This window comes from Lynx rufus, unplaced genomic scaffold (genome assembly GCF_022079265.1).
Source record: "Lynx rufus isolate CCGP_SWC_20201006 ecotype Redwood Valley unplaced genomic scaffold, mLynRuf1.p SCAF_7, whole genome shotgun sequence".
Taxonomy (NCBI): domain Eukaryota; kingdom Metazoa; phylum Chordata; class Mammalia; order Carnivora; family Felidae; genus Lynx; species Lynx rufus.
The window spans coordinates 134,242,424-134,386,602 of NW_025814889.1; the positions used below are offsets into that span (position 1 = coordinate 134,242,424).

The 144,179-nt window shown below is 41.5% G+C and overlaps 1 protein-coding gene, 1 non-coding gene and 3 pseudogenes across 2 annotated transcripts; 4 read left to right on the forward strand and 1 right to left on the reverse strand.

Annotated features, from left to right (window-relative positions):
* The first annotated feature begins 15,108 nt into the window (after window positions 1–15,108).
* Window positions 15,109–97,197, forward strand: EP300 (E1A binding protein p300). The gene is made up of 31 exons (XM_047065964.1): window positions 15,109–15,736; window positions 33,490–34,127; window positions 44,807–44,983; window positions 46,619–46,880; window positions 47,502–47,615; window positions 48,592–48,837; window positions 54,384–54,477; window positions 55,074–55,211; window positions 56,894–57,011; window positions 57,884–58,058; window positions 66,184–66,261; window positions 67,726–67,835; window positions 70,110–70,247; window positions 70,895–71,332; window positions 72,572–72,751; window positions 72,969–73,113; window positions 75,162–75,280; window positions 76,670–76,909; window positions 77,763–77,851; window positions 79,846–79,926; window positions 82,220–82,276; window positions 83,330–83,407; window positions 85,148–85,215; window positions 87,407–87,557; window positions 87,677–87,823; window positions 88,419–88,532; window positions 89,474–89,639; window positions 90,402–90,566; window positions 91,869–92,030; window positions 94,150–94,431; window positions 94,691–97,197. Exons 1-31 carry the CDS (start codon window positions 15,643–15,645, stop codon window positions 96,893–96,895), a joined length of 7,269 nt encoding a protein of 2,422 aa, XP_046921920.1. The 5' UTR covers window positions 15,109–15,642; the 3' UTR covers window positions 96,896–97,197.
* LOC124502776 (uncharacterized) lies at window positions 86,954–87,048 on the forward strand (annotated as a pseudogene).
* A 243-nt stretch (window positions 97,198–97,440) lies between the features above and the next one.
* LOC124501618 (60S ribosomal protein L23a-like) lies at window positions 97,441–101,684 on the forward strand (annotated as a pseudogene).
* A 33,226-nt stretch (window positions 101,685–134,910) lies between these two features.
* Window positions 134,911–135,548, forward strand: LOC124501681 (60S ribosomal protein L17-like; annotated as a pseudogene).
* Window positions 135,549–142,286: 6,738 nt separating this feature from the next.
* On the reverse strand, window positions 142,287–142,393 carry LOC124502818 (small nucleolar RNA U13). The gene has a single exon (XR_006960066.1). It is a non-coding gene; the product is annotated as a small nucleolar RNA U13 (small nucleolar RNA).
* Between the last annotated feature and the right edge of the window lie 1,786 nt (window positions 142,394–144,179).

The following is a 144,179-nucleotide window of genomic DNA, read 5'->3' on the forward strand; positions in this document are numbered from 1 at the left end:
TTTCCAAATCCTCAAATTTGATTGTGTCACTCCCCTACTTAAAGTCCTTTAATTGTTCTTATCACCTATGGGCTTCATTCTACGAGCAGTAGGAGGCCACTGGAGGGCTCTGAGCTATAGAGTGATATAAGTCAATACACATTTCTAAAAGATCACTCTAGCCTTCGTGTGGAGAACAGATTTGAAACGGGGCAAGGGTAGAAGCAGGGAAACCAGTGGAGAAGTCTTGTGATGCAGAGGGAATAGTAGCTTAGACAACATGCTGGTAATAGGGATGGAGATGAGTGGATGGACCTGAGACACGTTTTTAAAATAGGACTGATCACATTTGCCAATGGTTTGGATGTAGAGTGCATGGGAGAGGGAAGTGTTACCAAAAACCCCTACTGCTAGATACGCCCTAATTCCTTTGTTTCCACAGGCTTTCACTCTTCCCCTCTCTGTGACCAGTCTTTTCATCACTGTACATTCACTGCCAGCTCCTTAAGTGGGTGTGCTTCTCCAAGGTCCATGGCCCTCTTCCATTCTGTCTTTATCAGTGCTTTCTGGGCAAGAAAGCAGGGCTCATTTACCCCTTAACTGCAACTCTTCACTATATGTTAACATTTTCCATGCTTACATCTCCATTCTTGACCTACTTATCATGCTCCTTATCAGTATTTCTGTCTGCAATAGGCATCTGAAGCTTAACATGTCCAAAATGAAATCTGTTCTTTGATGCTCAAGTATGCCCCCCCACCCCCGCTTTCTGTACTCTGGATCTCAATGCTTTCACCATCTCCCCAGATATTCCTTACTATATACTAGCACATCGTCATCTTCACTTTTCTCTCCAGTAACCCTCAAATACTGTGAGCCAACAAGTTCCATGGTCTTCAGATATGCTTCTCTGAAGCCTCTGATTTATTCAATCCCTCGTTATTTCTTGCTTGGACTATTCTGACCTCCATGAACTACTCTTTCTCTAGCATTTTCCTCTGGGTTTCTGATGCTTAGAATTAATATTTCCCTGGGATTGTTCCACAGACGGGTTGGTCAAAGTTCAGGTGATGTCACCTGAAACCAGTCTCATATCTCCTCCCTGCTCCACTTCCTCTGTGCTGACTCCATTGCTAGATTCCTAGGTTCTGTTCTCCTCATGCTGCCACAACTTGGGCCCTTCTCACTCAAGTGCACAAATTAGAGACCTAAAATTGAGCCTCACTGGCTGTGACTGGCCATGTTTGTGTCATGAACCCCTACTTGCACCTATCAGTGTGTTCAAGAGTACAGTAGGTTCTTGTTGGCTTTTGATGAGATCACAGGCGCCCTTGGTAAAGAGGTAGAAGTTTCTCCCAAAGCATAATGGTTGAGAGTGGGGAAAGAATTGTTACCAGGGTACCATTATCAGAAGAAGGCAGAGTTGATGCTGGGCATCATCTACTACAAGGTTCCTCTTCCTCTGTCCTTTTCTTATTGAGTAGATCCACCTTCAGTTTAACCACCTGAGGTAATCCTTGGCACATCCAATCAAATCCCAAGACTCAATCCATTTTTCCTTTCTGTCCTCAACAACCAGTTGCTATAAACTATCCTATATGTTCACAAGCATTCATTTCCTCTAACCCTTAACATATTTCCCTGGCTTATTGATTTTGGATTTTGCCACATGATACGCTCTGGCCAATGGGATGTTGAGTATATGTGACCTTTGTCACGCTCAATCAGAGCTTTAAATGCAATTGTGGGGCTTGGCCAGGGGACTTTTGCTCCAGCTCTTTGCCATGAAAAATGTCCCAGAAAGTGGTTGGTTATTCCTTCAACCTGGATTCCAGAATGAAAAGATATGTGTAGCTGAGTCTAGCAGAGAGATAGCCAACCTGCAACCTTCTTATTATATGAACAACAAAAAAAATAAGTATGCATTGCCATATGCCATGAGATTTTAAAGCTGTTTGTTATACAGCCTAACTTAGAGAAAGCTGAGTAGTACATATACCTCAGTTCAGACCCTTAATATTTCCACCTGGGTCACTGCAACCTTTCTTTCCTTACTCTCACTGCAACATCCTCCTAGCTTGTCTTCTGGCCTCCTCCTGCCCATTCTCCACACTGCAGTCACAGGGATCTGTTTAAAGGGCAAGTCTGATCACATGATTTCCCTGGTTACCTCCAAAGTGTCACCACTCTTTTCAGGATAAAATTCAAACTCCTTGGTTAAGAAGCCAGCTTTTGGGGCGCCTGGGTGGCGCAGTCGGTTAAGCGTCCGACTTCAGCCAGGTCACGATCTCGCGGACCATGAGTTCGAGCCCCGCGTCGGGCTCTGGACTGACGGCTCAGAGCCTGGAGCCTGTTTCCGATTCTGTGTCTCCCTCTCTCTCTGCCCCTCCCCCGTTCATGCTCTGTCTCTCTCTGTCCCAAAAATAAATAAACGTTGGAAAAAAAAATTTAAAAAAAGAAGCCAGCTTTTCAGGAGCTTATCCAGATCCCCAGCTGTATCTATTTCCCTTCCCCACACATCCACCCATTGCCCCAGTCTCACTGAACCCCTTTGCAGTTACTGAAGATGTGATTTTAAGTTAGCAGTACCTTCACCCACACTGCTGACTCTGACTGCAATGCTTTGCCTGTTACTCATTTAGGGGACATTTAGTTGTTCATCAAGACTTAACCTCTAGGGGCGACGTCTGGGTGGCTCAGTCGACTGAGCATCCAACTCTTGATTTCAGCTCAGGTCATGATCTCACAGTCATAAGATCGAGCCCTGCATTGGGCTCAGTGAGGAGCATGGAGCCTGCTTGGGATTCTCTTTCTCTGCTCCTCCCTCCCTCCCTCCCTCCCTCCCTCCCTCCCTCCCTCTCTCTCTCTCTCAATGAATAAACTTAAAAAAAAAAAAACAACAAAGACTTACCTCCAGCCACATTTTCTACTGAGGAACTTCCTGCCCAAGGTGGATTTAAGTCTCCTCTCCCTGTCTGTGTTCCCACAGTTCCCTGTGCCCACCTATCCTTCTGATAAGTCTGAGTAATATTACTCCTCCCTGGCCCCAAATTTCCACAAGGTCAAGGACAAGGTCTGGTTTGTCTCTGAGTTCCCTGGGCTTAGTGGTACCTCACACAAACACACAAGTGTTGGGTGATGCTCCAAATCAGCCAATCTTCCACACTGGTGCCGGTCTTCTCCTGCTGGGAACAAGATTTGATCATGTGACTTCCCTGCTACAAAAACCTCTACGGACTCCTCTTAGTTTGTCACAGTCTGGTTTCATCCACTCTTTTGACCTCAGGCATTATTTGTATGCTGATGATACCCAAATGCCAGCCCAGAATTTTCTCTAGTTTTCGATACAAGAGTTCCTATTTTGCTTACTTACTCCCGTGCCTTGCAGGGACCTGAAACTAGAAAAGTCAGATGTGTGCTTTCCTCCTTGAACCATCTTCCTCTCTTGTGTTTTCTCTCAATAAATAGCATCATCCACCACTCAGTTGTCCAAACCTGGAAACTGGGAGTCACCTTTAAGAGACTGGTTAAGGGTGCCTGGGTGACTTAGTCAATTAAGCCTCCAACTCTTGATTTCAGCTCAGGTAATGATCTCACAGTTCATGGGATCAAGCCCCATATTGGGCTCTGTGCTGACAGCGTGAAACCTGCTTGGGATTTTCTCTCTCCCTCTCTCTCTCTCTACCATTCCCTGCCTCTCTCTCTCTCTCTCTCTCTCAAAATAAATAAATAAATAAACATTTAAAAAGTGAGAGAGACAGGTTAAGAGAATGAACGTGGTAGCCAAATAAATGGCTTCAAATACTAGCTCTGCCATATACCTATGTGACCAGCGAGTTCCTGAACCTTCTTAGACTTTATTTATTTTTTTTTTTTAATTTTTTTTTAACGTTTATTTATTTTTGGGACAGAGAGAGACAGAGCATGAACGGGGGAGGGGCAGAGAGAGAAGGAGACACAGAATCGGAAACAGGCTCCAGGCTCTGAGCCATCAGCCCAGAGCCTGACGCGGGGCTCGAACTCACAGACCGCGAGATCGTGACCTGGCTGAAGTCGGACGCTTAACCGACTGCGCCACCCAGGCGCCCCCCTTCTTAGACTTTAAATCTGTACTCTCATCACGGCAGTACCTACCTCCCCATTGAATGATAGATAAAATCACACCAAGTGTTGGGCAGGTACTACCACCTAGAAAATACTTACCAAAGTCTTTATTATTATAACAATCCTGTCCCTCCTTCACCCCATCATCCAACCAGTAAGTCTGTATATTCTATATTCTCAATGTCTCTTGAATCTGTCCCACCCTTTCTGTCCCCACTGCTACCCTCTTAATCCAGCCTCTGGTCCTCTATTATCCAATGAGTACAGAAGCTCCCTGACCAGTCTTCTTGACTCCACTCTTGCCCTCTTTCAATCCTTTCTCCAGATTTCTAATGTGGCTTTTTCTAAAAACCAACTCAGCTCATGTCAACTTCCGGCTTTCAGTTCCTCAAATGGACAGAACTCTACTCTCCCTCCACAAATGCTGTTTCCTCTGCTGGGGCCTCTGCTCTCTGTTAGCCACCTCCATGGGCTGGCTCCTTCTTCTTTCTACTCCCCATGCAAACGTCACACTGGCTGCCTACCTCCAAGACTCAGATGGATGTCCCTGCTATGTGTCACCTTCCTCCAAAGTGCCTCAATGTCCCCTGTTCTAGCACCTATCACATGTCACCACAATGATGGTTCTAATGACTGTCTCTCATCACTGGACTGGGAGCTCCATAAGGCAGAGTCTATTTTGTTCACCACCATGTCTCTAGGAAGTAGCATAGGTCTGCCCCATTACAGGAACTCAAAACATTTTAAAACTATTTAATTTACTTTTAATAGATAATACATGCAACTAGTAGAAAATCCAAAAGTTGCAAAGGAATGTACAGTAAAAAAATGTCTCCTTCCACCTTGATTCCCCAAACATCCACTGTAACTATTTTCTTGAGGATACTTCCAAGACATTCTATGCAAATACAAGTATATATGCATATTCACTGTAGGTGTGGTAGCAATTATACACAGTAGGCGACACCTGCCAATTCTCTCACTTAACAATATATCTTGGAATATATTCCTTTTCAACCTGTATAGAACTGAAAAAAAAAAAAGTCTGCATTAGTGTTCCCTTGTAAATTTGTATCATAAATTACTTAAGCAGTCCTCAGCCACTGGGTATGTAGTTGTTTTCAATCTTTTGCTATTATAAACAATGTTGCCCTGATTATCCTTGAACACATCATTTTACATATAAGGGAATATATCTCTACAATAAATACACAGAAATGAAATGGCTGAATCAAACCGTACGTGCATTTCATAGTGAGTTAGACATGCCAAACTGATCTCCATAGAAGCTCACCCATTTACACACCCATGTATAATGTACTAGTGTAGTATATATACGAATGTATATTATTATACATTCTTCCCATGTTCACCGACAAAGTATCATCAAGCTCTTGGATTTTTGGCCAACCTGACAGTGATTTAAAAATGCCATCAGAGGGGCGCCTGGGTGGCGCAGTCGGTTAAGCGTCCGACTTCAGCCAGGTCACGATCTCGCAGTCCGTGAGTTCGAGCCCCGCGTCGGGCTCTGGGCTGATGGCTCAGAGCCTGGAGCCTGTTTCCCATTCTGTGTCTCCCTCTCTCTCTGCCCCTCCCCCGTTCATGCTCTGTCTCTCTCTGTCCCACAAATAAATAAACGTTGAAAAAAAAAATGCCATCAGAGTTTTGTCACCTCTTTTTGAAATTGGGGGTGAGCACCTTATCATATAAAGGACAGGTGACAAAGTAGGAAATTATAGACCGTATCAATCAGACAAAGACAAACAAACCATGGGAAAATTGAACCAAAACTCAAACTGACACTTCATAAGAACTCCAAATGGACATTAAGGTAAATACAAATTAAAATCACACTAAGACAGCACTGCATACCCACTGGAGTGGTTAAAATGAAGAAATCTGGGTGCTGAGATGAGCACTGGGTGTTATATGTAAGTGAGGAGTCACTAAATTCTACTCCTGAAGCCAATATTACACTATATGTTAACTAACTTGAATTTAAATAGATTTAAAAAATTTTTAATTAAAAAAAAAATCTAGTGGTACCTGGGTGGCTCAGTCCATTAAGTGTCTGACTCTTGGTTTTGGTTCAGGTCATGATCCTGTGGTTCATGGGATCAAGCCCTGCATTGGGCTCTGCACTGACAGTGTGGAGCCTGCTTGGGATTCTCTCTCCCTGTCTTTCTCTGTCCCTCCCCTGCTCACATGCAAGCTCTCCCTCTCTCTCTCTCTCAGAATAAATAAACTTAAAAAAAGTAAGAAATCTGACAATACCAAATGGTGTCAACAAAGCAGAATGATAGGAGCTCTCATCTGCTGTTGGCAGGAATATAAACTGGGTAACTGCTCAGAGAAACTGAATTTATGAATACTACATAGGCTAGCAATTCCAGTCCTAGGACCTATACTCCTTGCCCGTGTGCACCAGTTCAGAACAGAACTGTTTCCTCTTTTTTTTCCAAAAATTTTTTAATGTTTATTCATTTTTGAGAGACACAGAGAGACAGAGCATGAGCAGGGGAGGGGCAGAGAGAGAGAGAGAGACAGACAGACAGACAGACAGAATCCGAAGCAGGCTGCAGGCTCCGAGCTGTCAGCACAGAGCCTGACTCAGGGCTCAAACCCAGGAACCATGAGATCACGACTTGAGCCGAAGTCGGAGGCTTAACTGACTGAACCACCCAGGCGCCCAGAGCAGAACTGTTTCTAATAGAACAAAAATGAAAAGCTTTGAATGTCCATCCACAGTAAAATGGAAAAATAAATTGTGGTTTATTAATAGAGTGGAAAACCATTTAAGCAATAGAATAGACAAATCACAACTTCATGCATCAACATGACTGGGTTGCATAAGAATGTTCAGCTAAGTAAGTACATCACAAAAGAAGGCTATGATTTCCTTTTTTTTTTTTTACAGCTTTTTTAATATTTATTATTTTTTTAAATTTACATTCAAGTTAGTTATCATATAGTGCAGCAATGATTTCAGGAGTAGATTCCTTAATGCTCCTTACCCATTGAGCCCATCCCCCCCAACCCCTCCAGTATCCCTCTGTTTGTTCTCCACATTTAAGAGTCTCTTATGTTTTGTCCCCCTGAAGAGTATGATTTCCTTTATATAAAGGTCAAAACTGGGTGAAACTATGCTACAGTGCCTGATGATGCATACATAGGAGAGAAAGCTATATTAAAAAGGCAAGGGAATGGTAATGGCTGAAATCAGTGTAGTGGCTATGCTTCTGAGAAGCAAGGGGTATGTGACAAGAGGCCATACAGCCCTGGGCAGGACTGCTAAACATTGGGTATATTTTATTACATGGTCTAGATGATGATTACACAAGGGTTAGCTTTGCCTTTAAACTGTACATGTATGTTTCACACACTCCTCTGTATGTATGATGTCTATCACAATTAAAAAAAAATAATTTGAAAGTTCAGAAGAGCACATATATACCATTTAAATAAAAAGAAAGAAGTTGGGGGCCCGGGTGGCTCAGTCGGTTAAGTGACTCTTGATTTTGGCTCAGGTCAGGATCTCACGGTTCGTGGGATGGAGCCCTGCATCGGGCTCTGCACAGAGAGCCTGCATGGGATTTTCTCTCTCTCCCTCTCTCTCTTTGCTCCTCCCTCACTCTCTCTCTCCCTCTCACAAATATTTGAAAGAAAATATAAAGAAATATAAACTTATTTGCTCAAACATGTACTGCTTAGGTCTGGAAGCATATGGGAGAAAGTGGTAACAATGATTGGGGTGGGGCCCTAATTGACTAAGGGACAAGAGTAGGAGAAAAAAAAATACACCTTTTTTTTAAACATTTTATGTATTTACTTTAAGTAACCCCTACAGCCAACATGGGTCTCGAACTCATGACCACTGAGATCAAGAGTTGCATGCTCCACCAACTGAGCCAGCCAGGTGCCCCTTTCTCATTTTCGAAAAATTAAAAAATGACTTCATGAATCTCCTACCAGCTTTTCCACACATTATTAGCTACAGCAACAGTGACTTCATCAAGCCTTTGTAGAGTCTGTTTCCCTTACCTGGAAAGCTGAGCTGGGTCAAAACACAGAATTTAATTGAGGTTCAAGGATGGGTAAGAATGTTGATTTAGACTGACATGTAATTGCTCTGACTTTGATTTATGCCAAGATGAGTGAAAGCAGTAATCCAAAGAAGAAACCTGCAGGGAGGAAGACAAGGCAGATATTCCTCCAGTGTCTCGGGGAGATGCACCTGAAGTCCTGGAGAAGGAGATGTTTTTCAGGGTGGCAGAGTGTAGAACGCTGGGTTTCCTGCTTTGTATGCCTCTAATGACCTCAGCACCCTAAGATATCACTTGTCATCAGGTGATGCCATACATGTAGCTCCCCAGGAAGTCACAGTGCCCATAGTCCAGGGTTCGGGCTTTATGGTATTTGCTGTGCCACCTCTGGGCACTCTCCCCTTACCTGTGCCTGGACTGCAGAGCCAAGGAGTTGTTCGATTATTTCCCATAGGGGTTTTTGTTTGTTTTGTTTTGTTTTACCAGGATAGCCACTCTGATTCATTCAAGACTCAGCTCCTAGGCTGTCTCCTAGAGAGACATCAACACTTCCAGGCCAAGGTAGTTGTACCATCATCTTTGAGTGAATTGTGAGCATTATAATTGATCTTTGTATTTACATTTCTGTCTCTTTCACTCAATAACAAGACCCTCCAGGGCAAGGACTGCGTCTCATTTACCTATAGACCTGTATGTCCATCTGTCCATGGGAGATGTCCATCTGGGTGTCCCACAAGAACATCACCATTTCCAAAGCTGAACCCATCCAAAGCACCCATCTGAGTATTCATATAGCACTCAACATTCTACTATTGCATCTTTTTTTTAAAGTTTATTTATTTATTTTGAGAGAGAGAGAGCATAAGCAGGGAAGGGGCAGAGAGAGAGGGAGAGAGAGAATCCCAAGTAGGCTCCGTGCTGTCAGCACAGAGTCCGATGCAGGGCTTGATCTCACAAACCACGAGATCATGACCCAAGCCAAAATCAAGTGTTGGACACTTAACTGACTGAGCCACCCACGTGACCCTCTATCTATCTAATCTGGTATACTAGATCATCGTTTCCTGTTTATAAGACTATCTCTACCACTAGATAGTGAGAAACTGAGGGCAGAAACCATGTGAATTTTATTTATCTTTACATTGTTGGAGCCCAGTCAAGTGCCTCCGTACAGGAACTATTCAGTAAATATTCAGTCATCCAAACTGGATATCTGTATCTTCAGGACCAGGTACCATGAGAGTACCTAGGAAATTCTCAGGACACGTTTGTTACATTAGATTCTAGGAAAGATGCTTCTCCCAAAGCCCTCTGCCCGCCCTCCTTCTCTGGCAGGCTTAGATTAACAGTGAGAGCCAATAGTTTGTCACATAGCAACAATAGTAAAGAATGAGCTACTGCCGAATAGAGCAGACGCTTGCCTGCCGCAGAGAGCAGAGCAGAGCTATTTTGAGATTCTTTAGGTAAAGTCACAGTCTGATAGGCCCACACATTGTGGCGATAGTTACCATCAGCTTAGGGGTACAAGGCATTGAAAACATCTTATTTGCATGTCTGTCGTTTTTGCCATCCTTTGGAGAACCCTTTTAGAATACAAAGGACCAAATTTTAGGTCATGGTTTTCTTATTTTGAAGTCAACCAGGTCTTTATTTATAATACTGCTAACATATTTTAATATCCCACTGAATTACTGTACAGATGTTCTAATTTGTAGATCAAATGACCACATATTCCAAATAAAAAACAGGTCTCAGTCCAAATTTCCCAGTATGGCCACATGGTCTTTTGTGGCCTGGCCTGGCCTGGCCACTTTTGCAACATCCTCTCCTACCCGGGGCCCTCTCATTAGCATACGCTCCAGTCTTAGTAACCAATGTAACGAGTGTGTTGCTCATGAATTATCCATCCTTGATTGCCTTGAGAGAGCCGTCATCACTCTGTTTGATAACTATCACTATGGGTTTCTCTCCAACCGGATGGGGTGCCCAGAGGACAGGAATAATGTCTTCTCCATCTTGGAATCCATAATACCCAGCAAAATGTTGGGCACAGAGAAGTTGCTCAGGAAAGGTTGGTTTTGGGGTGTAAAGATTACAAATTCTTGCTTGCTGGCAGTTTACTTCAGTCCTTATGTTGGGACACCATGCTCAACACAGAAAGTTACAAGTTCTGTGGCTGCTTTGTTGGTTTTGGCCCTGTATGTTCCAATTTTATAGAAAAGGTTTTGTGAATGTGTGTGTTTGAGTATATGTTTATGTGTATAACTTTCTTCTCCTTCCTTCCTTCCTTCCTTCCTTCCTTCCTTCCTTCCTTCCTTCTTCCTTCCTTCTTTCCTCCCTTCCTTCCTTCCTTCCTTCCTTCCTCCTTGCTTCCTTCATTCAACAGACACTCATTGGCTATGAATCCTGCAGCAGTTCCTATACTAGGTACCAGAGGCATGAGAAAGCATAAGACGGGCTTCCTGCCCTGAGGGTTCAGTGGAAAGAGGCCTGTATGTGATGTTGGAAAACCTGAGTTCAAGTCTTCCTTTTGCCTCAGTTTGGGATCTCACAAAGGACATTTTATTTGCTTCAGAGTCTCAGTTTCCCAAATCATTAATGAATACAAACACTTATTCTCCTCCTTCTGTGATAATTATAAAAAACCTGGGTCAAGATGTTCAAGATTCCAGGAGAGAGGAAGATTAGCTATACCTGATGGGCAGGTAAGATAGACTGTGTCCTTGTCACTGCAGTTGAATAAAAGGATGGACAAAGAGACCCACACACTCAGACCAGATTGACAAATTGATGGTATCTAGTCGTTTGTTCAAGAAGTTTGAGTTGAGGGGTGCCTGGGTGGTTCAGTCAGTTAAGTGTCCGACTCTTGACTTCAGCTCAGGTCATGATCTCATGGTTTGTGAGTTCCAGCCCCACATTGGGCTACGGAGCCTGCTGGGGATTCTCTCTCTCTGCTCCTCCTCTGCTTGTGCGTGATTCTCTCTCCCCGTCTCTCTGCTCCTCTCCTGCTCATGCATCAGGTCCTGAGTTAGGAGCTGGGAGAGGGAGAGATGGACAACACGGTCACCCTTCCTGATGTCACCAGAAAAGGCCAACAAGAACTATAACACAGTGTGAAATGGAGGCGATTCAGAAGTATAGGATGCTTGCCATGGGAGGGCAGGGGAGAGGTCTGCAACCAGGATTCAAGGAGATCAGGAAGGGCTTTACAGGAAAAGGGATGTGTAAGCTGAGACCTGAAGAGTGATTGGGAATTAGGTGGACAAAAGAGGTGGGGGTGGTGGGTGTTTCAGGCAGAAGGACTATGTGTGAATGTCCCAAAGACAGAGAGAGCTTGGGCACAAGAAGCATAGAAATGATTCCATTTTGCTGCAAGGAGGGAAGTTGAGAGAAATGAGACAGGTAGACAAGGGCCATTGCTTGTACATGAACCTTTATCCTATGGGCAAAGAGGAACCATTGAAGGCTTTTTAAAAAAATGTTTTTAGTTCTGATTTCACGCCCCACAAACATATATAATGTAGAGTGAAAGCTCCCCGTAACACTTCTCTTACTCCAACACTGTTGAAAGTTTGGTGCATATCCTCTCAGCTTCCAATCAATCCATTATTAATATTAATTACATTTATAAAAGTAGAGCCATTCTAGACCTGCTGTGTTATAATTTTTTTTGTCCTTAGCAATATATGGATATCTTTCTATGATAGTACATATCTACCTGTTCTTTTTTAAAATTTACATCCAAGTTAGTTAACATATAGTGTAGTAATGATTTCAGGAATAGAATTTAGTGATGCATCACTTAAAGATAACACCCAGTACTCATCCCACCAAGTGCCCTCCTTAATGCCCTTTGCCCATCCCCCCAACCCAACACCTACCTGCTCATTTTTATTTTTATTATTGTTTATTTATTCTTGAAAGAGAGAGCATGAGCAAGGGAGGGGCAGAGAGAGAGGGAGACACAGAATTGGAAGCAGGCTCCAGGCTCTGAGCTGTCAGCACAGACCCCAACACAGGGCTCGAACTCACAAATCGTGAGATCATGACCTGACTTGAAGTCAGACGCTTAACCAACTGAGCCACCCAGGCACCTCATACCTGCTCGTTTTTAAATGACAGCATGATATCCCATCATGGCAAGGCTGTTTAATTGCTTGTTTTGTTTTGTGGTAAAAAATATGTTAAACATTTTTAAAAATTGGGGCACCTGGGTGGCTCAGTCTGATTTTGGCTCAGATCATGATCTCGTGGTTTGTGAGCTCGAGCCCCGCGTCAGGCTCTGTGCTGACAGCTCAGAGCTTGGAGCCCACTTCATTCTGTGTCTCCCTCTCTCTGCACCCCACCCTCAAGAACAAATGTTAAAAAAAAAAAACATTCAAGAGATACTGGGATTTTCAAAATCTATAAGTGTTTGGCATGAATCTAAATACTGGTTCTCTACTCTATCCCCACTAACAGTGTATGAAAATACCAATTCTCCATGTTCTTGCCCATATGGGCTACTAAAATTTTTTTCAGGAACAGATTTTATTAAATGTAGAATAGAAATAAAAGTATTTTCTTACAAACACTGACAACATTTTGGAAGTGTATATAAATCAATAATTCCTTGCGCGGATATGCGGCACTTTCAAAACCCGGCCACATTCACATTTGCAGGAGCAACCCAAGTTTGTGAAGACTTCTTCCCTTGATAACAAGTGCTTGGGAAAAACTTTGTTGCGGCCACATCTAGTAGAGCCCTTTTCTATTTAATTTTAGAACGAATGGCTAGGAACAGCTAAGCTGTATTGAGGTATTGAGTGCTACTGTGTGCCAAATACTATGGTGTTATCCACAAATGATCATGTTTAATCTTCGCAATAAATGCTTCTCCACTGCAGTAGGGGTGAATTAGGCCTGAACATCACAGGACAGAAGTCATCCCTGTTGGCAACCTGGGTTGCTCCAGTAATACCTGACTCCTGGCTCATTGATTCTCTTCATCGTTCACTTTAAAGAATAAACAACAACAACAAAGTAAACTCAACAATAAGCAAACACCAACTAAGGAGCCTGAGATTTAAAATGAGTGAAACGCTTTAAACTATCTCCATAGATACTGGTTTGGGGGTTTCCTTGGGGAAACACTAACAACCTTGCCACCTCCTCAAGTACCAATTTACCCAAGGCCAAACACAGCGGAATCCTGTGATGTGTAGGAATGTGAAAGCATGCTAGCGAGGCCCTCCTCTGCAAAACTGTGTTGTCACACACACTTTATTTATATTCAAGAATTTTCCTCCTAGTTACATTTTTGCTTTTGTCCGTGCTTAGATTATCTTTAGCACCTTACGTTTTTGCCCTTGTCCATATCTACATTATCTTTAAGGTACTACCTAGACGGTGGGCTTTTATTAAGCTAGCCTACTGGAGGTGGGTGAAAAGTAGTACCATAAAATGTCTTTAGGTCTCAGATGCACTCAGAAAAAGAATTCAAGTCTCCTTTGGTGAGAGTGCAACCCTGTAGGAGCGAGTGGACACGTGGTGGGCAAGAAACAAATTTAGGTCTGGTCCTAAAGCGTCTTTCCACTGCTGCGATTTTTGTTTTCTGATTACCAAAATAATATGGGCTTATTGTAAACCAAATTGTAAAATTTGGAGAAAAGGGAAACAATTCATCATCAGTGTGATTTTTTGGAGGTGAGACGTTCCCTCCGGAAAAGCGATGGAGAGAGGATGCACTGGGTCTCTGGCCCACGACACTGGCCGACGACGGAGTACCCCCTGCCTGGTTGATTCAACCGGGGTTCGGAAGACCGCCCAAGGGCCCTGGACGCAGGGCTATCCCCACGGCACTCCCATTCGGCCACCTGCGCGGTGACTTGGCGCCTTCCCCGGCGTAGCTCCCGGACTCCGTCACCCCCAATTCCCACCGCTCCCCTACGCAGAGACCCAACCCAGGCACCTTCCCCCGCAAGTGTCCACCGACTGAAAATAGATCCCGAGTCGGCCCCCAAACCGCCCCCCCTCCCTTCAAGTCCTCCCCTTTAAAGGGAGCCACCGGGTGACGCCGGGGGAGTTTGCGGAAGCGCCAACCGCGTTGGGGCCTTGGGCGGATCCCGTGATTGGAACTGGCTCCGCCCCCGGGTCCTCTTCCCCCATTGTGTGAGCGGCTCGGGCCAAGGCCCCGCCCCCTCGCCACCTCCCTCCGGAGGCCCAACCCCTCCCCTTTTTTTCACCCCCCCTTGGCTCATTTCCGGCCGCCGCTGCTACCGCTAGCCTGTAAGGAGGATTCGGCAGAGGGAAGAAACAACAGCCGCCATCTTGTTTGTGTGCTAGGCTGGGGGGGAGAGAGGGCGAGAGGGAGCGGGCGAGAGTGGGCAAGCGGGACGCCGGGCGGAGTGCGGACTGCGGGAGCCAGAGTGCGGAGGCGAGCCGGGCCGGAGACAGGCGGCAGGGGCCGAGACAGTGGCAGGGGGCCCGGGGCGCACGGGCTGAGGCGACCCCTAGCCCCCTCCCGTCCGCACACACCCCCACCGCGGCCCGGCAGCCGGGCCGGCGTCGACGCCTAGGGGGGACCATTACATAACCCCGCGCCCCGCGGCGCCTTCGCCCGCCGCCGAGGGCGGCCCCGAGCGGAGCCCCGGGGGGCGGGCGCTCCCGGCACCTGGCCGCCGGGGGTGGGGGCCGTAGCGGCGGCCGTATTTATTTCTGTGCCGCGGGAGAGGAGGGCGAAGGAGGAGAGCGCGGCGCGAGGAGAGGCCGCCTGCGCCGCCCGGCGGAGCGGGGCCTCCTCGGTGGGCTCGGCGTCGGCGCGGGCGGGCGGCGCTGCTCGGCCCGGCCCCCTCGGCCCTCTGGACCGGCGAGCTCCGCGCCCGGCGTCCTCGCCGCGCCTCCGCCGCGCGATGTGAGGCGGCGGCGCCAGCCTGGCTCTCGGCTCGGGCGAGCTCTCTGCGGCCATTAGGGGCCGGTGCGGCGGCGGCGCGGAGCGCGGCGGCAGGAGGAGGGCTCGGAGGGTGGGGGCGCAGGTCCGGGAGGGGGCACCGGGAGGAGGTGAGTGTCTCTCGTCGCCTCCTCCTCTCCCCCCTTTTCGCCCCCGCCTCCTTGTGGCGATGAGAAGGAGGAGGACAGCGCCGAGGAGGAAGAGGCTGATGGCGGCGGCGGAGCTCCGAGAGACCTCGGCTGGGCAGGGGCCGGCCGTGGCGGGCCGGGGACTGCGCCTCTAGAGCCGCGAGTTCTCGGGAATTCGCCGCAGCGGACGCGCTCGGCGGATTTGTGCTCCTGTGCCCTCCTCCGGGCCTGGGCCCAGGCCCGGCCCCTCGCACTTGCCCCTACCTTTTCTATCGAGTCCGCATCCCTCTTCGGCCACCGCGACCCGGCGAAGAGAAAAAGGAACTTCCCCCCCACCCCCTTCGGGGGCCGGCGGAGCCCCCCAAGCCCACCCCAGGGAGCGGGGCGGGGAGCCGCGGCCGAAGAAGAGATTTCCCGAGGATTCTCGTTTTCCTCGCCTGTATCTCCGAAAGAATTAAAAATGGCCGAGAATGTGGTGGAACCGGGGCCGCCTTCAGCCAAGCGGCCTAAACTCTCATCTCCGGCCCTCTCGGCGTCGGCCAGCGATGGCACAGGTTAGTCCCAGGAGCCCTGGCCTTCCACATCCCCCCCTTCATCTTTTTTGCTCGGTGCACCTTTCTTCTTCCATATTTTCTCCCTTTTTCTCTTCTTAGTTCTCTGCCTCTTGGTTAATTTTAAAGGTGTTTGAATGAGCTGGTCGAAGACGTCCAGTAGCCCAACCATTTTCTTTGCTTCCTAATACATTCGTTGCAACACTATGTCATATCGGTGTGTGTTCTGGAATTAGAGCTCTTGAGTGGTGCTATGGAAATAGCCTTTATTGTTGCTTCCGTGCAGTTTAATTTTTGAAATGCCAGTGCATTTGTGTGTAAGGCTTTTTTTTGCAATTTTACTTTGAATTTTTTTGTTGTTGTTGAGAAATGAGGAATTGCGAATCCTTTCTCCTTGATTGCACTTATTCTGTTTTCTCTACTTTTCACTCTTCCTTTTCAAAATTTTCTCTGTTTGGCACAAGATTTTCTGTTGAGGACGAGGGTTTAAAAAATCTTGGTTTTATTTGTGTGTGTGTGTGTGATCCAGGATTTCAGGTTTGGTGTGATAAGGTTTAATGTCAAAGCTGAAATTTGGTTCCGATTATTTTACCTACCATTCCTAGGGGGGTTTTCCCCCCTTTTTATTTGCGTTAAGAATCAATATGGAGCGCAGTTCATTTTACATCTCCCGTTTCTTTCGTGTGAGACCAAAATGTCTGAAACTGGGGTTTTAGGTTGGGAGAGAGCAGAGGCATTTTCTTTGCAGTTTGTAGTCACTTTCTCTTGGGGGGGGGGGGGAGGGGGGTGGAGATACCCGATTGTGTGGAGTTCTGTAGTTGGAAATCAAAATTAGAAGTTGTAAGCACCCCAGTCATGAACTGCAAAGATAAACTGATCATACAAAAGTTTAAAGTGTGTGTTAGGTTCGGTAGTTGTGTGTGTTTGTCTTTTTATGCTTTAAACCTATTTGGAGATCCATACTCGAGTGTGAAAAAAGCTCTACAATTCTTAACTTCACTCAGTTGTGGACTAAAACCCTTTTGTCAAGGGAAATTCGGGGAGACTTCCCTCCGTCATCCCCTTCTTATAATTAGTTTGGTGCTGTCTTGATGGCTAGCGATCTTCTCTTTTGCCGTCGTAGTTGTTTGAGGTGCCAGGATAATGAAGAGGAAGAATGGCTGGCCATCTGACAGTCCACAAGATGTTCCCCCTTACTCCGGAGCATCTCTTTAACTCAACGTCATCCCTCCATCTGCCAGTGAGAGTGCATAATGGAGTTAAATGTACCCTAGGAGTTTGTAGAGAACTTCTAAAGCATGTTTCTAAGTAGACTTCGTTTCAGAGGGTGAAAATGTAAGGATGTGGCAAATGCTTTGGATTCTTTGCTTTTATGGGAAAAATGTGTCCTGAGTTTCAGATAACCTGCAAAGATTGAGGATTTTTGCTAAGTTCTTTACTTTAGACTTGTAAAATTGGCAGTGTGAGAACTTTGATCTATTCTTATTCCCTGGACTTTCTGTAGTCTTCACGGATTTTTTTCTCTTACTTGCCTTTTTTTCCCCCTCAACATTGTTACACATATCAAGCGTTGTATTCCTTTGCACTTACTAAAATGTTCCAGAGGATCTTCAGATCACCTCTAGACATATTTCCACCTGTAGCTTTTGTGTTGTTTTCTTTATTTTTTGTGTCGTGTGGTAGTGGGTTTTACGTTGGAGTTCACCAGAGACTTCGGATGTTATAGAGAAAACTTCTTTAATGTGTGTCATTTTGATGACTCCTGATTTGAGCAGCTCAGTCTTGGAGTAAATGGAGTAACGCAAGGCCTGGAAGGCAGGCTGTGCTCTGTTGTTCAGACACCTCTGTTCAGGTGCAGTGCTGCATTCTCCATTTTTGATCTGAGCTAACTCATCTCCGTAGTATCTCACCTGTCCGGTACACAGAAACTGTTTTTTGCTACTTGAAATATCTTTGGATAATTATGAGTCCTAAATGTATCATGTGGGTTTAGTAGAGTAAAAAAAAAAAAAAAAAAAAATTCCTCAACATTGAGATGAACTCAGTCAATTTTAGTACTAAGAGTTTATTTTAGTATTATACTTGATATTAGTATTTGCAGAAAGTTACGTTTCTCTAAATTTTGTGGGGAGGGTTTCAACCCCCCCCTTCCCCCCCCCCCCATTAAGATTGTACTCCAGGAATTCTTTGGTGTCCAGTTTTTAATCCTAATCAGTCTGGGTTTTTTTGTTGGGGGATGGAGGGAGGTGGTTATTAAGAAAATACTGTCACTGTCGCCTTGTGAACTTAATTCAGGTTGGTGACCTTTTTTTCCCCCTTTGTTTTTCTTTCCCCCCTGCAGCCAGCACTGTGTAGTGTAGTTTGCAGGGAACTTTTAACAGAGACACTTCACTTTAAAACTTTAAATTTTCAAATATGTAACTCTCTACGTTTTGACTTTTGAGTCATTACCTGGGTATTTCATAAACGTGAAAGTAAGTTCTTTGGTCCTCAATTATGAATTTTATCTAGAACTGGGTCAAAATGATCCCAACATTCTAGACATTAGAAACTTTTTTCATGATCAGGGCTTGCAGTTCTAGTAGCATAGGTGTACCTAACAAGAGTGTTTGTGTGTGCCAGTTTCATAGGAAAAAAAACTGGAACCCAACTGGGTTGACATACTACAGTATTAACAAAACAAATTAGTGTTTAAATCCCACCTTCTGAATTTTTAAGGTTGGCCACTGATGCAGAATAAAAATGACTTCTCGTTAGACAGTCAAAGATTCTTCTAAAACATTTCCAGATTGATTCAAATATCTTGAATTAAGTTCAAGTTTTATGTGTTGGAATGAGGAGGAAGAGACTTATTTTTTAGCTTTTGCATCTTTTTGTTCCTGTTTCAGTATTTGTAGTTGATCCATTTGATCCATTGAAAATTTAAGTTGGTATGGTTAGATCAGAACTATTTGATAAATCAAATGACTTTATGTCCCCCCCCCGAAAATGATAAAAGCCATATGTAAAAATATTTTGCTAAAATTATTGAACAGAAAGGTTGACAGGTAAGTCCTGAAAATATTTCTTGAACCTATTTCTAATAACCTGAGGGATGGGCATGATGAGGATGATACTGTTGCCTTCGTTGTTCACTGGATATATTCTGTGGCTGCTTTGTAACACTTAATGCTATATGCACTGAAAGATCAGACTCTGGAAAGATGGTTGACAGTGCGAAGATCTGGCATTTAAGTGAAGATCCTTCTGGTCTTGGTACAGTTTTGTGGCCCTACTGTGAACTCAAGTGTCAGAATTGGCTTGGATTTTATGCCTATTTTTCATTTGAGGCACAGAGCAGATAGTGTATAAACTATATCATCTTGATCGCTAGATTACTGTACATAATAGAGAAGTGGCAAGGATTTTTTTTAATGTCAGTTATTTCTCAAAACACTCCTGTGGATTAGTGGTTTATTATCCTGACCACGATATTTTTGGTGGAAGCCATTTCTTTTTCAGCTCTTAAACCTGTGATGCTATGTTTTAATTTTATTTTTTAGGGATGTGTGTTTAGATTAGAGTTCAGCTTCTGGAGTTTTTCAGTTATGGCTCCTTGGTTCACTGAGGTATTGCTGACCTCAGTGTTAAGTTGCAAAACATTTTATTATGTGCCTTGAACTCTGTCAATTGCTTATTTTCAAGGCTTTGTAAATTCATTTATAGGGCTTTAAGAAGGCTGTCTGTGGTTGATAGTGAGATGAAGTGACTTTTGTTAAGTTGTAAATCTTGTATGTGTTACATACAATATGGGTGCCCTTTTCCAGCAGAAACTCACGTTCTCTCACAGAACTGAGAAATGTATCGGTTTGTCCAGTGAATGTATAAAGGAGAGAGAGGAAACAGCTTCTGCCTTGATTGCCTTTTGGCATTTTCTGTTTTACTTTGTTTTTCCACCTTCTCCTTAGTCTATTCTATAAAAAGAGAGATAAATTGAAACAAGAAGTTAAAAATTAGTGCCTCATGGTGTTTGTAGGGACATTAAGTGGTAAATAGGAAAGGAAAAAGAAAAGAGTAGGAAGAATGTTGCAGATACAAGTGGGAGTGTAAAATACCTCTTCCTGGTATATTTACAAAAACAGTTCAGGAGCTGTTCTGCCAATTCATCCACCCAACAATTAATAGAAAAATGTGACATGCTTCTTTGTGTTTTCTGCACTTTTAGTGTTTCATCCTTTGAGAATTGCTGAAAATGAAATTTTTAGTGTGGCAAACATTAGGGAAATTAATGGGCAAGTTGAAACTGAAATTATACCAAGTGTAAAAATTTTAAAGCACTGAATTTTGCAGATGATTTTTTTATGTGATGGGTGGTAGTTTTCTTCTGAAATTTTAGTAGGAAATGTTTTGCACAGTTCTCAAAGGTTTAAGAGAGTGAATACTGAGGTGTTAAGCCTTTTCTGAACAGTTTAGATATAGATCTTATAAATGCTTCAAAAGGCAATTAGCAATAATTTAGTTGAGAGAGAAAGGAAAACTAAAACTACTGAAAAAAGTGAGCAGTTAAAGAAAAGGAGTTTTGGAGTCTATTTTAGAGTTCAGATCCCAGACCTGCCTTTATTAACTGTGAACCTTGGGCGAATTACTGAACTTTTTCTCAGCTTTCTCACCTGTAGTACCCACCTTACAAGATTGTGGGGAGGAGTAAATGAAAATTCTCTTTATCCAATGCTTAGGGTAGTGCCTGTTGCAGCATAGTATGTGCTAATTCTGTTGATGGTTTTTAACCTTACTACTAAATATACAACAACAAAGCAGTGGTAGATTTTTTTAATGGATCTGTAGATAGACTGGATAAAGAGAAAGCCAAGTCATGAAGTTCAGAGAGGAGAAGCCTTAGAAGTAAAGCTTATGGTGCAAAGATTAAATTTCTAAAGAGTATAAGAACATGGTAGCAGAGATTAAAATAAGACTAGAAGTACTGTATGTACTGTCACATAGGGTGTCTTGTATATGTAAGTAATTGTATGTGTAAGTGGAAATCAACAAGTATTTAAAGCATAATGAGAAATCAGAAAGCAGATTGTTCTTACTGTAAATGCTCAAGTTAAGAATGGCTTTTTGCTAAAGAACTGTGTGATTGAGCACCATTTTTTCTGTTTTGTATTTGCTTCTCTGCGTTTTAAAGGACTTTCTTAAAAAAGAAGAGGGAGAAGAGAAGGGGGGGGAGTGCAGTACTTTTCAAATTTTTTTGACCACACCCAGTAAGAGCTGTATTTTACATGAGTACCAGAGACCCTGTCTCAGCAAGTGGGCAAACTTACCCATACTACTTGTAGTATACTATGTATGATGTTTTCTATTTTTTCTTTTTCTTTCTTTCTTTCTTTCGTTCTTTTGTTCTTTCGTTCTTTCTTTCTTTCAGGTGCTGGTTGTGGCCCATTGTATTGATTTCATGACCCACTATTGGCATGTGACCCACAATTTGAAAAATACTGGCTTAGAAAGGTTGACAAGCTGTCATTGGTCTCTATTGGGCCAACACTTGCTGTATACTAGGCATTTATCATCAGAAGGGAATACTCTGGTAATCTAGACAGACATAGACCCTTCCTTCCGTAGCTCATAGATAAGGGTGGAAAAGCTACATTCAAGACTGATGTGACCAGCATTATATTGAGAAGTACTGTGTACAGTGGGAGAAACTGGAGGGCCTATAACCTGTAACTATTGTTCCTCTGGTGACTGTCTTAGAGGAATTGGTGTCTGATCTTGAGATCTGAAGGATAGGTGTAATAGGGTTAGTAAGAGTGAGCCCAGGCTGGGAACAAGAGTATGGCCTGTTCAGGGAACCTATTAAATTCTATCTGGCTGGGGGGATAGCAAGAAATATGACCATAGAGGTGAGGATGGGGCCACTTAGGCTTGCCTTATAATGCTTATTGGAGTTTAGACTTTACATTTTAGCACTTTTAAATGGATGGGGCAGAATTGTACTTCATGATCGACTAAAGTGAGGAATGCTTTGGAAAGGAACAGGGAACATATGATGCAGGAACACCAGAGAGATGGCTGTTTTAGGATTCTAGCTGTGATGAGTGTGGCCTAAATTGGTAGATGGAAAGCAGTGAAAAGATTAGAGAAAGGTAGGTGACCAACAGAAGTTGGTTGATTAATTACAGGTTAGGATATTGTGATAGAGAGGGATCAAGGATAATTCCCAAGTTTCAAGTTTGGATAGTTGGGTTGGTGAGGTTGCCATTTACTGAGATAGCAAACATAGGAAGTGAAGTATTTGTGTGTGAATGTGGTGGGGGTTAGGGGTTGTGATGAGTTAAGTTTTGAGCATTTTGAAGTTTTGTGATTCTCCTCAGTGGAGTAGACAGTATTCATTTAGTGTGGCTTTCTCTCCTTTCAGCCAACAAACATTGACTGCCCACCAAGTTTTAGACCCTTGGAAATGTAAAAATGAATCAAAGTACACTTTCTGCTCTCAAAGCATTTAGGATCTGGTGGGGTTGGCACACTTGTCCACACAGTTTTCCTGAGTAATACTCTGATACGTGTTAAAAAAAAAAAAAAAAAAAAAAGGTTGTGGATGAAGGTAGTGGATAGGGATTGTTTCTGACAGGCCGTGTTTGGAGGACCGGGGGAAAACTTCAGAGAGAATGTGTGTTTGAACAGAGGCAGGAGAACTTGACGATAACTTCCCTTAGAAGTAGAGAAAGTTGGAAGAGTATTTCTGTGTCAGGTGGAACAAATACGGGTAGCTCTGGTGTGACTAGAACATAGACTGTGGTGGTATGTTTTCATGTGAGACAGATGGAAAAGGATTTTGGTGTCCTATTATGAAAAGACAAAAATGTGATAAAGAGTTTGACATTTTTTACCATCAGGAAAAAAAAAATTATGAACAAGAGAGTGACATGGTCAGGGAAGGGGGAAAGATGAATTCTGGTGACACTGTACAGGATCCAGTAGCAGGCAGGGATGGCAGGAATACTAGGGGTATGTCACTTGTCTTTTGAGCGCACTTCATTTGCCTTGGAAGTTTTTTGGTAGATTGTAATTATTGATGTGAATTGTTTATTTAAGGTCCCAGGTTTTGTTTACCAGTTGTCCTAAATGTAGAAAATACAGCAGATAACTCAAAAACCAATCACTCTTCCCTTTTTCTTTACAGATAGGCAGTCTTTCAGAATTTTGTTTTTGTTCTTTGGAGAGATGGTATGATAGCTCTATCATCTAGGATCCCCTATAGGCATTTCATTCCTTTAGAGCAAACCCCAGTCAAGCAAACAAATCCTAGCCTCACCGCAAAGCTTCTCCCAAGATGTTACCACTACTCAAAATCAAGAAATTGTCAAGGGCGCCCAGGTGGCTCAGTCAGTTAAGCTCCTGACTCTTGATTTCAGCTCAGGTCATCTCACGACTGGTTAGATCAAGCCCCATGTGGGGCTCTGCACTGATAGTGTGGAGCCTGGTTTGGATTCCCTTTCTCACTCTGTCTGTACCTGTCCTCTGCTCTGCTAGTGTGCGCTCCCCTGCTCTCTCTCTCTCAAAAATAAATAAATGTTAAAAATAAAATAAAATGATCAGAGCTAGATAAGTGAGCATGTGGTTTAGGTTTAATATGAACGTGTTGTTTACTTGATTCTTAAGGTAGGATTTTAATAAAAGTGTCCTCACCTTTGAATTAATTTCACACCAGGAAGTGTCACTATATTAATAAATTGATAAAGAGCAAGGCAGGCCACACATCTGATCAATCATAGCACTTCATCTTTGTTTAAATGTTGTGACTTAAATAAATGTGGTGGGATTACGAATCAACTTCAAGTAAGTCACTTGCCAAAGTATAGTTGCACCTTTTGATGTCATGGTTGCAGGACAATGTTAAGAATGCATATTTTGAAATTTGCTTGCACTTCTGCCCTTTGACCCTGTTGGATTTCAAAATTTAACAGTTGCTAACTTGCATGGCTTTGTGATCCTGTATAACCTAATATTCATCTTCTATCCAAATTTGTGTATAATTCACAAATTGTTGCCAATTGTTTTGAAATGTATTAGAAGTCGTATCTGTCTTTCCAGCATGGATATTTTATTTAATTTTCTTTGTCTTTGAAAAGTAGTTTTAAGTGTTTGTCCATTTTTCTCAGTAGGTGGACTGTTTGTGATTAGATTAATTCTGCTTCCTTTACAGAGTATCAAATACTGTTTTTAATACCAAATAAAAGTTAGGAAAGTTGTTTCAACCTAATTAATTCCTGAAGTTTGCAAATTTTTCTTATTTTTTTGTTTTTGTTTTTTTGTTTTTGCTTTTTTTGTTTTATTTTATAATAAAACTTTGTTTAAATTTTATTTTTTATTATATTTTTTAAAATTTACATCCAAATTAGTTAGCGTATAGTGCAACAATGATTTCAGGAGTAGATTCCTTAGTGCCCCTTACCCATTTAGCTCATCCCCCTCCCACAACCCCTCCCATAACCCTCAGTTTGTTCTCCATATTTATGAATTTCTTCTGTTTTGTCCCCCTCCCTGTTTTTATATTATTTTTGTTTCCCTTCCCTTATGTTCATCTGTTTTGTTTCTTAAAGTCCTCATAGGAGTGAAGTCATATGATTTTTGTCTTTCTCTGACTAATTTCACTTAGCATAATACCCTCCACTTCCATCCATGTAGTTGCAAATGGCAAGATTTCATTCTTTTTTGATTGCCGAGTAATACTCCATTGTGTATATATACCACATCTTTATCCATTCATCCATCGATGGACATTTGGGCTCTTTCCATACTTTGGCTATTGTTGACAGTGCTGCTGTAGACATGGGGGTGCATGTGTCCCTTCGAAACAGCTCACCTGTATCCTGTGGATAAATGCCTAGTTGTGCAATTGCTGGGTTGTAGGGTAGTTCTGTTTTTAGTTTTTTGAGGAACCTCCATACTGTTGTCCAGAGTGGCTGCACCAGCTTGCATTCCCAAAATTTTTCTCATTTTAAAGACTGCAGTGTTTTTAAATATCATGCTTCTTCACCCCAAACAGCTGAATTAATAATGTAGGAGTATCCTAAACCAATAAGAATGAGAGATCTTTATGAGCTTGTCAATGTCTAGCCAGACTGTTACCAGATTTTTAAAGTTCTGAAGATTTGGCTTTCGTTTCCCTCCTTACTTTTTAAAATCCTGGGTGCCTCCCCTGTAATAGGGGCTCTGAGCATTCCGATGTCTGCCCACCTTGTCACTCACTTTGCTCCCCCTACTTTGAATTCTTTCAGTTACTGAACTGGCTGAGCTTTCCGTGTTCACAACCCATTCTCTCTCTTTAATTCCACAATTCACCTGTCCAGCTCCTTATCCTCTGGCCTCACCAGTGAGTTAGAGGAAAGAAAGGTTTTGAGATCTGGAATGTGCATTTTTTACTTAATTTATTAATGTTTATTTTTGAGAGAGACAGAGACAGTGTGAGCGGGGGAGGGGTAAGAGAGAGGGAGACACAGAATCAGAAGCAGGTTCCAGGCTCCAAGCTGTCAGCACAGAGCCTGACGCGGGGCTTGAACCCATGAACCATTAGATTATGACCTGAGCTGAAGTTGGACGCTTAACCGACTGAGCCACCCAGGCATCCCAGGATTGTGCGTTTTTTAAAAAGCATTTGAATGCCATAGGGAAAACGAAATGAGAGGCAACGGATGAATTCTGTCTTCTGTGTGGATACTTTAGAGTTGACTAGTTTCAGAACACTATGGGTGTTTTGCTTAATGTGTACAGTTTAAGAGCAGAACTGAGTTTTTATTTGACTTCATTTTATCTGAAGCACAAAAATATGACTGTTTATCCAACAAATGTGTGAGCTTTCTAAATGGGGCGGGGGAAGATGTATAACTAGGAAGAGGTGCTATTTAGTAGAATAGATTTTGAGCCACAATTATTTCAATTTTAAGTTTCACATCCTAGTTAGTAACTTTTTTTTAAAAAAGCCTTTTATGCTCGCAGTGCAGTGTGTGGGATTATATTAATAATTCTAATTTGAAGGTTATGCTTCATATATATATTTCATGGTGGGTAATAGTTGTCTAATTCCTCATATATTATGGGATCATCTTGATTTTTGGAAAGGGTAAGTATTCATTTTATAAGAGATTATATGGCTAAATCCATATACCAATATAGAAAACACCAAGGGTAACCTACAAAATCAGTATGTAATAAGGAAAGGATGTTTTGACTCAACACCAGTTTCCCACATATTCAGTCCAAATTCATTTTTGTTTAGATTGTTGCATTTCTAATACTTGATCCATTGTATTCCAAACTCATGTATTCTAAACTTTGCAAGTCAGATTTAAATATGTCCTGTCAGTCACATTTGTATCACTGTGTTTAGATTGAATATACACTGAAGTGAAGGAACATTTTACTCCGGGCGCCTGGGTGGCTCAGTCAGTTAAGTGCCCGACTTTGGCTCACTCAGGTCATGATCTTGCAGGCTGTAGGTTCGAGCCCCACATCGGGCTCTGTGCTGACCGCTCAGAGCCTGGAGCGTGCTTGGGATTCTGTGTCTCCCTCTCTCTCTGACCCTCCCCCACTCATGCTCTGTCTCTTTCCATCTCTCAAAAAAAATTAAAAGAAGCATTTTATTCCAAGTTACTTTGTATTTGAGCATCATTAAAGGTATATGGGAACTTGTCAACAAGCTATTTGGTAGAAATAGCCCAGTAATGGTGTTGATGGGTTGATAATTTTAGTAATCAGGAAATGTCTTACTGGAGATAGTGTGAGTTGATTGACCAGTTGTTTCTGATACTATTTTGTAATATTTGCCTTAGGATAGTTTAAAAGGTAATAGAATAAATTTCAGATTTATAAATTTCTAATCCTAGAGAAAGGGGGGAATTAAGCAAATATTTACTAGCTTAGTTTAGTATCTAGAAAAGGTCATTGTCTTTTACTTTCTTACCTCCTACTTTACAACTGCACTGAACTGCTCTTACCTAGCTTGCTAAATAATCTTCTAATATCTACTTTCAGTAAATTCTCTCTGAAGCACGGGCACCACTAATATTTCCTTCTTGGAACCTCGTTTCCAGGACAGTATTCCTGGTAGGTGGGCTGGGAGTGTTCGGTTTCAACATCTTCTGGTGGTTAAGATCATTGTCCCTTAAATACTTGTTTATCTGATGATCCTCTTCATTGATGTCCAGTGGCATTTCTCATATCACTGAGTACTTCTCTGGATTGTCCATCCAGATAGCCGTACCTCTATATATCCTCTTAGGTTGTCTAACCCCAGAAATTTAGGAGTCATCCTTGTCTTTTTTCTCAACCCACTACCTGTAGTCCAAAGGAGTTCTTTTGTTTGGCTCCTTTGCTGCTTCTGCCCTTTCAGTACTGCTCCAGAATTAACTGCTAGTTTTTGTTATTCTCCAACAGCAGCCTTCTAACCAGTCTCTCTGACTCTAGCTTGTCTGTCTAGTTCATTCTGCATCCTGTTTGCCTGAGTGGGCTTTAATAAATACAAATCTGTTCATATCATATTTTTGCTTAAAATTCTTCACATCAATTTTCTCTTTAGAGTAAAAATCCCAAACTCTTGTTAAAGGACCCTCTAAATTTCTTATGTTTGTTGAACATCTAAATTTTATTCTCCTGATCTGAACTAATCCCTATGAAGGGCAACTTGAGATGGGGGCTTGAGAAGATGACTTATTTGAATCTTTATTTTTTCCCTTTCCTTGAAGGGAAAGAAAGAACTTGTAGAGCTCAGTAAGCGGCATGAAATTGAGGCTGATCAATACTAATCCCAGTGTTCAGTAGGATTTCTTTAAATTGTGACAGTAAATTTTTGATAATTTTTTCCCCCTTGCATCTTCACACATACCACTTTTAGTTTGGGACTTGCTTTTCTACTAGTTTTAGACCATGGTTTTCATTTGCTGTTTGTGACAAAGTCGTGGCTAAGGACGCGCTCTGGAAGTGATCTTGGCCCTTCCCTCTGGACAGAAGGTTCTGAAATCTCTCACCAGGCATTCAGATTCTCTATCACTTAGCCAGGGACACCAGAGTCTTCTGCGTGAGTTTACCTTTCTCAGTAAATACTTGCTAGCCCTAAAAACACAACAACAACAACAATAAAACTCCATGAGGGAGGTAGAAGTTTTCTTTTGATGGAAGAGGTAACTTGAGCTTGATAAATGAAGTCAGCTTATAGAACTGGGTTTAAATCCAAGTATTTGGACTCCTTGAGTAGGGCAAAGTTACAGATACTAGTGATAGAACTAATGGTGTTTAGGAATCGTAAATGAGAGCTTTGAGGCACAATCAAAATAGCTTAGGAATAATAATGATAGTGATATTAGATGAAATAATAGGGTCCGTTTGATTAGAGGTCGAAGTATATATGACTTTTACATAGTCTTCCACATTTAATCAGTATAGCTGTTGAAAATGTTTTACAAGTAGAGGTCAGAAAACTTTTTATAAATAACCCGGGGGCGCCTGGCTGGCTCATAGTGCGACTTTTGATCTCATGGTTGTGAGTTCGAGCCCCACGTTAGTGGTAGAGATTGCTTAAAAATAAAAAAATTTTAAGTTCTAAATACCCAGTCAGATATAAATAATTATAGGATGCAATTTTAGAGTTGCTGGTCTGTGAGTATATGCTAGATCCTGTGAGAAATGTAAATATTTATTAAGTGCAACTCTGGTCCTTCAGATATTCATAGTTTGGTAGTAAGATGCGCACAAGTATTTAGCCATAACAAAAGATAGAAGATAGGAAGTGCATAGTTGAGGTTGAGAGCTATTTTGGGAAACAGGAGTATTGGGATCAGTCTTTGAGTTGAAACCTGAGTAATCTCATGTAGTAGTAACTACAGTTTAGGTCTGTTGAAAGTACAGGATTGCCATTAAAAAAAACAATCCTAAACTTTTATTTTCAGGTTCTACCAATGTAAACCCTCCTGTCTGGCTTCACAATGGAGTGTAACTTCGTAATGTGATGTTAAATGTTTTGCACAAACACATAACAACCACATGCAGCAAATTTGGCTGTAGTACCAGATTAAATTAAAATCCTTAGGATTCTAGGGCCTAAAGTAAGACTTCCATATTACTTTCTGTTTATTTTTTAGAGAGAGAACACTCGTGTAGGTGGGGGATGGGGGGGGAGCCAGAGAAAGAAAAAATCTTAGGCAGGCTCCATGCTCAGCGGGGATTGATCCTACTACTCTGGGTTCATGACCTGAGCCAAAATCAAGAGTTGGACACTCAACCGACTGAGCCACCCAGTTGCCCCAAGACTTCTGCATTACTGAAGTTGATTTTACTTCCGTGCATTCTGTATATGTCGCTATTACCTACTTCTGAGATTGTTGAAAGGATTAGTGAAAATATACAATCACTGAAGTGGCAAGAAAAATGCTTGACACGTTGAAAGTACCTGGTAAAAGTTTGCTCTCATTATTAGAAGACTGCTTTGTCTTCTAATTGGGTAATGATTCCATTGAGTAATAGTAATAATAGATGAAACATTTTCATGGAATTTAATATGTGTCAGGTATTATTCTAAATACTTTACATATATTAACTCATTTAATCCTCACAAATAACCTATGAAGGTAGGTACTTTCCTGTTTTACAGAAGTGGAAACAAGGCTCTTCTGTGTATACTTGAGAATTCTCTTGTCTGTTTCTCTGAAAAGCTTTTAGGATTTTGATTGACATTGCATTGAATGTGTAATTTTTCTTGTATTATTGCTTTGGCTAGATTCTCTAGTATAGTGTTGAATTAGAAGCATTTGTCATGGTATCTTTGTTTTGTTCTGATGCTAAAGAGACTTTTGATGTTGGTCCTTTAATGCATATTTGCTCTCAGTTTTTAGGTTTTGGAAGAAGACTTTTCATCAATTTAAGGACGTTCCCATCACTTTCTTAATCGCTGTCATTTTGGGGGGAGGTTTTTGGTGTGATTGGGCATTGAATTTTATACAGTGCTCTTCTTATAGCCATTGAGATGAATCTTACATTTTCATTCTCATTTGTTAATAATATGATGAATGGCATTTATAGATACTCTAAGCTTCTAATGCAAACCTGTCCCCCCTAGATTCCTGACATTATCCCAACTTTATCATATTACATTAAAATTTTTATTTTTATTTTTTTAGAGGGAGAGAGACCACGAGTGGGGAAACGGGGGCAGAGAGAGAGAGAGAGAGAGAGAGAGGGAGAGAGAGGGAGGGAGGGAGAGGGAATCTTCAGCAGGTTCTACCCTCAGCGCAGAGCCCAGCATAGTGTCCTAATCCATGACCCTGGGATCATGACCTGAGCCAAAGTCAGGAGTCTGATGCTCAATTGACTAGCCACCCAGGCACCCCTCATTAAATTACATTTTAAAGACGTTAATGAATTTGATTTGTCTGTGTGGTTTTTGTTTTTTGTTGTTGGACTCTTCTGTGTTCATGATTTTCTTTTCTTATACTGGCCATGAATGATTTATAGAGTATTCTATTTTATAGAAGTATTTGTAAACGGTTGAATTGTCTTTTACTTGAAAGTTCAGTAGGACATGGGGGTAAAAACATTTAGAACTCGTGTTTTCTTTATGGGAAGATTAACCAATGATTAAGACAGACTGTTTCTTTAATAGTAATAGGATTATGGGGCGCCTGGGTGGCGCAGTCGGTTAAGCGTCCGACTTCAGCCAGGTCACGATCTTGCGTTCCGTGAGTTCGAGCCCCGTGTCAGGCTCTGGGCTGATGGCTCAGAGCCTGGAGCCTGTTTCAGATTCTGTGTCTCCCTCTCTCTCTGCCCCTCCCCCATTCATGCTCTGTCTCTCTCTGTCCCAAAAATAAATAAAGGTTGAAAAAAAAAATTAAAAAAAAAATAGTAATAGGATTATTCAGGCTATGTCTCTTTCTTTTAAACTAATTTAAATGGAAAATTTCAACTTAATAGAATAGTGTAAAGGAACTCCCCTATGCCTTTTCCTTTAAGTTACTGATATTTTTGCACACACATACATACTCCCTGTTTTCTTTTTTTGCTGAAGTGTTTTATACCAAATCCTAGACCAGTCATTTCACCAGAAATACTTCAATATGTATCTCTTAGTTAAAAGGATATGTTTTAACACAGTAACTATGCTGTTATCACACCCAACAAAATTGATGATTTATTATTACCGACAACTCAGCCATATTTTATTTTCCTGATTTTCTTCTTAAAATGTGTGGGTTTTTTGTTTGTTTTTTTGCTTGTTTGTTTTTACATTTGGTTCGCAGGATCCAAATAAGTTATATCTAGTTGCTGGATCTGGTGTTTTTCCTTTTGTGTCATTGATTGGTTGCAGAAACTGGGACATTTATCCTATATAATTTCTTTTCAATTAAGGTTTGGTGAATATTTTCTCAGGAACGTATCTATTTTTGGCCCTTGCAGTTTTTTATTACTTTTCTTCAAAGAACCAACTTCTGGGGCACCTGGGTGGCTCAGTCAGTGAAGTGTCCGACCTCAGCTCAAGGATTGTGAGTTCAAGTACCACATCGGGCTCTCTGCTGTCAACACAGACCCGACTTTGGATCCTCTGTCTCCCCTCTCTCTCTGCCGCTCTCCCTCTCAAAATTTAACATTTCAAAAAGAAAAAAAAAAAGTGCCTGGGTGGCTCAGTTGGTTGATCAACCGTCCGACTTCAGTTCGAGTCATGATCTCGCAGCTGGCTCTGTGCCGATAGCTTGGAGCCTGGAGCCTCCTTCTGATTCTGTATCTCCCTCTCTGTCTGCCCACCCCTGTCCCCTGCTCAAGCTCTTTCTCTCAAAAACAAACATTAAAACAAACAAACAACCTCTGGTTTTGTTGGTACCCTCTCAGCTGTTTTTCTCTTCCACTGATAATTGCTTTTATCTTTGATCATCTTGCTATTAATTTTTTTCTAACATAACTTGGCTACTTACTACTTTTTAGCTTTATTTTAAGTTTTGAAATGTATTTTATTATTAATGTTTCTTTTGTGATTTCCTCTTTACCTTCCCACTACATGTATGTATATACTTTAAAAATTTCTAAATGAGCACAGATCATTTTTATTTTTTCCTAAACACTATAACTAAACTGATGATGGGATATTTCCTTGTATACTCCAGGGGAAAAGTAGAATGCAAAATTGTTCGTTAAAATATGTATGATCTTAGTTTTGTGAATTATGTAAATGGAAACAATGAAGGAAATATACCCATATATTAAGCAGTTGTCTTTCAGTAGTGATACATTAGGGAAGTTTTATTTGAAACCTTATTTGTATTCCAAAACACCTAAGACACATTTTGTTTTTATGATGGTGGAGCACAAAATGATTTTTCAAAAGGAAAGAATAATACTATAGAAGTCTGGACTCTGAATCATGCCCTGAGATCCTGGGGTGTGATTCAGGGCAATTAAAATAAGACCAGATGCTTAAGTGTGTTGGGACATTAGGCAGAGAGTTGGTGTATAGGTGGTGAGACTGTCCTTCCCAGAGAGTTACAGTCTGGATGCAGCAGTGGGGTAAGGGGTCCTGATAGGAAGAGATAGCAGCGGGGGAGGAGAGAGAGAGACACACACACAGATAATTTCAGTGCCATGATAGGATGCTGTAAGAACAAGAAGGGCACATAGAGGAAGAGTTGTGCTTAGAAACCACGATTAATTGAACCAAGTAGGTCATTATCAAGTGGTATCTTCTCTTCAAGGGATGGACTATTTTTTGATAGTATAATCAGTTGTAGATTCAAGTATATCTAATTATTAGATACCCAATAATGCCTTGTTAATGTGAAAACTACTTAGAGAATCAAGAGGAAAGAAAATTCAAAACACCTCCTATGTATATTGAGTTAATACTGTTAGTCCACAAATCAACCAGGGACAATTTTTATTTTTCAGGGGACATTTGGTAATCTCTGGAGACATTTTTGGTTGTCACAAAATGTAAGGGGTACTCCTGGCATTGAGAGAGACCACAGATCTGCTGAGTATCTTACAATGCACAGGACAATTCCCCTTTTCCTCCACAACAAAGAGTATCCAGCCCAAAATGTTTAACAGTTCCAAGATTGAGAAACCCTGGGTTAGTCCATAATTCGCATCCTCTTTTTAGTGGGGGTGGTTTGTATGTTGAAAGAGCTAGAGGCATGATTTTTGTATCTTACTCTAGCTAGATTTTGATTAAGGAAAACTAATCTGTAGGCTGACGTCAGGTGAAAGTGAATTCATTCAGATCAAGGAATTGGTTTGTGGCAGGCACTGTGATAGGCACTGGGTAAAGAGTGGCAGACAGCCCATGTCTTCATGGAGCTCACTTTGAACGTTATGCAAATGGTGAATCTTTTGTATTCATTGTCTTTGTTATTATAACATTAAACTTCTTTTTCATTCTGTACTTAGTTTGGTTATTTTAACCTTTTCTAAGGAATTCTAGAATATTAAACAATTATATACTTTGTTTTCATGACTATCAGTACAAACCAAGCAACTCACATAATGGGTGTTGTTCTAAGATTTAATCCTTTTTCCTTGGCCTTTAGGTACAGTTCGTAAGGGTTTAAACCAAATATTCTCTAATTTTTAAATACATACATAACAGTTTTTTTTAGGGTAATGTGAAAAACCTCAATACAAATGGATAGTATCCCATGGAGTGAGGTTTGGGAATACTTAATGCTTACCAAGAGCAAAAACATAGAGCAATTTGTAATTTTGGTCAAACTTTAACCTTTATCTTTTTTCTTCACTTTTAGATTTTGGCTCTCTCTTTGACTTGGAGCATGACTTACCAGATGAATTAATCAACTCTACAGAATTGGGACTAACCAATGGTGGTGATATTAATCAGCTTCAGACAAGTCTTGGCATAGTTCAAGATGCAGCCTCTAAACATAAACAACTGTCAGAATTGCTACGGTCTGGCAGTTCCCCTAACCTCAATATGGGGGTTGGTGGCCCAGGCCAAGGCATGGCCAGCCAGGCCCAACAGAACAGTCCTGGATTAGGTTTGATAAATAGCATGGTCAAAAGCCCAATGGCACAGGCAGGCTTGACTTCTCCCAACATGGGAATGGGCACTAGTGGACCAAATCAGGGTCCTACGCCATCTGCAGCAGGTATGATGAACAGTCCAGTAAATCAGCCTACCATGGGAATGAACACAGGGATGAATGCTGGCATGAATCCTGGAATGCTGAATGCAGGCAATGGACAGGGGATGATGCCCAATCAAGTCATGAACGGTTCAATTGGAGCAGGCCGAGGGCGACCTAATATGCAGTACCCAAACCCAGGCATGGGAAATGCTGGCAATTTAATGACTGAGCCACTACAGCAAGGCTCTCCTCAGATGGGAGGACAAACAGGATTGAGGGGCCCCCAGCCTCTTAAGGTAAGTACATTTTTGGTTTGTATGCACTATCAGTATGTTTTTGATTATCCCAATGATGGAGGGAGGGCTTGAGGTCAGTTATTCACTTATCTTTACTATTCATGTTTAGTCTTCTTACGTGGTGTACCATTTCCCATGGATGCCAAGGATCTGTGTTGTGATGAATTTTTTTTTTTAATTTTTTAATGTTTATTTATTTTTGAGACAGCATGAACAGGGGAGGGGCAGAGAGAGAGGGAGACACAGAATCTGAAACGGGCTCCAGGCTCTGAGCTGTCAGCACAGAGCCTGACGCGGGGCTCGAACCCACAAACTGTGAGATCATGACCTGAGCCGAAGTCGGACGTTTAACCGACTGAGCCACCCAGGTGCCCCATGTTGTCGTGAATTTTATGAAGCTCTTACATTAATTTTAAGTAAAACAATTATTTACAGCTCAAGGGTATTGTATAATAATACTTCAGTTCTAAATGATTGTTAGCTAATTCCTGTTTTCTCAATATTAGAATAAATATTAGAATATTTTCACAAATACCAGAATATTTTCATATCCTTTCTTTTTAATTTTTTTTAAGTTTTATTTTATTTTGAGAGAGAGAGAGAGAGAGAGAGAGCATGAGCAGAGTAGGGGCACAAAGAGAGAGGGAAAGAATCCCAAGCAGGCCCCATGCTGTCTGTGCAGTGTCGGACCTGGGGCTTGAACCTACAAACAGATCATGACCTGAGATGAAACTGAGTCAGACGCTTAACCGACTGAGCCACCCTGGCACCCTGTGTTTTCATCTCATTTCTAAGCCTGCTTTAGCCTGCATAGCCTCCTTATATACTTTGGGGCCGCTTTGGTGGCTCAGTTGATTAAGCAGTTGACTCTTGATTTTGGCTCAGGTCATAATCTCTGGGTCGTGAGATCAAGCCCCTTGTAGGGTTCTGCTCTGAGTGTGGAGCCTGCTTAAGATTCTTTGTCCCTTCCCCACGTGCACATGCTCTCAAAAAACCAACTAACCAAGCAAATAAATAAAAATACAGTTTTGAGCCAGCTGGCTTTATATTGTCTTCAGATAGACATCACTTATTTCCACTGCTTCGAATGTCCTTGATTTTCAAGAGATACCCTAAAAGATTTATTAAATGTTATTTTTCCTTGTTAGTTGATGGATGTTAAGGTGCATTAGTTTACTGTGAAGCCTCAACTGACATTCCAGGTGTCCAGTTAACCTGATTTTGGTCATTGTTTGAAAGGGTTTTCTTTAAAAAGCCTACTTTTTTTTTTTTTTTTTTTTTTTAGCTTTATTAAGTAGAGCAGGCTAAATACATTTTGTAAAACTTTTTAAATGTGTTCTTTATGTATAGAATTTATATAAGCATATATTTGTTGCTTATTCCTTCATATTTTTCCTGCATTTTTATTTATTTTTTCTTGAAGTGGTATCACACTACAGTTGCCAGCACCTGGTATGTGGCTGGTAAATAGTTGTTGAATGAAAGAGATGGTTTTGCTTGGAAGGGGATATTGGGGATAGGCAAGATTTTCACAAGGAGTTGGGAGCAAGCTTTCACTGTAAAAGGAATAACTGAGCAAGCATTGGGACTTCTGTGTTCCTGAAAATTGTGATGAGATGAGAGAGAGTTCAGGGGTGAATTGGGAATGGGGAGACTGAGGTCATGTTAGATATGTGAAAGCCCCCCCCCTTTTTTTTTTTTGCTATACAGTACAGAATACTGACCTCTTAGGGAAATTCCTACCTCCTCTGTAGATTATCCCTTTTTGATGCTTTCATGTTGCTGTGTCGATATGGTTTACTTAGAGTATTTGGAGTGAAAACCAGAAGCAAGAAGGTAAAATGTTTATTAGATACCTCTTCTAGGTTCTAGAACATAGTTGTGAGGAGTCCTTACCCTCCATTATTGTTATACTCCTTACCCTCCATTATTGTTATACTCCAGTGGGGAGAGGTGGTGTGACAGACTAAACCTTCACTGATTGATCAGATATTTACTGCATCCCAGCTTTGGTGCTCTAGATAGAGCAGTGATTAAACTTACTTCAAAGATCTTACTTTTTTATTAGTGTGTACATAAGTTGTAAGTTTATAGTATTCTAAGTATTGCTATGAAGAAAAATTTAAAAAGGAAGGTCTCAGGGGCTCCTGGCTGCCTCAGTCCATAGAATGTGCAACTCTTTTTTTTTTTTTTTTTAATTTTATTTATTTTTGAGAGAGAGAGACCAAGCCCGAGTTGGGGAGGGGTGGAGAGAGAGGGAGACACAGAATGTGAAGTAGGCTCCAGGCTCTCAGCTGTCAGCACAGAGCCTGAAGCGGGCGGAGCTTGAACTCAAGAACTGTGAGATCATGACCTGAGCCGAAGTTGGACACTTAACTGAGCCACCTAGGCTCCCAGAACGTGCATCTTGATCTCGGGGTTGTAAGTTCGAGCCCCACTTTGGGTGTATAGATGAGTTAAAAATAAAATCTTTAGAAGCAAAGAAAAAAATGGAAAGACTCATTGGGATTGGGGCACTATTCTATTTATAATCTGAATCACAATTTCTTTTTTTTTTTTTTTTTTTATTTTTTTTTTCAACGTTTATTTATTTGTGGGACAGAGAGAGACAGAGCATGAACGGGGGAGGGGCAGAGAGAGAGGGAGACACAGAATCGGAAACAGGCTCCAGGCTCTGAGCCATCAGCCCAGAGCCCGACGCGGGGCTCGAACTCCCGGACCGCGAGATTGTGACCTGGCTGAAGTCGGACGCTCAACCGACTGCGCCACCCAGGCGCCCCAATCTAAATCACAGTTTCTTACATCAGCATTGTTTCAGGGACTGGACATATAGCAGTGTACAAAAGAGACAAAAATTCCTGTCCTTGTGGAGCTTCTGTTTTCCTGGGGTGGAGGAATTGAAATATAAAAATTCTATTATTAAAATATTTTGTTATTTAAATGAGCCCCATCTAGTTACCTGGGTGGCTCAGTGGCTTAAGCATCCAACTTTTGATCTCAGCTCAGGTCTTGATCTTAGGGTTGTGAGTTCAAGCCCCCTGCTGGACTCTGTGCTGAGCATAAAGCCTACTTAAAACAGTGATAATAATAGGGGCACCTGGGTGGCTCAGTCACTTGAGCATCCAACTCTTGATTTCAGCTCAGGTCTTGATCCCAGGATTGCGGGATCAAGCCCACATGGGGCTCTGCTGTATGTGGAGCCTGCTTAAGATTCTCTCTCTTTCTCCCTCTGCTGCTCTCCTCCCCTCGTTCTCTCGCGCACTCTCTCCCTCTTAGAAAGTAGTTAAAAACCAATAATAATTAAATAAATGAATCGCACTTATATTTTGTAAGTTGATATTTGTCAAGCACTTAGCGCAGTGCATAAGAACCCTAAATGTTTATTTAGCAAATGAGTTTTGGGGAATTGTGGAGGTTTAGGATGAGATACCCAGTTAATGTATAGATTAGTATACAAGTATAATATAAAATGTACTTTTATAAAGTGAGTTTTTTCTTTATGGCAGGAAAAAAGCCCTTTCTATATTTTCCTATTGAAGGTTAAAATAAATGCAAGTCAAGGCATTAAAATTGTTGGCTAGCAATTCCCCTTCCATGGGACCAGGTCCTAAAATTACCTCAAAGGGTCAATTATATTCATTACATTTCTTCCAAAATTCCTAAGAGTTCCAGTGATATTTAAGAATCAGGAATTAAGGAGGCTTTCAGTGAGACTTGAAGATTTGAACCCTGTTGGCAAATGGCAGTGGTTTTTTTATACAGTTCTTTTTATGGATGAATCTGTGGTTCAGAGTGTGCAGGCAGGTTGTGACATTACTACTTACAACATTCTTCCAAAAATTTGGCAAACTGGTTTATGGAAGGAAACTTGGATCATACACCCTTTTAACGTAGCCTTTGATTTTGCAGTTAGCATAAAATAAAGACAAATGTTGTCAGGAGGGTTCAGTGAGGGGCAGAATAGTGCACACTTTTTTTTTGAACCATACTACCTGGATTAGAATCTGGGCTGTTAACATAAGCATCCTCCTCTTCTGCTGCATATTGGCAAAGCTTGGTTAAGTCATTTCACTCTGTAATAATTTCACAAAACTATATCTGCCTCCTCAAAAATGCTGGTGACAAAAGAAGTAAACTTTGAGAATCTTTTCCCTAATAGCTACCTTCTGTGTGTGAAGAAAGATGAAGTTAATAAAAGCATCATAGTTAATGGTGTAGACTATGGAGCTTTACTGCCTGTGTTAAAAATGAACTCAGTCACTCACAGAGTAAGCTATATTACCATGGGCAAGTTGCTTATTGTACTTCAGTTTTCCCACCTATAGAACAGAAATAATAAGAGTGAATGTAACCTACCTCATGGGATTGTCGGGGAACTATAAACGATTAGTAGAAGTAAGCCCTTTGTGAAGGGTATGTAGTAAGGACGTACTTGTAGAGTGGTAATAGTGGTAGCAAGTGCTTAGTATTATTGTAGTTTCCATTTTGTGATGTTTTTTTTTTTTTTTTAATTTTTTTTTTTAACGTTTATTTTTGAGACAGAGAGAAACAGAGCATGAACGGGGGAGGGTCAGAAAGAGAGGGAGACACAGAATCTGAAACAGGCTCCAGGCTCTGAGCAGTCAGCACAGAGCCCGACGCGGGGCTCGAACTCACGGACCGCGAGATCGTGACCTGAGCCGAAGTCGGACGCTTAACCGACTGAGCCACCCAGGCGCCCCTAGTGATGTTCTTAAAAACATTTTTGTGGGGGGGGGGGGGGAGAAATCAAATCGAGATCATGTAATCTTGTAATGGAGAAGCTGTAATCTTCTAGAGACGTAGAATCTTGTAATCATGTAATCGAGAAGCTGTAATCTTCTAGAGACGTAGCTCTATAAGATTATAGAGCTATAGATTAAGATTATAGACGGCTATAAGGGGAGATGAAACAACCCCATGAAGTGGCTGTTGGCTGGAGGATATGGGAATGCCCACCAGTAGAGACTTCAGGGGATTAATATTCTATAAATTTGACAGAAAATTAACTTTCTTTGGAAATGAGGACTTTTTATTCAGGAAGTGTTCATTAACATTCTGGAGGGGTTTTTTTTGTTTGTTTGTTTGTTTTTTCCCTTAGAAAATTAAAAAAAAAAAACAAACCTGTTCTGTGAAAGCACTTGTTACAGTTAAAGAGACAAGATCCAGAATATTATCAAATAGCAACATCAGACAGTATAATTGTACCTAAATTAATGTTAGGCTCCAAAAGCTAAGGAGCTACTACTGAATGTTAATAGGTATTTAATATGTGTTAGGGTCATTAATTCCTAACATCAACCCTATGATTTTATTCCCATTATACAGGTTAGGAGACAAATCAGGGAGTGGGTATTACAGAGAACTCTTGTCTTTCTGAAATAAAAGTGTGTGTTATTTATCACTGTAGTATAATGTCATTCTATTATTAACAATTCCTGTATTGATAAAATATCCACAGCTAAAAGCAGATACGATGCTTTTATGTTTCTTACAGCAGCAGTCACCTCCTCACTTGCTTGTAACCTTACATAGGGGTGATCATTGCTAGACTAAGACATGTGAGAGCGGGAACCATACCTGTTTTCTCTAATTCTGCCTTAGTGATACAGACACAGCCTTGGAGCATCTTTATATGTACTACTTTTAGTTCTTATTCTGTAGTCCTAGATCTGGGAGATGACAAATCCTACCCTCCTTTACTGTGACTCTGGTTACCTCACATGCTATGAAGACTTATGTGTTACTTGCTATCTGGATAGATTCATAGCCAAAATTTATATGCTTTGTGACTAATGAAATTCGTATTTTAAAACAACAACAACTCTGAACTTCATTTAAATGAATATTAGCCTTGGGGCGCCTAGGTGGCTCAGTCTGTTGAGCGTCCGACTTCAGCTCAGGCCATGATCTTGAAGTCCCATGAGTTTAAGCCCCGCATTAGGCTCTGTGCTGACAGCTCAGAGCCTGGAGCCTGCTTCAGATTCTGTCTCCCTACCTCTCTGCCCCTCCCCTGCTCACGCTCTGTCTCTCTGTGTCTCAAAAATAAATAAAAACATTAAAAAAAAATTTTTTTTTAATGAGTATTAGCCTTGGGAATAACTCCCCTTTTCTTTCTTTTCTCTTCAAAAAAAATTGGGGGTGGGGTGGTGTGCCTGGCTGGCTCAGAAGAGCGCGCAACTTGATCTTGGGGTCATGAGTTCAAGCCCCACATTGGGTATAGAGATGACTTAAATAAATAAAAAACTTAAATTTTAAAAAAAATTTTGAGGAGGTAGGAGCAGTAATGTCATTTTTGGAGCTCTTCTTTTAAAATTGAGATCAGGCTGTGATGGTTTTTGGCATATGATATTAAAGAGTATTTAACCTATGAAGTTTTAAAGTAAGAGCAGTGATTGAACTTGGATTGGCAAGGAATGAAGCAGGTAGGAAGGACCAGTTGGGCAGCGCGTATTAAGCGTAAGTCAAGGAGAAAGAATCCACGTTGAGAGAAAGATTGTCTTAAATACTGTAGTCTGATGGGTTTTAGAAACCCAAATTTACAATCTAGATGGATACAGTTTTAGGTATGCAGTATCAGTTAAACTAAGGTATTGGTATAAGAATAACGGGAAGAAATAAAGAAAAATAATGTTTAGGATTTGGTGTAGGTTCTGAGAGATCCCTAGTCCTCCTTGTTTATCATTGTACCCTCAGTGATTAACTTGATGTCTGGCATATAATTTGTATACAGGTACATAACATGGGCCTTTATCAACTCCAGTAGATAGTAGGAAATGTCTGAATGTAGTTCAATTTTGTTTTTATTATTTGATGAATTTTGGAGTCACCTGCATGGTATTTATTGGTTTGTGTTACTGTGGTGCCTGCAAGTCTTATTAAAGGAGTTTTTTCCCCCTATATTAAATATTTCCAAATAGCTATATTCTTTATATGAGGTACCACTTTTTATTTTTCCTATTTATTTGCCAGTGATTGCCGCTCTCAGGTATCTTTTTGTACTCCTGTGCTCTGTACATTTCTGCTTTTAATATACTGAAAATTTAGAAACAACCTGTAGAGTGAGATTTTTTTTTTTTTTTTTTTAAAGAGAGAAAAGCTAATCCCCTGAGGTGCTTTTTGTTCTAGTTGCCCAGAGCTGTTATAGCTAGCTTCCTGGTCTCCTGGTCCTCTGCGTTTTGAGTTTAGTTATCTGTATCCTTGTGATGCAGGTAGGTGGTGAGTAGTTGGACACCTGGATCACATTAGGTATAGAGAAGGGGAACAAGATCAAATAACGAACTACAGTGTAGCAGAAATTGAGTACAGTATATTCCCTTCCTGTTATATTTGGTGGGGGAGTACTGGAGGTTGGGGAGAGTGAAAGGGTAAGGATAGGGAGATTGGTTGTATTTTATCTAACACTGGCAGAACTCTGATGAAGATGGCAAAACCAAAAAAGACTGAGAGCCTTTGTTGGTCAGGGTGTCGAGAAGTGTCAGGAATGAATTGCTGCCAGCTGACCACTAGTCAGTGCAGTCTCTCTATTTGAGGCCATAGTCCACTTTGGAGTTCCTAGCTAAGGCATCATGATTGAGAAAGTAAGCAATGTCAGGAACTGGTTGAAACTCAGTTGGTGTGAGCAGGTAAGGCAGTGTCTGTGTGAACAAACATGAAGGACCAGATTCTCCTCTGATCTATTTGAGTAGAGACATACTTATTTAAGAGACCTCAAAACAGCCTGCAGATCCCAGTATTTTATTTATTTATGTAAATAATGGACTCCTAAAAGCTTAATTTATTGTCTGTTGGTCTTTTATGGTCTGTCTTGCAGATTCTGTGTTAGAATGGCTTTCGTTTTATGTCTATCATGAATTTCCACGCTAATAGGAAACACAGTTAAGTGAACTGTAACTCTCCCAGATACAGGCTCGTGTATTATTGGAACTATAGTAGTATGAATGTTAGTACTGGAAAAGCATCTGTAGCCCCCACACCTGCAGCCACACATGAAACTACCAAAAGAAACCTGAACTTGGGTTTAAACCTGTTTCTGTATTTGATCGTCCCTACAGTCTTATTGGCCAGATTCACTTAAGAAATTCCAGTTATTGAAGATTCAAGCAGTAAGTTTTTTACTCTGGATGCTTCCCATTCAGGCTGCTCCAAACCTTGCCACTTCTTTCAGGCTCAATTCCTGAGTTACTGAACTCCATCCTAGTCTCTGATCTCATCTGGAAACTGTAAATGTTCTCGAATTTTTCTTTATTTTGCCTCTTCACTATAGGCAAACCTTGGAACTGATAAAGATGTCATATTCGTATACATTTGCCAGAGAATAGGTACTGCGTATGGTTGAAAGAACAGTTTTACTTACAGGGGCTTATGTGTTTATTTTATGACTTTTATATTTCTGTTTTCCTGAGTCAAGGGGCTCCTTTTGTTGATCAGATTTAGGACAATGGGGTTACAAAGAGAAATGAACTGAGTTCTTTCCCCTACTGTGCAGAGTCTTGGGGCATAGAAGAGGCAGGCATTTTATTTTATCATCTGTGTTGTATTATAAATAAAGGCACAAACATTTATGTCAGGGTAGAAAAAGAGTTCTTTAGCTCTCTAGGACTATAGACAGATGTTTCATAGAGATGGTAGCTTTTGAAATGTATCTTTAAGTAAGGCAACAAAAAGAAAAATTGGACTGCCTCTTTGTGAACTTAGTATTTTATTTCTTTTACAGGTTATCATTCAGGAGTCAAACAGGAAGGGAGGGTGTGCCACTGTCTAGTTATAGGGAAAAGGAAAATCTTTAAGGCAGATGCTAGAGATTCAAGAAGCAAGCTGCTCCTCAGATTTGCGAGTTAGTTGGTACAGGATATAGTAGGACACCATGGATAGATAGGCCTCATGGAGATCATGAAGGCTCTGGGTAGAAAATAGAATAGACAGAAGGTGAGGAAACCTGTTGGACACAGTCTACACAAGCTGTGATTGCGGGGCTTGAATTAAGACAGTGACAGTGGACTGGGAGCAATTGTGGGGGTGTGTGTGTGTGTGTGTGTGTGTGCGTTTAGAGATGGAATTTGAAGGCTCCTCTGATAGAATTGGATCTAGCTGAGAGGGATGAAAATCTAGTATGACTCCTTTTAATTGGGCAGTAGCGGTAGTTTCCCTAGTTTTCTGAGAGCTTTGCTATATGTTTTAGTAGGTGGTGTTTGACTTACAGTGGTTTCTTTTTTTTTAATTTTTTTTTTTCAACGTTTATTTATTTTTGGGACAGAGAGAGACAGAGCATGAACGGGGGAGGGGCAGAGAGAGAGGGAGACACAGAATCGGAAACAGGCTCCAGGCTCTGAGCCATCAGCCCAGAGCCTGACATGGGGCTCGAACTCGCGGACCGCGAGATCGTGACCTGGCTGAAGTCGGACGCTTAACCGACTGCGCCACCCAGGCGCCCCTACAGTGGTTTCTTATATGGAAGGATTGTAAGTTTTATCATTGCTATCTGTAAAACATTTGGCTTCTGAATAATTAATACTCTGTTCTTTAATAACTGTCCAGCACTCCAGGTTGACTTTCATAAATACAGACAAAAACCTCCTTTCTTAAGTATATAGGGGTTACAAAGAAATTTAAATTACTTCAAGATCCAAGCAGGTAATTTAATGAATAAAGCAGCTAGGTTTTTTAAATTTATTTTTTTTTATTTTTGAGGGAGAGCATGCGAGCTGGGGAGAGCAGCAGAGGGTGAGGGTGAGAGAGAATCTTAAGCAGGCTCCACGCTCAGCATGGAGTCCAGTGCAGGGCTTGATCCCACTATCCTGGGATCGTGACCTACGCCAAAATTAAGAGTCAGACACATAACCCACTGAGCCACCCAGGCGCCTCAAAGCTGCTAGGTTTAAGACAGCAAGGACTGATACGGACTCTGAAGTTTACATGTTCTGTCTAAAGGATTCAGATTCAGAAAGTTTCAAAATCACTCTGCCGCTTTGTTCCTAAATGAAAAATATCCCCTGAACTATCAGTTTGCTACCTTTTATGTAAACAAAATGCTGGAACAAGCATTCAGATGCTTTTCACATATCAAACTCTCTAACAAATTTAGGGATTAGGTCATTTATTGAGTTGAATTTATTAAGTCATATATTGTACATTAAATAAAAATATATTTAATGCATTAAAAGTGAAGATGAATGGCAAACCTTAGCAGATACAGATTAATGAAAATGCTTATAAAAATTTCTAAAACACATTTATATCAAGTATTTACAGAAAATAGCTGTAAATTTACTCTACCTGAGCTGAGGCTCCTCAGTTTTGAAAGTGAGTATTTTCATGAACATACTTCTCTAGTCTTATTTATAATGGTAGAGGATTTCCTTTAAAATTGTTTTTATAAATTAGGAAGTGGAAAAGGAAAGAGGGGCACCTCGGTGGCTCAGTCAGTTAAGCATCTGACTGAGGCTCAGGTCATGATCTCATAGTTCGTGGGTTCGAGCCCTGCGTTGCGCTCTGGGCTGACAGCTCAGAGCCTGGAACCTGCTTCTGATTCTGTGTCTCCCTCTCTCTCTCTCAAAAATAAATAAACGTTTAAAAAAAAAAAAAAAGGGAAGAGAATAGTAATGTTCCGTTAATGTAAGGAATAAGATTTAATTTCTCATCTTTTTTTTTTTAATTCTTAGATGGGAATGATGAACAACCCTAATCCTTATGGTTCACCATACACTCAGAATTCTGGACAGCAGATTGGAGCCAGTGGCCTTGGTCTCCAGATTCAGACAAAGTCTGTACTACCAAATAGCTTACCTCCATTTGCAATGGACAAAAAGGCAGTTCCTGGTGGAGGAATGCCCAACATGGTGGGTAGTAATCTGTCTACAAATTTGTCTTTAAACTGGCGTTTTGACAAAGAACTGTTAAACTGTAATGCTTTCTGCTGTACACACTAGGATGTGAAGATGGACCCTTTGATCAAGGAGGCTTGATACCTTCCATTTCCCATGGGTTTTTATTTCTTGTAGTATTGTTCAGTAAGGGTGTTGGGCCAAATGGGAGCAAGTGGGGCTGCTACAGTGAAAATTTTGTAGCCTGCCATATTACACATCTTCTTCTTGTGAGTATTTCTATAGAATATGAAAGTAGAACTTCTCTTGGAAAGTACTCTCAAGCAAAGGATTCCAGCTCTCAGTGACCATATCTACACATTTGTATCTGATATCAGCACACAAAAGTAATTTCCCTCTCAAAGTTAAACACTGTTTTTAAACAGTGATTTTGTGGGGGACGCCTGGGTTGGTCAGTCGGTTCATCTGACTTCAGCTCAGGCCATGATCTCGAGGTTCCTGAGTTCGAGCCCCCAGGGGCGCCTGGGTGGCTCAGTGGGTTAAGCGTCTGACTTCAGCTCAGGTCATGATCTCGAGCTTCCTGAGTTCGAGCCCCGCGTTGGGCTCTGTGCTAACAGCTCAGAGCCTGGAGCCTGGCTTCAGATTCTCTGTCTCCCTCTCTCACTGCCCCTCCTCCACTCATGCTCTGTCTGTCTCTGTCTCTTAAAAATAAGAAATAAAAATGTTTAAAAAAAAAACAAAACAGTGATTTTTGTTTTGAATAAATCTCCAAAGCTTCTAACATTGCTATTTTTCTAAAAGTAAAACTGTTTCTACTTGTAAATTTGTTAAGTAGTCCCTGTTTACCTTTGGGAAAAATTGTCCTATAGAAATTCCATTTCTCTTTCAGATTTTTTGTTTTTTATTTTTTTGCCTATATTTCAGATACTTTAAGTACTGCAGATCTTTTAAAAAAGAATAAAACATGGCATCTGTGACCCCAGAAATGTTTACTTTATCAGGGAAGAGAAAGCGCTTTCTTCCATAATTACAGAAACTAACTTTTCACCCACCTAAAAGGCCCCTGCTCAGTCTCCCAGGAGGTTTTTGTTACTGTGCTTCAGAACCTGACTTGGACTTGCTCTTCGCTACGGATTCCTTGCCTTTCCCTCTCCCACCTGAGCTTATGGTGTCCTCTTTGTTTTGCTCTCTGTATATTACGTATACTTTGATTATATTACTTGGTGATGTAACTTTGTTATTGAACTTCTTGATGGTGGGACTGATGTTTATCTACCTTGGAATCCCCTGTGGCACGTGGTGGATGTCCTTAAAGGTTTTAATTGAAAATGTCCAGGTCTGGGGCACCTGGGTGGCTCAGTCGGTTAAGTGTCCGACTTCGGCTCAGGTCATGATCTCATGGTCCGTGAGTTCGAGCCCCGCGTCGGGCTCTGTGCTGACTGCTCAGAGCCTGGAGCCTGTTTCAGATTCTGTGTCTCCCTCTCTCTCTGACCCGTTCATGCTCTGTTTCTCTCTGTCTCAAAAATAAACAAACATTAAAAAAAAAAAAATTAAAAAAAAAAAAAGAAAGAAAATGTCCAGGTCTGTATTTACTAAAAAGCACCCTATGACACCTAATGTTACATGTACCTTTGTTGTTTTCTCTCTTAGGGTCAACAGCAGGCCCCACAGGTCCAGCAGCCAGGCCTCGTGACTCCGGTAGCCCAAGGGATGGGTTCTGGAGCGCACACGGCTGATCCAGAGAAGCGCAAGCTCATCCAGCAGCAGCTCGTGCTCCTGTTGCACGCCCACAAGTGCCAGCGCCGCGAGCAGGCTAATGGGGAAGTAAGGCAGTGCAACCTTCCCCACTGTCGCACGATGAAGAACGTCCTGAACCACATGACACACTGCCAGTCAGGCAAGTCCTGCCAAGGTGAGTGGGCTCAGAGGGTTTCTGTGCTTAGCAATGAATATTTATAGTCCGAGAGAAGAAAAAAAGTGTGTTCTACTCTGTTTTGAGACTTCTTTACCGATAATGTCCATGTTAGGAGGTGATAAAATTCAGTATCATTTTGTTATTATGTAGGGCTATGGTAGAAAATTTTAAGGATTTTCCTCTTGTGATGACCCTTACTGACTTTGATTTGCCCCCGCATAGCATAGTTTAAATATTATTGAGGATTTGCTATCATATAGGTAAACACTAAAACAGTGTTACCCAACTTAATACAATTTATGTGTGTATGGTGTCATTAGAAATCTGTTTTTATAGAGTAAAGTACATTGCATGTCTTGGTGAAAAATACGGGCTTTGGAGGCAGATTGCTTAAGTTTGAATCCCATTTTGAGTACTCTGACTTAATGCAAATTAGTTAACCAGGTCTTGCCTGTTTTCTTAACTATAAAATAGTGCCAATAGCTACCCTATAGGGATGTTAGGAAGATGAAATGAGTGAACATTTGTAGCACTTGTTAAGTGATCAACAAGTTAGTGGATACTGATATAAAAAAGTATAAGCTACATTTGCAGAACAATTATTTTTTTTCTTTTTAGTGGCACACTGTGCATCTTCTCGACAAATCATTTCACACTGGAAGAATTGTACGAGGCATGATTGTCCTGTGTGTCTCCCCCTTAAAAATGCTGGAGATAAGAGAAATCAACAGTGTAAGTGATTAAGTCTTTTAAAGCTTTTATTTATTTATTACTTATTTTATTTATTTATTATTTTATTTATTCTCGGTGCAGTTTGGTGGGATTTAGACTAAGTGCTTCTTGATTATTTGAAGTTCTGTGACTGCCCTGTGCTGTCATACTAGGTTGTTTCCACTCCCATTAACTTCATATTAATGAGGTTAGGATTGAACTGCTTATTACCTAAAGTAAGATCCAGAAACTTTTTAAATAATTATTCTGTATAAAAAGGGTGAATTAATGCTCCATTTTTACATTCATGAAAACTTAAAAGATCATTGCTTTGACGTTGGGCAAGTTACTCTTTTATACCTGTGGTCTAAATATTTAGATACTTTGAAGTTATTTAAAGAGAAAGGGAAAAAGTTTGAAATTATTTTTAGAAGTCTAGGATGATGAGCTTTTCTGAGATAAAGACAAAAGTAGAAAGATCTAAGTGTAGCTACCATACCTCTCTAGAAACAAAATATTAAGCATTTGTGGTGAATGACAGATTTGGAAACGTGCAACATGTGAAGAAGGAATTAAATGCCATAAATTAATTAAGAAATCATAAATAGCCCAGTAGAAAATTGGGATAAGGAAATAGTTCAGTAGAGGGAGGACATTCTCACCACTTGATCAGAAATGCTACCTGGTATTGGCATTTGTATGGTTCTGAGTCATTCATACATAGTTGGTGGGAACACTGATACAGCCTGTAGGTAGGCTTTTGGGTACTCTGGATCAAAAGCCTTTCATGCCAGTGATAGTGATCCCCTTTGACCATTCAGTTGTGCATCTAGACATTTATTTCAGGGAAATAACAGGAAACAAGATGCATGTTGTTTCATAATGAGATGTTTCATAATCACGTAACAATTTTGTGTCTTCTAAATTCATTCAGATAGGTTAGTCTATTTTTCTCACATCTTTAATGTTATAATCCCATCTCTTTTGTCTTCTCTAGCAATTCTGACTGGAGCACCAGTTGGACTTGGAAATACTAGCTCTCTAGGGGTGGGTCAGCAGTCTACCCCCAGCCTAAGCACTGTCAGTCAGATTGATCCCAGCTCTATAGAAAGGGCCTATGCAGCTCTTGGGCTGCCCTATCAAGTAAATCAGATGCCGACGCAACCCCAGGTGCAAGCAAAGAACCAGCAGACTCAGCAGTCTGGCCAGTCTCCCCAAGGCATGCGGCCCATGAGCAACATGAGTAAGTTTGTGTCTTCCCTTGTGACAGATGTGATGTTGGTTATGTGTATACATGCCATGTAATATGCAGAATTATCTTCTTGGTTTATTTTGGTCTGTGTGTGTATGTGTGTGTCTCCCCATCTCTTAATTTTTTTGTTACATGATTAATTTCTTGGAGTAATTTTTTAAAGATTGTAGTGTAAAGGTCTCATCATAATCTATATACCAGAGGCAGCTGCTTGTCCTTGTTGATGATTTCTTCCATAACTTTCTAGAAAACAGTCTGGTACTGAGTAATGCATCATACTTTTTCCTATGAAGTCCATTGTCATCCTCTGGATAATATTTGCAATAGCCTTTAGTTTCTGCCCATTATTGTTTGATTCTAAATGAGAAAGCAAAATTGAGCGTGCTACTCTTACAGAAATGTAATCTTGTTGATTTTTGTTGGTTTTAACTTGAATGTATTACAGTTTCTTGACAAGCAGTGCTAACTTGTTAAATAATCATTGAGTGAGGAGATTATTAAAAAACTAGACCAGAAACTGGGATGAAGAGCTAATCCTACCCTTTCAGGCTAGTTTTCAAATTCTTACGTATTCAAGTACATGAAAAGGGGTCAAAAATAGAGATCTGAGGACTTCCTTCCCCTGCCCCTTCACCTTTTTTTTTACTTAAGATTGCTTATTTTCTTCTCTCTTTCCGTGTTACCCAAAAAGTTACCCAGACTCTTCCTTGAGTTTTAGGATCTTGACCCAGTGCAGTTTTCTACCCCTGGATTTTCTACTGCCTGGCCTGGATTTTCATTTTTGTAACTGGTTATTTCCTGTTAATTTTTCAAACTTCTGTTTTAATTCCTAATTTTGTTCTTTTTGTCTCCTTTGTATCATCTGTGTATGTACATTTGTATATAGCCACAAAATTGTTTAAAAGTTAGTTTCTTGAGATATCTTTTTCCCTTTTTTTAGTGTCTTTATTTTAGGATTAAAAATTAATCTAAAGTTTCCATTTATTTCTTGTTAATTCAATCAGTGGTGCCTTTTTAGTGATAATCATTGTGAACCAAAACTTCTAGATACCTCATTTATTTCTTTTGTTGTATTCAATCCCATATTAAAAACTAATATGAATACACTCTCTTTCTGGCATGTTATATATAGCCTCATGCTTTCTATTCATCAGGCCCAACCCAGATAGGCAAAGACTTACATATGAAGTGTTTTTTCTTTCATATGAAAGCCCTTTTATTTATGTTATTTTTATTTATTTTTTTATTTATTTTTGAAAGAGCAAGCAAGCGAGCGCCCATCAGTAGGGTAGAGGCAGAGAGACAGAGGGATATAGGAAACTAGAGAATCCCAAGCCACCTCTGCACTGTCAGCACAGAGCCCAGTATGGGGCACAAACTCAGACCGTGAGATCATGACTTGAGCTGAAATCAGTCAATCCATTTGGATGCTTAACCTACCAAGCCACCCAGGCGCCCCATATATGAAAGCCCTTTTAAAAATAATCTTGTGGGATGCCTGAGTGGCTCAGTCGGTTAAGCATCTGACGTCAGCTCAGGTCATAATCTCACAGTTTGTGGGTTCAACCCCGCATCAGGCTCTGTGCTGACAGCTCAGAGCCTGGAGCCTGCTTCGGATTCTGTGTCTCCCCCTCTCTCTCTGCCCCTCCCTTGCTCACTCTCTCTCTCTCTCTCTTTCTCAAAAATAAACACTAATTTTTTTTTTTTTTAATAATCTTGTGTGTTTATGTTGAAGGGTGCGCCCTCTGTTTTCATATTTTTGAGTTCCCTAAAAACTTAGAGAGTAAAAGAACTGAATATCAAAATGGAATCACCATGATTAGGACATGTAATTTTCTCCACAGTCTTTAAGAGAGTTTTGAAAAAGTATTTTATTGCATATTATGAATGTGGGACTGCTTTTTCACTTCACACCAAAATCGTATGAAATTAGTTTTAACCAAACTTTATACTTGTGAGTGATGTTTGCACTAAAGGTTATTACTATAAATTGTTTTATTGGGTGTTTAAAGTGATCCTTTAAGGCTTCTGTTATTATTAGAGTTTTATAATGGATTTTACTTAGGAATATAAAAATTTTGATGATGATCAGAAATGTAACTCAAGTTGCATCTTGGCCTTAGCCTAGTGCCATATTATCAAAGAAATACATGGTTCAATACTCAAATTAGCGTTAACTGTATTTTCTTAATTTTTGATGTGTCATTTTAAAATACTAAAACAAGCTTTTTTATATATATATGCGCGCACACACACAAACGTATATATACGTATATATATACATACACACATATATACACACATACTTTTTTTTTAAAGTTCATTTATTTATTTTCATTTATTTAATGAACTTTAAATAAGTTCATTTATTTATTTTCAAAAGAGAGCACAAGCAAGAGAGGGGCAGAGAGAGAGGGAGACACAGAATCTGAAGCAAGTTCTATGCTCCATGCCATTAGCATGGAGCCCCGCATCAGGCTCCATCCCATGAACTGTGAGGTTATGACCTAAGCTGAAGTCAGACACTTCACAGAGCCACCCAGGCACCCCTGTTTATTTATTTTTGAGAGAGACAGAGCATGAGTGGGGAGGGGCAGAGAGAATCCCAAACGGGCTCCATGCTGCCAGTGTAGAGCCCATTGCAGGGCTTGAACCCACGAAACTGTGAGCAAGATCATGACCTGAGCCGAAACCAAGAGTTGGACGCTTAACTGACTGAGCCACCCAGGCGCCCTCACCCATATTATTTTAATGCTAAAGTATTGTTGGGGATCCTACCAAGAGGGCAGATTGGATATATAATTAGAAATTGAGGGGAAAACTTCGTCAGGAAATTTGGAACATAATAACACTTTTTGTGGCGTGCCTGGGTGGCTCAGTTGGTTGAAATCCAAGTCTTGATTCTGGTTCATTATGCATACCTTTTACCTAGATTTATTTATTTTCAACATTTTTGCCACTTTTGCTTTATTTCTTCATGTACTCGAGATATCCTGACACTTGACTGCTAGTTTAGCATGTATTTCCTAAGAATAAGGACATTCTTCTCCATAACCACAGTGCTGTTACTGTGCCTACACAATTTAATATTTGTTAATAATGTCATCTAATGTACAGTCTATATTTTAATTTCTCCAATTGTCCCCCACAGTCATTCAGGGCTTTTCCATTCAGTTTGTTACGTGCTTTTTGTCTCTTAATCTAGAAGTCATCTTCCTTCTCTTTGTTCACCACACATTGACTTTCGGTGAACACTGTAGATTGTCCTATAATTTGAATTAGTCTGATTGTTTCCTTATGATTAAATCCACACTTGATCTTAGCCAAAAGGCTGAGAAGCGATCCTTATAATTAAATCCAGATTAAACACTCTTGGAATGAATATGCCATGTATGGTTGTGTGTATGTGATCAGGCTTTAATAATTTCAGCATAAAAATGTCTTAGGATTTTTTGTTTGTCTTTAGCTGGCCTATTCTTTTGTTTTATTACTGACCTTCACATTATTGGTTAGCTATCTTTCAACTATGTTATGGAAATTCTGGCCCTATTACTGTCAAGAACTCCTGGGTTTTGTTATGTACTCTCTTCTCAAGGTCTCATATCTCACCTGTTTGGTAGATATGAGTGCTAGTTTGTTTTCCCAGGTTGTTGGATGTTTAGAAAAAGTAGTATTTATGTTTATGGGTCTGTATCATACCATCTTTACCTGAGATGTGGAGTACTGAATAGGATGAAGTACCCTAAGCAAACATTTATACTAATGCTTATAAGCATACCAAGACCCATTCATAGTAACAACTTGGTAGTATGGATACAACACCCATTGTGGCAGACCTAGCTGTAATGCTGGAACGTTCTCAGTTATAAATTGGAGGTACTTTGATTGATGCGGATATTTGAATAAATGAGAAATAGCATTCATTCAGATATGCCATGTGCTGGGGGCGGGGGTGGGCATAGGAAAGGGGCATGGCCTCTACTTTGAGACCTCTCTAGTTTGGATGGGCATTAAGTAGACAGAACTACAGGATCTGTTAACATATATCAGGTTATAGAGATTCTGTAGCAAGAAGAGAGAATCCTTTCTGGAGCCCTAAATTAGAATTTTTTACTATAAGACTTCCTTGACTGTATTTGACCATGTTCTTAATCTTCTAGTACCTACTGAATTCACCTACTCTATAAAGGTCTTATTAGTATGAGATTCCTCCCAGGGCTTAGAAAACAAAAAACACGTGTTTTTTCCCCTAAGTTTGTTTATTTTAAGAGTGGCAGGGGAGGGCAGGGAGAAAATCCCAAGCAGTCTCTGTGCCTTTAGCACAGACTCCCGGGCTTGTGGGATTTGAACTCACGAACCATGAGATCATGACCTGAGCCAAAATCAAGAGTCGGACACTTAACTGACTTGAGCCATCCAGGCACCCCCAAAAATGTATTCTTGATGAGTTTTAGGTGTTAATGATTCCTTTTTTTTCTTTCTGACTTCTTCTCTGGCAGTGCCAATAATCTCTGACTTCCGTCATTTTTGTATTCTCAAGGGAATGCTCCCTCTTAGGATCTTAAATACAGGCCGGTGTAAGGGTATTCCTTTTCAGGTTATGGTTGAGCCATTTCTTAGAGTCAATATTAGATGAACCTGGAGACTTCAGAGAGAATGTTTTGCTGTTTTCATGTGCCATCAGAAGGCAACGAGATAAGCAAATTGGTGTACATTATAATCAGTTTTTCTTTCACCTCTTCATATGGTTGCCATCAGTAAAGCGAATCAATGTTATAGGTATATAGTTTCGCTGAAAAAGAGTGTTTACACATGGAGTATTTACATCGACAAATACAGAATTAGGAACAATACAATTCTGTTTTAGAAGACCATTTCCAGTAACTACATTTCAGAGCTAGGCTGATGCTGTCAGAAGCAAATTTGTGCCTTACTATTTAGGAAACGTGAAGGAAAGCAACAGCATTTTTCTCCATTAAATGTTTATAGATCTAGCCAACTGTTGGCATTTTAGTGGGAAGTTTTGTTTGTTTCCTTGTTTTTAACTAACATACCTTGAGAGGTATATTAATAGAATTGTGTATTTTAGAAGAGTTTTTTAACCGCATGAAAATCTAGGTTAGTGTCAATATTGCTGTTTTTTGTTTTTAAAGAATTAGACTATTCAATAAAATTGCTAATTGAAGAGGTAATGTATGCACATAGAACTATTCAGGGCAGTTTGAAGGAGTATTCAAAATGTTTTACCAAAACACAGTCTTTGATTCCAGTCTCCAGGGCTCATCGCACTTAGGTTCCCTATGTCCTCGCATAAGTTGTGCTTAAGAAAGGATATGTGCATATATAGTTACTTAAACGGTTGCGGTTTTAGGTTTTGCTCATCCAGTTTCTAAATCTTGTCCTTATGGCTTCTGGGTTTTGGGTGTTTGAAAGGATACAAATTTATTGTGATAAGTTCTTCTAGTACTTTTATAGCTTTTCTTTCTTTTTGGTATTGGTATTTAAAATATTCAATCTCGTTTTTTGTTTTGTCCTAGGTGCTAGTCCTATGGGAGTAAATGGAGGTGTAGGGGTTCAAACATCGAATCTTCTTTCTGACTCAATGTTGCATTCAGCCATAAATTCTCAAAAGTAAGTTTTTTTTCTTGATATTTGCCCTGTGTCATGTTTCATACTCCTGTTCAAATTCCTTTTCTGTTTTTTGTTTTTGTTTTTGTTTTTTCCCCCTGATTTGAAGCCATCCTTGATGGATAAAGACAAGTAGTATATTGGAGGTCATACTTTTGGCTTTCTACAATCTTATGTGAAATTGTATCAATGGGTGATCAGTACCTTCCCCGAATATAGTAGGAAGTTGCAAGTGTGCAGTTGCTTAAAAAATGAGTTTGCTCTATCCCATTGGTAAGAATTAATCCATTACCAGTGATTCCCTGGGATAAGCTGTGTCAAAATAAGTTTAGTCTTACAACATAACACGTAAGTCTTCTAAACCCAAGACTTCCTCCTCCCCTCCACATGATGAAGTGTTGTGGGTTAACTCTGCCTCATACAAATACACACACACACACACACACACACACACACAATTTCCCCTAGATTCCTTGATGTAAAGAAATTTGTCATAGTATGTTGGACCCATTGTAGTAATCACTGTCAGCTCTGCTTTAAATGAGATCTTTTTTCTCCTGCCTTCTTCACTAAAACTATTTCACAATATCTTTTTAAAGCCCAATGATGAGTGAAAATGCCAGTGTGGCCTCCCTAGGTCCTATGCCAACAGCAGCTCAACCATCTAATACTGGAATTCGGAAACAGTGGCATGAAGATATTACTCAGGATCTTCGAAATCATCTTGTTCACAAACTGTAAGATTATAGGCATGTCTTATTCATAGAGAGTTACCATGTCAACATGGTACCAATCTGCCAGGCACTTAACCACAAGAGGAGTATTATTGATTTTTCTGTAGTCTGGCTATTGCTGCTAATGCTTCTGCTCCTGTGACTGTCTTGCTGCTTGTTCTGCTTCTGAGCCTTTCCACCATCATTTGTAGGAGTATTATGGCTTTAACAGTGTGTGAACTATTTTACCTAGTGGCAGTTTTCAATATATTATATAAAAATTACTCGTTTTAGTGTCACTGCCTTTGCAAAAGTCAAATTTTAAAAGGAAAACCAGGTCTCTCTCAGCTCTTTAGAATATGGTGGTGGCAACACTCTTTTCCTTTATCCCTATTAAAGCTTTTATGATGTTGACAAGTTTAACCTGGTAGAGTGGCTCCTCTATGGTCTTCTGGCCCTCCGGATGTGCATGTCAGTAGTTGGTGAGATACCTCTGTATTGTTTGTTATGGAGTTGATGGATGCCAGCCATTCAGCCACCCTCTTCTTTAAAGAGGTCTTGGCAGGTGAAGGAGGAGAAAGCGATAGCAGTAAAATGTAATGTGCCCGATAATATAAAAAAAACAGAGCTTGAACCTTGCTCATTGCTATGGAACTTGCACTTTGAGTGACATCCAGCATTTTTCTCCTCGGGGAAAGCAGTCTTTTTTCATTTTTTTCTCCACTTAATAGAAGGGTCTCTTTCAGTCCATCCATATTTTTTATTGGCTTAGAGCTGTGTGGTCTATTTTTTATCTAAACTAATTTTTATATTACATTAGCATACCAGTTACATTTGACTTTCGTTTAGAAATTCAAAATCAATGGTACCAGAAGTGGAATTTGACAAGAAAACCCTAAGATTTTAATAAAATGAATTAAAAAGGAATAAGCAAAGCAAACTTATTTTGTGATACTCCAGTTGTTTAGCACCTGTTCTCTCATAGCAGACAATGGATTATTTGGGATCGATCATCTGACTTGACATTATATGCTTGCGAAATTTTTACCAACTCAAAATATTCTTCTAAACTTCCATTTATTTCTTCCCCACCTGGTTTTCTTCAAGTCCTACACAAGTGAACACGAAATCTCCAAATAATAAAATTAGAGGCTGGAAAAGTATTGGTCAAATCTTCAGGAACCGTAGTGCCAAACATTTTGTAGGGAACTGTTAGAAAGTAAAAGACACTGAATTTGGCAGAATCGTTATGCATTCTGCCCCTTCCACTTGAAGTTTTTGGTCTTGAAAGATTTTGTGGTGATTATTAGGTTTTATTAAGCTGAATAAATTGAGAGTAGAAGGATCTGAAGGTCGCTCTACTTAAAACAATGAGAAAGGTCAGGTTTCCTCACTTCCTTTATGCAAATAGCAGAGTATAATTTTTTTTGCTCCTATGTTAGCATGACAGGAACCAGAGGGGGTTATTATGGTGTCATTTTTTTATGTTCTGATTGGGGAGACCCTTTGTTTACCACAGAGACCATTTCATTTGCTCTGTATCATTTAATATTTGAGCACATCCACCATTTTTTGTTTTACATAATGTGTACATTGCACAGAAATGAGAAAGTACTAACCAGGAAAAAGTTTAAAGTACTGGACGTTTCCATGACAAGAATGAAAAGTTGACATGATATAATAGTGGTAGAATTTTCTGTTTCCAGAGTTCAAGCCATATTTCCTACTCCGGATCCTGCTGCTTTAAAAGACAGACGGATGGAAAACTTGGTTGCATATGCCCGGAAAGTGGAAGGAGACATGTACGAATCTGCAAATAATCGGGTGAGTATCTATTTTTCTACATAAAGTCAGAAATAGACCTATCCTAGTTGTTTGTTTCTTTTCATAACATGTACAAACAATACCGTACTTTAGAGGATACCCTTCAGCTGTCCTTAGTTTCACTGCACAGTCAAGATAACAAAGCAATTTTCTTCAGGCGTATGTCATCAAGAATCTTACGTTTTTCCTCTTAATAATCCAGGGTACTCGTGTGGCACTTTATCTGGGTTGTCCTTCTGTCAACTTCAAAAGTGGTTGAGCTGTTACCAGCTCTGTGCTATTTTCACTAGAATAATGGTGAATCAGCTGCTTAGTATGTTCATCTCAAGTAGTATTCCATTTTCTCTATATCAGTTGAACATTCTTCTCTAAGTTGGCACTTTTCCAAAATGTAGCATATTCTTTGCATGTGCCATAAATCGCCAGCATATATTTCATTAACCTACTTTGAGAGGTCATGCTTTACTATGTAGCTTCATCACAAAGCTGCTTTTCACATGATGATTCCAAACATGAACTCACATCTGGGATGATCTAAGAAAGTAAATTTTTATGGTGGTTATATCAGAGGAGAAGCGGGGGTGGGGAGGATGGGTGAAATAGATGTTGCGGACTAAGGTATGCACTTGTGATGAGCACCAGGTGACATATGAAGTATTGGATCACTACATTGTACACTTGAAATTAATATAACACTGTATATTAACTAACTGGAATTAAAATAAAAACTTTTAAAAGGGGAATAGATTTTTCCCCTCTTTGGGTTTCTCCTTATATCTGTAAATGAAGCTAATATCTGTTCATTTTTTCTGTTACCTAATAGTAATTCCTCTTTTTTTCTTATCTGTGTTTTATTTTCAAAATTCAAAAAGGCCGAATACTACCACCTGCTAGCTGAGAAAATCTATAAGATCCAGAAAGAACTAGAAGAAAAACGAAGGACTAGACTACAGAAACAAAACATGCTACCAAGTGCTGCAGGCATGGTACCAGTTTCTATGAATCCAGGGCCTAATATGGGGCAGCCACAACCAGGAATGACTTCTAGTAAGTGCTTTTCATTATAGCTGTTTTGGGGAAGAAAATGGTAATAAAAGGTTTTCTAGCCAAAGTCACTAATTTGCATTAGCTTGCATAACTTTTCTAGAGTTTTTGAATGACCCTTTTTTGCCTTTGCAAAGAAAATAATTCAACCCTTTATAAGAGCAGTAATTAAACAGTATGTTTAAGATTTCTGGTCATAGTGCGTAACATGTTTTGATCATCTGGCATCATTTTTAGAAGCCCAAGATACTCTTCTCTATGAGTGAACACCTAGAAAATGGTAGCCTACAGGCTTGTATGGACTTATATTTGGTAGGCAGCCAGTGCTGAACAGGTTCAGAGGCCCCACCAGCTTTCATACATCCTAAACAAATGATCAACACTGTGTTCCTTAACATTGTCACGCTTTCTTCTTGATACAGTATGTTTGAAGGCTAAGAACTGTTTTTCAGAAGCATTTAATTTTTGTTAATATTTGAGACACAGAGTGTCAACAGGGCAGGGGCAGAGGGAAAGGGAGACACAGAGTCCACAGCAGGCTACAAGCTCTGAGCTGTAAGCACAGAGCCTGATGCAGGGCTCAAACTCATGAACCGCAAGATCATGACCTGAGCTGAAGTCACATGCTTAACCGACTGAGCCACCCGGGTGCCGCCCCTAGAAGCATTTAAAAATTCATCTTGAGGGGCGCCTGGGTGGCTCAGTCGGTTGAGTGTCCGACTTCAGCTTGGGTCATGATCTCACAGTTTGTGGGTTCGAGCCCCGTGTCAGGCTCTGTGCTGACAGCTCAGAGCCTGGAGCCTGCTTTAGATTCTGTGTGTGTCTCTCTCTCTCTCTCGCTGCCCCTTCCCTGCTCATGCTGTGTCTCTCAAAAATGAATAAACATTAAAAAAAAAATTAATAAATAAAAATAAATTCATCTTGACAGTTTTAGTATTCTGGTATAGCAGCCTTCTCAACTTAGTGAATTAACCAGATAGCCAAGATGATTATGCATTGCCTTATTCACTGACTGATGACAAGGTTTCAAGCAGTGACATAAGGAGTTAGGTACACAGTGATGAGGAAGAACACAGGCTATATTAAATGATGTGAGAAAGGCTATGATAGCAGAAATTCTGTATATCTTGAGTCAGGGAAAGCCGATTACCTGTAGATAGTGCCAAGCTGAGTGAATAGGTACCAACTCATGCCAGGATTTTTGGTGGGCTCAAAATTCATCTCCCTCAGGCCTCAAAGTAGTAAAATGGAGAACTGCTGGTTACCACTTGCCTTTAGCAGCTCCGTTTGTTAACTGCAGTGTTCTCATTGGGCCATGGTGGGAGAAGAATTGAGAAGAGGAACAGCATTTCTGGCAGAGAAAGAGTGTACAAGGAGGCCCACTGACAAAGGAAAAGCAGCTGTGTTTTGAGTAGGTAGGAGAGCAGATGTTCAAAAACAAGAAAGTCAAGAGTGGATTCAGTGCTGGTGGTCTAAACCAGGACAGCACCTAAGGTATAGAGACAGGTGGGCAAACCTGAGACACTTGGGTGCAGTAGAGCTTTCTGGAGTTCGTTTTCTGGTAGTTTTTGTCTGGAGAAATTGGAGCCAAGTTTAACGTCTACAGATACTAAATTGTAGTCTCGTGGGGGTGGAAGCAGTGTGGTAGGGGTGCAGGCAGGAACCAATGTTAATGGAACTGAATAGCCCTAAGGATATGTTGACCTTTAGCTTATACTAAATCTGGCCTTTTGTAGAATGAGATCCCCACCCTATCCCACATGCAGATTGTAGAAGAATGAGAAGTTTTAAATTTTAAGCTAAAAATTGAAAGTAGCACACAGAATGTATAGAAGAAAATGTAAAATAAAACAAAAAACGTCTTTAGATACTGCCTAGAAGTTTTGAGGAAAAAAAAATGACAACAGAAGATACCATAAGTGTAATTAATAGACAAACCAAGGAAAGTATTTTCAGTGTTAAAGGTATAATTTCCTTAGTATATGACTTGGGGGGAAAGATGAAAAATGGGAAAAGGAAAGAACAAGTAAAATCAATATGACCTTTTGGCGTCTCTAAAGGTTAGAGTGGGTGTTAATGACTGTATGGTAACATGGTTCTGGAATATGCTGTTGGTAAGAATTTAAATGTTTTTTTCATTACCTTAAATCCAGTTGTTACATTTCTAGAAATACAAAGTAATGTACAGTTGCGTAGAAATATTCACAGTAACGTAATTTATACTATTGAAACATCCGACAGGATGTTTAGAAACATCCTAAAAGTGCCTCCAGTATTGCACTGCTAAAGTAACCATACACTATACACTAGAATATTTTGAGGCTTCTCCAGAGCATCCCCTTTTTACCCAGGCAGTTGAAAGATTGAACAGATTTAACCAACCATCTGGAACCCTCCACTTAAAGGTGAAGGGCAAGGTGTGGCTGCCAGAGAAACCCCTCTAAGGTAATACCACCTACCCTCTTGAGCACATAGCACACACACACCCTGAGGGGATCGCTCCCTATACAGAGATAAAGGAATTCCTTCTGTGGTCCATGTAGATAATTACAACTGCAAGGGAGAGTTATTACAGAAAAAGGAAATTTTCAAAAGAAAAGATTACTATACACAGACATAAAAAGACAGCAGGGGATGGAAAACGAAATGGGAGAGTTGACTGAGTTTAAAACCAGATTAGCAATAACAAAACACAGAAGATAAGAATTAAAAAACGGCTTAAAAAGATACTAAATATGAGGTGCCTGGCTAGCTCATTCGGAGCAGCATGTGACTGTTGATCTCAGGGTCATGAGTTTAAGTCCCCACATTGGGTCTTAGATCTTAAATTAAGAAGAAAAAAATCGGGCACCTGGGTGGCTCAGTCAGTTAAGTGTCTGACTTCAGCTCAAGTGATGATCTCACAGTTCGTGAGATCGAGCCCCACATCGGGCTCCATGCAGACAGTTCAGAGCCTGAAGCCTGCTTCAGATTCTGTGTCTCCCTCTCTCTTTCTGCCCTCACCCCTTCGTACTCTGTCTGCCTCTCAAAAATAAACATTTTTTTTAAAAAAGTCAGTAGATGGGGCGCCTGGGTGGCTCAGTCGGTTGGGCGGCCGACTTCGGCTCAGGTCATAATCTCACGGTCCGTGAGTTCGAGCCCCGAACTCACAGCTGTCTGTGCTGACAGCTCAGAGCCTGGAGCCTGTTTCAGATTCTGTGTCTCCCTCTCTCTCTGCCCCTCCCCTGTTCATGCTCTGTCTCTCTCTGTCTCAAAAATAAATAAACGTTAAAAAAAAAAAATTAAAAAAAAAAGTCAGTAGAGAGATGATAGATATATAGAAAAAAAATTGAGAGATTCGGAAACCCAATGTTAGGTACTATTATCCCCATTTTACCAGTAAGAAACTAAGGCATAGAAAGGTTGCCTAACTTGCTATGGTCACACAGTTAGTGAATGGCAGAATCAGGAGTCAACCCTCCCATCCCCCCACCCCCCACCCCCCACCCTGGCATTTCGTCTTCCCAGTCTGCTGTAAATCGTTAAGATATGTTAAATAAAGAAAATTGTAATTAAAAAGTAATAGAAGAAAGTTTTCTTGAAAGAAAAGACAATTGCCCAACCAAACCTAGCTCATCACTGTCTTAAAGTAGATGATGAAACATCCAGAAAATAAAATCAAACTGGGGCGCCTGGGTGGCGCAGTCGGTTGAGCGTCCGACTTCAGCCAGGTCACGATCTCGCGGTCCGTGAGTTCGAGCCCCGCGTCGGGCTCTGGGCTGATGGCTCGGAGCCTGGAGCCTGTTTCCGATTCTGTGTCTCCCTCCCTCTCTGCCCCTCGCCCATTCATGCTCTGTCTCTCTCTGTCCCAAAAATAAATAAACGTTGAAAAAAAAAATTAAAAAAAAAATAAAATAAAATCGAACTATAAAGAAAAGGAATGATTAATTTGATTAGGTTAAAAAGCCCAAAATGCACCATAAGGAAGAAACTAGTTTAATAAGGTAAACATATATGCACCCCCATGTTCATTGCAGCATTATTTACAATAGCCAAGATATATCCATCGATCAAGAAAATGTGTGCTCAGGCACACACCCACACCCAGAGTACTATTCAGTCATAAAAAAGAAGGAAGTCTTGCCATTTGTGACATGGATGGAATTTTTTTTATTATTATTATTTTTTAACGTTTATTTATTTTTGAGACAGAGAGAGACAGAGCATGAACAGGGGAGGGGCAGAGAGAGAGGGAGACACAGAATCTGAAACAGGCTCCAGGCTCTGAGCTGTCAGCACAGAGCCCGATGCGGGGCTCGAACTCACGGACCGCGAGATCATGACCTGAGACGAAGTCGGCCGCTTAACCGACTGAGCCACCCAGGCGCCCCAACATGGATGGAATTTGAGAGCATTATGCTAAGTGAAATCAGTCAAAAAGACATAGCATATGATTTCCCTAGAATTTGGAATCTTTAAAAAAATGAGTTTCTAGATAACAGTTTGGTGGTTGCCAGAGGCAGGGGCGGGGAGGGATGGCAGCGGTATGGGGTGGCTGAAATATGTAAAAGAGATCAAAAGGTTCAAACTTGCAGTTATAAATAACTCCTGAGGATGTGTAATATACAACATGGTGACTGTAGTTAATAATACCGTAGGGGCACCTGGGTGGCTCAGTCAGTTAAGCGTCAGGTCATGATGTTGTGGCTCATGGGCTCAAACCCCACATCGGGCTCTGCTGACAGCTCAGAGCCTGGTGCCTGCTTTGGATTTTGTGTGTGTCTCTCTCTTGCTCCTCCCGCACTTGTGCTCGGTCTCTCAAAAGTAAACATTAAAAAAATTTTTTTAATGTTTTTAATAAAAAAATAATACTGTATTGGGCATTTGAAACTTGATAAAAGTGTATCTTAAAAGTTCTCATCACAAGAAAAAAAAACTTGACAAAGACGTACTGTGGTCATCTTTTGTAACACATAAATATCAAATCATGTACGCTTGAAACTAATGGAATGTAATACCAATTATATCACAGTTTTCATACTCATTTAATGTGATATACTGAGTATGATTTATTTCTATCTCATTTGTATATTTGCATGAGAAAATGATTACGGGTAAGAGGAAGGAATATAGAAGACTTGAACTTTACAATTTTTATATTTCTGTAAAGTTTGTTTTGTTTGCAAAGGGCATGCATTATATAATCAAAGGGTGGCTATGGTAGGTATTTGTATTGGCCTGGAAAGATGTTTATAATAAGTGAATATAAGCAATATACATTATATGTAATGTGAAAATGATGAACCTAATTATTAATGAGGTTGAATAAGTGGCTGACTTCTCAATTTTTTTTTTTTTTTGCAAACATAAAAACTTTGAGAGTTGACAAGTATGTATATTATCTGCGTGGTTGGACAGGAGGAGGGGCTGTTTTTTGTTTTTTGAGAGAGCACATGCACCAGCAGTGTGTGTGTGTGTGTGTGTGTGTGTGTGTGTGTGTGTGTGTGTGGAGAGAGAGAGAAAATCCCAGGCAGGCCCCACACTCATCCCAGAGCCCAGTGTGTGACTTGATCTCATGAACCATGAGATCATGACCTGAGCCAAAATCAAGAGTTGGATGCTTAACTGAGACAACCAGGTGCCCCAATGCTAATTTGTTAATATTGGTTGCTTGGGGGGGGGGGGGGGTAGGGGGTTGTGATAGGCTTACTTGGATATATTTAGTGTTGTGTGTTATAAGGAATTTGTTCAATCTAGGTGTGTATTTTGCCTTGGGGTATTTATCTAGATGTGAATGATAAACATTTTAATTAATGGTTTCATATGTATATGTATATATACATATTTTTTATCTAAATAAAAATTGTCATCAAAATGTTCTTCAGATGTTCATCATATGTTCCTTATGATAAAATTTTTTCAGAGTTTTTTTATTTTTAACATCTATTTATTATTGAGAGACAGACATAGAGCATGAGCAGGGGAGGGGCAGAGAGAGGGGGAGACACAGAATCCGAAGCAGGCTCCAGGCTCTGAGCTGTCAGCACAGAGCCTGACACAGGGCTCGAACTCATGAACTGTGAGATCATGACTTGAGCTGAAGTCAGTCGCCCAACTGACCGAGCCACCCAGGTGCCCCCCTTATGATAAAATTTAAGAGCTGCCTCCTGGGCCCACAGTAGGTTTCATTGCACATTTATACCATGCAGTCAGTAAAAACCATCATGTGCATTATAGTTGTAAATGAAAGTGAGCCAGCTGTAGGCAGTAGAATTAGGTTTTTGTTTTTTCATCTGAATATTTTCATGTATTTGAAAAGATTTTGCATAGGGGTGCCTGGGTGGTTCAGTTAAGTGTCCTACTCTGGATTTCAGCTCAGGTCATGATCTCACCGTTCATGGGTTCAAGCCCCACATTGGGCTCCACGCTGCCCATGCAGAACCTGGTTGGGATTCTGTCTCCCTCTGTCTCTACTCTCCACCACCACCACCCCCGCCCCGCCTTGCAATAAATAAATTAAAAAAAAAAAAAAAACACTTAAAAATATACAGATTCCTGGTTTCCTTTAGAGATGGAAGGATCAAGCATATTTGGCCCTGTCTTCCCCACAGCAGCACCACAGTCTCTCACTAGAGTAATGGCTGCTTATCATTATAGTTGTGCTTTTCCCACTTCATCTCAGTTGCTCCCTTTTCCCTGTTTCAGATGCCTGGTCTCTGCTGGCATTTAGCTTGCAACACTTATCTGTGTTATTGACAGGGAAAACGTTCCTTGTATATTAAGTGAAAATTTTGCTTTTATATAAAATGTAGATGAATATACATGTGGAAAATTAAAAGTATACAGGTTTATCTCTATTCTCTAATTTTTATATAGTGAACATAGGGTATATATGTAATTTTTAGAAATCTTGCACAATTGTGGATAAAAGAGTGTATGAATAAATGTTCAGAATTCTCTCCAGTATTCAGTTTGACTGTATTCTAGTTTTATTAGGAGCAATATTAGTGGCAAATCTTGATGGATTTAGTTAACTTGAATTGCACTAACCCACTTAGTTGTGTGATCATTTCTGTTACTAGTTAGTATAGCACACTGTAGGCTTCTCTTTAGAGCGTAGTCATCACAAGTGTGTCTGAGATTTGAGTGCAGTAGCACTTTGGGTCAGGAGGTGTCCAAGGCAGAGTTGGGTCACTACAAGCATCCTGTCTTTTCCCACGGTGCTATAGAAATATTATTTGATCTACACGATGATGTGGAGAAAAGTTGGAAGGTCTATGCTAGAAGATGTGCAAATAATTCATGAAAATACTAGAAATTACATACAGTTGACCCTTAAACAACCAAGTGGTTAGGGGCGCCAACCCCTGCACAGTTTAAAATCCACATAAAACTTTTGACTCCCAAAAAAATCTGTTGACCAGAAGCCTTAGGGATAACAAACAGATAACACATATTTTGCCTGTTAAGTATGTTAAATACTGTGTTCCTATAGAAAAATAAGCTACAGGAAAGAATCATAAGAAATACACATTTACTAAAAAAGTCCACATGTAAGTGGACTTGCAGAGTTCAAATGTTGGTCAAGGGTCAACCGTGTTTACATTTTGATGTCTTTTTTAATTCTTTCTACTTTTGTATTTAAGAGGTGTGCACAATATGTAGAGCAATAGAGTACCTGAATTATTTAAAGTCAGTGTTCACAATGGGTTTGTGCGCATAAAAACACCTATTATTGGGGTACACAATCAAATCTGGTCACTGAACACAATCTGTAGCTATCTGTTGAAGACATTCTCCTGCATAACAACCAAAAACAACTTAATTCAAACAGTTTAGTCAAATAGTAGCATATTAAATGCTATAATAGCCTTTCTCTTTTCTTTAAAGTTAAGAATTTACATTATTTTCTTGTCAGCACTGAAAGAAAGCATAGGATATACTGTAATTATTTGGAGGCTTTTCTTATATTCCAGAACTAACAGTTTTCTTCAGGTTCTTGTCTAAATTCATAGCTTTATTCTTTGGAGATTCAGGCTGAATTTTTCAAGATACTACTAAAGATATTTTGTGTTTTGTTTTTTTTTTTTTAAACAAAAGTGCCGCTTGCCAAAGATGATTTTCTAACCATTTCTCTATTCTACCCTAGATGGCCCTCTGCCTGACCCATCTATGATCCGTGGCAGTGTGCCAAACCAGATGATGCCTCGGATAACTCCACAGCCTGGTAAGTTATGAAAGAAATCCATATATTTATTTAGCCATGGCTTTTTTTTTTTTTTTTTTTTTCCAGAGTAAGCTCCACGTCCAACATCCAACATGGGGCTTGAATTCATGACTCTGAGATCGAGAGTCCCATGCTCTACCAACTGAGCCAGCCAAGTGCCCCTCACCATAGCTTTTTTATTTTCAAAGTTTGTTTTGAGGGAGAGAATCACAAGCAGGCTCCACACTCTCATCGTGGAACCCAATGTGGAGCTCGACCCCACAGACTGTGAGATTGTGACCTGAGCCAAAATCAAGAGTCAGATGCTCAACCGACTGAGCCACCAAGGTGCCCAAGCATGGCTTTTTAAAACAGTCTCTGGTGTACTATAAAATTATTCTTGAGGCGCCTGGGTGGTTCAGTCGGTTAATCATCTGACTTCGGCTCAGGTCATGATCTCACAGTGTGTGAGTTCAAGCCCTGTGTCAGGCTCTGTGCTGACAGCTCAGAGCCTGGAATCTGCTTCGGATTCTGTCTCCCTCTCTCTCTTCTCCTCCCCCATTTGCACTCTGTATCTCTCTCAAAAATAAAGATTAAAAAAAAATTTTTTTTAAATACTATTCTTGTCACCTTAATTCCTGCCTCAGCCCAGCAGCATGTATCCTACTTGAGAAATCAGAACATATTTTGGATTTGGAGCCCAAGGAGAAAGGAAGGGTGTGGAACACAGTTTGGCTGGCAGGTGGCAAAAACATGAAATGGTCGAGCATCCATTTAAAAACAACCAGTCCAAGGGCGCCTGGGTGGCTTAGTGGGTTAAGCGTCCAACTTCAGCTCAGGTCATGATCTCACGGTTTGTGAGTTTGAGCCCTGCATCAAGCTTGTGCTGACAGCTCAAAGCCTGGAGCCTGCTTCAGATTCTGTGTCTCCCTCTCTCTCTGCCCCTCCCATGCTCATGCACTGTCTCTAAGTCTCAATAATAAATAAATGCTAAAAAAAAATTTTTTTTCTTTCTATTTTTTTAAAAAAAAAAAAAAAAACAATTGGTCCAGGCACCTAGGTGGCTCAGTCGGTTAGGTGTCTGACTTTGGCTCAGGTCATGACCTAATGGTCTGTGGGTTCGAGCACTCTGTCAGATTGTGTGCTGACAGCTTGGAGCCTGGAGCCTGCTTCAGATTCTATGTCTCCCTCTCTCTGCCTCTGCCTATCTTTTGTGCTCTCTGTGTCAATAGTAAATGCATAAACTTAAAAAAAATTATTAAAAATAAATAAAAACAACCGGTCAAGATGGATTTTATTCTAAATTGTAAAATTTTATTCAGAGACCTTATGTTAAGTAACAGTGTGGCTATAAATGGAACCAGTTCATTCACAGTTGAAAACTGGTTCCTTTATTTGTCCTGATAAAATGTCACAGAATCAGAATTCTGTCTTTAGTTCTCCAATTCCATGAAGGCATTCAGATCTAATATTTTGTACTTACAGGTATGAATCAATTTGGCCAGATGAGTATGCCCCAGCCCCCAATTGGACCCCGGCAAACCTCTCCTCTTCAGCACCATGGACAGTTAGCTCAGCCTGGAACTCTCAACCCAGTAAGTTTGACATCTTTGGGTAATTATCTTGGCCTTTAACATTTAAAAATCCTTTTTATCTGTTTGTACTTTGTAAACAATGCTTAGAGTTGCTTAAATAGCTAATTATAAGTGAGTAACTTTAATCCAGATTTTTATCTTTAATTCTATTGTATTTGGCCTTTATTATACACTTAATAAATGATTATATATGTGTTTTGGAGTTGAGGGTAGTTATTTTTTTAAAGTGGAGTAGGAAAAAACTAAACCATATACCATAATTAGGCAGGCAGTAAATACTAAAATCCCTGATTTTTATCTATCTCTTTTACCTATAAATTGTTTTTAGAAATGTATCCTAAAGAAATCATCACTAAGATACCAAAAGGATATCATTTGGAGAAAATTCATGTTAAGCATCTTGTATACTCTGTTTTGGGGGAAAAAAAAAAGTGGCATCCTGAATGTGCAGTAGGGGATTCACAATGGTTAAATTATGGTACATTCATAAATTGTAATGCTCTACAAGCAATAATTTCAGAACTTACATGTTGGCATAAAAGCTGTTTACAGCCTTAAATGAAAAACCAAGTTTCTAAAGTGTATGTATTATAGGATCCAATATAGCTAACTCTCTTGATTATAACCTGTGTAAAATAAACACTTAAAAAAATTTTGTTTCCAAGTACTATTCATAGTCCTAGTACTAGAAAACTCATAAGAGCATCCAGTCACCTTTCCCCGGAGTCGCATTGTTTAGTAGTCTGCACACTTTGATAGTCCTCTCTCTTTTATAATGCTCATCAAACATACAGCCTACCCAGGTAGGAAACTGTCTTTTGCAAGAACGATGGAGGAACAATTGCTTGGTTCTAGACACTGGAGAAGAGGGACTCTGAGCATCTCACTGCTCCTTATGCAGTCTACCTTTCCATGTTAACCCCAATCCTAGCCCTTTGAGAATTAGCTAGCGCCTCTAATCCTTGAGCCATTTTGGAGTTGTCTAGCATGTCTTGGTGCCATACTGCTATCGTTATAAGATAAATATCTTACTGTTGTGCCAATGCTGTATACAAAAGCTGTGGCTGAACTTGGTAGCATTCATGGTCCACAAATACTTGAGGATTGTTACTTTTTTTTTTTTTTTTTTAATGTTTGGTGAAGTTTTTGGCCTTTGGTATTTCATAATTTCTCTATTAAAGGCCTGTATTGGGGGGGGGGATTTTAGACATGAAATGTAATAGTCCTCAAGATAAAGCACATTTCCACTGGAGCGTACCCTCATGCCTCCTCCTACTTAATTCCTATCCCCTTTAGACAATGGATACCATGATTTCTGTAACCTGGATTAGCTTTACTTGTTTCTTAACTTCATATAAATGGGATCATTCAGATGTACTGTATTGTGTCTGACCTTTTTGGCACACATGATGGTTTTGATGTTCACCTACACTGTTGTTTATATCAATAATTCATTAAAAAAAATTTTTTTTAACATTTATTTTTGAGAGAAAATGCGTGAGTGGGAGAGGGGCAGAGAGAGAGAGGGAAACACAAAATCCAAAGCAGGCCCCAGGTTCTGAGCGGTCAGCACAGAGCCCGACGTGGGGCTCACACTCATAAACCATGAGATCATGACCTGAGCCGATGTTGGATGCTTAACCAACTGAGCCATCCAGGCCACCCAGTAATCCCATTTTTTATTGCTGAGTAGTATTCCATTTTGTGAGTGTGCCACAATTTGTTTATTCTTTGCTATTGATGGACATTTCGAATATTTCCAGTTGTTGACTATTATGAATAAAGCTACTGTAAACATGTTTTCACCAAAAATAAAAAGAAAGAGATGTAACAGTCTTCAAGTATTTGTAGACCATGAATGCTACCAAGTTCAGCCACAGCTTTTGTAAGATTTTAATTGTACCGATTATGGAGTCTTATAATTTGTGATGTTACAATATCATGGCATGAGCAAAGACCTCATGAAGTTGTAGTTCATGATCACTTAACAAACAATATGCAAAAGCAGTTACTTCTGTACCTTGTCAGGTGCATTTGTGTATTGGGAGAATCAGTTTGTGTGTAACCTCCTGTAATTGCTTTAGACTAGGCCTTGGTCAGCTTTGAGGGTGTTCTCCACTATCTTTGCATAAGAGTCCACTGTTGCACACTTTCTCCCTTTCCTACCCCACCTTCCCCTCAGCAGAACCAGAGTAGTTGGGGATTCTGGCTGTAGTAGAATAACCACAATGAAGCAATTTGGTGCTCTGTGTTTATTCTTTTCCCCCTCTGCAGCCAATGGGCTATGGGCCTCGCATGCAGCAGCCTTCCAGCCAGAGCCAGTTCCTTCCCCAGACTCAGTTCTCAACACAGGGAATGAATGTAACGAATATGCCTTTGGCTCCGTCTGGCGGTCAGGCACCGGTGTCTCAAGTATGTCCCACGGATGGGTTTTTTTTACTTGTTTTTGTGATCCTTGAAACTTCTCTTGATCTGGCAACAAATAATGGGTCAAAATAGATGTTTTTTTTAAAGTTTTTAATAAGAACAATTATGGACATATGGTATTCTGAACATGAGTTTACCATGACATAGCAATGCTACTAATTGTTACAAACAAAACAGATTAAATTGATAGTTGTAACCATTTGTTAAAGTAGCGAACACTTTTTAAAATGAATTCTGAACATGAGATTACTATGACATAGCAATGCTACTAATTGTTACAAAGTAGATTAAGTCGATAGTTGTAACCATTTGTTAAAGTAGCATACACTTTTTAAAATGAAATCTTAGAACCTTAATGCAAAAGAACTGTGACTGAAGAGAGCAGAGCCAGGCAGAAAATACTGTGGACTCAACTGTCCCATGCCTCTACAGTGGCTGTGGCCATTCTGGTGGGTTTTTTTGAAGCCTACTTAATTAAATACTACATTGGTTGGATTATCTGAAGACATGCCCCTAGTAACAAGATTTTTGACATATTTTGAAGTGGAAGCATATTGCATATAGGCTGCCTATGTAATTACTTCTTGCATTGTGTTCTGAGTCATCATGTTGTTCTGTTTCTCATTTAACAGGCACAGATGTCCAGTTCTTCCTGCCCTGTGAATTCTCCTATAATGCCTCCAGGGTCTCAAGGGAGCCACATTCACTGTCCCCCTCTCCCTCAATCAGCTCTGCATCAGAATTCACCCTCTCCAGTACCTAGTCGCACCCCCACGCCTCACCACACTCCCCCAAGCATAGGGGCTCAGCAGCCACCAGCAACAGCAATTCCAGCCCCTGTTCCTACACCTCCAGCCATGCCGCCTGGGCCACAGACCCAAGCTCTCCATCCACCTCCAAGACAGACACCTACACCGCCACCAACGCAACTCCCTCCCCAAGTTCAACCTTCACTTCCTGCTGCCCCTTCTGCCGACCAGCCGCAGCAGCAGCCTCTCTCACAGCAGAGTACAGCAGCATCTGTTCCCACCCCAACGGCACCGCTGCTGCCTCCGCAGCCTGCGACTCCAGTAAGCAGAGACATGTGTTTTGGCAGAATCCTTCTAGCTGTACCCTAGTGTTAGATTATTTATGTGCGGTTTGTATTCTGTATTGTGCCGTCTCCCCAGTGAGACCAGAATCTCTCTGTAGTTAGGGACTTTCTTTTCCTTCCTGTTCTTGCCATTGTAGTACCTAGCATGGAGGGAGCTCAAAGGTTTTGTTTAGGTCCGATGTTGACCATGGTGTGTTTTGTCTTATACTCCAAGGCTTACAGGCATGTAAGTGGGGTGGCAAGCAGAAAGAATCCATAGTATGTTTAGCACACCACATAAATTTTATATATTTTAAAGAATCTTTTTTCAGACAGTCTGACCTGTAATATTTGAGAGCAAACGAACAAAACCATGGATCTATGAATGTCTGTGGTCCGAGCCAAGGTTAGAAAATCATGACCTAAAATGATGAAAAGTATGGGTCTGAAACAGTCTGTAACTTTCTTGTGAGAGGCTCATTATGTATGTAGCAGAAATGCAAGTTCACATCTAATAGCTACATCGTTACCAATTCTCTGTGTCAGGGCATAGAACTTTCTACTTGTTAACTGATACTTAATTTTTTAGTTTCTGTCCTGTTAGTAAGCCAAGAAGTCCCATGAGTCACAGCTACTTCATAAAACACCATAAGTAAGCAACTGGTTCATCCCAGCCTCTGATAGGTGAGGAACGGCAGAGTGCACAAAGGGAGCTTTTGATTCAGGTAGCTCCTGAAAATACTAACTACTCGGTATGAGGTTTCTTATTGGAAGACTTAGGATAAAGAAATTACCAGTTATCCCGTTAACACGTGGTGAGTGTGGGAGTTCATTTTATTCTACTTCTGTACATTTGCAGCTTTTCCTGCTGATAAGTTCAAAACAAAACAAAATAGCCAGTCATCCTTCTTTTCTTTCTACTTCTCTGTAAACGTGAGCTCTTCGGAGGCAGTCAGCTCTACGACCCCATCCCTCCCACACTGCCACAGAATGACAGCCAGTGCGGGCTCTCTTAGGTACAGCAGCCGGTCGGCCTTTGCAAGTCCTCAGTCTCTTGTTCTTAAGCACAGTTTACTTCAAGGGAGCGAAATAGGCCGAGTACACGAAAGCACCATAAATGAATAGAATGATACTAGCCTCAAAATAGGTGGTTAATCATACCATCCTGATGCGGAGCTTGAATTCTGGTTGTATACATGGCACACTTTTGTGTTTTTTCCCCCTCTTTTCTGTCCAGCTTTCCCAGCCAGCTGTAAGCATTGAAGGGCAGGTATCAAACCCTCCATCTACTAGCAGCACAGAAGTGAATTCTCAGACCATTCCTGAGAAGCAGCCTTCACAGGAAGTGAAAATGGAGGCTAAGATGGAAGTGGATCAACCAGAACCAGCAGATACTCAGCCGGAGGACATCCCAGAGGTGAGGGTGGGGCAATGGCTGCTGTTACTTGGGTAGGACCTCTGTCTAGGAACCCCACTAAACCTGTTACAGGAAGGTATTCTGGTAATTAGGTCTCATTTCATGATTTCCACATGAGAAAGGCATTTGTCCACAGGAGAGAGTAAATAGGACGGTGATCTTACTGCTTCCTGGTGACAAGTCTTTGGAATAATAAAAATTTCACCTTGTCTTTCAGACTAAAGCAGAAGACTGTAAAATGGAACCTACAGAAACAGAGGAGAGAGGCACGGAGTTAAAAACTGAAACAAAAGAAGAGGAAGACCAGCCGAGTACTTCGGCTACCCAGTCATCTCCAGCCCCGGGACAGTCAAAGAAGAAGAGTAGGTCTCTTAGGCTCTCTGTTCCTGGAGGCAGGGAAAAAAACACAAACTTTGAATAGATGGGGTCGGGTTCTTGGTCTCAGAAATTGACTTTGATGTGATTTCATTAAGCTTGGAGCCCTTTTGGCCTGGTCTCTGTGTTGTTACTGGTGTTGGAGAAGACTTTGTCTTTCCTGTGGTAGGTATATTTGCTTCCTGCAGTCACTGGGTCAGTCACACCCTTCATTTCTCCAGGGTTGGGTGCTTAACAACCTCTCAAAATTGTCTTTTCTTCAGAGGAAGAAATTGTTACGTACCCTTGACTAAAATGCAAGAAACAGTAGCAGCGATAATAAATAGTACTACGTATTGTCAGCCTACTGTATGCACCAGGTACCATGCCACACACCTGTACTCTCCCATCTACTAACTTTACAACAACTCTGGGCAGTTACTGAAAACCTGAGGCTGGGCAAGTTTAAGTAGCTTGCCCCAGCTCACTCAGCTGGTTAAGTGAACCCAGGCAGACCAATTTCAGTCTGCTCCCAGCCAGCTCCTAAATATTAATGAGTCAAACCAAGCAAGCAGCTCAGCTTAGTACAGAGTGTTAAACTCTGTTTAATTCCCACAGAAATTGATTTACCAACTTTGGGACTAGGACTTCTTAGGGCTCTAGTGACACCCTCTATGGCACAGGTAGGGCTTCTTTCAAGGGAGGAATCTGCCGGCTCCTAAAGATGCTGTATATAAAGGTGTTCCATTAATACAATGCAGCTTAAAATGTTAGGGTTAAAAATTTACTTGGATTTAAATAAGGTTTATATGATCAAGGTGTATTTTAAGGTAGGCTGCAAGAAACCCAATCTCACACTGTTAGGAATCTGTCTTTAAAACAGCTAATTTCACAAGTTTGTTCAACTTTGTTCTTTTGAGCACAACCAGATATGAGAAACAAAGAATCCTCTCCCATCTGTTTAATTTTTTTCATGGCTGCCCCACTATGAAGTGAAAAATATCTAAAGTACTAACAAATAAGCTATCTTGAAGATAAAATTATTTTGTAAACAGAAGAAATAACAAAGCCTCTGCTCAGAGTGTGTTAAAGCTCAAACCTGGACCCTTAATGAGTAGCTTCTTAAATAATAGCTTAAATTAATTCCATTTGGGACACACCAGCAAATCTTTCCTGACTTTAGAAACATACCCAAGTACACTGGAATGAAATTTGATCAGTTGAGTCTGTTGTTTGGGCAATAATAATTTAGTTCTCTCTTTGTTTAGACTTGAACCTACCATTTGTTATTAAGATAATAAATATATGTATTCCTCCTAAGCTCTAAAACATCAAGCAGTTTAATGAGGGACTCTTCCCACCAGGGGTTCTGATTCCTTTAGTGGTGAGACAGTATCAGGTCTTCTGACTTGTTATATACTCTTCTCATGTGTGAGGACCTCTTTCTGTTCTTCTTTGACAGCACACCCCCCTCTCCCCCGCCATCACTAGTATATTTTGGAATTTTTTTTGACCAGTGTCTTCATAAATTTCTGGAATGCTTAGGATGCTGTTTCTACTTGGTCAAGACTATTTTAACTGAATTTCTTTTTTTTAATTTTTTTTTTTTTTCAACGTTTATTTATTTTTGGGACAGAGAGAGACAGAGCATGAACGGGGGAGGGGCAGAGAGAGAGGGAGACACAGAATCGGAAACGGGCTCCAGGCTCTGAGCTGTCAGCCCAGAGCCCGACGCGGGGCTCGAACTCACGGACCGTGAGATCGTGACCTGGCTGAAGTCGGACGCTTAACCGACTGTGCCACCCAGGCGCCCCCTGAATTTCTGATCGAAAAAGTAGCTGAGCTGTTCAGGGTATTTAAAGCTGACTAGACATGGTGTCTACCTGATGTGGACCAAAAATTAGAAATAGGAAGTGTGCTGTAAGTGGTATTTCCATGGAGACGGTACAGGCAGTTTTGTGTTTTGTGGCTCTTGAGATTTGTTTTAATAGCTTCAGCTTGAGCGTTTTCTTTTTCTTTTACTTAATGGATAACTAATTTCAATTGTGCTCTTAAGTTTTTAAACCAGAAGAGTTACGACAGGCACTGATGCCAACATTGGAGGCACTTTACCGACAGGATCCAGAATCCCTTCCCTTTCGTCAACCTGTGGACCCTCAACTTCTAGGAATCCCTGTAAGTATGTGGTGGTATTTTTTTTTCTTTCTTTTTTTTTTTTTTTTTTTTTAGTGTTCATGCAGGTGAGTTGAGGAGCAGAGGGAAAGTGGGGGAGAGAATCTTAAGCAGGCTCCGTGCCCAGCATGGACCCCAGTGCTGTGCCATGCTCGATCCCCTGACTGAGATCGTGACCTGAACCGAAATCAAGACTCAGACGCTTAACCAACTGAGCTACCCAGGTGCCCCTGTGGTGGTAGTTTTTTGATTTTTTTTTTCTTTAATTTGTTAACAGCTTTATTCAGCTATAATTCACATATTATTCAAGACACTCAAACTGTACAATTCATTGATTTTTGTGTATTGACAGAATTGTGCAGCCATCACCACGGTCAATTTGGGATCATTTTCATCACCCCAAAAAAGAATCCCTGTGTCCATGAGCCCTCATGCCCATTTCCTCCCCCATCCAACCACTAGTCTACTTCTGTCTCTATGGATTTGTTTATTCTGGATGTTTCATTAAATGGAATTATATAGTATGTGTTTCTTTGTGACTGACTTCTTTCAGGGTTCATTCATAACGTAGCACGAACCAGTACTTGATTCCTTTTTATGGCTCAGCAATACTCCATTGGACGGCTATGCCACATTTTTGTTACCCATTCATTAGTTGATGGACATTTTAGTTGTTTACACTTTTGGGCTATTGAGGATCGTGCTGCTGTGAATGAACATTCATGTATAAAATTTTTGTGTGGTATATGTTTTTGTTTCTTTGGGGTATATACCTAGGATCGTGATTACTGGGTCGTAGGCTTATTTATTTTTATCACCTGAGTAGCAGTAGCTCTGATAGAAAAGATGGACCCAAATTAACTTCCTCTGTTTTTAAAATTGCCTTTGCACACCAGACCGCTGGCACACTTCATTTGAGGCTTGTCAGTGGTATTGGATAAGGCAGTGGAGTGCTTACAGGGGCAAAATTCATTAGGAACTTCTTTTTCCCTATATTTTGAGGCCTTAGATCACTGAAGTTCACTGGGCTTAGTTTTCTCAAGAGTAGGCCCCTTTTAATACTAAAATGTTAAGGCTGTTTTACTTCTTGGTGTTTCAATGGATCACACATACACTGTGGTAAAGTATCTGGAGTTGTTTTAGTAGATCATCAGCCTGCTGTCTGAAAAGTTTATGTAGTGACTCTTGTTATTTCTGCCCTCTGAGTTGCTTCATATCTCTGTAGCCTAATAATTTAAAGAAGTGATAGGTATCAACTTAATTCCTTGGACATATAGTCAGGACAGCGACTTAACTTTTCTGGAAAATTAATGATTATAGGAAGAAACACCAGCTACCTTAAATATACTGAGACTTTGGGGTAATGTTGCTTGGTGTCACTTACCCTTCTAGGATTACTTTGATATTGTGAAAAGCCCCATGGATCTTTCCACCATCAAGAGGAAGTTAGACACTGGACAGTATCAGGAGCCCTGGCAGTATGTGGATGACATTTGGCTTATGTTCAACAATGCCTGGTTGTATAATCGGAAAACATCACGGGTGTACAAATACTGCTCCAAGCTGTCTGAGGTCTTTGAACAAGAAATTGACCCAGTAATGCAAAGCCTTGGATATTGTTGTGGCAGAAAGGTAAGAAATTTTTGCATGGTAAGAATTATTGAAAACTTGACTAATAGAATCCTGAATCATCAGATTGTAAACTCATAATAGGGCTTTGGATCTTACTTATCTATGGGTGCACAGTGCCTGGCACGTACTGTTGTTTTCTTGCACACCAGTTCACATGTAGCTCCTCTTGTCCCATTGAGTTTTTTTGCTAAGTGGCTGAAGGATATGACTGCTAAGCCTACCTCAGAGTGGTGACATAATACTGTACCGTAGTCTCTCCTTACCTGTGGTTTCACTTCCCGCCATCTCAGTCAACCATGGTCCAGAAGCAGAGATTCATCTTCTGACGTATTGTCAAAAGGTCAATATCGTTTATGCTACATCACAGTGCCTCCATCGTTCATGTCCCTTCATCTCATCACCTAGGCATTATATCTTCTGTCATCACAAGAAGGGTGGGTACAGTGCAGTAAGATATTGAGAGAGCCCACAATCACGTAACTTTTATTACAGTATGCTATTGTAATTGTTCTATTTTATTACTAGTTATTAATCTCTTACTGTGCCTAATTTGTAAGTTAACTCTGTCATAGTTATGTACGTATAGGGAAAACCACAGTATGTATAGGGTTTGGTGCGGTCCACAATCTTAGGCATCTACTAATGGTCTCTGCCTGTGGATCAGTGGGACTGCTATAGTATAGTCAACTAGAATGGTTGTAGTTCTGTGTGTTGCCTTGGAAACTGAAATAGCTCGTTAACTGCATAAATGAGAACTAAGAATTCACTGACTTTTGTTTCTGATTTGCCAGTGTAAATATTCTAGCTTGTCTTGCAGGTGTGTGTACTATTTAACAAATGGTTTCTGTTGCAGTTGGAGTTCTCTCCACAGACACTCTGTTGCTATGGCAAACAGTTATGCACAATCCCTCGTGATGCCACTTACTACAGTTACCAGAACAGGTAAGCTCAACTATGTGTGGACCATGGTCCGTGTATCCGTGTGTCCAGGGACTGCATGCGGATGGACCAGCACACATACATTCATGGTCATGTGTACCTTGCTTGAAAACAGCTGTACAGCACAAGTTCTGGTCCTAGCATTCTGCCTTTTTTGCAGAATTAGTGTAGTTTTCTAGCAGGAAGTAGCCTTCCGTCAGTTATCTGGCCCCTTATTTTTTATAAGGCAGGAACTCAAAGCCTTGGGAGGTTAAGCAGCTCAAAGAGTTGGTGGCATAGATGGGATTACATCGTGGCCCCCGCTTCTCTTTCCCATTTCTGTTCACAGCTTACCACAGCCTGAGGCAAACTGAGAAAATTTGTGAACGAATTAGTGTTTTCTTGTCCATGAAACTGCTGCTATCGCCTTTCCCAAAAACTATCCACAAACTTTTAATCAAAAGTTTGTTAGCCAGCTGTATCATTTGGGATATGTTTCATTTTTGTGTGCAGCCTCTCCATAAATTGTTCTTCTCAGAGCACTTGAAAACAGGATTTCAGAGTTTCTGCTTTGCCGGGTTAACCATATAAAAAGGAGTACCTCCAAAAATAGGTCTGCACCAGACTTACTTAAAAAAAGACTTGCATATGACAGTGGATGGTAGAGTTGTAATAAATTAGGTGCCCCTGCTTTATCTTCTCCTGCCCAAACAATGGCTGTAATCCCAGAGATGGCATTCAGTAATCTATTTTAACTAAGATCTGTCTCCTAGATTCATTAATTAGCCTACAATATAACATGGACAGAATGTTTTGGGGCTCTGAAACGGTAATAACAAGGCTGGGCAGTTAATATCTTTTAATAAAACCAAGCTCATGGTGGTGGTTTTTGCTGAACTTGTGTGCTACAGATGCATTTCCAGCTTTGAAAAAGTCGCTTGAACTTTTTGTTTTGATGACAAAAAGGTGCGCTCTCCTAATGGTTTGTTGTAATCATTAGAATCCACAGCTTTTCACTCTTAATACCTGGGGAAAACCCTCAAGTTGTTAAAAGCACTTGCATTTTAAAAAAACAAGTTAACAACCGGCATGAAGTTCTTCTCATGCTGCAGTCTTGACATTTATACCAGTTTGGATTTTTTAACATGAATCTACAGTGTTTGTAATCTTTGTATCCAGAACATGTCATCATGTGCCTGCACACACCACTGCCTTTCTTTCTTGCCTTTTAAACTATGTCAGTTGATGGCTACGATCCATAATTTAAGCACTTGTGCAGATTTTTCATTGAAAAATAGAGAATTTTTTAAATTTATATGCCTTCCTTGGGAAGCAAAAAGAAATTTTGTGGGTTTTTTTCAACCCAGGGTTGTTTTTAGGTAATTGCTTCCTGGTCTTGTATTCGTAGTGAATTTTTTGTTATTTATTTTGCTGTTATTGGAAATGGGGAGAAGTGTGTGATTGCTGTGTTTCAGTAATAGATTAGCAATTCTTCTCTCTCCAGTATGTTTATCCTTCCCCTTTTTGATTATTTGCATCAAATAGCATTAATTACTAAAATGAAAGAATGTAGGTCTGTGTAAGTGATACTTTTTTGTTTTATTTGCTGTAATCATTTGCTGCTTGTGATCCCATTTGAGATATTTAATGCTAATCTGTGCTTTGCCTTGGCTTTCTGCTTTGTGTTGTCTTGTCTTGCTTTTATGTTTTTTGTTGTCCTGCAATCCCTCATTTCTTCGTTTGTTTTGTGTTTTTTTTTTCTCCCTCATGCTTGTCGTTGTCTGCACTTGGCTTTGATTGCAAAAAAAAAAAAAACAAAAACAAAAAAACAAAAACAAAAAAACCCAAACTGTGGGGCCCATAAATCTGCATCATTGAATGTCCTTGTCGCCGTTGATGACCTGCTCTCTGCTCCCGTCCCCCTCCTTGGCCTGCTGTGATTGGTGGCTTCGTTGCTTGGCTTGGGCTGTGTTGTGTGAACGGAACAGTTCACCCCAGTATGGCCTTCTTGCCGACAGGTATCATTTCTGTGAGAAGTGTTTCAATGAAATCCAAGGGGAGAGCGTTTCTTTGGGGGATGACCCTTCCCAGCCTCAAACGTAAGTAACTGCATTATTTTGGGAAGTGCTGTCTTGGTGTGTTGTCAAGTGCTGATGCTAAAGCTTTTTTAAGTGGTCTTGAGTTACACGGCCTGTGTAGTAGCCGTTAGCCAGTTTGCTATTTAAATACAAATTAATGAAAAGGAAATAAACATTATACTCACGCTGCAAGTGCTAAACAGACATTTGTGGTTAGTGGCTGCCATGTTGGTCAGCACAGATAGAGAACATTTCCGTCACAGCAGAAAGTTCTGTCAACCCTAATCTAGGAAATATATCAACAGTGGATGGTCATTTCGATTTCTCTTTATAAGGAAACAATGAGCTTTTTGCCTAAAAACTGGAAGACTGTAGTGCAAGAGAACTTTATTATTAACGGTTTTAAGTTTGCGGGAATTGAACAAATAACTACCTTACAGCCTTCATCACGTAGCCATTTATTAGAGTGACCTAGAAGAGAGAGACTGGTTGGGTGTTTGCAGTCTCACAAGCTCTTGCTAAATTCCAGGACAAATTTCAGACATAGGCTAAATTAGTTAATAGTTCTTCTGATTGCTAAGATGTAGTTAGTGTGCTTTTAATATTCTTGGGTTCCTTCTTTCCTGGTTTAACCTATAATAAGCAGAAGCGGTTCAGAACATTCCAAAAAGTGAGGAATTGTTATATTACTGGTTAATATAGGGCTTCTGAGGAAAAACTGGTTCGCTTTTCCAAATTAAGTCTTAACGTTGCACTTTTCCTTTAGTTACTATTGAAATATGATGTGGTAGAGTCTAGCCTTAAGGAAATTTTCTGACCCTTGGGTGAATTGAATTAGGCTGACAGCTCTTAACTAGGTTTCCCTGATGTGGAAAGGAAGGCAGCCTTACCGGTACAGTTGAGTGACTTCCCACATGTCCTAAACCTTAGGACAGTGCATCTCTTACACTGAAGACTATAGAAACCCCCATCTGATTCTGCAGGTCTGTAGTGGGCCTGAGAGGCTGCATTGTTGACAAGCTTCTGGGTCTTTCTGCGCTGCTGGTCTTTAGAACACACTTTGAGTTGCAGTGCCTTCGGTCATTTAGAGAATAATGTCTAGAACCATAACCAGTAGGAAACGGTTTGAAGGTGGAGATGTCCTCATTTTTGTGAAGGGGAGTCGCAGTAGTCACAGTTGGGCCTCCTGAAGTTTATTCTAGGTGGAGAAGGAATAAGACTGTTAGCATCTGTATTTGTGAGGCTAGGAGTTGTGTGGTATGCTAGATTTCAGGATAGGAGGCCATGTGAAAGTCTTAAATACTATAAAATGAAGAATTTTTACCCTTTAAAATTACCGTTTCTGGGTAACTGTAAATAACCTGAAATAGGTATTCTTAATATTGAGGCTTTTTTTATTTATATAAAAAGTTGTTTGACTAGAGTATTAATTTTAGTGGTTTAGCTTCTTCCATATACACCATCTTTCATAGCTCAGTCTAGGAACATTCAACTATTAAATGATACAAATACTAGGGGCACCTGGCTGGCTCAGTCAGTGGAGTTATGTGACTCTTGATCTCAGTGTTGTGAATTCAAGCCCACATTGGCTGTAGAGATTACTTAAAAATAAAATCTTTAAAAAAGAAAAAAAAAAGGTATAAACACCTGATGTTAAGAGTAGTAGACAAGATTTAAAAGGAAAAGAAGAGGGGTGCCTGGGTGGCTCAGTCAGTTAAGCATCCAACTCTTGATTTCGGCTCAGGTCATGATATCCCAGTTCATGAGTTCAAGCCCCGTGTCAGGCTCTGCGCTGATGGTGCGGAGCCTGCTTAGGATTTTCACTCTCTCTCTGTCCGCCTCTCCCTCTCCCTCTTCCTCTCCCTCCCTCCCTCCATCTCTCTCTCTCTCTCTCCCTCTCCCCCTCTCTTTCTGCCCCTCCCCTCCTCGCTTGTTCTCAAAATAAATGAGTACATATATGCATACACATAAATATGAAATTACATATATATAAATAAGTTATAATATTTAATATATATTAAAATTCTCCAGAAAGAAAAGAACAGACTCATGTTTCCAGTTGTTGAGTTCCTGGGTTCTCCATTTCCTATAAGGGGAAATAGATTTACTATAAATTCCTTTCTAAAAACAAAGGCATTCCTTTATGTTATTGTACGTTTTGTGGGAGCCAAGAACGTACCCGTTTAATGATATTCTCAGTATTTTCTTAGAAGTATAATTCGTTTACAAGATTTGTTCCTTTGGTTAGAATAGTGGTCAGACTGCTCCTCTCTCCATATCACTTTTGCTCATTGTGTCCCTCTTTTCTCCTTAGTACAATAAATAAAGAACAATTTTCCAAGAGAAAAAATGACACACTGGATCCTGAACTGTAAGTAATTTCCCTTGAATAATCAGTACACTTTGGTGTTCCTTCTTCCTTCGTTCTCTTGGTTTGCAGAGGCAGTGAGATGGTTCTATATCCTGAGGATACCTGTACATAACATACGTGCAGCATAGATGGTAGAAAGGTGGAAGTTTGCTTTATAGTCCATATTCGTTTAGATTTCACTAAATCCAGCTGATAGTTTGGTGCTTTATGGGCCCATGTGAAGCCACAGCACACCTCTGCTCGGTGTCCTGTGTTCTGTCCCTGTTTCCTGGTGCATTTTCAAACGTCTTCATGCTCCTCTACTTTGTAGCCAGGCCATTCAGAGCACTGAACTGTGCCAGTACTCTGGGCACGCCTAAAATGGGTAGGATGGTGTCAGACTTCTTTGGAAGTTTAAAAAAGCAGCAGTGAGCTTTCACTTATTACTGTCTACCCACAGTCCATTTAAAATGGTCACATTCTTGGGGCGCCTGGGTGGCGCAGTCGGTTAAGCGTCCGACTTCAGCCAGGTCACGATCTCGCGGTCCGTGAGTTCGAGCCCCGCGTCAGGCTCTGGGCTGATGGCTCGGAGCCTGGAACCTGTTTCCGATTCTGTGTCTCCCTCTCTCTCTGCCCCTCCCCCGTTCATGCTCTCTCTCTGTCCCAAAAATAAATAAACGTTGAAAAAAAAAAATTTTTTTTTTTAAAAAAATAAAATGGTCACATTCAGGGGCACCGGGCTGGCTCAGTCGGTAGAGCGTGCAACTCTTGATCCCAGGGTTGTGAGTTTGAGCCCCATGTTAGGTGTAGAGATTACTTAAAAATAAAATCTAAACAATTAAAAAAATTTTCCCATTCGGTAGCTTAACTTAATTGCTTTTGAATTTGTTCTGCCTGTTAATATTAAAGAGCTTTTAAAAACTAAAAACCTTTTTAAAAAAATAGCTATTCATTTCTTTGAATGTGATGTTTGGCTATCTTTTGAATTGTTCAGAAATCAAGGGAAATGTTGGGAAATTTTGATTTGGTTAAAGTTTTGGATTCCATCTTGACTTTTTGGCTTTTCATTTTCAGGTTTGTTGAATGTACAGAGTGTGGAAGAAAGATGCATCAGATCTGTGTCCTTCATCATGAAATCATTTGGCCATCTGGGTGAGATGGCAGTATTTTTTCTAGAGTTACTTTTCATTGTGCATTTTAGCAAGTTTTTGGTTTTGCAGTGGGAATGGGAAGAGATAATTAAAATTCACTTTTAAAACATTTAGTAAGCTAGAATCCAAAAATATAGGTCTTTTAATTTGCATGCATTGCTTTAATCCAAATACAGATATTTTACTCTGTTGGCTTTTAAAGTTCTCTTGTAAAGAATTTATATCAAAAATAAATGTTTTTGAAAAATCAGTAGAGATAAGAAATCTCTAGCACCTGAAAACTAGCAAAGGGGTGTGTTAGAAGCAATTAAAGTTGCCAGGTTTTGAACGCTACTTATACTGGCAACAGTAGAAAAATTAGAAGATCTGGAGGGTGTCGATGGGGCAGCTCTGTTGTTACCTCTGAGAAAATGTCATGCTGTAAATGATACGCTAAATGGTGATGCTGGTTAGGATTTGATGTTTTGGGGGTTGGACAGTAAGTTTCATGGCTATCGTCCAGTGAAGACAGAGTTTCATAAAAATGACTAGGTACAGACTTTAATAAACAAGCTATTCTTTAGCCCCATGTTCTGTTTCTGAATATTCTCCATGTATTTACTCAAGCTTCATATTATCAAAGACTGTCAGCAATGAGTGGATTTTTGTCCAATCTGACGCTTGTCTGCTACTCTGGGTCTCCTTTTACTCTCCAGGAATGGGAGTTGATCCCAGCTCTGTTCCAAGGGTGGGAGTGTCTATGCATGAAGTGACTCATTCAGATGGGATCTAGGGGTGCCTGGCTGGCTCAGTCAGAAGAGCATGTGACTCTTGATGTCAGGGTCACAAGTTCGAGCCCTATATTGGGGATAGAGATTACTTAAATGAATAATAAAAACTTAAAGATGGGATGTCTGCACTGCTCTATGCTTTGTTGATGCTGGTTTGGAGGTCACAGAAAAGAGGCAGCTAATCTACACATTTCTCAAAAGTAACACACAGGGAAAATCACAGTCATTTGATGTGTATATGGCTTGTCTTTAGATACGCCTTTTTCCTGTTCTCCTTAATTACAGAGTAGGTAGGAATAGTTAGTTGAGAGACTGGCAGTGCTTCTTGCGATTTAAGGTCAGTCACCTGGTTAATGAACGCTTGTATGTTCTCAAGTTTTTGTAAGAAATTCTACTTACGCACACATCCTTAAATAATTCGGACAAAGAGTGTACCTTCTAAATCTGTTGGTACTGGGGCTCCTGGGTGGCTCAGTCTGTTAAATGTCTGACTCTTGATCTCAGGGTTATGAGTTCAAGCCCTGCATAGATACGTAGATAGAGATATATAGATACATATAAATAAATCTACTGGTACTCCTCTCAAAGTGTACTTATTTACATTCCTGCCAGTAGGCATTTGGATTTTTGCCAATGTGACTGGCCAAACAAATTCTTGTTTTCATCTGTAATCCATCATCTTGTCACATGTCAACCAGTTTATATGCTTATATGTTTATATGCTTAACATTTCCTCATGGTTTTTTGCATGTTTTTCAGTTATGGTTTTTTATACTTTTTTTTTTCTTTTAGTGATTTCTTCATAATGCTCTTTGTATATTAATTAGATTAACTCGTTAAATATTTAGAAATATTTTTCTCAGGTTGTCTTTTGGATTTAACTTGGTACATATATATGGTAAATTTTGTGGCATATGTTACTTTAAGTGTTTCTCTAAGCTGTGTAAGCAAAGTTCTGGTTTACGTTTTAGATTTGTCTGCGATGGCTGTTTAAAGAAATCTGCACGAACCAGGAAAGAGAATAAATTTTCTGCTAAAAGTAAGTTTCATTCTTACAAGTAAATCTTGGCAATACTTCACTGAAGCATAGTTTAAAATAACCATCCAAGGGGCACCTGGCTGGTTCAGTTGGAAGAGCATGTGACTCTTGATCTCTGGTCATGAGTTCAAGCCCCTTGTTGGGTATAGAGATAACTTAAAGGTAGGTAGGTAGGTAGGTAGGTAGGTAGGTAGGTAGGTAGGTAGATAGATAGATAGATAGATAGATAGATAGATAGAACATAGATACATAGGAAGGAAGGAAAGAAAGAATAAACCATCCAAAATGAATTTTCTTCCTTCAACCTTATTTAAAATATTTAATTAAGCAAAGTCAGAACCAAAACCCAAAATTTTTTCTATAATCTATCTAAAGGTAAATAGTAAATGTACTTTGTGGTGTAAAATTCATTAGACCTGGGGCTCCTGGATGGCTCAGTCAGTTAAGCTTCTGACTTCGGATCAGGTCATGATCTCATGGTTTGTGAATTCAAGCCCTGCATCAGACTCTGTGCTGATAGTGCACATGATAATAATAAACATTACTTAAAAAAATTTTTTTAACGTTTTATTTATTTTTGAGACAGGGAGAGACAGAGCATGAACAGGGGAGGGTCAGAGAGAGGGAGACACAGAATCTGAAACAGGCTCCAGGCTCTGAGCTGTCAGCACAGAGCCCAATGTGGGGCTCGAACTCACAGACCAAGAGATCATACCTGAGCTGAAGTCGGCTGCTTAACCGACTGAGCCACCCAGGCCCCCCAATAAACGTTATTTAAATGTTTAAATAAACATTAGAGAAATTTATTAGACTTAAGGGAAAAAATTGTACATGTGGAGGATATGTGGTTTTCTTGTTTGTTTGTTTGTTTGTTTGTTAATGTTTCTTGGAGGGAGGGAGACCTCTGGGGGTAGGGGGGCAGACAGAAAGGGAGAGAGAGAATCTGACACAGGGCTCAATCCCACAAAACGTGAGATCGTGACCTGAGCCAAAATCAAGATTCGGATGTTCGACTGACTGAGCTACCCAGGTGCGCTGGATACATGTTTTTCTTTTTCCTGCATTTCTTCATTTTGGGGCATTTCTTAACAGGGGCCACATGTGGAGATATTTGTCCAGAGTTGCCATCCCATGAGTCATTACCTCAGTTTTATCCATACCATTAGTTGGGGCTTCTTTTATAATCTTGATTGGGGATTTGGGGGAGTGGTAGTCAAAGATTGTATCATACAGCTGGTATTATCTTGCGATAGTATTTGATTTAATTTTGTAGATGCCTTTGCAAATTTTTGCTGACCTACAGGTTGCTTTTACTCCTTCAAGGTTTTTCCTAATACCCAGCCATTGTTATTTTTAAATATTACTACAGTCAAGGGAAAGTGCATATGGATGTATTTTGTTTTAACATCTGAGATTGGAAATTTTCCCAACTAAAAGGTTAGGGGAGAACATTTAAAAAGTATTGGCTACCAGGGCGCCTGGGTGGCTCAGTCCGTTGAGCGTCCGGCTTCGGCTCAGGTCATGATCTCGCAGTTTGTGAGTTCCAACCCCGTGTCGGGCTCTGTGCTGACAGCTCAGAACCTGGAGCCTGTTTCGGATTCTGTGTCTCCCTCTCTCTCTACTCCTCCCCCACTCATGCGTGCGCTCTCGCTCACTCGCTCTCTCAAAAATAAATAAACATTTAAAAAAAATTTTTTTTTTTTTTTTTTAAGTATTGGCTACCATGCCTGCCTCACCTATACTAAAATCTATACTAAAATTGGAATGATATAAAGATTTGCATTGCTCCTGTGCAAGGTTGGTACACAAATTTGTGGAATAGTCCATATTTTTTTAAAAATTGTTTTCAAGTATTGACCACATTGTTCTTTGTTTTTTGTTTTAATTTTTTTAATGTTTATTTTTGAGAGAGCAGGGGAGACACAGAATCTGAAGCAGGCTCCAGGCTCTGAGCTGTCAGCACTGAACCTGACACAGGGCTCGAAGTCATGAACCATGAGATCATGACCTGAGCCAAAGTCGGACACTTAACCGACCAGGCCACCCAGGAACCCCCACATTGCTAGCTTTTAATAAAAGTTTATCCTATTTATACCAAAACAGAAATGATATTTGATATTGAAGTCTAAGACTTGATAGAAATAAATTTGCACTGTGGTTACAACTGAACTTTTCACTTCTACATTCCTAGGGTTGCCATCTACCAGGCTTGGCACCTTTCTGGAGAATCGTGTGAATGACTTTCTTAGGCGACAAAATCACCCTGAGTCAGGAGAGGTCACTGTTCGGGTAGTTCATGCTTCTGACAAAACTGTGGAAGTCAAACCAGGCATGAAAGCAAGGTATCTAGTAATTTTCCCTTTTCTTCTCCTATGGTTCTGCAAATGCTTATATAGTCACTGCTGATGATTCTGATCTGAATGAGGTGTTGTGGTTTTTCCCTCTAATCTGAATTGTGTAGGTTTGTAGATAGTGGAGAGATGGCAGAATCCTTTCCATACCGAACCAAAGCCCTCTTTGCCTTTGAAGAGATAGACGGTGTTGACTTATGTTTCTTTGGCATGCACGTTCAAGAGTATGGCTCTGACTGCCCTCCGCCCAACCAGAGGTAGGAATTAAACATCTGCCTTCCAATTTAAATGGGAGTTTGAAGTTTAATAGGCAAAAAGCATCATGGGCAAGAAACTGATGTACTTGGTTTGGAAATGGAAATGTGGATTCTCACTGCTCAGTAACACTCTTCTGTGGCCTTAGTATATCAGGAAGGGGATATGAACAACAGCCTCAAATCAGAAGTGGGAAGCAGTGGGCTTAAATCTAGATTGTGTTAACAAGTACCTTGCCTGAGAGGTATATGAAAGAATGTCACACAAAAAAAGTTAGGATAGGTTTTGAATTTCTTGTTTCCAAAATAGTATAAAGGCCAGAATAAGAACACTGCCAGAATACATTTGGATCCATAAATACTGATTCATATACTCTGCTTCAGGCTCTACTGGGCACTGAGATTAGAATAGAGCCATAGGCTCATGAAACTCCCCTGAAGTGTTCACAGTCTAGTCATTTATCTGTGACTACGTGATGTGCATTACAAATGAGGTAAAAAAAAAAAAAAAAAAAACGAGAAGAGAGAAAATATAATGTCACAAGTCACATAAGGAGTTGGTTTCTTGACTTGGTTTCTTTCTCCCCACTTCGTATAGGAGAGTTTACATATCATACCTCGACAGTGTTCATTTCTTCCGTCCTAAATGCTTGAGGACCGCAGTGTATCATGAAATTCTAATTGGATATTTAGAGTACGTCAAGAAATTAGGGTAAGAATATTGATCAATAGTATTTTTACTTTTTTGTTTTTTTTTGTTTTTTTTTTTTTTTTTGATCATTTATTTTTGAGAGTCTGTGAACAGCGAAGGGGCAAAAAGAGAGGGAGACAGAGGATCCAATGCAGGCTTCGCACTTACAGCACAAAGCCTGATGCGGGGTAGAACTCAAAATCCGCAAGATCCTGATCTCAGCCAAAGTCAGACACTTAACCAACTCAGCCACCCAGGCACCCTGATAAATGCTATTTTTAAAAAGCAATTAGCTTAAACTAGGTTTTAAACCAATCACTGTGTTGTTGTGGTAAGACCTAAGTTAAAACGTACAGATATGTGACTTTTTGGCCCCTTTTCTCAGTGCTGCCAGTCTGACAGTAAGGGATATTTTGACCCTAGTTGTACTTGTCCCAGATTGGTTTTACTTAGTTCAGTTAAGCTGTTGGGTACAGTTTGATTGGAAGGTTGATTGTTACTTAAGGCCAGAATCTTAAAACGGCAGTTGATCTCTGAAACCTGGGTTTCAGAACCAAAAACAGACTAAGGTCGGGAGATACATATATCAGACTGGTTCCTTACCTTCAAGTATATGTATGTGTGCTTAAGAATATTCACCACTTCACCTTGCAAGTTATTACTCTTAACATTTTGCATCTCGTTTAGCTCTCTTGTTGGAATGGACCCATATTCCTTTGCATTGTAGTTTTTGGGTCTTCAAATGCAGCTTTTTGGGGGTCTTTTTTTGGGATTTTTAGATCCAGGATTATGCCTGGTTCTGGCCTAAGAATTTTGGTCTGATGCTAAATTGTACACTTTTGTATTATCTTGTAAAAAAAAAAAGAAATCATTGGTTTCTGTACTGACTCCATCTTGTAGCATTCTTTCTGGAATGGATGATAAATTTTTCTCTTGAATATTCCGTCTATTTGTGTTGATAGATATACAACAGGGCATATTTGGGCATGTCCCCCGAGCGAGGGAGATGACTATATCTTCCATTGCCATCCTCCTGACCAGAAGATACCGAAGCCCAAGCGACTGCAGGAGTGGTATAAAAAGATGCTTGACAAGGCCGTGTCTGAGCGAATCGTCCATGACTACAAGGTCAGGAGGAGTGAGGGGCGATGACAGAACTGGAAATATACTAATCCTGCTGCTCTGTATTCTGTCATTTGACTATCTTAACAAAAATCTTCTGTTTGTTCTCCCTTTTTCAAAGCAAGAAAAACTGTTTTAAAAGAGACTTAGATCAACAAATCTCTTTTAAAGATGTGACGAGAAATGTATTTTAGCCATTCATGATTAGAGAGCTTCTCACGATAAGAACTTGAACAGATAAGTTTCTTATCTGTTGTTAACTCCTGGGGAGAAAAGCACCACCTGGTTGTTTCCCGAGCAGCATAGAGAGCGGGTCTGTAGCCATGCAGTTTCCAGTATTTGTAGTTTAGGTTGTTTTGAACACATTTCCCAGGAGGTGGGGGATGGGTATAAGGCAGGCATTCCTCACATTACAGTGTCTTGTGTTATCAGGAGTAGTAAAGGCCACAGTGTGATTGATGATGCCTCTGCCTCTGCCATTGGTCCTAGCAGGATAATTTCCTACTTTGTATAAAGGCAGGTAATCTCCCTGTCCTCACAGGCAAAGAGGAAAGACAAAACCAGAAATACTGACTGCAGACCATGATTTTTCATTGTTTATGACTGAATGTCTCCTCGGGCCATGGGGCTTAGGTATAAAATCTCTGCCACTTTTCTTTCAGATGACATTTTAATCTTTCATGTTTCTTATGTCCATTAGCTATGACTGTTTTTGTATGGTAAATGCTTTTTTTAAAAAAAACTATTTGTACCTGGGTATTTTCACAGGATATTTTTAAACAAGCTACTGAAGATCGATTAACAAGTGCAAAGGAGTTGCCTTACTTTGAGGGTGATTTCTGGCCCAATGTTCTGGAAGAGAGCATTAAAGAACTGGAACAGGAGGAGGAAGAGAGAAAGAGAGAAGAAAACACCAGCAACGAAAGCACAGATGTAAGGGCTTTGCATTTTCTTTCCAGCTTCTGCCTTGATTCTCATGGGTAATCAGGAGCAGGCTTCAAGTTTTGACTAGGTCTAAAGCTCTCAGGTGTGAAAGAGCTCCTTAAATTGGTCAAGAAATAATTGGCTTAGATAAGTTACTAATGTTCTCTTTCCATGGTTTTAAACCTTTTTAACATCAGATGTTGCCCTCCCCCCCCCCCCCCTTTAAAACGGAACCTTGGATTTCTGGTAATGGAAAACAGAAGGAAGGAAACCCTGAAAAACTGATAGAAGAATCACCTATAGGGGCGCCTGGGTGGCGCAGTCGGTTAAGCGTCCGACTTCAGCCAGGTCACGATCTCGCGGTCCGTGAGTTCGAGCCCCGCGTCAGGCTCTGGGCTGATGGCTCAGAGCCTGGAGACTGTTTCCGATTCTGTGTCTCCCTCTCTCTCTGCCCCTCCCCCGTTCATGCTCTGTCTCTCTCTGTCCCAAAAATAAATAAAAAACCTTGAAAAAAAAAAATTTTAAAAAAAAAGAATCACCTATATAGAACAGGGGGTGGCAAAGTACTTCCTGTAAAGATCCTGATCGTGAATATTTGGGGCTTTTTTTTTTTTTAACACTACTTTATACATGTACATACCGTTCTTAGCCATATGAAAACAGGCCTGGGCCAGAGTTTGCCAGTCGTCCATACACGACCTGGCTTTTGTCAGAGGACCATCTGAGATTTTCCTGGTCAGTTATTTCTCCATAGCGTAGCTAGAATGGTCTTCGTTGAGTCCAAACTACTAAAGTCACCCTTTAAGTAGCCTGTTGAACTCTTCATAGCCTTGTAGTTTGAGTTGTCTTTTCAAGCTGTTTTATTTTTTACAGTAGACTCATAAAATTCTAGAATGTGAGTGGAAGGAAATGAAACCAAAGTGTTTGGCTCCCTGCTTCCAGTGTATTCTTCAGTATCCCACACTGCTACTCCTTGTTCCCTGTCCTCAATTCTGGAATAGGATGGATAGATCTCAGGGTTCTCCACAAACTGTGAGGCTCTTGTCAAAAAGCTAAGACTGCCATTGCCTTATTGAGGGATCTTAGTGTAGGGATTCTTCACTGGGAGAAAATTAGTACAAAAACTTTAGTAAACTTTAGTTCACCGTAAGTAACAGCTTAAAAAATCGGGTACATGTAAAAGTTGGCAGAAGGCATAAAATTAGAATCTCTAGTGTCAAAGAAAAGGAGGATCCTTCTACCATTAGTATTATTCAAATCACTTCTTAACAAAAATGTTAACGTTTTCTTGTCCCCTCTGTTAACTTGCAGGTGACAAAGGGAGACAGCAAAAATGCTAAAAAGAAAAATAATAAGAAAACCAGCAAAAACAAGAGCAGCCTCAGTAGGGGCAACAAGAAGAAGCCAGGCATGCCCAATGTGTCCAACGACCTCTCGCAGAAGCTGTATGCCACAATGGAAAAACACAAAGAGGTAAGGTGTGGCCATTCTGGGAGGAAAAGCAGGGCAGGGGTTCTGAAACACTGCCTACCATGGTTGGCATTAAACACGAGCACAACAGACCATTTGAAATTCAGAAGAAAGAAATCATCCGAGGAGTAAGAAGGAAGAAAAGAGGCTAGCTAGAATAGGAGGTAAGAACAGGAAGTGATACGGATGCTTTGATTTGCAGCTGTGTTAGAAATCTTGATGGCTTTGGATCGTGCCTCATACATTAAAAGCATAAGCATAGCCTGTCGGGGGTTTTTTTGTTCGTTTGTTTTTGAGAGAGAGCATGAGTGGGAGAGGGGCAAAGAGAGGGTGGAGACAGAGGATCTGAAGTGAGCTCTGTGATGACAGCAGAGAGCCCGACATAGGACTCAAACTCAGGAACTATGAGATCATGACCTGAGCTGAAGTCGGACACTTAACCAACTGAGCCACCCAGGCACCCCCCTGTCCAATTCTGTTTGTAACCATCAGGACTTCTGAGTTCTAGTGGGTGCCTCATTTGATATTCTCAACCATTAATAGTTACTATTTCAAGCATTATTTTGTGTCACAAGATTCTAGCATAACAGGATAGTTGGGAAGTACCCTTAGAGTACATTGTAATACGTTTGACTTAAGTTGTGGATGTAGTCTATGATTTTATTTACTCTGAAGATGTAAATAGTGGGAATTAGAGTCTGAGGTCGTCAACTTGGGTTTGTTGTCTTAGCTGGAGGGTAACATACAATGGAAGTAATCATGATCGTTACTGGAAGGTTGGCCATAGTAAAGATTTCCAAGGGAGTCACCAGATGGTTTTATTTGCCTCTGTTTTGAGTGATTTATTACAGGCATTCCCCACTTGTTAGATTCAATGCTTTCCTGTGCATCACATTTTCAAAATGCTCTTCCTCGCTTTGAATGCTTTCTTTGAGCCACAATATTACAAGGTCTAGCACACGTCAAGGTTCTTTGATGCTTTTAACTTTTGGCATCTGTTTGAGATGTGTCTCTACTCAGTGTGCTCTCTTGCTGTATGTTCTTTTTCTGGAAATGTGTCTTAAGGCTCTTGTTTTATGCAAACACTGCTGCCCAAGTATATTACAAGTGTTACTGCCAGTTCGCTGGTCTCTGGGAAACTGGTAGAATATAGTGTCCAGTACCACAGTTGCTCATAAGGTCCTGATCTCTTAAAGGTACATTTTTCAGTGTAATGAGGTTTCACATTTAGAGACTAGTTAATGTAAAATAGACCTACAATATCAGCTTCCTGTTGCAGCCTTTACACTAATGGTTAGAGTAGTTCATGGTGATTGGGTCCTTTCAGAATTTAATGAACAAAACTTTTGCTGTTTCTGCAGCAAGAGCTAAGAAGGTTTTGTTTTGTTTTGTTTTTTCTTTCCCATCCCCACCAACTTTTTAACATTTCAGACTTGCGGAGAGTTGCATAGTGGACCCCCTGCCGTAGCCCTCGCTGAGATTCACCAATTGTTCGTGTTTTGCTACATCTTTTCTTTATCCCATTCAAGCTAAGGAAGAAGACCTCCTTTGCTTAACCACACTGTGGCTTCACACTCAGGAGACTTCCCCCAGTGCCACCATCTAATGTCTGGCCCTTCCGCTCCAGTTAAGGATTGTGTGTCAGGTTGAGCTGCCACGTCTCAGTTCCTGGCTTTCTTTTGTTTCATAACATGGCCGTTTGTTGTAAGTCAAGGCCAAAAAGTGTTTCGTAGGATGTCCCTCGATTTGGATTTGTCTGACTTGTTCCCTCTTGATTCAGGTCCAACCATGGATTCGGTCTTAGAGTAGACCACTTTGGGGCAAAATGTGCACTGTCCGTTCACTGTGCTTGCCCCAGACCCTTCTTGTTTTGAAGGGATTATTAACGAGAAGGTAACAAGCTGTCGATTTCAGGCCCGTTGTAGTCGTTCTCAGAGAAGAGACGAGAGGCTTGTGAGCAGGAGAAAGCAAGGGCTATATCGTGGGACCTTGTGTGATTGTAAGCTCTTCCAGTGGCCCCGGCCTCACGGGCATTCAGCTCGACTCACCTGTTTGCTGCCATTGGCCCGGTGCCACGCAGCGCTCTTGTTCCAGAGTCAGACTGAGGTTGTCTGCTTCACAGGTCTTCTTTGTGATCCGTCTCATCGCCGGCCCTGCCGCCAACTCCCTGCCTCCCATTGTTGACCCTGACCCCCTCATCCCCTGCGATCTGATGGACGGGCGGGATGCCTTCCTTACCCTCGCAAGGGACAAGCACCTGGAGTTCTCTTCGCTGCGCAGAGCCCAGTGGTCCACCATGTGTATGCTGGTGGAGCTGCACACCCAGAGCCAGGACCGCTTTGTCTACACGTGCAACGAGTGCAAGCACCACGTGGAGACGCGCTGGCACTGCACCGTGTGCGAGGTAGGCCCCAGGGGTGGGGAGCAGAGGGTGCTGGGGTGTTCCGGGTTCCTGAGAGGCAGTGCCTACAGACGTGACACAGGTCCGCGCTCAGTGCCAGGGGTGGAAAGTAGCGCAGAGTGGGACGGGCCTGCTTCTCAGATTTTCATGGTAGAGCTGAAGAGTCTTTCTCAAAGGGGCCTTTGGGACCCCAGCAGAATACATGCAATGTCTCTGAATGACTTAAACCTTGGAGAGTTGACTGTGCCTGTTTCTCCCCCAGGATTACGATTTGTGCATCACCTGCTATAACACTAAAAACCATGACCACAAAATGGAGAAGCTAGGTCTCGGCCTAGATGACGAGAGCAACAGCCAGCAGGCCGCGGCCACCCAGAGCCCAGGAGACTCTCGCCGCCTGAGCATCCAGCGCTGCATCCAGTCCCTGGTGCACGCCTGCCAGTGCCGCAACGCCAACTGCTCGCTGCCGTCCTGCCAGAAGATGAAGCGGGTCGTGCAGCACACCAAGGGCTGCAAGCGGAAAACCAACGGAGGCTGCCCCATCTGCAAGCAGCTCATCGCCCTGTGCTGCTACCATGCCAAGCACTGCCAGGAGAACAAGTGCCCGGTGCCCTTCTGCCTCAACATCAAGCAAAAGCTCCGGCAGCAGCAGCTGCAGCACCGGCTGCAGCAGGCCCAGATGCTCCGCAGGAGGATGGCCAGCATGCAGCGGACCGGCGTGGTGGGGCAGCAACAAGGCCTGCCCTCCCCGACTCCCGCCACGCCCACCACGCCCACCGGCCAGCAGCCCACCACCCCGCAGACGCCCCAGCCCCAGCCCCCCTCGCAGCCCCAGCCTACCCCTCCCAACAGCATGCCACCCTACTTGCCTAGGACTCAGGCTCCTGGCCCTGTCTCCCAGGGTAAGGCGGCGGGCCAGGTGACCCCTCCGACCCCCCCTCAGACTGCTCAGCCACCCCTTCCGGGGCCCCCACCTGCGGCAGTGGAGATGGCAATGCAGATTCAGAGGGCGGCTGAGACGCAGCGCCAGATGGCCCACGTGCAGATTTTTCAGAGGCCGATCCAGCACCAGATGCCCCAGATGACTCCGATGGCCCCCATGGGTATGAACCCACCCCCCATGGCCAGAGGTCCCAGTGGGCATCTGGAGCCAGGGATGGGGCCCACGGGCATGCAGCAACAGCCGCCGTGGGCCCAAGGAGGCTTGCCTCAACCCCAGCAACTACAGCCCGGGATGCCAAGGCCGGCCATGATGTCAGTGGCCCAGCACGGTCAGCCCTTGAATATGGCTCCCCAACCGGGACTGGGCCAGGTAGGCGTGAGCCCTCTCAAACCAGGCACTGTGTCTCAACAAGCCTTACAAAACCTTTTGCGGACTCTCAGGTCTCCCAGCTCTCCCCTACAGCAGCAACAGGTGCTTAGTATCCTTCACGCCAACCCCCAGCTGTTGGCCGCGTTCATCAAGCAGCGGGCTGCCAAGTATGCCAACTCTAACCAACAGCCCCTCCCCGGGCAGCCTGGCATGCCCCAGGGCCAGCCGGGGCTGCAGCCACCTACCATGCCGGGCCAGCAGGGCGTCCACTCTAACCCGGCCATGCCGAACATGAACCCCATGCAGGCAGGCGTCCAGAGGGCCGGCCTGCCGCAGCAGCAGCCGCCGCCGCAGCAACTCCAGCCACCCATGGGAGGGATGAGCCCCCAGGCTCAGCAGATGAACATGAATCACAACGCCATGCCTTCACAGTTCCGAGACCTCTTGAGACGGCAGCAGATGATGCAGCAGCAGCAGCAGCAGCAGGGAGCCGGGCCCGGAATCGGCCCTGGAATGGCCAACCACAACCAGTTCCAGCAACCCCAGGGAGTTGGCTACCCCCCACCGCAGCAGCAGCAGCAGCAGCGGATGCAGCATCACATGCAACAGATGCAACAAGGGAACATGGGACCGATGGGCCAGCTCCCCCAGGCCTTGGGAGCCGAGGCAGGAGCCAGTCTGCAGGCGTATCAGCAGCGACTCCTCCAGCAACAGATGGGGTCCCCCGCTCAGCCCAACCCCATGAGCCCCCAACAGCATATGCTCCCAAACCAGGCTCAGTCCCCACACCTCCAAGGCCAGCAGATCCCTTCTTCTCTCTCCAATCAAGTGCGTTCACCCCAGCCTGTCCCTTCTCCGCGGCCACAGTCCCAGCCCCCCCACTCCAGCCCTTCCCCGAGGATGCAGCCTCAGCCTTCTCCACACCACGTGTCCCCACAGACCAGTTCTCCACATCCTGGACTGGTAGCTGCCCAGGCCAACCCCATGGAACAAGGGCATTTTGCCAGCCCGGACCAGAGTTCAATGCTTTCTCAGCTCGCTAGCAATCCAGGCATGGCAAACCTCCATGGTGCAAGCGCCACGGACCTGGGACTCAGCACCGATAACTCAGACTTGAATTCAAACCTCTCACAGAGTACACTAGACATACACTAGAGACACCTTGTAGTATTTTGGGAGCAAAAAAATTATTTTCTCTTAACAAGACTTTTTGTACTGAAAACAATTTTTTTGAATCTTTCTTAGCCTAAAAGACAGTTTTCCGTGGAACACATAAGAACTGTGCAGTAGCTGTTTGTGGTTTAAAGCAAACATGCGAGATGAACCTGAGGGATGATAGAATACAAAGAATATATTTTTGTTATGGCTGGTTTCCCACCAGCCTTTTTTTCCCCCCTTGTGTGTGTGGTTCAAGTGTGCACTGGGAGGAGGCTGAGGTCCGTGAAGCCAACCATATGCTCCTGCCTTGCACCTCCAATAGGTTTTATTATTTTTTTTAAATTAATGAAAATATGTAATATTAATAGTTATTATTTACTGGTGCAGATGGTTGACATTTTTCCCTATTTTCCTCACTTTATGGAAGAGTTAGAACATTTCTAAAACCAGAGGACAAAAGGGGTTAATGTTACTTTAAAATTACATTCTATATATATATAAATATATATAAATATATATTAAAATACCAATTTTTTTTCTCTGGGTGCAAAGATGTTCATTCTTTTAAAAATGTAAAAAAAAAAAAAACAAAAACAAAAAAAAAACTCCTTTCCTCCCCTCAAGTCAACTTTTGTGCTCCAGAAAATTTTCTATTCCGTAAGTCTGAGCGTAAAAACTTCAAGTATTAAAATAATTTGTACATGTAGAGAGAAAAATGACTTTTTCAAAATATACAGGGGCAGCTGCCAAATTGATGTATTATATATTGTGGTTCTGTTTCTTGAAAGAATTTTTTTCGTTATTTTTACATCTAACAAAGGAAAAAATTAAAAAGAGGGTAAGAAACGATTCCAGCGGGATGATTTTAACATGCAAAATATCCCTGGGGTTTCTTCTTTGCTTGCTTTCTTCCTCCTTACCCTGCCCCCACCCCCCCCATACACACATACACACACACACACACACACACACACACACTTTCTGTAAAACTTGAAAATAGAAAGCAAAAACCCTCAACTGTTGTAAATCATGCAATTAAAGTTGATTACTTATAAATATGAACTTTGGATCACTGTATAGACTGTTAAATTTGATTTCTTATTACCTATTGTTAAATAAACTGTGTGAGACAGATACCTGACCTTGTTTCACTTCTCGCCATCACATCTTTGTCTTAGCACACATTGATCTGATTCAATGTCTGGTACGTGGGGTTCAGAGGAAAAAACAAAAGCACTAGTTTGCAGCCTTCCTACACTATTACATAAAGTGAATTCACAAATAGATTTTGGTAAGTTTATCCAAAGTTCAGGGGAAAAACCAAATACCAGCTAAATGTCAGTTTCACCAATTTTAATTGCTACTCATTAGCTTTTCACAGCTTGACAGAGGACCTTACAGGGATAAGAGTGAGCACCCCGGCTGGATCATACCTAACTCAGAAGTAGCTCCTTGAGAAAACAGCACTTGCCTTGGGCGACATAAGTGCTTACCCTCTGTTACACTTTGGTTTTGCTACCTGCTAACCAGTAAGTCGATGAGAGGGGACGCAGGGTGAGGATGTAAGAGAGGAAAACGTGTGGAAATAAAATCTGGAAACCTAAGAGATTACAATGAGTCCAGTATTGTGCTGGGTGTTTACAGAATGAAGAGGTCTCCAACTAAATCATTAGAAACTTAAAAAGCAGAATATTGTCAGCTGCCTTGGCGTCATCGGGCAGTCCTTGTTTTTGTCGTAGAGCTTTACCACAGTCCACTAAGGACTAAAGAAAGATCTTCGAGTAGCTTAATTCAAACACCTATTCTATTTTATATTGTCTCAACAAAAATAACCAGCATCTCGATGTGAGATGAACTCGCACGCTGAGCATTAACCAGAGACCACTCCAGAAAATGTCACGCACCTACCTGCCTTGGCTCGGTGGTCCAGCAGATACACCTGGAGCACCTCCGTTCTGTGCCAGGCAGGATGGCACACAAGGACAGGACGCAGCCCTGCAAGAAAAAAAGATGCTTAAGGGGGATAAAAGTAGAAAGCGTTGATGGTACAAGCAGGGAACAGGTGCGAGTCGGCAAAACCTGCTGATGGGAAAGTCTGGAAAGGATAGTACTTAAAATGGATCTTGGAAGGGCGCCTGCCTGGCTGGTTCAGTCGGTAGAGATGCGACTTAATCACAGGGTCCCAAGGCCGAGCCCGTGTGGTGGTGTACAGTTTACAATACATGCGATACTAAAAGAAAATTTAAAAACCAATCTTGGAGGGAAGATGGAAAAGGTGGAGGATGAGTAAGGAGAGCGAAGAATCTGACCCTGTTGGGAAAACAGCTTCAAGGTCCACTTGACACCAGATTACAGAAGAGGGTGGACGCCTGCTACAGAAACCCCCGCCCACCGTTTTCTCCCTAGTTCTAGGGGCCCAGGATTAATCGGAGCCCCCAACAGGGAAATAACTCCGAATTCTAAGCTATTTCCAAGCAGTAAATACTAGCCTCTAGCTAAGGACAGCTGGGTTGAAGTGTTCAATCATTTTCACTACAATGTTGTAAAGAGGGAGTAGGGGCGGAAATAAGCGGGAAGGGGGGAAAGCTGTCCTTCCCCAGGCCAGGGTCAGTGTTAGGGGGGTAGATAAGGATGAATCCAGAATCAGGAATACAAGAAGCTGATTTCAATGTTTCTGTGTTTGAATATTCTCACCACGAAAAGTTGGGAAGAGCTGAAAGGCCCAAGTCTCTGGGCTGTTAATAACACATCAGTCTAGGAAGTGGACCCAATGGGGGCGAGTAGTGTTCCAGGTGCTTCCATTTACCTTGCTTACACACAGCCCCAACCGACAAAGGAAAAGTGACAAGTCGCTCAAGGTCACACAGCCAGTAAATGGCTTCCCAGAGTCAAAGGTCTGTGGAGCTCCAAAGCCTCTCTTCTCCGTATCATTCATCCCCCTTGATACGGAGAAGCCCTAATGATGGCATCAAATTAACTACATACGACACAGGGACCCCGTTCCAAGCAAATGCAACATACAGACTAAAACCTGAGAGGGGGGAGGGCAGCAGAGGGGGTGCAGGGAACAAGGAATCATAAAGATAAGTTCCCCAGACTTCTTTTACAACCAGATGGATGGTGTCCTGGAATGCTACGTTTGTGATGAGGTCACCCTGGTTAAAGAGCATAGACCAGTATCAAAAGTAATAAAATGTTTAAGAATAAAGTTAACAAAAGAGGTGTAAGATTTGTACACTGAAAACTGAAAAAAAAAAAAACAAAAAAACATTGTTCATGGATCAGAAGCCTGGGAAGACCTCACTAATGCTGGGCAAAGGTTACGCTCCAAACCCATCTAGAGATTCAATGCAACCCGTACCAAATTATCTGCTGGCTTTTTTCTTTTTCCTTGGAAGACACTGAGATGCCGATCCTAAATTGTATATGGAAATGCAAAGGAGCCAAATAGCCAAAACAATCTTGAAAAAGAAGTATAAATCTGGAGGACTCATACTTCCAAATTTCAAATTTAAATTACAAATCTACATTTCACGAAGATGGTGCTAAAGGCAAAGAAGGAAGCCCCTGCCCCTCCCAAAGCTGAACTGAAAGCACAGGCTTTGAATGCCAAGAAAGTGGTGCTGAGAGGCGTCCACGGTCACCAAAAAAAAAAGAAGAAGAAGAAGAAGAAGATCCGGGGCTCCTGTCTGGCTCAATCGGAAGAGCACGCAACTCCTGATCTTGGGGTTGTAAGTTCAAGCCCCACATTGGGGGTAGAGATCGTTAAAAAAAAATACACTTTAAAACAAGAAAAGAAGATCCGCACGTCACCCACATTCCTATGGCCCAAGACACTGCGTCTCCTAGGGCAGCCCAAATATCCTTGAAAGAGGCCCCCTAGGAGAAACCAGCTTGAGCACTACGCCATCATCAAGTTCCCCCTGACTACCGAGTCAGATATGAAGAAAATAGAAGACAACAATACACTTGTGTTCATTGTGGATGTTAAGGCCAACAAGCACCAGATCAAACAGGCTGTGAAGAAGCTCTATGACACTGATGTGGCCAAGGCCAACACCCTGATCAGGCCCGGCAGAGAGAAGATGGCATATGTTCGAATGGCTCCTGACTAGGAGGATGCTTTGGATATTGCCAACAAAATTGGGATCATCTAAACTGAGTCCAACTGGCCAAATTTAAATTTTTTCACTGTAAAAAATTTTAATACAAAATAAACTACAAATCCAAAGTTGTTAAGGTAACAGTAGTAGCATAAGGACAGACATTTAGATCAATGGAACAGAGTCCAGAAATAAACCCAAATATTTCAGTTGAGTTTTGGCAAGAGTGCCAGGAGAACTCAATGCAGAAGGAATAGTCTTTTCAACAAATGGTGCTGGGACAATGGGATATCCACAATGTAAAAGAAAGAAGTTGGACCTCTACCTCATGCCAAATACAAAAATTAACTCAAAATACATCATAGACCTAAATGTAACAGCCAAACCTACAAAAGTCATAGAAGAAAACAGGTATAAGTCTTCATAACCTTGGATTAGTCAATAATTACCTAAATTAAAGCACAAGCAACCAGGAAAAAAATTGGACTTGAACATAATTTGAAACTCTTGTACATCAAAGGATAGTATCAGGAAAGTGAAAAGACACTCTAATGGAATGGGATAATGTATTTGCAAATTCTATCCGATAAGGGTCTGTGTATCTGGACTATATAAAAACTCTGATACCAAGGGGCGCCTGGGTGGCTCAGCTGGTTAAGCGTCCAACTCTCTTGGTTTCAGCTCAGGTCATGATCTCACAATTGATTAGTTCAAGCCCCACTTTGGGCTCTGCACTGACAGCGTGGAGCCTACTTGGGATTCTCTCTCCCACCCCCCTCTCTGCCCCTCCCCTGCTCGCTCTCTCTCTCTCTCTCTCTCTCTCAAAATAAATAAACTTTAAAAAATGGAATCATCATGGGGCGCCTGGGTGGCTCGGTCGGTTGGGCGTCCGGCTTCGGCTCAGGTCATGATCTCATGGTCCGTGAGTTCGAGCCCCGCGTCGGGCTCTGTGCTGACAGCTCAGAGCCTGGAGCCTGTTTCAGATTCTGTGTCTCCCTCTCTCTCTGCTCCTCCCCAGTTCATGCTCTGTCTCTGTCTCAAAAATAAATAAAAGTTAAAAAAATAAAATAAAATAAAAAATAAAAAATGGAATCATCATGATGTATCATCTTAAAAAAAAAAAAAACAACCTCTCATACTCCACAATAAAAAAAAAAAAAAAAGATACATAACCCAATGAAAAAAATGGGCACCAGATTTGAATAGATGTTTCCCCAAAGATGAGATACAAATGGGTAATAAGCACATGAAAATGAAACGGCTATAAAAGTACAAGTGTTGGGGCGCCTGGCTGGCTCAGTCAGTAGAGCACACAACTCTTGATCTCAGGGTTGTGAGTTCAAGCCCCATGTTGGGTGTAGAGATTACTTAAAAATAAAAACTTTTTAAAAAGTACAGATGCATAGACATAAAGATGGACACACTAATGCTTCAGCAAAAGGCTGACTTGAAACTGAGGAATTTTTCTCTTCTTCATTTTTGAAGCCTCCTCCTCCACCTTCACTTGTTGTTCTGTAGAATCCTTTGTTCCAGGAACTTGTTATCAATATAGACATCTCGGTGACCTCAGTGTATACTTAGTAACAAGATTCAGACAGCTGTTGCCAGGGCTGGTCATGAGACCACCTTGAAGACATGACGAAGGATCGTGGCTGGCAGCACATACCAGATTCTTATCAAAACAGCCTAGATCCTGTGTTTTCCTATAAAACCCTTCAGCCTTTCACCCCAGGCGGCTCTACAGTTTTTCTTTTTTCTTCTTTTTTTTTTAAAGCAGTTTCCATACCCATTGTGGGGCTTGAACTCACAACCCCAAGATCAAGAGTCGCCCGTTCCACCACTGACTGAGCCAGCCGGGCGCCCCTGGTCTACAGTTTTGAAGACATCAGCCTGTGGCAACCTCTCCTGCCTGGCAAAGTAATACAATTATCGTCGCTCTTTATCACCAAACTGTCTTCGTGTTCTATTTCGGCTCCGGAGCAGGAGCACAGAGGTCAGTTCTCGACAACAAAAAGATACTCAACGTCATTAGTAATTAGGGAAACACAAATAAATCGAAACTACAATGAGATGCCACTTCACACCCACTAGAATGGCCATAATCGAAAATAGACAATAACCAGTGCTGGCGAGGATGTGGAGAAAGTGGAATCTCACCCACCACTGGTGGGGTGGAGAATGGTGCAGCCACTTTGGAAAACTGTAGCAGTTCCTCTAAAAAGTTAAATATCTGTATGCGTAGGAATGATTTATACACTGCAGAAAATGTATCTCAGTAAATGTCTGTCCATAACATAAGAAGTAGTTACATACAGAGTTACGATATGACCTAGCAATTCCTCTCCTTGTTATATACCCAAGAAAACTGAAAACATACGTTCACACAAAAATTTGTGCCCAAATGTCCATGGCAGCATTATTCATAAAGGCTGAAAAAATAAGCAATTCAAATGTCCATCCAATGGAATAGGGTCCAGCCCCTGGAAGCAAGGAAGGAGGGATTTACACAACAACCTGGCTGAATGTTGAACACATCGTGCTCAGTGAAAGGAGCCAGACACAAAAGACGACATACTATATGGTTCTATTTATATGAGATGTTTCAAACAGGCAAATCCACACAGAAAGAGAGTAGAGCAGTGCTTGCCAGGGGCTCAGGAAAGGGGAGAATGAGGAGAGACTCTTGATGGGTACAGGGTTTCTTTTTGGGGTGATGAAAATGTTCTGGAATTAGACTGTGATGATGGCTGCACAGCCCTGAAAGTACTAAAAACCACCGAATTGTAAGCTTTCAAAGGGTGAATTTTACGATATGTCAATTAGATCTCAATTAAAAAGGAGGCCACAGACCAGCCGGAGGGACAGTGCTCTTTCGAGCCGCCTCCCAAGAGCCCCACCTGAAGTTCCAGGGGTGTTCAGTGGGCAGGCAGAAGGCCTGGAAAGTCAGAAGGAGTGGGTCTGCAGGATCATTGAGAGGAAGACCTGTTGTCAGGTGCAGATTTGGGCAAAGTCTATCCCAGGAGAAGCGGGGCTCCCTCGGGGTGCACGTGAGTTTCTACTCAGTGGAAGAAACAGACCTCTAAGATCGCCGGAGTCTTTTATTAAAAATACAGATAGAAGGGCTCCTGGCTGGCTCAGTTGGTGGAGTGTAAGACTCCTGATCTCAGTGTTGTGAGTTCGAGCCCCACGCTGGGTGCAGAGATAACTTAATAATACAATCCTTAAAAATAGAGAGAGAGGGGTAGAAAAAAGTGAATAATGTACTTCATAAATACTCGATAGTGATACAATGATTTTACCTAAGCCTGACATTTTTGAGAGGGAAATTTGTCATCCTTCTTCCTGGCTATGCAGAAATTAACCCAAAAGGGAGAAAAAGCAGCAGATAACATCTCCCAGCTAAAACCCTAAACCTCAGCTCAGTCATTGCCCATTTAGGAAGCACTGAAGGCCTACTGTGTGTGACAACCCCTGGAGACAGAAGAAGGAAGAACCAAAACAAAAAAACCAAAATGAAGTGACAGCCAAAGTAAACCATAAAATCAAAAGGTTTGGGAGACAAGTGCCAACAGATGAACGCGTCGAGGAGGCCTGGGATAGGTACCAACAGGGTGGTATCCCGCCTTGAGAAAGAAGGAAATCCTGCCATTTGTTACAACATCGGTGGCCCTGAAGGGCGTTATGCTGAGTGAGGTAAGTCACACAGAGGGAGACAAATACTGCAGGCTCTCAGTTATATGGGGAATCTAAAAAAAGTCAAATGCGTAAAAACAGAGTCAAATAAATGATGGTTACCAGAAGCCCAGGGGTGGACAGACTTGGGGCATCTGCTGTTTAAGGTTATAAACTTGGAACTAGCAGACGCACGCGTCCTGGAGACCTAATGCACAGCACGGTGATTACAGTCAACAATTCTGTATTATCAACTTCAAAGGCACCGACAGGCTGGCTCTGAATTGCTCCCACCACAAAGAAACAAATAATTATGTGACACAAAAGGTGTGAGCTAAAATGGTGGTAATCATATCACAATAAGTAAGTGTAGCAAATCAACGCATTGCCCACCTCAAACTGACACAGTGCTACATACCAGTTATATTTCAATAAAGAAATATCAAAAGGTTTGAGGGCAACTGGCTGGCTCAGTTGGTTAAGCGTCTGACTTCGGCTCAGATCATGATCTCACGGTTCATGAGTTCGAGACTCGCACTGGGCTCTGCTTGGACAGCACAGAGCCCACTTCAGATCCTCTGTCCCCCTCTCACTGCCCCTCCCCCACTCAAGGTCTCCCTCTCTCTCTCTCTTTCTCTCTCTCTCTGTCTGTCTCCCTCAAAAATAAACATTTAAAAAAATCAAAAGGTTTGGACTAATGACCATGGAGACAACTCACCAGTCTGTAACCTTAGGCAAGTAACTCGACCTCAATGGTCTCAGCTGTGAAATGGAGAGAATGTTGTCCACACTCCTCACCAAGCAGCTGTAAAGATAAATGAGTACCGGTGAGGATGTGCAGAGACCAGAACTCTTGTGTGTTGGTGGTGGGAACGTAAAATGGTACGGCGACTGTGGAGACGGGATAGCAGTTCCTCAAAAATTAGACATAACATTATCCTATTGGCCAAGAATTCCAATTCTGAGTAGATACACTAAAGAATTAAAGGCAGGGACTTGAACAAATATTTGGACACCCGTGTCCATGGCAGCATTATGCATTATTCACAATAGCCAAGAGGTGGAAACAGCCCATGCGTCCATCAATGGATGTAATGGATAAAGAAAATGGGGTATATCCATACAGTGGAATATTATGCCTTAAAAAGCAAGGAAAATCGACAAATGCTACGAGATGGACGAACCATGAAGACATGATGCCAAGTGAAATAAACTAGACATAAAAGGGCCAATATTCTATGTTTCCACTGTGTGAGGTACCCAACTAGTCAAATTCATAGAGGTGGCAAATAGGATGGTGATGGCCAGGCGTTGGGGACACGGGACTGGGAGATTATTGTTTAATGGGTACGGAGTGCAGTTTGTGTTGTGCGACAACGTGAGTGTGCTTAATGCCACTGAACTGCACACTTAAAAATGGCTAAAATGGGGGCGCCTGGGTGGCTCAGTCGGTTAAGCGTCTGACTTCAGCTCAGGTCACGATCTCGCGGTCCGTGAGTTCGACCCCCACGTCGGGCTCTGGGCTGATGGCTCGGAGCCTGGAGCCTGTTTCCGATTCTGTGTCTCCCTCTCTCTCTGCCCCTCCCCCGTTCATGCTCTGTCTCTCTCTGTCCCAAAAATAAATAAACGTTAAAAAAAATGGCTAAAATGGTAAATTTTGTGTTCTGTATAGTTCATCACAATAAAAAGATTACATAAAATCATGTTAATGAAACTATGCTGCAAACTGTAAAGCCCTGACTTATATACTATTTTTCTCTTTCCTTCATGGATGCTGTCAATCAATTAGCCAAAAAGGAGCCAACTATACATTATTACCTGTGATGGCGAGATTTCTGGCCGTGAATTCTAGTCCTTCCTCCTAGTTCACACATGCAACAGAGGCCGACAGAACAGCACCGCCAAAAGGAAGGGGAAAGACGGCTGCGTCCTTGGGGCAAAAACAACAGGGTAGGCACGATTTTCCATATATGGCCTGGTGATGAGAACCACAGGAAATGAAGCAGTAGGTGGTGACATCCTGGAATACGAGGCACAGAACAGTACCCTCGATTCTCAGGGCTACCAGGTGGTCGAGGACAAGAAGAAAAAAGACACACCACAGAAGGAGTGTACGATCAGACATACACACACAACAAGTACTTGGGTGCTGTCCTGAGCGGGGAGCCGGTGGGGGGAGGGGGGGCACTCATGCCAACAGATGGCCCTTCCAGAGATGAAAAACACCGTGTCTGGAGTGGAAAGTTAATGAATGGGTTTAACAAAAGATTTAATATCACAGAAAATTATGATTGGTGAATTAGAAGATACAGCGATACAAACCATCTAAAATGTAAAGGAGAGAAAAAAGACCGAAAATACTGAACAGTATTTCAGTATTTCTAGCCTCTGTAGAACACTATCAAGCATATGTGTAATTAAAGTTCCAGAAAAGGGGGTAGGGAAAAAAATTTTTTTTTTTTTTTGAGAGAGAGGGAGAAAGAGAAAGAAACACAGAGTGTGAGCAGGGGAGGGACAGAGAGAGGGAGACACAGAATCCGAAGCAGGCTTCAGGCTCTGAGCTGTCAGCACAGAGCCCGACGCGGGGCTCAAAACCAGGAACCGCGAGATCATGACCTGAGCCGAAGTCAGATGCTTAACCAACTGAGTCACCCAGGCGCCCCAGGAAAAATAGTTTTTGGAAAAAATGACAGAAAAATTTGCAAATTTGATGAAAAGCATAAGTTCACAGATCCAAGAAGCTCAACGAACCCTAAACAGGATAAACACATAGAAAATAAAACCAAGGCACATAATAGCAAAACTGCTAAAAAGCCATGAGTAATAAAAAAAAATGCTAGAAACAGTCAGAAGAGGGTGCCTGGGTGGTTCAGTCAGTTAAGCATTAAGCGTCTGACTCTCGATTTCTGCTCAGATCATGATCTCATGGTTTCGTGAGTTTGAGCCCTGGTCAGGCTCTGTGCTGACAGCCCGGAGCCTGCTTGGGATTCTCTCTCTTGCTCTCTGTCTCTCTCAAAGATAAATAAATAGGGGCTCTTGGGTGGCTCAGTCAGTTAAGTGTCCAACTTCAGCTCAGGTCATGATCTCGCGGTTTGTGGGTTCGAGCCCCGCGTCGGGCTCTGTGCTGACAGCTCAGAGCCTGGAGCCTGCTTCGGTTTCTGTCTCTGTCTCTGTCTCTGTCTCTCTCTCTGCCCCTTCTCCACTCACACTCTGTGTGTCTCTCTCTCAAAAATAAACATTAAATTTTTTTTTTAGAAAGATAAATAAACATAAAAAAAAACAGCCAGCAGATAAAAAGACACTTTATGGAACAAAGATGAGTGTAAATTTCTTATCAGAAACTCTGCAAGTCAGAAGTCAATTAAAAAACAAAACAAAACAAAACTCTCAGGGCACCTGGGTGGCTCAGTCAGGTAAGCGTCTGACTTCAGCTCAGGTCATGATCTCAGGGTTCATGAGTTCAAGCCCCAAGTTGGGCTCTGTACTTACAGTGAGGAGCCTACTTCAGATTCTCTGTCCCACTCTCTCTCTCTCTCTCTCTCTCTGCCCCTCCCCCACACCTGTGCACTTTCTCAAAAATAAATACTTAAAAAAAACCTGTCAACCTATAATTCTTTTTTTTTTTCCAATGTTTGTTTTTGAGAGACAGCACGTGCTCATGCATGCACGAGCAGGGGAGGGGCAGAGAGGAAGGAGAAAGAGGATCCAAAGCGGGCTCTGCACTGAGAGCAGACAGCCTGATGCGGAGCTCAAACCAAACAACCATGAGATCATGACGTGAGCTGAAATCAAATACCTAACCGACTGAGCCACCCAGGTGCCCCGAAATAGAATTCTATACAAGAGAAAATAACCTTTAATTTAGTAATTTTTAAAAGTCCATTTGAAAAAGTCTGTTTGCCTTCATATTTAAAGGTTGGGGCACCTGGGTGGCTTGGTCAGTTGAGCCTCCGACTTTGGCTCAGGTCATGATCTCACAGTTCGTGGGTTCGAGCCCCATGTCGGGCTCTGTGCTGACAGCTCGGAGCCTGATGCCTGCTTCCGATTCTGTGTTTCCTCTCTCTCTGCCTCTCCCCTGCTTGCTCACTCTCTCTCTTTCTCTCTCTCAAAAATAAACATTTAGGGGCGCCTGGGTGGCTCAGTCGGTTAAGCGTCCGACTTCAGCCAGGTCACGATCTCGCGGTCCGTGAGTTCGAGCCCCGCGTCGGGCTCTGGGCTGATGGCTCAGAGCCTGGAGTCTGCTTCCGATTCTGTGTCTCCCTCTCTCTCTGCCCCTCCCCCGTTCATGCTCTGTCTCTCTCTGTCTCAAAAATAAATAAAAAACATTAAAAAAATAATAAAAAAAAAATAAAAAAAAAAATAAACATTTAAAAAAATGTACAGGTTTAAGCCTAGATTTCTAAAACTAATGAAAATAACCTTTAAATATAAAGACAAATAGACTTTTTCAAATGGACTTTTTTTCATGTATTTTTTTAAAGTTATTATTATTTGTTTTGAGAGAAACAGGGACAGCATGAGCAGGGGAGGGGCGGAAAGAGAGGGAAAGAGAGAGAATCCCAAGTGGGCTCTGCGCTCAGACAAAACCAAGAGATCATGACCTGAGCCGAAACCAAGAGTTGGACACTTAACTGACTGAGCCACCTTGGTGCCCCTTTCTCATGTTTTTTAAAGTAAAGTCTACAACCAACATTGGGCTCAAATTCATGACTCCGAGAACAAGAGTTCCATGCTCTACGGACTGATCCAGCCAGGTGCCCCTCAAATAGACTTTTAAAAGTTACTGAATTTGGGGCGCCTGGGTGGCTCAGTTAGTTAAGTGTCCAACTTGATTTCGGCTCTCTTGGTTCGTGGGACTGAGCCCCACGTCAAGCTCTGTGCTGGTAGTGCGGAGTCAGCTTGGGATTCCGTCTCTCCCTCTCTCTCTGCCCCTTCCTTGTTTTCTCTCTCTCTCTCTCAAAATAAATAAACTTAAAAAAAACTTTTTTAAGTTACTAAATTAATGCAAAAGATTACAAAGAGCAGACAGAAAAAGAGCAAGGTGTGAGATTTAAACTCAACCATAGTATTTATAGTAAATGTAAATGTTCCAAATACTCCAATTAAAACATAGACATTATTAGATCATATTTTAAGAAAGACCAAAACACAATTATATACGCTCCATAAGAAACCCATTTTAAATGTAAAGACACAGATAGTTTAAAAGTGAAAGGATGGAGAAAGATAGACATACAGATGTTAAAAGAAAACTGAAATGGCAATATTAATATCAGGAAAAGCAAACTTCAGAACAAGGAACATCAACAGGGATGAAGAGGGAGATTTCCTGACGGTAAAGGTGTCAGTTCATCAAAAAGATGTAGCAATCCTAATGTGTATGCCAATATATCTGACCATTTATATAAAATGGAAACATTCCTTGAAACATAAAATTACCAAAACTGGGGTGCCTGAGTGGCTCAGTCAGTTAAGGGACTCACTTCAGCTCAGGTCATGATCTCGCGGTTTGTGAGTCGAGCCCCGCGTCGCGCTCTGTGCTGACGACCTGGAGCCTGGAGCTGCTTCGGATTCTGTGTCTCCCTCTCTCTCTGCCCCTCCCCTGCTCACGTTCTGTCTCTCTCTGTCTCTCAACAACAAATAAACGTTTAAAAATTTTTTTTTAATTACCAAAACTAACAAGAAACATAAAAAGTCTAAATAGCTCTACATCTATTTAAGAAATTCAACTGATAATTCAGGGGTGCCCGGGTGGCTCAGTCGGTTGAGCATCCGACTTCGGCTCAGGTCATGATCTCACAGCTCGTGAGTTCAAGCCTCGCCTCAGGCTCTGTGTTGACAGCTCAGAGCCTGGAGCTGCTTCGGATTCTGTGCCTCCCTCTCTCTCTGCCCCAACCCACTCGCATTCTGTTGCTGTCTCTCTCAAAAATAAATATACATGAAAAAAAAATTTTTTTAATTCAATTCATAATTCAAACCTTCCCACAAACAAACCTTCAGGCCAAGATTATTTCACTGATGAATTCTATCAAACATATAAGGAATAAATAACAGAAGTCATATATGATTCTTATAGAAAATAGCAGGAACACTTCTCAACCCATTTTTATGAAATCAATGTTACCCTGGTACCAAAAATTTTTTCAGTTATAAGAAAACAAAAGACCAGTAGCCCTCATGAACATAGATGTAAAAGTCCTAAGCCATCTACCCAAAAGAATAGCTATTACATTATAAGTGTAATATAATGAGAGCAAAGGATTTCTCCCTAAGCTCAGGAATCAGGCGGTAATCTCCATTCTCACCAATTCTTTTCAACATTATACTGGATGCTTTTGGCAGCAATATAAAACAAAAAAATAAATAAATCAAAGACAAAGTGGTTAGCAAGAAAGAAGTGAACTGTTTTTATTCTCGGTGTCATGATTGTGTAAATAAAAAAACCCATTAGGAATCTACAAAATAGCTATTCAAACTAGTAAGTTAATCAAGGAAAGAAGACACAAGAAAAGTAAACAAAGATCATTAGCATTTCTATGTATCAGCAATTAACACTTAGAAAATGAAATCTATAGGGGCATCTAGGTGGTCAATCGAGGAAGCTTCAGACTCTTGATCTCGGCACAGGTCACGATCCCACAGTTCGTGGGATCAAACCCCGCATTGGGCTCTGCGCTCACAGTGCTGAGCTTCCTTGGGATTCTCTCTCTCCCTCTCCCCCATCTTCTCTCTCTCTCTTAAAAATAAATAAACTTAAAAAAAAGAAACATATATTCTATGGGAGCCTAAGTGGGGTGGCTCACTCAGTTAAGCATCTGACTATTGATTTCAGCTTAGGTCATGATCCGAGGGTCCAGGGTCAAGCCCTGCATCAGGCTCCTCACTGAGCATGGAGCCTGCTTAAGATTCGTTCTCTCTCTCCTTCTGCCCCTCTCCCATTCATGCAAATACATAAATAAATAAAATATATATTCTAGGGGCGCCTGGGTGGCGCAGTCGGTTAAACGTCCGACTTCAGCTCAGGTCACGATCTCGCGGTCCGTGAGTTCGAGCCCCGCGTCGGGCTCTGGGCTGATGGCTCAGAGCCTGGAGCCTGTTTCCGATTCTGTGTCTCCCTCTCTCTCTGCCCCTCCCCCATTCATGCTCTGTCTCTCTCTGTCCCAAAAATAAATAAACGTTGAAAAAAAAAAATTTAAAAAAAAAAAATAAAATATATATTCTAAATATGAGTCTTTTGTCAGATATGTGGTTTGTAAATGTTTTTACCAGCTTATAGCTTATTTCCCCATCCTCTTAACAGGGTTTTTATGAAGTCCAGTAATACAATTTTTTCTTTTATGGATCATGCTTTTGGCATCATGTCTAAGAACCCTTCAACCAGACCCTAGGTCTTAGAGATTGTCTCTTATGTTATCATCTCAAATTTTACAGTGTTTTTTTTTTAATTTTTTTTAACGTTTATTTATTTTTGAGACAGAGAGAGACAGAGCATGAATGGGGGAGGGGCAGAGAGAGAGGGAGACACAGAATCGGAAACAGGCTCCAGGCTCTGAGCCATCAGCCCAGAGCCCGACGCGGGGCTCGAACTCGCGGACCGTGAGATCGTGACCTGAGCTGAAGTCGGACGCTTAACCGACTGAGCCACCCAGGCACCCCTCAAATTTTACAGTTTTATGTTTCACAGTAAATCTAAGAACCATTTTGAGTTTATTTTTGTACACAGAGGTTTGGCTTGAGGCTTGCTTTGTTTTTGTTTTTGTTTTTGTTTTTTGCCTACAGATACCCATCCAGTTACTCCAGCACCCTCGGTTCCAAAAACTATCCTTTCTCCCCCAAATGACTTGTATCCCTTTGTCAAAAATAAAACAAACAAATGAACAAAAGTTGGTCATACTTGTGTGGGGCTATTTCTGCATCCATGGAACCGTATGTGCATTCCTCTGCCAATACCACCATAGTGCTGATCAACGCAGCCCAAAGTCTAAAAATCAAGCAGAGCGATTCTTCCATTTTTCTTCTTCAGAATTGTTTAGCTATTTTGGTTCCTTTGTTTTCCCCAAAGAAAGTGTGGAATAATCTTGTCAAAATATACAAAATAATCTTGCTGGAGTTTTGATAGGAATTGTGCTAAATCTATATATCAACTGGGGGATAACTGACATCTTTACTATATTGTATCTTCTTGTCCAGGAACACAGAATGTTTCTTTATATCTCTTTGATTAATTTCATCAATGTTGTTTAGTTTTCAGCATGCAAGTCCTGTACATGTTTTGTTACATTTACACCTAAGTATTTTTTTTCTTCTTTTTTCTTTTTTTTGGGGTGTGTGTGTGTGTGTGTGTATGACTTTTTTTATCTCATTTTTTAAGAATTTTTTTTAATGTTTAATTATTTTTGAGAGAGAGAGAGACAGAGTGCAAGCAGGAGAGGGCGACACAGAATCCAAAGCAGGCTCCAGGCTCTGAGCTGTCAGTACAGAGACCAATGCGGGGCTCAAACTCACAAACCGAAAGATCATGACCTGAGCTGAAGTCAGCCACTCAGCTGATTGAGCCACCCAGGTGCCTCTTCATTTTTATTTTTAGAGAGAGAAAAATATTGAGAGTGCATGAGCAGAGGAGAGGAGCAGAGGGAGAAAGAGAATCCCAAGGAGGCTCCACACCGTGGAGCCTGACATGGGGCTCGATCCTACGGACCTGAGCCGAAACCAAGAGTTGGACACTCAACTGACTGAGCCACCCAGGCACCCCTGTAATTATACATGCTATTTTTACTTTTAATTTTGATTTTCATTTTTTAAGTCTTTCTTTTTTAATTTACATCCAAATTAGTTGGCATATAGGTTTTTTTTTTATTTCAGTCTCATTGATAGTATACAGAAAGAAATACAGTTGACTTCTATATGTTCATCTTGTATCCTATAACCTTACTGAACGCATTTATTAGTTCACTGAGTTTTATTGCTGTTGATGCCATGGGATTTTCTACATAGACCATCATGTCATCTGCAAAAAGAAATGTTTTATTCCTTCCTTTCTGATCCATATCCCTTTTATTTCCTTCTCTTGCCTCATTGCACTGGCATGAACTCCCAGTACATGTTGACTAGCAGTGGTGAGAGGGGACATTTTTGCCTTGTTTCTGATCTTAGAGGAAAAGTATTCAATATTTCCATCAAGTATGATGTCAGTTGTAGGTTTTCTGTAGATGTTTTTTAGCAAGTTGAAGAAGTCCCCTCCATTTCTAGTCTCTTGAGTTTTTATCATGAATGGGCATTGAATTTTGCCAAGTATTCTTTCTATCAATTCATACGATCATACAATATTTCTTGGTAAATTACACTGATTTATTTTCAAATACTGAACTAGCCTTGGATCTCTGGAATTAACTTCACTTGGTTGTGATGTACAATTCTTCTTATACATTTCTGAAATCTATTTGCTATTATTTTGTTAAGTATTTTTGAATCTATATTCATGAGAGATATTGGTCTATAATTTTCTTTTTTTCTTTTATTTATTTTTTATTTGTTTATTTTTTTTACTGTCTTTGGTTTTAATATCAGGGCAATACTAGTTTCATAGAATGAATTGAGAAATGGCTGAAATGGCTCTCATCTTCTATTTTCTGGAAGAGATTATATAGAATTGGTGTTAATTCTTTAAACATTTTTTTAGAACTTTCCAATGAAACCATCTGGACCTGGAGACTTCTTTTTCAGGAAATTTTATGAATTCAATTTCATTAATAGTTATAGGGCTATCAGGGCTATTCAGATTATCACTTTAATATTTGATGAAGTGAGGTAGTTTATACTTTTTAAAGAATTGATACATTTCACCTAAATTATCAAATTTGTGTGTATAGAGTATTTTGTGGCATTCTATTATCCTTTCAATGTCTACAGATTCTGTAGTGATATTCCCTATTTCATTACTGATCTTAGTAATGCGGTTTGTCAATTTTGTTGATCTTTTCAAAGAACCAAGTTTGGTTTCATTGATTTTTTTCTATTTTTCTGTTTTCAATCTCAATTTTTTAGCTTCATTATTTCCTTCATTCTATTGGCTTTAGAATTTTTTTTTTAATTTTCTATGTTTGTTTTTGAGAGACAGAGACAGAGCACAAGTGGGATGGGGGGCAGAGAGAGAGACAGGCACAGAAAATGAAAAAGGTTCCAAGCTCTGAGCTGTTTGTGGCTCAGGCTCACAAACTACAAGATCATCACCTAAGTCGAAGTCAGATGTTTAACCAACTAATCCACCCAGGCTCCCCTGCTTTAGGGCTTTTTAAATCTCTTTCTGATTTCCTGAAGTGGGAGTAAAGATCATTGATTGATTTGAGACATTTCCTCTTTCCCAATATAAACAGTAAGTGCTACAAATTTCCCTCTCCATTCTGCTTTAGCTGCATCCTACAAATTTTGATATGTTGTATTTCACCTAAATTCGGTTCTTTTTTTTTTTTTTTTAATTTCCCTTGAGAATTCATCTTGGAGCCATGAAATATTTAGAAGTGTCTTGTTTAATTTCCAGGTGTTGGGAGATTTTCCTATCACCCTTCTGTTACTGATTTCTAGTTTGGTTCCATTTATTCCAGTGGGCAGAGATTTTACTTTATATGATTTCAATCCTTTCAGACTTGTTGAGATTTGCTTTATGGCCCCAAATATTATCTATCTTAGTTCCATGGGCACTTGAAAAAAGAATGTGTATTCCGCTGTTGTTGGGTAGATTGTTCTAGAACATCTGTAATGTCCATCAGATCTTGTTGGTTGATGGTGTTATTGAATTGTATATCCCTGCTGATTTTATGTCTAATTGTTTATAGTTGTTGAGAAAAGGGTGTTGTCTACAGCCATACCACCCTGAACGTGCCTGATCTCGGCTGATCTCGGAAGCTAAGCAGGGTCAGGCCTGGTTATTACTTGGATGGGAGAAAAGGGTGTTGAAGTCTCCCAACTGTAACTGTGGAGATGTCTATCAGTTTATGCTTTGCATCTTGTTATTTGGTGCACAAACATTTAGGATTCTGTCTTCTTGGTATATTGATTCTTTCATCATTATATAATATCCCTCTCTGTCCCTAGTAATTTCCTTTGTTATAAAGTCAACTTTGTCTAATATTAACATAGCCACTCCACTCCTGCTTTCTTTTTATTAATGTTTGCATATATTTTTCTATCATTTTACTTTTAATCTATAATTATTATATTTAACATTATGTGATATTTAAAATGTATTTCTTATAAACAGCATATAATTAGGTCATGTTTTGGGGTGCCTGGATGACTCAGTCAGTTGGGCATCTGACTTCAGCTCAGGTCATGATCTCACAGCTTGTGAGTTCAAGCCCCACCTCGGGCTCTGTGCTGACAGCTCAAAGCCTGGAGCCTGCTTCAGATTCTGTGCCTCCCTCTCTTTCTGCCCCTCCCCTGCTTGTGCTCTGTCTCTCAAAAATAAATAAACATTTTTTAAAAATTAAAAAAAAAGAATACTCTGTGCTACCCCAGTAGTGCCTAGATGTAGACACACATAAATAAGACATATTTTTAAAAATTATGCCGTGTTTTTATGTTATTTTTTTTTAACGTTTACTTATTTTTGAGAGAAAGAGAGTGAGCAAGCACACAAGGGGAGGTGGGGCATAGAGAGAGAGGGAGACACAGAATCTGAAGCAGGCTCCAAGCTGTCAGCACAGAGCCTGATGCAGGGCTCAAACCCATGAACCATGGGATCATGACCTGAGCTGAGGTTGGATGCTTAACCAACTGAGCCACCCTGGTGCCCCTATTTTTTTAAAAAAAATTTTTTTTAAATATTTCTCAGTAATCTCTACACCCAATGTTGGGCTCAAACTCACATCCACAAGATCAAGAGTCACACACTCTATGGACTGAGCCAGCTAGGCACCCCTAATTGGGCCATGCTTTTAAACCCATTCTGCCAGTCTCTTCTAACTGGTGTGTTTAGAAGATTTCCATTAATGTAATTATTAGTATATTAAGGCCTCAGTTTGCCATTTGTTTTCTGTTTGTTCTCTCAGCTTTTCACTTGTTTTCTTTTTCCTGTCTTACTGTGCATTACCTGAATATTTGTAGAGTTCCATTTGAATTTATGTGTAGTGTTATTTAGTGCATTTCTTTGTAAAGTTTTTTAGTGTTTACTCTAGCTATTTCATCATTTACACATAACCTATAAAGTCTCTTGGTGTTAACATTCTACCAGTTTGAGTTAAGTACTAAAATCTTCACACCCCTTTATCCTGCCTCATTCTAGTATCTTCTACAAACGCTGAGGACCACATTAGGTCATACTAAAGGTTTTGCTTCAACTGTCAAATACAATTTAGAAAACTCAGAAAGAGAAGTCTATGTATTTACCCATATTTTTGCTCTTACAGTGTTCTTTTTTCCTTTCTGATGTTGTAAAATTCAATTTCTTTTATTTCCTTTCTGTTTGACAACTTGTTTTAGTCATTCTTTTAGGTTAGGGCTGCTGGAGACAAACTCTCTTAGTCTTCATCTGAGAATGCCTGGATTTCCTCTTCATTCCTGTCTTGCTAAGCTTCCCATTTCCTGGGCCTTTGGCTTGAGGATTTGTTTTTGTCTGTGTCTGTGGACGGTTCCAGGTTCCAGGCTTCTCCAGATCCAGTCTGGGAAGCGTCAGGCAAAAGGAAATTCAGGAACTCACCGCCATGTCATTCTTTGTGTCCAAACATCCCTACCTGGTCCACCTTCTCTCCACCTTTCAGAATTTTCTTGTTTGTTCAGTGTATAGTCTCCGTATATAGAATGCCCAGGGCTTTTAGCTGTACTTAGCAGGGAAAATAAGGAAAACTACGTCTACTCCATCTTCCTGGAAACAGACACCCAGGAAATTATTTTTTTTTAATACTCATATTTATAAGGGCATTAAAATATGAAATACTTCAGAAAAAATCTAACAAAACATGTAAAATGGCTGTACAATGAACAGGATTAAGCACTAGTAAAAGAAATTTTAAAAGCCTAAGTAAATGGAGTGACACACCATGCTCCATATTATCCAATATATCCATCCAATATTATTACGATGATACCTTCCCCCACGTGAATTATAGATTTAGTGCAATCACAGTAAAAATCCCAGGGTGGTTTTTTAATTGATAAGCTGATTATAAAATGTATTATGGAGATGCAAAGGATACAATAGCCAATTTTGAAATTTTAATAGCAAACAATCTTGAGAAGGAAAGACTAAGTTCAAGGACTTCTACCTGATAAAGACATACCGTAAGTTACAATAATCAAAAGAGTAAGACGTTATCATAAGCATGAACAGGCAGATCAATGGAACAGAATACAGTCCAAAAAGAGAACCACACATTCATGGACAACTCATGTGCAACAAAGGTGTCAAGGTAATTCAACAGTGACAGAATAATCTTTAGAATAAGTAAAAGTGGAACAACAGACAGAGATCAACAAAACAACAAAAACCCCTTTGATCTATACACCAAACTACAAAATATTAACTCAGACTTTATTTATTTTGAGAGAGAGAGAGAGAGAAAGAGAGAGGGACAGACAGTGAGGAGGAGGGGCAGACAGAGGGAGAGAGAATCCCAAGTAGGCTCTGCACTGTCTTCCTCTGCTCCTCCCCACTCTTGCATGCGCATGCACACGCGCTCTCTTTCAAAATAAATGAACTTAAAAAGAAAGAAAAGTGCTTACCAGCATTCATCTTCAGGGGAATGCAAATTAAAATGACAATGAGATATATTATACGCCCACTAAAATGGCTCCAATTAAAAAGACGGTCAACACCAACTGTAAGCACAACTAAATTTCTGTTTGGCATGTAAAACGCCAAACTTTGGAAAATAGTATGATGTTTTTTTATAAAGTAGATGATACCCTTACCATGAAACCCAGAAATTCTATTCAGAGGTACTTACCCCACACGTCTGTCCATGGTGTATGCCTGTTCACTGCCGCTTTGTTTCCAACAGCCCTAAAGTGAAAACAACCTAAATGTCCATCACCAGGCAAAAAGATATCCATACCCTGGAATACTACTCAGCAATGAAAAGAAATAACCTAATACGTGCAAAAAAAAAAAAAACATGGATGAATCTCAAAAACTTTATGCTGGGTGGAAAAAGCCAGATATAAAAGTATATACTATATGACTCCATGTGTGTGGAATTCTAGAAAAGGCAAAGCTAATCTATCAGTAGCAAAAACCAAAATGGTGGTTGCCTAGGGCCAGGATACTGGGGGTAGAGTGGGAATGACTGCCAAGGTGAGAAGTGAGAACTCTTCTTTGTGGTGGTTGGTGGCTACATATCAAACTGTATCCTTAAAATGGATGCATTTTAGGGGGACCTGGCTGGCTCAGTTGGTAGAGTGTGTGACTCTTGATCTCAGGGTCACGAGTTCAAGCTCCATGTTGCATGTGGAGCCTACTTAAAAAAAAAAATGGATGCATTTAATAATATATATGTCCTATCGAAATAAAGTTGATTTAAAAGACATTTAACTTTTTTCCTAATTTCTTCACATCTTTTTTTTTTTTTTTTTTTTTCAACGTTTATTTATTTTTGGGACAGAGAGAGACAGAGCATGAACAGGGGAGGGGCAGAGAGAGAGGGAGACACAGAATCGGAAGCAGGCTCCAGGCTCTGAGCCATCAGCCCAGAGCCCGACGCGGAGCTCGAACTCACGGACCGCGAGATCGTGACCTGGCTGAAGTCGGACGCTTAACCGACTGCGCCACCCAGGCGCCCCCTTCACATCTTTCTGCAAGATGTGATGCTCTTCCCACTCCTTGCTTCTAAAACACTGTCTTTGACTTCCTTAATATCATCTGTCTTGATTTTCTTCCTCCTTCTCCAACCACACACCTTAAACCTTTCCCAAACGGGTTTCACAATTTTGGCCAATTTCTCAAGTATTGGGTTTTTTTTTCAGATTTCTGCTGCTCTCTCTACACACTTTCCTGGCCGACCTCCCCTACTCCCAAAGTTTTACATTAATTAATAACCTCTATTTGGGGCCCAGATCTGCCCCCTAAGCCGCTGGCCCACATTTTCCCCAAAGGCAAGGGAAACAGTTCCACCTTGAATATACTAGACACCTCCAACTTCACATGCCCTATACTGGGCTCATCACCAAACACTTCGGTGTCTCTTTAATGACCACTGAACCCCAGCTACTCAAGTAAGAAACTATGGAGTCTTCCTGGCTCCTCCATCCTATTCATTTTCCATCCAGTGCAAGTCTTGGCTACTCTATCCTCTAAGTTATTCAAGAACTTGTTTCCTTTTGGCCACCCCCACTGGCATGTGTCAGGCCCTCAGAGACTCTTTCCTAATCTATCACAGTAGCTTCCAAACTGGTCTCCCAATCTCTGGCTTTTCTCCCTAAATGCATCCCCCTAACCACAGCCAGATTACCTGTGTCATCCTCTTGACTAAAAACTTTCTAGAACATAAATTATCCATAGGTCAGGTTCCAAATTCCAAATTCGCATGACACTCACAATCCGGTCTCGCTCCCTTCTCCAACGTCGCCACCTTCCAACACCATGTTGTGACAACTCCGACATGCAGGGTGTCACATTATTTCTCATTAAAACGTGCTCTGGACGTGTCCTCTCTTCCCTGGGCTCACGATGTTTCCTCTGGAATTCCCACTCATCCTGCAGGACCCAGCTCCATATTCCTGCTCCATGAATATTCTCTGGCTCTCCCTCCATGTCCCTAAAGAACCCCATTTCTGCCTAGACTCCAGCATACGAGCACATATGACACTGTATCATAACTTTCTCCATTTGAGTGTGTCTCCCACCAGACTGACCTCCTAGATACTGTCATTCATCTTTGTCTCCGGGCCTAGAGCACACAGCACAGTGCTCAGCACAGAGCAGCTGCTCAATAAATGTTGGACGGACGGACGGATGGACGGATGGATGGATGGATGGATGGACGGACGGCTAAATGAATAAAAAAGGAAGCTCTTTGGCCCAATGGTTTCTACTTTGTAATATGATGCATCCATATGCACACGTTCACATCCATCTTCGATTCATTCCTTCTAAATATTCCTGTGATTTTCTTTTCCTTCCTGTTATATTTTACGAAAAACTGAAAATTCTCGTACAAGCCATCACGAAGTGTTGGCCTGGTCAAGCAGTTGTCATGGAAACAGGAGACTTACTGCACAAACAGTTCTAGAGACCCCTGATGCTCTTTAGATCATCGCTGTTTCTTCCTCCTCCCCCCAGCTGGCAGGAGTGCAGAGAACATCAATGAGGGCAGCCCGCAGTGGGGGGGGAGGGGGAGTTCAGAACTTTGAACCCTAATTTTTCCTTGCAACTGATGAATTCTAGGAAAAAATCCTGAAGTCATAAGGAGCAACAAAGGAAGAGGAGGCGGTGCAAAGACAAGTCTGGATTGTTTCCTTCTCAAGGGAATGAAGCAAGGCCCAGCTCAAGGTTCAGTGTTCCCATGGAGCCTACCCCTACCCCAACCCTCAGCACACATTCTTAGTCCTTCTTGGCTCTCTTCAAGATTCAGTGAGCCTAGAAGGAATTTTTCAGCTCACACAGGCCCCTCCAGTCTGCTAAGAGTTTATCATGAGTTGACTCATAGACATGTCCCATCTTATCTCATCTAGACAAACCTCCTGGCCAGGGGCCACACCTTATCTAGCCTCCCCACTGCCCCAGCACCAGGCCACCAATCCCAACAACCACTTGAACTTGGCACCATGCACTATGCTTTATACTCATCATTTCACTGAACTCTCCAGAGAGGACACGTGTGATGGTGGAAATGTTCTAGCTCTTCACTGTCCAGTACAGAGCCACCAGCCACAGGTGGCTACTGAGCAGTTGAAAGGTGGCTGATGCAACTAGGGAACTGATTTTTTATTTAATTGTAATTAAGTTAAACTTGCATAGTCATATGTGGCTAGTGGCTGCTGTGTCACACAGCACAGCCCTAACTGCCCCTGAAGTGGGGATGATAATCCTCATTGAACCAGTGAATAAACCGGGGTTCTTGTGAGGTCTTTGTATCGGTGCGCAAGGGAAATATTAGGGTTCTCCCAACCACTCAGGGGAGACAATGGAAACGTGAAATGGAGGGTCCCCTAATGGATGAGCTCAACGCTACAAAGTCACCACAAGAAAAAAAGCAGGTCCCAAGTCTACACTGACGTCCATGACTGATGTTAACACACCAGAAGAAGGGCCAGACAACAATGGCAATAGGGAAAAAGGATGGTCAGACACACGTACCCTGCTCCATCACCAAAGGGCAGTCACCTCATATACACATCCCAGCCCCGGCAAAGGGTCAGCCCAGACATGTCCACAAGTCTTTAGGTTCCCAGAGTTCAAGGACACGCATTGCTAACCAATTCCCCCTGCACAAATCCCACATCTCCCAGCAACGGCCTAATGATAGTCAGGTGTCCCACTTGGCCTGTCTCCCAGAAGAGCGTGCTCGATCAGCTCCCAATTTCTCCATGTAAGTGTACGAGCTAGTGCCTGTTCTGTCGGCCTCTGCACCCTTGCTGATCACGTGGGGGGGGGGGTTAGGGGGCTCTGAGGACAGGAGGTGCGCTCCCAGAGCTGAGCTGGGTTTCTGAGCCTGCAGGAGATCCCAGCTGACAACTGCAGCTGGCTGCCTAGCGAGATGCCCATTTGTCTAGGACAAACTGATCTTTCCCAGGTAACTCCCCAGCTTTTCCGCCAGTCTCGTTTCCAGTTAACCGTACACGGCACTTAGCACAGAGCCAGGGTGCGCAGGAAGCACCCAGTGCTGGTTTGAGGCCCTCCTCTCCCAGAAAGCAGCCCTGAGCACGGGCCCACACAGACTCCTTTCCTTTCAACTCACAGAGACCCTTACTCTCACAGCACACTTGAGCTCTGGTCACACACTGTTCCCCCTACACACGCTGCCACATTCCTGGTCACCCTGCGCCAGGCTGGCCTGTCTTCCGGGCTCACCATGCTCACCCACGTCAAGGCGTGTACAAACCGGCCCTGCCTCGCCCAGGACCGTCGCGTGACAAGCTCCGCCTGGTCATCAGCTCTCAGCTAAAGTATCACCTGCTCAGAGAGGCTCTCTGACTCAGGCTGCAGAAGGCACACTCTTGCCCCCCAGCACATTGCCCCGTGTTCAAGCTCCCCAGAACCCTGTCACTGAAATGTTTCCTGTTAATTGTTTGTTTCAATTCTGTTGACTGGATTAAGTCCCGGCTCTACTTACTACCCACTGGGCTCTGTGATTTTCGCCAATAATAAAAATTATAGCTCAAAGTTCCTGAGAAGTTGTGACCTGCCAGGCACTGCTAACCTCCATTAATACTCCCAAAACCATGGGACGCCTGGGTGGCTCAGTCAGTTAAGCACCCAACTCTTGGTTTCAGCTCAGGTCATGATCTTGCGGTTCGTGGGTTTAAGCCCCACGTAGGGCTCTGTGCTGATGGTGCGGAGCCTGCTTGGGATTCTCTCCTCTTCTCCCCCACTCTCTCTCTACCCCTCCGCCCCTCCCCTGCTCACTCCCATGTTCTCTCAAAATAAAGAAACTTAAATTAAAAAAAAAAAAATACTCCCCAAACCCTAGTGACGTAAGTGCTACTGTTACTCCAGTTTTACACGTGAGAAAAGTGAGACTCAGGAAGATTGGAGAACTTGCCCAAAGCCATGCAGAGAATCAGTGATAGAAGGACACAAATTCCTCTGTGCCCCAGTGCCCTCACCCAGAACGGGAAGCTCGCCTCTCAGACGAATAACAGTAGAGAAGACAGTATCTCATAAAATTCCCATTAGCTTCTCCTTTCCCGCTAGGTACAGGATGTCAGGGCTGTCTGGGAGCCAGGGAGCTGGTGGCGGGCCTGCCGATATGTCCACCCGTACAGGGAGGGCCCCAGCTGGCGGAGGCATCGCTCTGCTGGCGACGGGGATTGTGCACATGCGAAGACCACATAAAGCACATGCTTAGGGACGGAGGCACACGGCCCTCTCGGGTTTAGAGCAGATGGGATTTTAATCTGCGCCTCTGTAGGCAAAGTTATTACATGAACAAGGAGGTACACTAATGCTCCCCTGGGGAGAAAATCAGTTCGGGGGATGTGAACTCAACTCCTCCTGCTGAGTGCTGGGATAGTAAGCTGGCCTGGAATAGAAGACCATGAGGGAGAAACAGAGCTCAGGAAGCAGGAGGAAGCCCACAGATCAGTCGGACTTGCTGCGGGCGGCGTCCGTCGGGGAAGAACGGGAACGGAGCTAGCCGCACACATCCGACCGCTGTGGCCCGCTCGCTGCAGGACGAGGTCACGGAAGAAATCGTGTATCTGCGTCTCCACTGCTACGGTATTACTGCTTAAGCGTCTCTTGAGTCCCAGGAAAGAGGTTTTCAGGGAATGATAAGAAAATGGTAGAAGGGATGGGGAAGGCAACCAAGCTCTGGGGATGCCCTGCTGGGAGGAGGGAGCCACAGAAGGAGCCCCAGAGTCTGGGAATGGCTCCCTTCCAGCCACGGGGTGACTCCCGAGCCCCGACACACTCGCTGGTGAGACCCCCAGATGCCCAGGGGGAGGCTGGAAGGCCAAACAGAGGTTTTAGCAGCCACCCCCTGCAGGGGAACACCAGTTTGGAGTGTGAGCCCTGCCAGCTCAGTAAACACCTTGGCTTTCTACTGACACCCCAAAAGAGCTGCACTGGAGGGGTAAAAACATCTCAAGGACTAAGGGATTGATCCTGCCGTTAAAGGTAAAACTATGATAGGCTGCCCCCGTCAACCCTAAAAACAAGCCACAAGATCAAAGTGGCCCGCCAGGAATTCAACCACCCATCCGGAGTCACTATGACCTGTCATCCGTAATGACCAGTAGATAATTAAATACATAAATAAATGTAATTAAATGTAAATGTAAAATTAAATAAATGTAATTAAATAATTAAAGAGACATACAAAAAATCGGAAAATGTGATCCACTCCGCAAAGGACTGCCAGGCAACAGAAACAGGCACACAGATCCATACTGGAACTGGCAATCAAACTATTTCCTTATTAAAGTATAATGAATATACATCGTTACATTAGTTCAAGTGGCAGTCAATCTTACAGCTACAATATCTTTTCCAGTACCATTTATAATATCTCCAAAAGAAAGAGGAGGAGGAGGGGGAGGAGGAGAAAGATCTAGATATAAATCTAATAAACTGCGTGCAGGATCTTTGCGCCGCTAGTACAAAACATCAGTGAGAGAAATCAAAGAAAACCTAAACAAATGGAGAGAGATGTCATGTTTACGGATTGGAAGACGCAGCGCAGTAATGGTGTCAATTCACTCCAAACTGATCTGTGGATTGAACACATTCCCAATGATTATTCCAGCACTGCTTTCCGTAGATACAGACAAGCTGATTCTAAAGTATATGTGGAAAGTAAACATTAAAAAAAGAAAAGAAAAAAAAAGCAGCGTGAGTGGCTCAGTCGGTTGAGCATCCGACTTCAGCTAAGGTCATGATCTCGCGGTCTGTGAGTTCGAGCCCCACATCAGGCTCTGTGCTGACAGCTCAGAGCCTGGAGCCTGCTTTGGATTCTGTGTCTCCCTCCCTCTATCTCTGTCCCTCCCCTGCTCACACTCTGCCTCTCTCTCAAAAAATAAACATTAAAAAATTTTTTTAAAGATTTAAATTATATGTGGAACTAGAGGAGCCAACAATTTTGAAAGAGAAAAACAAAATGTCAGAACTAATGCCACCTGATGTTAAGACTTACTATAGAGCTACAGTAATGAAGACGGCATGCTTCTGGAGAAAGAACAGACACACAGATCGAAGGAACAGAATAGAGAGTCCAGAAATAGATCCACACAAATATGGTCAATTGATTTTTCACAAAGGGTAATTCAGAGGACAAAGTGTACTTTTTTCAACAAGTTGTACTGAAATATCTGGATACCCACATGCAAACAACCTCAACCTACACCTCACATCGACCACAAGAATTAACTCAAAGTGGATCATAGACGTAGATGCAAAAAATAAAACTATAGGGGCACCTGGGTGGTTCAGTCAGTTAAGTGTCCAATTTCAGCTCAGGTCATGATCTCACAGCTTGTGAGTTTGAGCTCCTCATCGGGCTCGCTGCTGACCGCTCAGAGCCTGGAGGCTGCTTCAGATTCTGTATCTCCCTCTCTCTCTGCCCCTCCCTTGCTCATGCTCTGTCTCTCAAAAAATGAGTAAACGTTTTAAAAAATTAAGAAATAAATAAAACTAAACATAGGGCAGAAACAAAACTAAGCGTGGGTCAAAGAACTCTTACATAGGACTCTATACCGGGACTCAAAACAATGATAAAAGTGGACTTAATCAAGATTTCACTTTGCAAAAAGAATAAAAAGACAAACCACAGACTGGGAGAAAATATCTGGAAATGACATTTATAACAAAAACTGGTATGCAAGAAATTACAGGCAACAAAAACAAAAGTAAACTTGGAGCACCTGGGTGGCTCAGTCAGTTAAGCGTCCGACTTTGGTTCAGGTCACGATCTTGCAGTTCATGGGTTCAAGCCCCACATTGGGCTCTGTGCTGTCAGTGCAAAGCCTACTTTGGATCCTCTGTCTCCCTCTCTCTCTGCTCCTCCCCTGCTCACTTGCATGCTCTCAAAAATAAGTAAATATTTTTTAAAAAGTAAATAAATGTACTACATCCAAGTGAAAAGTTTCTGCACAGCAAAGGAAATCATCAACAAAATGAAAAAGCAACTTGTGGGGCAACTGGCTGGCCTACTTGGTTGAGCATGTGAGGCTGGATCTTGGGGTCATAAGTTTGGGCCCCACGTTGGGCATAGGATTTACTTTAAAAAAGCAGGGGCGCCTGGGTAGCTTAGTTAAGTGGCTGACTCTTGACTTTGGCTCAGATCATGATCTTGTGGTTCGTGAGATCAAGCCCTGCATCAGGCTCCACACTAAGTGTGGAGCTGACTTGGGATTCTCTCTCTCCCTCTCTCTCTGCCCCTCCCTGGGTCCCTCTAGAAATAAATAAATAGGTATTTAAAAATTTTTTTTAATGTTTTAATGTTTATTTTTGAGAAAGAGACAGAGTGAGTGGGGGAAGGGCAGAGAGAGAGGGAGACAGAATCCAAAGAAGGCTCCAGGCTCTGAACTGTCACCACAGAGCCCAACGTGGGGCTCGAACCTGTGAACCGTGAGACCGTGACCTGAACCAAAGTCAGATGTTTAACCAACTGAACCACCCAGGTGCCCCCAAAAAACTTTTTTTATTTTTATTTTTTTTTTCAACGTTTTATTTTTGAGACAGAGAGAGACAGAGCATGAACGGGGGAGGGGCAGAGAGAGAGGGAGACACAGAATCGGAAACAGGCTCCAGGCTCCGAGCCATCAGCCCAGAGCCTGACGCGGGGCTCGAACTCACGGACCGCGAGATCGTGACCTGGCTGAAGTCGGACGCTTAACCGACTGCGCCACCCAGGCGCCCCGCCAAAAAACTTTTTTTTAAAAGCAACCTACTAAATGGAAGAAATTATTTGCAAATCCTATGTCCGATAAGGGATTATTATCCAAAATAGATAAACAACTCATACAACTACATTTCTAAAAATCCGAATAAAAACGGGCAAAGCATCTAAACAGACATTTTCCCAAAAAATACATACAGATGGCAAATCAAAACCACAATGAGGTATCCCCTCACACCTGTTAGAATAGCTACCATCAAAAAGACAAGAAATAACAAGTATTCGTGAGGATGTGGAGGAAAAAGACCACTTTTGTGTCCTGTGGGTGGGAATGTAAACTGGTACCACCACTCTGGGAAACTTTATGAAATAACTAAAAATAGAACTATCATGTGACCCAGCAATTCCACTTTATTTTGAGTGAGAGAGCACACAAGCAAGCGGGGGAGGGGCAGAGAGAGAGAGGGAGAGACAGAGAGAGAGAGGGAGAGACAGGATCCCATGCAGGCTCCATGCTATCAGCACAGAGCCCATCTCAGGGCTCAATTTCACCAACTGTGAGCTCATGACCTGAGCTGAAATTAAGAGTCACTCAACCGACTGAGCCACCCATATACATACATACACGCACACACACACAATGGAATTTTACTCAGCCATAAAAAAGTAGGAAATCCTGCCATTTGCAACAACCTGGATAGAACCTGAGGGCCTTATACTATGTGCAATAAGTCAGATAGGAAAAGATAAATACCATATGATCTCACTTATGTGTGGAACCTAAAAAAAACAAACAAAAACCTTGAACTCACAGATACAGAGAATAAGGTGGTGGTTAATAGAGTCGGTGGGGGTGTAGGCAAAATGAGTAACGGGGGTCAGAAGGTACAAACTTCCAGTTATAAAGTTTTAAAGTCCTGGGGATGTAATACATAGCATGGTGACTATAGTTAATAATACTGTATTGAAGGGGCGCCTGGCTGGCTCAGTTGGAAGAGCGTGCGACTCTTGATCTGGATCTTGGGGTCATGAGTTCAAGCCCCACGGTGGGCACAGAGATTACTTAAATAAAAACTTTAAATAATAAAAATTAAAAAATAATAATATATTGCCTATTTAAAAATTGCTGACTGTAGACCTTAAAAATTCTTATTGCAAGAAAAACAATTGTAACTATGTGTGGTAATGAACATTAACTCAACTTATTGTGATGATTTCTATTTCACCATATATAAATTATATCAAATCATTATGTTGTACACATTATGTTGAACGTATAATGTTATATGTCAATTATATCTCAATTTAAAAAAAAAAACAAACCTAGTATCCAAAACATATAAAGGACTTCTATCTCAAAACTCAACAAGACAAACCAAACCCAATTTTTCAAAGTGAGCAAAAGATCTGGACACTTTGCCAAAAAAAGACATACAAATGGCAAATAAACATGGAGAAAAGAGACTCATTATTAGACATTAGGGAAATGAAAATTAAAACCACAGTGAGATATCACAACACACCTGTTAGAATGGAGGGGGCAGGGGAACCTGGCCATAGGGTCCTGGTGAGAATGTGAATGAGGGACTTTCATGCTTAGGGGATGCAAATGTACAACCACTGTGAAACAGTTTGGCAGTTTCTTAAAAAGTTAAACATACCCAAGGAGCCCCGGTGACTCAGTCAGTTAAGCGTCCAACTCTTGATCTCAGCTCAGTTTTTGATCTCAGAGTTGATGGTTGAGCTCCACACTGAGCATGAAGTCTACTTAAAAAAAATTAAAAATAGGGGCACCTGGGCAGCTCAGTTGGTTAAGCGTCTAACCCTTGATCATGGCTCAGGTCATGATCTCACAGTTGGGGAGTTTGAGCTCTGCATCAGGCACCTGGCACTGACAGGGCAGAGCCTGCTTGGGATTCTCTCTCACTCTCTCTCCCTCTCTCTCTGCCCTTCCTACACATATTCACTCTCTCAAAATAAATAGACTTAAAAAAAAAAGAAAGAAAGAAAATACAGCACATATTTTTAAAATAATAATAATAAAATTAAGGGGCGCCTGGGTGGCTCAGTCGGTTAAGCGGCCGACTTCGGCTCAGGTCATGATCTCACGGTCCGTGAGTTCGAGTCCCGCGTCAGGCTCTGTGCTGACAGCTCAGAGCCTGGAGCCTGTTTCAGATTCTGTGTCTCCCTCCCTCTGACCTTCCCCCATTCATGCTCTGTCTCTCTCTGTCTCAAAAATAAATAAACGTTAAAAAAATTTTTTTTAAATAATAAATTAAAATAAATAAAAATAGGGCTCCTGGGTGACTCAATCAGTTGAGCATCGGAATCCTGATTTCGGCTCAGGTCACGATACCAGGGTCGTGGGATGCAGCCCTCCTTTGGGCTCCACACTGAGCAGGGAGGCTGCTTGGGATTCTTTCTCTCTCTCTCTCTGTCTCTGTCCCTCTCCCCTGCTCTCTCTTAAAAAAAAATAAAATTTAAATTAAAAAATAGAGTTGGGGGGCAAAAAAAATAGAGTCAAACATACCCTTACTCACCTTGTAACTCAGCAATCGTACTCCTAGATATTTATCCTAGAGAGAGGACAACTTCCGTTCACATAAAACCTGTACGAGAATGTTTGTAGCAGCACTGTTGATAATCATCAAAAACAGGAAACTGAAATTAGTGTTTTTTCTCTCCCAAAGATTTTTTTTAATCATGGTAGGATATGGTAAAATTAAACATTTAACCATTTTCACATGGGTAGTTCAGTCGTGTTAGATAGATTCATATCATCTTGCAACCATGCCCAGGACTTATTTCATCCTGCAGATCTGCAACTCTGTACCCACTAAACCCGAACCCGTCCCCACTCCCACCAGCCCCTGGCAACAGCCTAATTTCTGTCTTTATGTGTTGACTACTCCAGGTACCACATATAAATGGAATAATACAGCTTGTCTTTTCCTGACTGGCTTATTTAGTAAAATGTCCTCAAGATAAATGCATAGTGTAGCACGTGTTAAAATTTCCTTCCTTTTTAAGGCTGAATAATATTCTTCTGCATATATATATATATATATATATATATACACACACACATTTACATATATATGTAAGATACGTATGATAGACATATATAAACGTGTATATATATATACATATGGGAATGTTATATATATGCACACATTATATACATATATTTTTAAATTTATTCATCTGTCAATGGATATTTGGGTGTTTCTACTTTGGGCTACTGAGAATAATGCTGCTATAAATATGGGTGTATAAATCTCTCATCAAGGGGCACCTGGATGGCTCAGTTGGAAGACTGTGCGGGGCGCCTGGGTGGCTCAGTGGGTTAAACGCCTGACTTTGGCTCGGGTCATGACCTCGCAGTTTGTGAGCTTGAGCCCCAGGCTGGGCTCTGTGCTGGCAGCTCAGAACCTGGAGCCTGCTTCAGATTCTATGTCTCCCTTTCTGCCTCTCCCCGCTTGTGCTCTGTTGCTCTCTCTCTACACACACACACACACACACACACACACACACACACAAGAGTGTGCAATTCTTGATCTCAGGATTTTGAGTCCGAGCACCACACAGTGTGTAGAGATTACTCAAAAATAATTTTGTTTTACAGTTTATTTATTTTGAGAGCAAGCAGGGGAGGGGCAAAAAGAGAGGGGGAGAGAGAGAGAATCCCAAGCAGGTTCCACACTGTCAGCACAGAGCCTAACACAGGGCTCGATCTAACAAACCGTGAGATCATGACCTGAGCCAAAATCAAAAGTCAGACACTTAATGGACTGAGTCACCCAGGTGCCCCACAAAAATAAGTTCTTAAAAATATATATAAATATAGGGGCGCCTGGGTGGCTCAGTCGGTTAAGCTTCCGACTTCAGCTCAGGTCATCATGATCTCACACTCCATGAGTTTGAGCCCCGTGTCAGGCTCTGTGCCGACAGTTCAGAGCCTGGAGCCTGCTTCAGATTCTGTGTCTCCCTCTCTCTCTGCCCCTCCCCTGCTCATGCTCTGTCTCTGTTTCAAAAATAAATAAAAACATTTTTAATATATATATTATATATAATATATAAATATACACACACACACACATGGATATGTATACATACGTATACATATCTTCACGACCCTGCTTTCAATTCTCCTGGATATATACTTAGAAGTAGAATTGGATTTTTTCCATTTTTAGTTTTTTGAGGAACCACCATACCGTTTTCTGCAGCAGCTGCATAATTTTTTGCATTCCCAGCAGCAATACAAAAGGACTCCAATTTCTCCATATCCTTGTCAACACTTGTTATTTTCTGTTGTGGTTCTGACTTGCATTTCCCTGAGTGATGATGAGTGATGTTGAGCATCTTTTCACGTGCTTGTTGGCCATCTGTATATCTTCTTTGGAGAAATAGCTATTCAAGTACTTTGCCCATTTTTCAATTAGGTTATTTGGGTTTTGTTTCATTTGAGTGTACAAGTTCTTTATATATACTGGTTGTTAACCCTTTATCAGATACAGGATTTGAAAATATTTTCTCCCATTCTGTAGGCTGCTTTTTTTTTCCTTAAGTAAACTCTACACCCAACATGGGGCTCAAACTCACAGCCTCGAGATTAAGAGCCACATGCCCTACCAACTAAGCCAGCCAAGTGTCCATGTGGGCTGCCTGCCTTTTCACTGTTGATTGTGTCCTTTGATAAACAGAAGTTCTTGATTTTTATATAGTCCAATTGATCAATTTTTACTATTGTTTCCTGTGCTTTTAGTGTCAGAGTCAAAAAAATCACTGACAAATATACTGTTCTGAGGCTTTTCCCTATGTTTCCTTCTACGAGTTTTATAGTTTTAGCTCTTAGGTCTTTTTTTTTTTTAATGTTTATTTATTTTGAGAGAGAAAGAGAGCAGGGGAGGGACAGAGAGAGAGTGAGAGAGAGAATCCCAAGAGCACACACCCAACGCGGGGGCTTGAACCCACAAACCATGAGATCATGACCTGAGCCAAAATCAAGAGTTGGACACAACCAACTGCACCACCCAGGTGCCCCTAGCTCACAGGTCTCTAAAGTTCAGTCTCTTGGGTCTCTTAAGTCTTTGATCCATTTTGTGTTAAATTTTGTACATCATATAAGGTAATTCTTTTACATGTGAATAATCTAGTTTTCCCAGGACTACTTGTTGTAGTGTTTTTACATTTTATTTTTTTTAATTTTTTGAGAGAGAAAGAGCACAAGTGAGCAAGGGGCAGAGAGAGAGGGAGAGGGAGATTGAATCCCACGAGGGGCAGAGAGAGAGAGAGGGAGAGAGAGAAGTAGGGCTCACCCGAAGTGGGACTCAAGCTCACAAACCATGAAATCATGACCTGAGCCAAAATCAGATGCTTAACCTACTGAGCTACCCAGGTGCCCCTTCTTCAAAAAAATTTTTAATGTTTATTTATTTTTGAGAGAGTGAGTGAGTGGGGTAGGGACAGAGAAAGAGGGAGACAGAGAATCCAAAGCAGGCTCCGCACTGTCAGCACAAAACCAGATGTGGGGCTCGAACCCACAAACTGTGAGATCATGATCTGAGCCAAAGTCAGATGCTCCCCAGGACTACTTGTTGAAATGACTCCTTTCCCCCATTAAATGGTCTTAGCACCCTTGTTGAAAATCATTTGAGCTATTTTTTTTAATATTTTTTAACATTTATTTATCAATTTTTGAGAGAGAAAGAGACAGACGGAGAATAGGGGAGGGGCAGAGAGAGAGGGAGACACAAAATCTAAAGTAGGCTCCAGGCTCCAAGCTACAAGCTGTCAGCACAGAGCCCGACGCAGGGCTGGAACTCACAAACCTCAAGATCATGACTTGAGCCGAAGTCAGACACTTAACTGACTGAGCCACCCAGGTGCCCCGAGCTCCCTATTCTATTGAGTGTTAGTGTTTAATGAGTACAAAGTTTCAGTTTGGGAAGACGAAAAAATTCTGGAGATGGATGGTGGTGATGGTAGCACAATGGGAATGTACTCATACAAACTCCTTCAGAAAGAGGAAGATAAGGGAATACTTCCCAGCTTGTCTTATGAGGCAGCATAACTCATACCAAAGTCTGCTACTGTGTAAAAGAAAATTGCAGATAATATCATTCATGAACTTAGACCAAAAAATTCACAAATTGAAAAATATCACTACCAAGTTGTAAAACAAAATATTAGCAAATTAAATCCAGCAATATATAAAAATGATAGTCATATCCAAGTGGAGTTTATACTAGTAATACAAGGTTGGTTCAACATTTGAAAAATCACGGGCACCTGGCTGGTTCAGTTGGTAGAGCGTGCAACTCTTGATCTCACGGTTGTGAGTTTGAGTCCCACATTGGGTGTAGATATTATGTAAAAATAAAATCTAAAAAAAAAAAAAAAAAAGAAAGGAAAGGAAAGAAAAATCAATGTACTCCACCATATTAATGTAATAAATGAGAAAAATCAGATACCATTTCAATAAATACAGAAAAGTATTTGACAAAATTTAAGATAAAACTTATTCAAGATCAGACTCCTCACAAAGTAAAAATGGTAGGTGATTACTTCAAACTAATAAAGAGCATCTATGAAGAATCTATAGTAACATCATACTAATTGATGAAACAGTCAGTGCTCTCCCCCTAAGATTAAAAACAATGCAAAGATGTCCACTCTAAACACAGTCTAGTCAACATTGTAGCGATGGTCTCAGTCTATATAATGTAAGAAAAGAAATAAAAGGCATAAAGATTGGATATAAATAAGTAAAGCTGTCTTTATTTGTAGATCACATGATTGTGTAAATAGGAAATCCTAAAGAATATACAAAAAAGCTACTGGGATAGATGAGTTTAACAAAGTGGCAGGATACAAAGTAAATACTCAAGACAGTATAGTACTGAAGTAAAGTTAAATCAGTGGAACAACAAGAGGTCGAAAATTCTCACATATACAATCAATTGATTTTCAATAAAAGCATCAAATTAATTCCATGAATAAAGAACATTCTTTTCAATATGTATTATTGGAACAACTGGATACATACATTATGAAGAATTAATCTTGATCCCTACCTTACACCAAATATAAAAATTATTTTGGGATGGATCATATATCTAAATGTAATATCTAAAACCATACAATTTCTAGAAGACAACACAGGAGAAAATCTTTGCAACCTTAGAATGGCCAACAATGTCTTAGAACACAGAAACACTAATCATAGAAGAAAAAGCTGGAAAAAAAGAAAAGGCTGATAAATTGGACTTCATCAAAATTTAATTTTTCCGAAGCATCTGGGTGGCTCAGTTGGCTGAGCCTCTGACTTTGGATCAGGTCATGACCTCATTGCTTGTGGGTTAAGCCCCACATCGGGATCTCTGCTATCAGCATGGAGCCCGCTTCAGTTCCTGTCTCCCTTTCTCTCTGCCCCTCCCCAGCTCGTGCTTTCTCCCTGTCTCAAAAATAAACTAAAAAAAAATTTGTAATTAAAATTTTCTGCTCATCAAAAACTGAAAAGGTAAGTCTTAGATTGTGAGAAGATATTCATGATGACAAAGGACTTACAATCAGGTTATACTTTTTAAAAACTCCTAAAACTCAATTAAGAAAAAAAAAAGACCACCCCAATTTTTTTTTCAATCCAATTTATAAAAATGGGCAAAAGTTGTGGACATTTCACACATGAAGGTATAAAACTGGCTAATGACCACATTAAAAGATACTAAACATCATTAGCCTCTTCCCGTAAGTGGCCTGAGGTGATCTCTGAAAATGGTTCGCTATTCACTTGACCCGGAAAACCCGACAAAATCATGCAAATAAAGAGGTTCAAATCTTCGTGTTCACTTTAAGAACACACGGGAAACTGCCCAGGCCATCAAGGGTATGCATATCCAAAAAGCCACCAAGTATCTGAAAGATGTCACTTTGCAGAAGCAATGTGTGCCATTCCGACGCTACAATGGTGGAGCTGGTAGGTGGGCCCAGGCCAAACAGTGGGGCTGGACACACGGTCGGTGGCCCAAAAAGAGTGCTGAATTTTTACTGCACATGCTTAAAAATGCAGAAAGTAATGCTGAACTTAAAGGGTTCAGATGTAGATTCTCTGGTCATTGAGCACATCCAGGTGAACAGAGCCCCCAAAATGCGGCATAGAACTTACATGGCTCATGGTCGGATTAACCCATACATGAGCTCTCCCTGCCACACTGAGATGATCCTTACTGAAAAAGAGCAGACTGTTCCTAAACCACAAGAGGAGGTTGCACGGAAGAAAAAGATATCCCAGAAGAAACTGAAGAAACAAAAACTTATGGCCCGGGAGTAAATTCTGCATGAAATACGTGCAAATAAAAGTAAAAACAGAAAAAAAAAAAAAAAGATACTAAGCATCATTAGGAATTATTGCGAAAATTAATAGAGAAATCTCACTACAGTAGTCTTGGAGGCTAGGAGGGGAGGCTAGAAGAACCTACCACTCAAAATCAATTACAGGAAAAATTGTCAATTACAGACCCAACAGAAGAATGTCAACAGGAAAGAATTGTCAATTGCAGGCCCCAACAGGGAAAGATGCACATTGCGTCTCCTACAAGAAATCAACTACCCTTTCGACTCAACCAATGATAAACTGTTGTCTCCAATGGACTTTCATTCAAAACAGCCCCTTCAAACCACCTCCTTCTCCAGAAAATAACATTCCTCTCCTTTGTCTGGTGGACGTGCCTACGGTTTTGCTCTAGCTTGCGTGTTCCAGGTTGCAAGTCTCTCCATTCCTGAATAAACCCATTTTCGCTGGGAAAATAACTGCTTTATTTTTAAGATTAACATTATGAAAATGCGGATCAAAACCACTGTGAGGTCTCACTACATACCTATTAGAATGGCTGACATAAAAAAGACTGACAAGACAACGTTTTTGTCAAGGACACGGAGAATGGGAACCCCCACCTGCTGCTGGTGGGAGTGCAAAATGTCATAAACACTTTGGCAGTTTCTTCTAAAGCTAAAATGTACTTAACACACCACTCAGCAGTCCCACTTGTATTTACCCAAGAGGAAAAAAAACAACTCTATGTTGGCACAAAGACCTTCATGTGCTTTATTGATAACAGCCAAACCATGGAAATAGCCCAACAAATGGTGAGTGTATAACCAATCTGTGACATAAGCACATGGTTCATTATTGGAGCAACTGGGTGGCTCAGTCAGTTAAGCATCTGACTGTTGATTTCGGCTCAGGTCATGATCTCATGGTTCGTGAGTTTGAGCCCAGAGTTGGGCTATGCACTGACAGCGCAGAGCCTGCTTGGGATATTCATTCTCTCTCTCTCTCTCTCTCTCTCTCTCCCCGCCCCTCGCCTGCTCGGGTGTGCACTCTATCAAAATAAATAAATTAAAAAAAAAAAAAAAAGAAAGAAAGAAAGAAAAAGAAACACACTACTGAGGGGTAGAGGTAGGGCGGATTAAAAACAAACTACTGATAAACATGACATGACCAAATCTCAAAATCATTACGCTAAGTGGAAAAAGCCAGATGCAAAAGACTAAATACTGGATGAAATTCTAGAAAAGAACATAAAGAAAATAAAGCAATGGAAACTCTCATACCATGCTGGAACAGAGTAAAACCGTCCTGAAAAAACTTGGCCATTTCTTGCTTTGCTTTTTTAAGATTTTAATTTTTATCTTTTTTTTTCTTTAAGTTTATTTATTTTGAGAGAGAGCTAGCACAGGGAGAGCACAGGCAGAGAAAGAGGAAGAGAGAGAGAATTCCAATATACTGGCCTGATGTAGAACTCAAACTCACAAACTGTGAGACCATGACCTGAGCTGAAATCAGAGTCAGACAATTAACTGACTGAGACACCCAGTGCCCCTAAAGATTTTATTTTTAAGTAATCTCTACATCCAACGTGGGGCATGAACTCACAATTCCAAGATCAAGAGTCACATGCTCCACCAACTGAGAAAGCCACGTGCCCCTGGCCATTTCTTATAAATTCAATCATATACTTTTCTTCTGACCCAGCAACTCTACCTCTGGTATTTATTTAAGAAAATGAAAATATTTGTCCACAGAAAGAATGTTCACAGAGCTTTATTCATAGTAGCCAAACCTGGAAACCATTCAATTGTCCATCAATAGGCAAATGGATAAATAAACTGATACAATGGAATACTACACAATAAACATGAATATACTGTCGGGGCACGTGTGTGGCTCAGTTGGTTAAGTGGCCGACTCTTGATCTCAGCTCAGATCATGATCTCATGGTTAGTGAGTTCAAGCTCCAAGTCGGGCTCTGTGCTGAAAGCATGGAGCCTGCTTAGGATTCTCTTTCACTCTCTGTCTCTCTCTCCCTCAAAAAATAAACATTAAAAAAAAGAAGATGGGGGCACCTGGGTGGCTCAGTTGGTTAAGCGTCTGACTTCAGCTCAGGTCATGATCTCACAGTTCGTGGGTTGGAGCCCTGCGTCGGGCTCTGTGCTGACAGCTCAGAGCCTGGAGCCTGCTTGGGATTCTGTGTCTCCCTCTCTCTCAAAAATAAAATACAACATTAACAAAAAAAAGATGGTATGTTTAAAAAAATAATAAAAATATATTGGATGAATGAGTAAAATAAAGTAAGTTGAAACAGGGATTAAGCTAGTATACGAATGTATGCCATTAGTCCCATATGCTTGCAAGAGGAGGGGTTACAGATTTGATTTTTAGCTTGTTAGCCACAGAAGCAAAGAATAGAAAACAATTGGTTACATGACTGCAGCCAAAAGATCAGAAAAACAGTATTTCCACAATTTTTGGAACAGGGACATGAGAAAAATTCACTCACTGATCCTCATGGTGGACAAGATTCTCGACAATACCCTGAGTTTACACATGGAGTTCCATTAGACTATAGTTTAAAAGGTCTTGTGAGGTAACAACAAAATGAAATTCGGTTCAAGCAGTTCCATGAGAGGTCGTGACACATCTCTAATGGTCTAGATCATTCTAAAGGCAAGCATTTGATATTCAGGGATGAATGACATCAGGGCAGATGTCACCTCCACAGAGGGCTCTCCCAGCCCCTGACATTGAGCAACCCAAGATGTCGTCACATTACCCCATTTTATTTTCCGCATAGCCCTTACCCCTGGTTGGCACTGTTTGCACATTTACTGTCTAATTCTACTGACTGGAATGGCTGCTCCATGTGGATAATGACCTTAGCTTGTCTTTTTCATCATCGTATGCCTAACATGTAGTGGGTGCTCAACAAATACTCTGAATGAAGAGAACAATCTATTATTTCCCACGACCACTCGATGGCAACCACATCCCTCCAACTCAGACTAAACAACACGGGGTCACTACGCATATAAAGAAAGACAGCAGGGGCGCCTGGGTGGCGCAGTCGGTTAAGTGTCCGACTTCAGCCAGGTCACGATCTCGCGGTCCGTGAGTTCGAGCCCCGCGTCGGGCTCTGGGCTGATGGCTCGGAGCCTGGAGCCTGTTTCTGATTCTGTGTCTCCCTCTCTCTCTGCCCCTCCCCCGTTCATGCTCTGTCTCTCTCTGTCCCAAAAATAAATTAAAAACGTTGAAAAATGGGGCGCCTGGGTGGCGCAGTCGGTTAAGCGTCCGACTTCAGCCAGGTCACGATCTCGCGGTCCGTGAGTTCGAGCCCCGCGTCGGGCTCTGTGCTGACTGCTCAGAGCCTGGAGCCTGTTTCCGATTCTGTGTCTCCCTCTCTCTCTGCCCCTCCCCCGTTCATGCTCTGTCTCTCTCTGTCCCAAAAATAAATAAATAAACGTTGAAAAAAAAAATTAAAAAAAAAAAAAACGTTGAAAAAAAATTAAAAAAAAAAATTTAAAAGAAAGACAGCAAACTTCGCTGGGCACACTCTCACTGCCCTGTACCAGTCCCTCAGGAGTGAATGCTGGCTTCTCAACGTTTCCAGAATCAGACTCTCCTCACACCTCCTCTGACTACTCTGGCCTCACTATATCCTGTCCAATTTTGCCAGAGCCTCTTGCCAGGTCTTCCTACTCCAACCCTTGCCCCTCACTACTCCCCGGTTATTCCTAAACGCCAGAGAGAAAGACCGACTCTTGCTGTTCCTCTGTGAACCACCCACCCGTGTGGTTCCATCTCACTGAGAGTGAAAGCCCAAATCCTCACCAGGGCCTCACGGGCCTCATGTAAGCAGGAACACTTCCTTTCTAGTCTCTCACCCAACCCAGCCCCAGGGTGTCTGCGATGCTGTGGAACTCGCCAGACTTTTTCCTATGGCCGTTCATCCTGCCTGGAATACTCTTTCCTCAGAGAGCAGTTGAGCAGATTCCCTCACCCTCTTCAAGTCGATTCCAATCTCGCCACCCAATTTAAACATGGAATCCGCCCCCTCTTAAGAGCTCCCACAAACACACAGGACTTACTAGGTGGCGGGGACGGTTCTGAGCCCTTCAGCTTTCCTCCTGGGTTCCCATGTGCCAAAACCATTTTATTTCTGCCCTTCTCACCCCAACCCCTGCGCGGCTCCTGCACTGAAACCCTGCGTTGTTTGTGAAATAGTCACCAGCCACCTGCCCAAGTCCCGGTGGCATCTCTGTGGAACGCTAACCACTAGGAACTGCTCCAAACAAAGCTCTATGTTTTCATCTGCCACCGAAAAGAGGGTGTAACTACCAATGTCACAGCTTCCTAAGGGGCCAGGAGTGCCTGGTGACAGGGAATCAGGGAATCCCGTGCCTCTTGAGTTAACTTTCCTGAAGAATTCTTAGCCAAAGGAGCAACTCTTACTTAACACTTTGAGACCACTATTAGTGAAAAGCCTCAGGGGCATAGCTGGCTACCTTCCTCCCCACACAACCCACCTTAAAAGCCTGGCTCTTAGAGCAGTTCTGTATTCAGAATGGCCGTCTGAGCATATTCTCAAGCAGAAGACACATCAGAGAAGTGCCCGGGAGAACTCAGAGGGCCTTGGGCTTATCCCCAGAACCCAAATACGATTCCCAGTGTTCCCAGTGGTGGCGGCAGAGAAATCTTCCAGATCCCCCAGACCTATTTCAACACAAGACACCCTTAGTTTTATCTTCCCAATAAATAAAGACACCTTATCTTCTTTGGGCTTCACAGACCTAATCCCTTCATCTTTCTTCTTGGGTTCCATGTTCCAAAAACATTTTAATCTCTGTTCTCCACAGGGCTTAAAGGCTCCCATCCGCCTCCTCAGATCTGGTTAGTAGTGGAATTCTCAAGTGACCAGAAGTGAAAATCCTCATGGTTCTTTTCTAACCCTTGTTCAAATTCTATGGCATCTTTTATTTCACTGTATGCTTTTTTTTTTTTTTTTGATGCTTACGTATTTTTGAGAGAGAGAGAGAGAGAAGGAGAGAGAGAGAGCACAAGCAGGGGAGAGGCAAAGAGCAAGGGAGACACGGAATCTGCAGCAGGCTCCAGGCTCAGCTGTCAGCACAGAGCCCGACACGGGGCTTGAACCCTCGAACTGTGAGGTCATGACCTGAGCTGAAGTCAGACGCTTAACCGACTGAATCACCCAGGCACCCCTCACTGTATTATTTCAACAGGTACTGGAACTAAGCTGTTCATCTCACAAAGCAACGCTAATAATCTGTTTCTGTAAAGCACTTTATAGTTTACAGAGTATTTTTTTTTATTTTTTATTTTTTTTTTAATTTTTTTTTCCACGTTTTTATTTATTTTTGGGACAGAGAGAGACAGAGCATGAATGGGGGAGGGGCAGAGAGAGAGGGAGACACAGGATCGGAAACAGGCTCCAGGCTCTGAGCCATCAGCCCAGAGCCTGATGCGGGGCTCGAACTCACGGACCGCGAGATCGTGACCTGGCTGAAGTCGGACGCTTAACCGACTGCGCCACCCAGGCGCCCCTGGAGTATTTTTTTTTATATTCCTTCTGTCACTTGAGGCAAACAAGATGTCACACATCTGCTAGGGAACACACCATTAACAACGAACACTTTTTCTCAACCTCTGAATTACAGATACAGAGTTGGATGGAACAGAGCGGTGGGGGCAGGGGGTGGGGGCGGTAGTTCTAAAGTTCATTTGTATTATTGATTTATCACAATTCAGGACAAAGAACTGGACTTTTAACTTTGCAGGAACAAGATTTTATTATTTTATTTTATTTTTTTTTTAATTTTTTTAATGTTTATTTATTTTTGAGACAGAGAGAGACAGAGCATGAACGGGGGAGGGGCAGAGAGAGAGGGAGACACAGAATCTGAAGAAGGCTCCAGGCTCTGGGCTGCCAGCACAGAGCCCGACGCGGGGCTCGAACTCACAAGCTATGAGATCGTGACCTGAGCCGAAGTCGGACGCTTAACCGACTGAGCCACCCAGGCGCCCCAAGATTTTATTATTTTAATGTTTATTTATTTATTTACAGAGAGAGAGAGAGAGAGAGAGAGTGAGGGGGAAGGGATAGAAAGAAAGGGAGAGAGATCAGGCAGATTCCATGCTCATAGCAGAGCCCAGAGCGAGGCTCAATCCCACGAACATAAGATCATGACCTGAGCCGAAATCAACATTTGGCACTTAACTGGGCCATCCAGGTGCTCCAAGATTTTATTTCTTATTTTATTTTTTATTTTATTTCTTCTAAGTTTATTTATTTTGAGAGGGGGGAGGGACAGAGAGAGAGAGAGAGAGAGAGAGAAAGAGAGAGAGAGAATCCCAAACAGGCTTCCTATTGTTAGTGCAGAGCCCCATGTGGGGCTTGACCCCATGACCTCGAGATCATGACCTGAGCAGAAATCAAGAGTCAGAAACTTAACTAACTCAATCACCCAGGTGCCTCTATTATCTTTTTTAATAGGCTATACGTTCAATGTGGGGTTTGAACTCACGACCCTGAGATCAAGAGTTGCATGCTCTACCAACTGAGACAGCCAGATATCCCAGAAACAACCTTTTATATTTCTTTTATATTTCCCTGTCTTTCAAAAGGCACATGGTAAATACTCATTAAAATATTTTTTGATTGCTTAGAGTTGTATAATTCCCACAGCCCTCTTTTTACTTCACTAAATGGGTAGCTCTAATGGGGATACTTAAACTTGTTTATGAGTTTCTAGATACATTTGTTTCCACGTCAGACAGGTAATGTGCCAGTGCCATAATAAGGTTTGAGGGAAGCACATCTCACACAATAACAGCATGAACTCTCAATCATCACATCTATGGCCCACAAAAGGTTCTACAAAAATTTTTTATTAGACTTCTAATTTTTAGAGTTTTAGGTTCAAAGCTAAATTGAGTGGAAAGAGGGGCGCCTGGGTGGTTCAGTCAGTTAAGAATCCGACTTCGGCTCAGATCATGATCTCATGGTCCATGAGTTCGAGCCCCGTGTCAGGCTCTGTATTGACAGCTCAGAGCCTGGAGCCTGCTTCAGACTCTGTGTCCCCCTCTCTCTCTGCCCCTATCCCGCTCATACTCTATCTCACTCGGTCTCTCAAAAATAAATGTGAAAAAAATTTTAATAAAAAATAAATAAATTGAGTGGAAAGTACAGAGATTTCCTATATGCCCCTGGCCCACATACATTCATGGCCTCCCCCATTGTGAACATGTCCCACCAGAGCAGTACATTTGTTATAACTGATGAACCTACATGGACACATCATTATCATCCTAACTCCACAGTTTACTTAGGGCTTACCCTTGGTGTTGTACATTCTGTGAGTTTAGGCAAACGTATGACACGCATCCACCATTATAGCATCACATGGAATACTTTCACTGCCCTAAAAATCCTCTGTGCCCTTGTCTCTTCATCTCTCCCTCCCCCTAACAACCACTGATCTTTTATTGTCTCCATGGTTTTACCTATTCTAGAATGTCATATAAGTGGACTCATACAGCATGTAGTCTTTTCAGATTGGCTTCTTTCACTTAGTTATACACATTCAAGGTTCCTCCATTGTCTTTTCAAGGCTTGCTAGATCGATTCTTTTTAGCACTGAATAATATCCCATTGTCTGGACGGACCACAGTTTATCTCCCATTTGCCTTTTGGCAACTACGAAGAAAGACACTTATGAACGTCCATATGCAAGTTTTTGTGTGGACACAAGCTTTCAACTCCTTTGAGTGGACACCAAGAAGTACAATTGCCAGACGGTAGGGTTAGGTTATGCTTAGTTTTGTTAGAAACCATCCAACTGTCTTCCAAATTGAATGTACCATTTTGCATTCCCACTACCAGTGAATGAAAGTTCCTGCTGTTCCGTATCCCTGCCAGCATTTGCTGTCAGTATTCTACATTTTGGCGATTCCAATGGGTGTATACTGGCACCTCGTTTTTCTGCAGTTCATTGCTGTTACATGATGTAGGGCATCTTTTCATATGCTTACTTGCCATCTGTTGTGTCTATTAAGATCTCTGGCCCATTTTAAAAATCAGGTTAGTTTCTTATCATTGCATTTTAAGAGTTCTTTTTATATTGTGGATCTTGGTCCTTTATCAGAGATGTCCTTTGCAAATATTTTCTCCCAGTCTGGCTCTTCATTCTCTTGACAATGTCCTTTGTAGAGCAAAAATTCTTAATTTTAATGAAGTCCAGTTTCTCAATTCTTTCTTTCATGGATCACTCCTTTGTTGTATCTAGAAAGTCATCACCATGGGGCGCCTGCCTGGCTCAGTGGGTAGAGCGTGGGACTCGATCTCAGGGTTGTAAGTTCAAGCCCCACAATGGGTGGAGATTACTTTTAATAAATAAGTAAAAATCTTGGGGCGCCTAGGTGGCTTAGTTGGTTAAGTGTCTGACTCTTGATTTCGGTTCAAGTGAACATGTCACAGTTGCGAGACTGATCCCCTCTGCTATCAGTGCAGAGCCTGCTTAGGATTCTCTCTTCTTCTCTTTCTGCCCCTCCCCTGCTCATGTGCTCTTACCTTCTCTCTCAAGAAGAAAAAAGTTAAAAAAGTCATCACCATCTCCATGATCATCCATATTTTTACCCTATGTTATCTCCTAGGGGTTTTA

Bases quoted from the DNA above. Each gene is read 5' to 3' on its own strand.
- EP300 (XM_047065964.1), top strand. From the start codon at position 15,643: ATGGCCGAGAATGTGGTGGAACCGGGGCCGCCTTCAGCCAAGCGGCCT. The intron at 34,128-44,806 runs GTAAGTACATTT...TTTAATTCTTAG, and splicing joins GGGGCCCCCAGCCTCTTAAG to ATGGGAATGATGAACAACCC. The intron at 57,012-57,883 runs GTGAGTATCTAT...AAATTCAAAAAG, and splicing joins ACGAATCTGCAAATAATCGG to GCCGAATACTACCACCTGCT.